We start from the raw sequence: 144,179 nt of genomic DNA, 5'->3' as shown, positions 1-144,179 counted from the left end.
AAATATCCTCTTTGGGTTCGGTCACTAATTAATTTGGATTTGCCTTCAGACCCAGCGTGCAAACCGGTCAACAGCTTAAAGTCAGTAGTATTAGTGCAGTTTGTCTTTGGTGTCTCTTCTTTTTCTTGCAGTAGAAAATGGGAATATTTGGTTCAGTGAGGTTCCTCCTAATGCCGATAGCATCCTTCTACTAATATAAACAGAGAATTGTCACAATGTTGACCAGTCAACTGGCTAATGAGAGCAGGGGACAATCAGAAGTGTTTCCCAAAGAGCAGAAATGTCACCATGGTGATGAGTGGAGTAATTAAAGTGCTTGTCATTTGTTTGGATGGCAGTTGCTCACGGAGAACTCGACTATAATGAGCAGCATCATATCGTTGGAATAAAGGCCGGAAACACCAGCAGCTGGCCAGTAACTGTTGAATCAGGACTGTTGATAACTGAACCAATTCGCTTTGCACAGATTTATTACAACATTTTAAAACAGCGTAGGCGAATAAAAGCTGATGCATGTGGCTTTACCTCTGAGAGAGGAAAGAGTTCATAAAAGAAACTGGGAAGTTTGTGCAAGCACTCATAGATATCAAATGAACAAGACATTTCAATCAAGTAACTGCTTAAGTATCTCAACTTCAATTGAAGAAGTAATCAGCGACTGTATTCAAATACTTCTCATCTTTTCAACTTGTACACACTGTTGATTAGAGGTAATTACAGCAGTTCTTTGTGAGACATCAGTTAACAGTTCCTCACACAGAGCGACCGTGGCTGGAAGATGGAGAATGTGTCACTATCTGCACTGCGTTTGGGACCTTTTTCTGGGAAAGTCGCCACCAAGCTTGCTCAGCTTTTAAGACTGCAGAGGCCTTTCATCAGAGCGCCACCAACTCCATCAACATTGTTCCCGCTCTTGTCGTCGATGCTCATAGAGGCACACCGCTCTGCTGCAGACGCCGTGCAACTCACAAATTACTTTCAGACGAGAGTCATCTCCATGACTTCAGACAAATTAGGAGGAAATGAAATATACTCACTGCCGACAATTTGTTCCACTGTCAGTCATAGAAAAGCATTAGTGGAGGGCCAAGGGAGAAAAAGACATTATAACAGATTGGGATTTCAACAGTAGATGGGAGCTTGTCTCATTTTTTTTAAAGGATTTTATTACCTGTATGTAACAAGCAACAGAGCAATGTATTGATTTAGCCCACTCATGGATGGATGGATGGATGGATGGACGGATGGACGGATGGACTGTTTTTGTTAACAGGAATATATATTTACCCACATATCCATATCCCATAGCTCCATAGCTGGCTTGGTCCTTGTTGCATACTGCCACAGGCAGAGCAGTGGCACATTTCTGCTAATATTCACTTTTTGATCTATTTGGGAAAACAATTGATTTAACTCACTTTTGAACTAAAACTATATATGAAGGAAATTAAAATTCAGAAAATTCTTTTCCATCTAGAAGGCTTAGAATGAATCATCACACTCATGGGAATGCAAGTGTATTCATAAACCTTTTCAGTGCGACTCTAGATCACAGCGGTGCTACTATCTCTGCATGTTTGCAGAAAATATATATATATATACACACACAGATTACCACTAATAAATAGCTACTTCAACTCATTACTATACTCATCAAATTTGTCATGTTTAAGCTTTAATCAAATATTTTTTATTAAGTGACCCTAAGTTGTCCTTCTAATCGGCTATCTTTGCCAAAAGGAATCATTTTCTGAAAGCAATGCAGGGATAAAACCAGTTTACTGAGTGATGAGTGTGAGGGCGCCTCACAGCAGACGGCAGCACAGATGTGTCGACTCTCCAGAGGACAGAAGTTTTACGTCAGCGTGCAGCAGAAAGAGCGGATGGTGCCGAGGGGAATGTTCAACGGGACCCGAGCGGAAAGAAAAACAAATCACTCAGACCACTGAGACAACGCAGAATACACACCTCTCACACACACACGGGGTGTGATAGATCTGTCTTTTATTTAACCGACTATTACTTCCGCTCCGGAGATGACAGATAATATCTCGGTTTGGCAAGTATCCAGAAACAGCGCATTGACTTGGGTCGTGGTCCGTCTGTGTGTCCCCACACAGTGTTTCACACGGTGACGTCGCTACCTGACAGGCTAGTTAGCATCGATATGGGCTAACTGCTAACATGCTAGCGATGCTAACTCTGTTCCGCGAAGATATGTGGCGTTGGCGAAGGTCTGCGCTCCACCGAGTGCCCGTTCTAGTTCTCTCTGTGCTCTCCAACAAGCTACTGGCCTGTATTAATGGTATTTATGGTCAAATCTAAAACTAATTGTGTAATTTTAATGGATTTTAATGTAAAACAATATCATGATTAATGCATGTTCTCTGTGAAAGAATATCTCAACGTTGAACTTGAACTGATGATTTTGTTGTGTATTTTTACCTCCTACAATTTTTTTTCTTGAGTCGCCCTACTACTCATATACTAGGGAATATCCTGCTGTGTACACAAAATGAAGTCAAAATCCTTTGAAGGTAAAGCGGATTTTATTGAGTACTTTAGACAAAATAGAGAAGTTTCCAAAGTGAACAATCATTATTTTCATTTTTGATGACATATTAAGTAATAATAACTGAGTCAAATGAAGTAGGACGTATCCCGGGAACTGTAAGGTCAGAGTTTGAATGCTCCCAATTTACTTTCTCCTCCTATTTATATAGACCTTCCTGTGTGCCAGTACTTACTCGCAAACAAACACAAAATATGATTAAAATGAGACAAATGAAATGATGAAATGTATCTTACATAATCTGTTACTAATAAGTATTTGTATATCTAAACAATTACTAAATCAATACAATAGGAGCTATAACAAACTTAGAACTTTCTCATAGTATAATCAGATATTTGATCCATTATTGTAATAGCATTTTGCCATTAATGTAATACTTCATTAGATGATTGAAGTAGTATTAAAAAAGTAATTTCAAAATGTTATAACTGCAGCCAATAGAGTAATAATACTTAAAAAGGATTGCATTTCTTGGAAGTATTAAGCTTTTTTTGCTGGTTATTTTACTATTTTATTACATTAATGACAAGTTATGCTAGTCCAGGGTGTATACTGCCCTTGACCACAGTTAACTGAGATGGACTCCAGTGCCCCACAACACTGCCCAGGATTAAGCGGTATAGAAGATGAATGGATGAATGGAAGGAAGGATGGATGGATTGATTACCAGGATGTTAAGTGTAAAAAAAAAAAAGCATTTTCCTTGAGTTTCCAGTAAATGTTAAGCAAAATCTTGCAATGTCCCTGGAATGCATGAAAGCAAAATGTTTACACGTGAGTGACTTTGTGTTTCATTCCTGTTTAAGTCCAATCACAAGACACCTTTGGGGGTATTCTTTTTTCAGACTCATGTCAGCTTCTGCATGCTGGTTTCCTGTTAATACTCCAGATCGAGGCAGTGTCTATGAACTGAGGTGTAGGTGCTTGCAATGCCACCATGTTGTGGTGTTTTGCCGAGTAGTGAATGTGAACACATTTAATGGTCTCACATTCATTGACCTTTAAATATCCACAGGGGTCCTCTGAGTCAGAGAGATAAAGGAAGAGAGGAAGTGGAGAGGTGGAGATACAAAAGAGACATAAAAAAATGAAGAAATTAGACAAAAGGTGGACAAAAAGAGAAATTATAAGAGGAGGATTTGAATTTATTGAAAGACCGAAACGCGATAAAACAATTCATTAAGACTCAACAATAAACAATATTAAATACCTATATTTAATTACAGAAACACAGACACTCAACTTCACAGTAAGGAACCTGAGAAGCCTCATGAAGAAAATAAGGGATCAAAAACAAGAAGAAGATGTGACAGAAAACTATTCTCAGGAATTTGCTCAACTTTATTGCGAAATATGTTAAATGAGATGTGTTTTGCTGCGCCGGTAAATCTAAAGATATACTGAAATATATCATCTTGGAAAAGTGACCCAATGACAAATTAATCACAGATCAATTGTTGGGAATCTCCAATGTAAGAACACCCTAAACCAGATAACTACTAGTGCCGCTTGCTACTTCATCCAATAATAATTGGCCTCCAGGTGATCTGTGACACTTTGCAGTCTATTGGAAATAGATTCTACTGGGGGTATGGTTCTTTATCTTCTGATGGTGAATTCCTCGTTTTGAAAAACTCTGCTTGTAAACACTGGCAGCGTTACAATGGCACAGAGAAAGAACCATAAATAGTGCCGTTTGGCTGATAAAAGTGACTGCAGCCAACTGAGATTGTGATTCATGGCGACATAAAACTGCAATCTGCCGCAATGCCAGTTCACTCGGGAATTAAAAAAAAAACAAAAACAAGAGGGGTTGTAATAGTACTCTTTGTGTTATTGCATGAGCGTCAATATGGTGAAATTTCTACATTCGACAAACAGTATGCGTATTAATGAAACCTCAGTCAATGTTTATAACCAAGTGATTAAATGATCATAAAAATCAACTGTTGCGAAGGGATGAAAAAAACATTTATTACAAACATAAAAACAACTAAATCTCATTCAGACTTAATTAGGAACATATTTTTATACCCAGGGTGTTGAAAAAGCGAAATTAACATTCGCCATCTTTGTGACTCAATTTTCTGTTTCTTTTTGAATTTTTCATGACCTTGTAAAAATAACATCACCACATAAAAAAAAGGTCTGTGCAATAAAATCCAGGTCCATGAGGTGATAATGATAAAAAAAATAATGATAACAGAAGTAGTCCTTCGCAGTCTCGCCTCATGTTTGGAGTTTTCATGTGCTCCCTTTATATCTTTTCTTCCATATTGTAATGTAGAGGTGATGACATGGGTTAAAAAAATCTTTTAATGCAGGCGCTTAAAAACGATCAGGCGGTTAACCCGCTGTTTAATAAAAAGCAGGACGATTCAGGTGGGATACAAAGTAGTCATTTTATTATTAAACGTTCTGAAAATGAATAAAACATAAAGAAAATAAATAAAAAAAAGGGGGGGGGGACTTTGGCAGTCCTTTAAAACAGAGTCCCTGCTCAGCAGACCAGGATTAAAGCTGTAGCTCCGGCGAGAAGGCGGACCAGTACAGCACACCCGTGGACCCAGACACATCGGCAGTGGGGGTGAACGACACAACACGATGCTCTGCCAGCTCTTGTCATGCCAAGTGCTACTACAGTCAGTCGGTACTTACGGGGCTGGCAGAGCTCCTCACTCCGTTGCTGCCACACCGTAGCGTCGTAGCACTCTGGACTTGCTTGGCTCCGTGTTCGGCTCCCTGCATCCTGCCGGAGACGTCCCAGCCCGGTGTCCCTCTCTGTGGGCCCTCCTCTCTACTCCGTGTTGCACTTCCAGGGCCCTCGCCTGTGAAAAGATAATAGTTTTTGTTATTTTCGTTTCAGAAAAGATTCGCATTTACACTGCAATGTTTTGGAAACGATGTCTGTTAACATGAGAACGGCAGAAATGCAGAAAACAATGTTGTTTCTATATTCAAAATGTTGAAACTAAGTCAGATTAAGTGGCTCAGAAGACAAATGGATGGACGCTATTATTAACGTTATAAAAAAGATGAAGCCACTGTACGTGGAGAAAACCAGTGCAACTACAAGAAAAACAAAATAAACCATTTAGATCAGGCCTCAAACCTGGATCCACAAGAAATCAATCATCCGTGAGAATAGCATGATTAAAATGTCTTGATTTTCAGTACTATACTCAGCCTGAATCAATGTATTCATCCAACTTTAACACATTTTTCATCAGAGCATCGTAAAGACGGCTAAACCCAGCAATTTAAACGTAATCACATAATTATAGGATGAACCCTCCTCGTAATTTTTGCAGTAGATTTTACTACTCTAATCGAGATATGTTTTCCTAAGTAAGTCAGACACTGCGTTTCTTGTAATATATCTTAGCTCCTTCAAGTGGCTGATGGCCAAACTGGTGAAATGAAGAGATCTCTGGATAATTAACATTTTGTCAATGTTTTGACAGCAGGCTGCAGGTGGCCGTGGCCCACCATGGGATCCTACTGCGAGGGATAAAGGCTAACATATGATGATCACTCCTGCTCATTAGATGACCTTTCAAACAGCTGCTTTCATTAAGCTCCACATTAGTCACATATTTTCAGCAGTAAGCCCCATAAGCCCTGAATTCACCCTCAGGGACAGAGCTGGAAGAACAATCAAAACTCTGATGAGTACAGTATTGTTGAAGAACAATGAACACCATCTTTCAAAGCGCGGCTTTTCCTTCTTTGTGTACACACAACTCAAAGCACTGCAGTTATAGCAGTTTTGTGTGCAGTAGAAGTTACATTCTGCCCAAGTTGGGAAAACTGTAGTGTCTGTACGGGTTTGGGGATGCACATGTGCACACAAACACATAAACAACAGAGTGAGTTCAAACCAAACACGGGCTTTATTAATGTGTCCTTTCAGAAGCAGAATATACACAAACTTTCTTGCTTTGCAGCAGCCGTATGTGTGAAGTCACCACTCTGACACAAACAAATGCACAGTGTAAGCCGTTGCAACAAGTACTTAGTTCAGACTTCCTTTGCAAAATTAGTATTCAGGTTGAGTTGTCTCTCCGAGCCACGACAGCGTCCATTATTCTCATCCTTCTGCTTTTTTGGGGGGGGGATTTCTTTCCAAACATATAAATGTCGCATGTGGGGCCCTGGGCAGAATAACTGGGAGTACTGGCTTCAGCTTGTATCTGTGGGGATTCTGGTTGAACAAGTGTTGGGTTGTTTGTGAATGTACTGAGCGTACTGTGGTACACAGGCAGGGCTCCTCCCGCTAAACACTGATTCTGTGATTCAGTGAACAAATCTTTTTAATGACTCTGGTGATTCATCTCAAAAACTGCTTTGTCCATCACGAGGTTGAACTTGCAATGACGTTCTTGAACGTATTCCTTGATGCATCAGACCCCACCAGGCCAACAGAGCTTGAAGTGTCTTTCCACTCCTCAAGTCTCAGTTGTTTGTCTCATAGCAAGGAGTTGATTCATGACTGAAGACACATATCTTACCTCTCTTGAGACTCCCTGTTGCCCCCCCGGAGAAGACGTGTCCCACACTTTGAGAAGTGTATTGATTCTTGGTGTTGAAAACTACCTTTGTTCAACTGGAGTCCTGGGTGGAAATATTTTAACAAAGGCATTGGTGTTTGTTTGTAAGATGACGTCATCTCCACAGTGATACCGCTGATGGTCGGAGGCAGATAGTGGCCCTTTCTGCCCCTCCTAACATCAACAACCATCGCTTTTTATTTCTCTATGTTGAAGGAGAGTCTGTTCACCATACTGCATACATGTTGCATTTTCTTTTAGCTGTTTTTAGCTTGTAAGCGCTTAACAACAGCTTATAAGATGTATGAAATGGTCACAAATAGGGTGGTTGTTTTTCTTCTGAGGCCTGACATGGCTGGTGTTTGGTCTAGTTGGAGCATTGAAACTTCACCTTCACTGACTGAATTGCACCTCAGTCCTGTTTTGGTCTGAGCTCCGATTAAAGGATTCCACCAAAGCACCAGTCACGTCATGGTTTGTTTTTCAATTCGATGACTATTCTGAATATAACTTCAAAAAATGCATACAAGCACATTGTTGCTTTAATTGAAAGTTTTTTTTTTCATTTCATAACAAGAAACTGCACAACAATTTGTCATTATTAGCTGAGCTGCTGCTAAGGCAACAAGCCTCCTTCCACTTATCTCTGTCAGTAGAAAATCCGATTCCACCAACGTAGACAAAAATAAGATTTTCATTAAATTTTTTTTAGATCTACCTCAATTATTGTGAAACTTGGAATGCAATTAAGCCCAATTGCCTAACGGCTCTTTCTCTGCCTCTCTGTCACCTCAGCTCTGTGACATTCTGCATCTACCTTCTCTTCTTTCTTTGCTCAGAATGCAGCTGCCAGGAGTTGTATCCTGCTTCCTGTGGTGCAATGCATTATTCAGAATCCCTATCCTTTGATCTAGTAAAATTAAGAAGGCACATTCCGAGGAAGGTTGTGCACTTGCAAAGTTGCACCCAGAGGCCATTTGTCATCATACCCATATTGCAAAGTATTGCAAGTTTCTTTTGGAGCTGAGTTTGAGATAGTTTGAGAAGTAGAAAGAAAAGAGGTTGACCAGAAGATTTTGACAAAAGGCCCAGACATAATTTCCATCCAATTTTAGTCGCCAGCTCTTGTGTCCGCTGTAATTATGGCATCCATCACATGCATGGAGGACCGTTCTCACGGCTGACGCCTTCAAGGCACACGTAGGAAGCAGTGCGGCTAAGCGGGCGCTTTAATTACAGACTGCCAGCCTGCCTGGATACACAGGTCTTAGATACAAACTGACACTGCTAACCATGTACATATATAGGCATTCATACATGACACCCTCTTATTACACTGATCAGCAGATGTTCAGGCTTCTTTTAGCAGTAAAGATATTTCAGCACTGCAAACCTTTGCTTTGAGAAACTTCCTGTTGGTGGAGCCAAAACATTTGACGCTTTTCTTTTGTCAAGATTGTATGAGCATTGGCACCAAAGTGTTTATTTTACTTGCGTTCCAGGTCGAATAGTACAAATAGTGAGCTCAGGAAGTTCAAGAATATAGATGTAATATGATTTTTTTTATTTAAAGGAAAAAAGAAAAGAATCAACATTTGCGTTTGAACCACACAGTTGTGTAGTGGTTAGCAATCGCGGCTTGCAGGAGGAAAATCACCAGTTTGATTCTGGGCTTGGCGGCGTTTCCTCAGCTTAGTAGTCACTTTAGGGCTCCTCTCACCATGTAAAAATAGACACAATATTATCTCAACATCATTGGAAATGTTTTTTTTTTATTAGGCTCACTGATGAAATGTGATCCAGTTCATTGACTTTGACTTAAATTCTGCTTTTACAAAGATTACAACGTTCAATGACACAGAATCAATTACGTAGGCTTTAACTTCAACTTTTTTAACGTGTGTTTTTCGGTTGTCTTTTACTGTAGACTTGAATTGGATTGCATCATACAGAGAAGTATTTTTATAATATCTTTATATATCTAATAAGAGTGTTAAAAAGCTCTGCAAACAACCAAATTTTAATGATGACTTGTCACATTTCAACATTATTTTCTTTATAAAAACACAAATCTGTGGATTACACTGTATTGGAGTAGAGAAGTATTGTGTCTGGTGAGTGCAATGCAATTTCTAATACAGTAAATGCATGTTATGCTTTGAGGGCACATCTTTCCCTCTTTCATCTTTTATTGGTAATTCCTCCCCGTTTTCTAAATACGGCACTTCTATATACATTTTTTTGAACTACCAATGCTGACCATCAACTAAATTTGCTGCACCACATTCAGATACTTAATGTACCTCATAAAGCACTTTTTTTTAACAACTTGCACGTTTCAAAGGCTTCCAGGACTTGCACATCGACTTCTGAATAGTGGCATGATTATTCTTCTCTGTGACTCTCTGCTTCCTCAGCCACTAAGGTACTATATATCATCAGACACATACACCCCTGCATTCACGGTATAAAGAGACAAATAGTGGAGCACAACATATACATTCAGTCTCCGTCTCTCTTTGTCATAGCAGATTAGTCTTTCACCAAAGAAATACACAATTCATTGCTCCGTGTGGCGCTCTGCAATCTCCGGTGAAGTGTACGAGCTGTTTGTTGTCCTTGAATCAGTTCTGTGGAGAGCGCTCTGAAAGCTTGTCACCCACACGACCCCGCCATGCTGGAAAACACACTTTTGTGAGTGTTTTGAACAGAAAAGTGAAAAAATGGTGAAGTCTGATCCACAATATTGTAGCTGTTGTTTCCCAGAGAGAGAGAGAGAGAGAGAGAGAGAGAGAGAGAGAGATTAGTAGTAGTAAAGCTGAATGTTTCTGCTGTTGACTAAAATTGACCAAATCTGACGAAAATGAATTGTAGGCACTCACAATATGATGAGCCAAGGTGGAACGTAAGTTGAAGTTAAACTGTGAAGAAACAATGAAAAACAGCAGATAAAATGGTCAATTCAACTTTAATAGTAAATTATATGCTGAAAACGTATCAAAATTAATTAAAAAAACAACAACAACCCTCATCTCCTTTGAAATTGAGTGAAAAACTCATGAACATAAACATCAAAGAAAAATAGGTCAAAGAAGAAAAAGCTGGAAGTGAGTGATCCACAAGGACAAACCGAAAACAAGCACATATCAGTTGTGTAGCCTCATGTTCTTCAGATTTTCAAAGCTTTTGCATTGAATAGAGATGGTGAAAAGAAGTGAAAGGTGCCATAGAATCAAAGACATGAAAGCCACAGGGATTACTCGACCATACAAAAAAATACATTACACAAGACATCAGTCCTGAAACAAACATGCTTTGATTTAAATGTGTCAATCGTTTCATTACAACTGGAAACCGATGGCTGATGCATTTTATCATGAGAATTATAAGTTCGTCTCCTGGAGTTGTGTTTATAACAACAACATCTTAATTATTCCAAAAAGATTCATGGAAATATCAAACTAGAGCCTGAATGATTGCGGCCCCGTTTACACGACAACGTTTCAAGTGAAAACTCGTCGTTTCTGCATTTTCGTTTCAGAAAAGTTTCACGTTCACATTGCAACATTTTGAAAACGATGACCATTTACACAGAAATGGAAGAACCATTTAAAACGAGGCAGTTTTCAAGTCGGTTCTCGAGTTGGTGTTGATGTTTGATTTTGTATTGAAATCACACACATGAGCTCAGAAAACGCATCATAAACTTTCTATAAAACATTAACAATGGCGAGGACACAGACATTCATATGGACAGATGACCAAGATGGGTTGTTATTACAGTGACTTAACGATAAAACTAGTCAGTTTTTAACTAGTCAGTTTTATAGTTAAAAACTGAGTTATGACCTTATGGAAGCAAAACGTTGTTGTCATTGTCCATCTACTTGCACATGTGCAGAAGAACTGTGGCCGCGGTGCGCATGCACAGAAGCAGCGTTTTCATGGTTTACACTGAGATGGAGGTCGTGCGTTTTCTGAAAGTTGTGTTTTCCCCTGTTTCCATGGAGACAGAGGTGAAGTGTTTTCAAAAAGTTGCTTTTTCAGTGGCTCCGAGCACCGCTGTTGTGTGAACGGACACCCAAAACGCAATAAAGGTTTTGCGTTTTCACTTGAATACGTTGTCGTGTAAACAGGGCTAGGGCCTACCATTAAATTTTTCTTGTATATGCGGTTAAATTATGTAGTTCTGAATGTTTTTATTTGCTTTATAAAGTTGCACTTCTCATATATAACCAATTACAAATTTGTTGGCTGATTATTCAAACTAAACTGTAAATGTCAGTATCAGGTCGTCAGTGCGTTCAAATCTTCATTCTCATGTCAAGTGAGTAACTGAAATACCAACATTAAGCTGAATTTTAGGAAATAAATATGTTCTCTTTGTGTTTTCAGTTATTGGATAATAAAAGTGAGACGGTGCCGAGATTGTTGGATTACAGTTTGGTGAGCAGATACCTGTGATGTCCTGGGGAAAAGTAATCCTCACAACTGTCACTGTGCAATTTGCACTCTGAACTCGTTTGATTACAACTCCGTATTATCATCCTCGAAAACAACGCCAGAATAAATTAGCATCAGTTATGCATTAAGTAACTACCAGCTGATATAATTACAGTGATAACCTTTACTTACTGTTCACCTTCTCTGTGCCTTTTCTCGTTATTGGGATAAAAACACATCAATGAGAAAACCAACTCATTTGGAAGCATTTTTGCTCATCTGTTTTCCACGTTATTTCTGTTATTAATGCTCTGAAGGGTTTGAATTAATCAGCCCTGCAGCTGATTCTCTCCCAGTCTCACTATGGGCAATTTGCTCTATTTGTATTTACATGAGAATTTACCAGGGGGCCATTACATTTTTGAACTAGACAAGCTCTGACACAGCAGCAGAAGTTGTCGTGCAGTTTCTGTTTGCATATTCTGTCAGTAATTAAAGTCGTCTTCATTAGCCAGACTGTGGCCACAAATCAATACCTCATCAGAGATGTTTGGGTCACGTCTGGTAGGAGCTGAGTACATGCACCATATCATTTTTATAACCCTGGATCCCTCATAATTCCCCTCAGGGCAGCGACGGACACGAGTGGTGCAGCTCTGTGGTGGATATTGATCGTCGCCTGAGGACTCTGTTGGATTTGAGTTGTTATGCACATTAAAAGCACACCTGTCTTGATCCGTCATTTATTTCGATTTGTGTGAATCTACAAAATGATCCAAATATTGAGTAGGGTTGCACAGCAAATGTTAGTTATCTATTGTGCAGCTTCATCAGAGAGGGATCTGTTTGGCTTCCCAATATATCTGGCAGCAATGAAACACTTGCCCTTCATCGTAAAAAACCCGTATCTCAACATCCTTGTGTTTATGTAGGATTACACGAGGGGACAGAACTGTTTGTCGGGATTGTCATGATATTAAAATGACTGCAAGAGCTCACCTCAGGGGCTCAAACTGAACAAGGCTCACACTGATTCCCCTGACAAACAGACAACAAACCAACTCCTTCAAAGAAACTAAGGAAAAGTGTTAAGTTCTACTGGTGATGATATTCAGAGTCGTTGGTCGACCTGTAAATCAATGTTAGCCGAGCCTCACATCAACAAATGGTTTGCATGACAATCTTGTTCCTGTGCTCAAAGGTGAATAAAATGTCAACATCTTCTATGGCAAGAACTCCCAAAATGTTCATGCTCTTCCATTAGATTTGGTAATTATTCATTTAACTTATTAATTAAAATTCCAAATTAATAGTTCAGTGTATTTTATGAGATTCATATAAACAAATTAGCTATCGTTTTATGTTAAACAGGTGGTGCCCCCAAGGTTATCTGATGCATATCAAATTACATTGGGGAAAAAAAACAGAACTATCTTTGATAATGGTTAATAATTATCAGATAAAGCTGATTCCCAACACAATACTGTCCCGGTGTGAGACCAGTGTTCTCAACATGTTTGTCAGCTTTCCTAACGAGATGTTCATAAGAACATAATAATCCAACCAATTTCTGATAAGGGAAAGGATATATGCCTAATACTTACATGTCATCTGTCTTTTGAAACGCCATCAATTTCTACCATAAAATGTCATTCAAAATATGAATAAAATACTCATTTTTTCTTTTCTATAAGTCATCAACACATTCCTCTATCCTTTTTTCACCACTACAGAAAATGCAAGCCTGCTTACAATGTGTGTCATATTCTTTATTAGATATTTAATTGCCCTACTTTCCAAAAGTATTAAGATCTGATGCCGAGATATATGTTGGCCCTATGTATGCCATGAGTCGTATCTTTTCCCCTGCACAACCCAAACACTGTGGGGAACTCTAGACTCCCACGCAGAACTCTTTTATGTCTTCATCTCGCTGGCAGGAAACAAAGAGAGCATCACAATGCAGCTCACATATGCACACATACAATGCAAGCGCACAAAGCACACGGGCTCTCCAGTGTGAGTGCACGCTCGATGGCGAGGGCATGAGCTTGATAAAAGGGAGGTCTTTCATTTTTTTGTGAAGGATTCCGATTGTGACGGGTCTTTTGGTAAAGCTGATTGTGTTGGATTCGTCTCTGCAAAGCACACTAAGCGGAATTGAGAAGAGAGATTGAGAGGAAAGAGAGAGCGAGACCACCCACAAACAAAGCAAACAGTATTCCACTGATTTAGACGCATTGCAGGGCTTTGAGTCACCATCGCTGCCATCAAGATTGCACTCACTCCTGCATCTCAGGGGTTTCAAATGCCCCAGAATGCACCTGTTTAAAAGGAGAGCGTCTGACTATTTCCTCTGAATGGTGCTTTGCTCATCCCATACATTGTCTGTGGATATTGTTATTTTTTGACATCAAGAGGTCCACCAGCTGAAAGGAAATGATTAAAACCTTGCTTGTGTGATTGGTGGTTTCGCTGTGACTACTCCTAAGATGGATTGGTGAATTACATAGGTTTTATGGTGTGATAATCTGTAATGTTTCCCTTTCTACACATATATGATTCTGCCAAAGCATTGTAAAAGTCTGCAAAAACAGACTTTACAAGCACAAAGAGAAAATTCAGCTGAAAACTGTGTCGTTTTCCTGTTGATTTGCTTTAATTTGCTATGGAGGGATTGGATGGAGAAGTGAACCCACACGAGTTGGATGTGTTGGTGGAGGAATTTATAAACATGTTTTATCATAACTGGTTAAAAAAGAACGATGCATGATACGTAATCTGTCATAAAATCTGGTTGATGTATGATGCAGGAAACATTTTATCATGAAATCTGTTAATGAAAGTTATGAAAAGCCTCTAATCGCTATAATAGCATTTGCTCTAAGGGTTGGGCAGATTTTCACCTCCTTTTCAAATGCATTGGAAACATCACAACCTTTTTCACACATTGTAAATCACACTGTTTTCAATTCAATTGAATTCTATGGAACTAAATACAATACAGTCATTTCAAGGCACTTTTACAGAAAGAACAAAACAAAAACAATTCCACATGAGCACGCAGAGGAGATCGTGGAAACACTACAATCAATACTACCAACATAAGTCCTCGTATAACCCATTTGGAAAATATATTTGTCCACTATACGTCAAAGCATAAAGTTCACTATGAATGCTGTTTTGTCGATCAACACAAAATTCAAAAGTGTTTTGATTTCCATGGCAATAATGAGCCCGCTATCAAAGTAGACACTCGTCATTCTCCTTCACACCAGTTCGTCGGCTGTGACGTCTCTGCCACACTCAAGCAGAATAACTTCAGTTTTCACAGCTCTCAATGAAAATGTCACCAAAGGCAGCTGAAAGGCTGTCAGCCATACTATCATCCAGAGTCAATTACATCCATATCGAATGATCTACAACCCCCGTTGATAATTCAAACCCAAAAGTCAGAAAAGTGACAGAAAGGTACCAGGTTGGAAAATAAAGATGGTACATTAAGAGAATACATGCAGGATGTACTGTAAGTACACGATGGCCTTCACATGCTATAATTGTAATTTCTTCTAAATATACCACCATGAGCACATTTAATTATTAAAGGGAATATATATATTTCTAAACTCTACCATAACAGAACCTTCTGAATCAAAATACTTTCTGCTAAGTATGGTCGCAGGCCACTTAGTGATCCACTGGACAAGTTTTCATCTTCCTCCAGTGTAAACGTGGTACTAGCTTTGCCATGAACTCTATTAGTTTCCTGATTTACTGTAATAGTTCAAATATCTGTCAAGGTTTTTTTTCTGGGAAATCAGTTTGAAATGAGGTCAACTTGTATTTGAGGTGGAAGGAAAAAAAGAGATATATGTTCCTCTTTTTCTTTTTAAAATGTCAATAAACTTACACCCCCGTTCACACTTAAACGAGTGTATTCGCAAAACTTTCTTCATTTTTAGGGGGTCCGTTTACACGACACCGGTGTGTTGATCCACTGCATCTGTGACTTTTTTATACCGGCTCGCAAGGTGGAACTTTTCTTTCACAGTCTTGATTCCCCCCTGCAGAGACTGCTGGAGGCTATAGAGCGCTGTTTCTGCGCATCTCCTTCCCCGGTGGTAAATAGTTCCTTCTGCTCATGTGTCCAGTCAACAAACATGGCGGGCCCCGAAGTGTTATGACTCACGGTCCATAGTCTAGTTTTATCGCGTCCATACTGGTAGTTTAAAAGTTGAGACTCACCCTTAATAGCGACTGATTTGTCACTAGTCAATATGAATGTTGCATACTCATGATTCTGTTCACGTTTATAGCGTATTGTTTATAGCGAGAGAGTTTCATAGTAATTGTCCTCAATGAATGAAGATAACTACGTCAAGTTAACTGCACAAAAACTACAATAAAATCATTTAAAGTCAACAAACTGTTGACTTATATTGTTCTATTACATTATTGGATGCAGTTATTACATTTCAAGAGATGTTTATTGCCATAGGTATTACATCTTAAAGTACTTCTGATTCTGATTGCCAGTTCTAATTATGTGTTTCTTCCAATCATGCCATCTTTGGCCTAGTTTGTTCCTCTCTAATCCTTACAGTGGTTTTACTTGTGTGGCTTTATAAGGAAACCAAACAATTTTCAACGTTATCATCAGATACTGAACGGTGAAGTCGGTCGTTATAATTTGGATCCGACCAAAAAGCGTTAAAAAAGCCAAACCCGTGTTTAAAATGAATACACATGATGAGACTTTCCATGACGTTCGTCTTAATCTTTGAAGTACATTAAGGATTGTGATAAATGAGTTGTCAATATATCGGTTCCTTTTTGTCATCTAATGGGGAGGGAATGGCAGCAGGGGATTTGCTGATACAGAACTGTGAAGAAATGTGGCAATAATGGTTCAGGGAAACAAGCAGGGCCATTCAAAACAGCTTATGTACAGTTGTGCCTAATCACGTATTGTGGCTCCAGTCAAATCCTGCGCTGACCTCTTTGTTACGCAGCCAATAGCTTTTCGATTAATTCTCCAAACTGGAAAGAAAAGATTCATTCGCTATTGTTCAGAAATCATTATGAAACTCTGAAATATCCAGGAACTGTATGTTAAGTTTTCACCGAAACTTTGCTCAGAGAGAATGTTTGTTTATTTATTTTGTTTTCTCTTTGATTTATTTGTTCCTCTAAGTAAAGAACTAGAGCACATTGTTTCAGTCTGTAACAAGAATAGAGGCACCTTCACCTGTTCCGAAGTGACAACAATCTGTCTTGGGGATAATTGGATGATTTATTCTGCACCGAAACGTGAAACGTGAAGTGTCTCTGTTCAGAAGGGAAGCGCCCACCGGCTTTCTCAGAGTGGGATTGGCTTGAAGTTTTTCTCTTTGTTTCCACGCTGCTCACTTTCACTCAGCTGCTGAGATTTCCAGGCGGTTGAATCTAACTCCAGGAATAAACATCTACCTCAAAGATGGTTTGGAATTAAATAAACCAGTGAGAAGGGTTTTATTGGAGTGGGGTCATATCAGAACATCCTCTTTGAGAACAGCATGCTTGTAATCAACTGTTTTGTTGCGCCTTCCTGCACACCAGGAAAACTTTTCAGACTAATCTGTGAAATAAAATTAATAGTGTCCCACTATCAAGCCAGAGCACTGTCAGAAAACTCACGCTCACTCCCCTAGAGCCAAAGGTCACTGTGGTGTGTGAAGGAGTTGACGTATCTAAAGGTCACGACTGATGGTGAAGAAACTTGTGGCACTTTGGGATTAAAGTACTCTATACTTGATGTATACGGGGATCTGCGTCCCACCGACAACAACGGCAATATTGCGTTGAATTTACAAACAACTTCCTCTGGAGGTGTCAATTCTATCCATGACACGATGTAACAGATTCATTTATTCGGTCCAGTCCGTTCATGAAGGTACATTTCTTCCAGCGGTCAGCAGGATGAGAATATCGCAGTACAAGAGTACTATCAACCGTGAGGCCTTGTTTACACAACGTTTCAAGTGAAAACGCACGTTTTTGTTTCAGAAGAGTTTCGCGTTTTCCCGACAAGATTTTGAAAAGGATGTCCATTTACACGAAAACGGCAGAATCTGTAAAATGATGTAGTCAGCGAGCAAGGCCACGAGTTGACGCAGTTTATTTTTGTAATGAAACTGCACGAGCAGAGAACAATACGCAAGAATTGTTGTTCTTGTCCATCTACTTGCATATGTCTGCAAGTTTTGTATAGTATCTTTTTACGCCGTAGCCACGAATTTAGAGCGTTTACAAAAATCTCCATCTTGGGAGCTGTTTTCAAAAAGTTGCGTTTTCAGTGGCTCTGAGCTGCATTGTAAATCGGGTAAATGATGATGCCCAAAATGCAATGAAAGTTTGATGTTTTCACCTGAAAATGTTGGTGGTGTGTGTTATCAGCTGGGTCTTTGTTTCATGCTGTTCATCAGGGACGGTTTTCAGCAACAGGAAAGAGAAAGTGATAAGAGATAAACCAAAATAAAATCATCAGGAAAAACTGATGAGAATATCTCTAACATACCTGAATGAACTGAGTTATTAAATCAGTAGCTATCAGTATAACACCACCACAAATATGACCTCATCTCCTCCATGAGGTGCTTCTCTCATCCGCTTTGTATGGGGAATTTGTTCGCAGTTTTGGGGGATTTATTCAGAAACGGTTTGCTGATAACGTTCCAAAATCTCACCGATTGGTGTTTGGATGATGACAAATCATAACTGAAAATTTCATGGAATTGGAGTGAGTAGTTTTTGCGGAAAGTTGGTAAAATACATACGTACATACATACATACATACATACATACATACATACATACATACATACATACATACATACATACATACATACATACATACATACAAACCAATAAATAAATAAATATAAACACGCAGACAAAAATATAATCTTCTCGGCCAATTTCGTTGGTCGCCCAACTTTCATTGACGAAGGTAATAAAGTTGCTTGTACTTTCATTACATTACTGAAGTGATCATACATGTCAAAATGTCCTCACATCTTGGTGATCACATGGCTAAATAAATAACCTTTTTCCCCCTCATATTTATCATTAAATTACAGAGGTGTTAAGGTATCCTCATGCAAAAAACATGGCAGGGCCACGCTCACATCTTAATCTTTGTAAATGTAGTAGTAGTTTCTCTGATAATCTCTAATGCAGCACTAAGCAGAACCGTTGCCATGGATACCTGCAGTCTAATATTACATTCCTTCATCGAATGCATTTTTATTTTTATTTTTTACAGCTGCTTTCTCTACTGCACTCTGCCACGATTAATGATCAACGTAAACTCAAGATGGAAAACTGTCATGCTCCATATATTCCATACATACGGCTGTTTGGTGGAATTGAATATAATAATGTACTTCCTCATCAAATGCATGTTAAATGTGACCCACACACATAAAAAAGAGAATTCAATCCTGCAAGTGGGAGCTGGATTATGTGACCTGGAACACAAGTGCTTTGCAGACGAGATGCGCTTGAAATTGAGACGTAGAAAAAGGCTTTTCATGGTGATAAGAATGCGAAAGTTTTCCCTTCCAGAATGTTTTAGTCATTAGGAGAGGACTCAATGTGCAGGCGTAACAGTTTTTGAGACTATTGCCATTTTGTTGTAGCGCTAATTAGAATGCAAATCAGACGTACTGCCAGTAAACCGTTCTGTCACCATGTCCTGCAGAGAAAGAAGAAACTTTTTCCAGCCATTACGCCTCCAATCGTGAACGGAGCTGATGAGAAAAACGAAACCTTTCTATACACACAGAATCAAGTCCAATGTGGACTAAGTGACGGTCTGAATTTGTATTTACTATTGAAATAAATCTAAATATCCGCATTATTTCGTAATACCCCTGAGTATACTTCTCGTGCTGTGACATTAAAGGTAGTTAGTATTGATTGAGCCTATTTTTTAAGTCGTACAGCAGCTTTATAGCCTGGCCTGTGAACATTCTTTTTAAATCAACAGGATCTTGTCTGCTCCTCAAGCACTAATCTGTTGTGCCAAAGTGCAACAATTAAGCAAAAATTTTGCTTTTGTGCTTTGAATAACAGAAATAGCCTTTTGAGGACAAAACCTCTGCATGTTCTTTTTCAAGCCACTTTTTTTTTTGTTTCTTCCAACAAATAACTTTGTGTCTACGGCAGTGGTGTCAAACTCCTCTCAGTTCAGGGGCTACATGAAGCCCTAGTTCATCTTGAGTGGGCCAGATTGATAGAATAGTTCTATAATAACCTTTAATAATAACCAAAACCAATCAATTAGTAGAGAAATTTACTAAAGTCTCAATATAAAGACAATTTTAATGTTACTTCCTGATAGAAAAACACTGTCAAAAGTCATGTCTAAATCTTTAAATCTCCCGTTGGTGTGAATGAGTGGTTTTATGTATGTCTGTGTTTGTCCTGTGATGTTACTGATGACTTGTCCAGAGTGTATCCTGTTCCACCGATAGCTGGGATGGTTTCCACCTCCTGCAAGCCAACGTTGAAATACAGACTGCAGCTTGCGTTGATTTAAATAAATCTCTTTTACTGTGATAAGATATAATTGTTCATTTGGACAACATGAGACTTCTTGTAATCGTGTTGACGTGTTATTATTATTGGGGGTCACTGTGACACATTTAATCTCCTCTTGTCTTGTCTCGACGCTCCAGTTGGATGCTGCTGTCAGGAGTCGAGTTTTGAAACCGCTCTCTGTCCTGGAACGCAGAGGTCAAAGATTAAAACCTGGCAACAGGCCGTCTTTGTGTTTACAGTCACGCTGGCTGAGCTCGGTTCACAGTCGCATCGAGGTTCAGCTTGAACCAGTGACGGCCGGCGGTTGACTTTGATTCTGCTGTGAAAAAGCCTTTAGACTCAATGTTTTCCTTTCACAGACATTTAAAAAATGTTTACTTGCATTTCACCAATTTCTCCTCTGACTGGGATTATTCAAAAAGAATTTGAGGGTAGAAGCAAACACTTTTCCCAAGTGTGAGGTTGTAAAGAAGGTTAAAAAACAAAGTAAATTAAATAAAATAAAAAAAAAGACAAAAAGAGTTTTCCAATATATCCCGTATTCCAGGCAAATCATGCAAAAAAAGAAGAATAGAGAAGGATTTTATTAATCGATAAATATTTGATAAATGGCTATGGCTGCCATTTTCAGGAAGCATTCGTGTTGACTCATAGCTGCATTTATGTGTAAATACAAGACCAAAATGCAGAGAAATATCACCGTTTTGTGAATACCCGGGTATGCGTAAACTTGGCCTTAGTCACACAGTGGTGTAAGTACACATGGAAATTGACTTTATATTGTCATTAGTTTCAGAAGTTCTTTGTACATGCTTCATCTGTCAGAGTGATTCAGGGTATTTTTTGCTCCTCCCCTGATCGTCTCTGATCATCGTCTGCTGTGTCTCGTCAAGCCCAGTGTGTCTATTTAAGTCCCGAGTCTGTGTGGTTCTGTTTGTTTCAACACAGTAACCTGTCTTCTAGTTTCTTATGTTTATCTTCAAGAATATTATTCTTTTTTATTTGAAGTGGCCATGGGTGTGATACTTCTGTCAAGGCTGCCCCCCCCCCCCCCCCCGCCCCCCCCAAAAAAACCCAACAACCACGTTGTTCAACAGTTAAACGTCTTGTCCTTCATCTTAGTGCTGCTCCCTTCACATGAAGATCATCTGCCTCATGTCTCTCTGCACTCTGCCTGCTCTACTATTACAACAAGTACCTGAAAGGTTTCACGTATTCATTGTTGTGGTTGAGTTCATTACCCCAAAAAATATAAAGGAACAAAAATGGCCTTTTTTATTTGTTAAGAAAACACCTTTTTCTATCGTTCTTTATCTGGCCTATATTCACACAGTTTTGACTTGAAGTTGGTTTTCCATTGGCAGATTCCAACACAATTCTGGAACGTACGTTGTAAATGTAAACGAAGGTCTTTAATCACATTCGATGTAGGGGATAATCACAGGGAGAAACGTAAGACAATCATATATTCAGCCCATTTCTTTCTTGATGTCTGGGGGGGTTACTGTGACATTGCAGGTTCATCATTAACATTTTCTAATCAGGGCACTGCCTGCACATCATTTTGTGGCTTTCTTGGTTCACTGGTGTATCATAAATGAAGATGAGGTATTGCGATCTTCATCTCAGGCCCTATTTTCAAGTAAAAATGCAAAACTTTACAGTAGTGTTTTTTTGGGGTCCGTTTCCATGACGACGGTGCTCACAGCCTGGGACTTGGTAGTTTTATAGTTGAGTCACTTGTAATAATCCAACTTCATCGTCTGTCCATACGAGTATTTGCGTACTTCCATTGTTAATGTTTATAGTGTATTGCTCTCTTTCCAGCATGTTTATGTGGTTTCATTACAAAAACCAGCAACAGCTCCTACTAGTGGCCCTACAGGAAAACAGCCTCACTTTCAGCGTTTCAGCCATCGCAGTGCAAACAGTTTTTAAAAAGTTGAGTGAAACCGAAACCGCTCGACTCCTCAAAAAGTTGAGCAGAAGCGTCTCCTCTGTCATTTAATCGTATATTGAAGGCGATGCGATATTTGCCTCAGAGGAGATAGCATTTGCGCAAGGGCCTTTTTTGGGGGAAAATCTTATTTTGATAGGCAAATTGCGGACTTCCTGTTGGATTTAGGTCAGGGGTATCAGCGCGGGATTCTTTTTTAGGTCTTGATGAGACGAACAATTGGAGTTTTGGCTTGATCTCCCTACGACAGTCCTACAGGTCATGGTTGCCGTTTCAGTGTTTCTAGGTGGCGCTAGCGTTTTTAAATGATCTTAAATGTTTTGCCAGTCTTGATGAGCGTGCCAAATTTGGTGAACTTTTGAGCGTGTTTAGTGGGTCAAATTTGGGCTGAATGCCTCGTCAGGAGAAAAAGAAAAAGGAAAAATAAACCTTACAATGATAATAGGGTCCTGGCCTCCAGGCGCATCATCGTGATGGGGGTTGCTGCTGCTTACTTCCAAAAGTGTCATCTTCCAATTGCTACATTGGTGGTCCCCCCCCCTGCCCTTTTTAAATATCAAACTGCTCCCAATAGAGGTCGAGCACCTTGTATAGGAGCCATCACCATTAGTATTTGAGTGTGTGCCTCAATAGGTGAGCGTGACTCAGTGTAAAACGCTTTGACGCTACTGAAGCGGTGAAAATGGGCTCTATAGCCGAAGACCATTTGCCATTTAAAAATGTACCCCCAGTGTAACCCTCGTATTTCTACCACTCTAAACATGGATTACATAAAGTGCTGCCTCACGTGGTCATGTTTTTGTGTTTTCGCCTGAAAAACTGCCAATATCTCTATTAACTGTCCATTTGTAGAGCAAAATAAATAAATAAATATAACCACCAGCTGACTCATTACAGGTTCCCTGCAAAACACAGCAGGCGGGTTTAATATTTAGCTCTCGCAGGGCTGTTTTGGCCGTCCGCACACCAGTTTCAGTAAGTGCTTTTACATAATGTTAAATTGCTCACTGGCTTTGCTCTTAATCGTGGCCCCCAAAAGAGTGACACACAAATGACTGACAACAATTGAAGTCATTGATCAGATATATGGGAATTCAGCTGTGTAGTTAGTTTAAATATTATGAGATTTTAAAGCTGTAATACAATCGGAATAACAATTATTCTGCAGTCCGTTTCTTTCAGTGGTTTACCGTAACTATAAGCACATTTCACTTGAATCAAACTACAGTCTCTTGCCAGGCATATAAAAATGAAATATAAAGTGTTTTGAAATTGCATTGGTGTCAACAGAGTGGTTTACTGCCTATCTGCGCATGATATCAATCCCCCGGTGTTTTCCATACCTCACTTATACTGCAACCGTTTGCCTTTGAAATGAAGTTTATGATCGGAAACCGCTTGTGAATGCATCGAGTGCTGGATATGTGGACATATTGTATCTGCAGGAGTCTGCCAGAATACATTAAGGTGAAAAAATTCAAATTTAGAGATTATTTTGTCAGTATGGCCCACTAAATATAACATTCTGCCCCTGAACTGAAATGAGTTTGACACCCCCACTATACCAATGTGTGTTTGCACCCACCATTGACACAATAAGCAGCTTTGCAATCGTGAATCCGACATCAGCAGTGATGCAGTCTGAGATGTGCGTTCGGCCTGGACTGGAGCTTTTTCAGGACCTAGATTGCCTGTTCCAAAGAGTTGCATGTAGCTGCAGAAAGACAAAACGAGAAGGTGAACTCAACAATCAAGCCGAGGAGCAGCAGAGTGATGAAGAAAACGCTGCAGGTGCTTATAAAGTGTGTTTTGACGTGCCTTTACGCCTCGGCGACGGAGCGTCTTTTGTTCTCAAAGCTGAGAGAATCATGAGAGTGTTTTGGACTCGCCTGAAGCGCTGAGAGTTCGGGATGCCGCCATCTCTCAACTCAAAGATCTTAGAGTTCTTGAACTGACAGCGCACAGCGAGCAGAGTGAATCTGCTGCCTGCTGACATCACAGAGTTGTCAGTTTTAAACATGCAACACAGTGGATGTTAATCTGAGGAAAATTAAACACTTAGATGGGTTTGGGAAGAAAAAATAAATAAATCCAACCTGATTAATTAAAGTGAATTTAGTAAAGTTTACATAAATAAGCTGTTTCATGCTAAAATAATCTATTTTGTTTTGTCCTGTGTTTAATATACACATTAACACTTCCCTCTTTTTCAGGCAGTAATGCTGAAAACAATTAGTTTTAATTGAAATCGTGTTCAGATTTCAATTTAAAAAAATCTTTAACTGGGTCTTGAGTAACATCACGCATTTTTTGAGTCGCACTCCTTATGAATTGAAAATGAGTGGATGTAAAATGCTTCACAGTATCAGGTTCAGATTTTAGAGTTTCTGGAAAGTCCATGTCAAGGACATGAACTGATTTTACCTCCTCTGCTTCTTTCGGTGGTATTCGATCACAAGACTTCCTGAAGGGGACAACTTCAATTAGAATTAATGACGGTTTAAAAACGACTCCAGAGCAACATTCATCATCAGTATCTACCTCTTCTAATTGAACGTAATAATCCCGCATTATTTCCTTACACCAACTCGTCAGAGTTGATAACAGATGGCAGTGTAGTGAAACAAAAACAAACCTTTCTTTGAAACTTATTGCACGGGTGTCATTTCTTTCAAAATATACGTGCCATGCTCGTGAACATGTACATAGCTACTGACTTTGATCTAATATTCCATGCAAACCACGAAACCCTGCAAAAAAAAAAAAAAAAGAAAAGAAGGGAAATGACTACATGAGAGGGCGAGAGACAGACAGGCATTACTCATTTTCTCTTTTTGCTGTTTCCTCTATCTCCCATGACATGACCTTTTTTAATGGATTTTCTCATCTTTTTGTGTGAGGTAATATGATATGTATTCATGTGAGTGTGACTGGCACCACGTGTGGCCGGGAGCTCATGTGCAAACACAACACCATTTCACCTGCAGCAATTTCACTCCTCCAATCCTTCCCGTTTCTGGTTTTATTCCGGGAACGCTGTCGGGCAGCAGATATGAATCTGTTTTAATTCCTTTGCCTCGATGCATAATTTGTAATATTCTTTATAAAGGGAATTAGAAGACAACATATTTTCAGTAGTTTCAGATTCAGATCACAATCCATCAAATAAAAACATCGCCAGACGGGCTGGCCGGGGTGTTTCTGCTGGTCTCCCGGGGTTTTCTCACATAATAGTCTACCGAGTCTACTCACAAAGACAAAAACATTCAGAGAGCAGAGGCCCTGTACACGAAAATGTCTTGTTGAAGTGGGAGGTCACAAGAGAGCAACCTCATTGTTTGGAGCCAACAACAGCAGAAGACCACTTGGTGTCCTGCTCCTGTCAACCAAGAGCAGAACTCAGACATGTCAGAGGCTTCAGGGGACACAGACCCTCCAACAGCGGCGGACAGCTGAAGACTGGGGACATGTTAGTTAGATGCTTGAATCCATCGAGAAAAAACAGCATTTCTTCAGCAATCCAGGCAGTTGGTGGGATACATAGATAGATAGATAGATAGATAGATAGATACATAGATACATAGATACATAGATGGAGAGATGGATAGATGGATGGATAGATAGATGGATCGATAGATGGATCGATAGATATGCAGGGACATAGACTTCCCACACCATGCTTATTAGTCCAAATCACCACACTGCACGCATGTGTCACACCTAAAGTTCATCTGAATCATCGGTAAGCAAAGCCAAAAACAAACGAATACCTGCGGTTGTTAGAGGATTCAAAGTTTAGTACAATAAAAATGTTAAAAAGAAAACATGAATTAAACCAGTAAGATGGTTACCACATGCTTGCACGGTGGTGTCCGTTACTGCGACTGGCTCGGCGCTTGTTCTTCTTCTTCTTCTCCTTCTGGGTTTAACGGCAGTTTGAATCCATAAAGCTGCATTACCGCCTCCTGCTGGTTCTATCTTCATTGTTTCCCACCGCTCTGGACATCCCTGATGACTGTTTCCTTCTCTCTCTTAGCAGCTTTTTCCGTCCCTGATGATGGTTTCCCTTCTTCTTCTCTTGGGTTCAGCGGCAGTTTGTATCCGTGAAGTTGCACTACTGCCCACTGCTGGCTTCAGCTAGTCCATACCACACCGCTCAGAAAGAAAGGACTTAAAGAAAGAGTGGAGCTTTCCAGCTTGATGCCTCCTCCCAGGCCGTTGTTCCGGGGGGAATCCACATTCCTGGATGCACCTTCCACCGGCGTGACGTTTCCTCCTCCCCCATCCGCAACGCTCCCTCGGCCAACTGGGCTACCGAGGTGCCTTCCTCTTATGGGCCACCTCAGTCCTTTATTGTTATTGACTGTATACCATTCATTATGCTGCTAACAATTATCAGTAAACCATTGAATTAGTTCAAACTGGATCTAACCAGTACTATCTTTCTGTATTTCATATTTTGGCCTGTAGCGATTACTAATTCTCCCATTTTTGGCCAAGTTTCTGGAGCCGTCGGCCGATGTGGATCTAATCTCTTTGAGAGCTGCATTTGGAGACTTTAATATCTGCTTCTTTGGGGAAAAAAGAAGCTGTGAGCAAAGGAAGATAAGGGAAATGCATTCTGATCCACTCTTTCTGATGAAGGCATAATTGAGTCCATTCGGGGCTTTTTAGGGGGCTAAGATGTAACCACTATGCCCACAGACAGCTCGGCAATATCACATTAGCCCGGGAGTGCTGGGAGAACTACAACTGCTGCCTCGTCCTCATACAGGCAGGGTGAATGAGCATTTACATAATAATAACGCTTAGCTTTTGTTGACCTGCAAGAAGAAATAAACGTGTGAGGTTTACCACATTAGAAAAATAAGTGTTGGTCTTCAAATTGTCAGTTTGGTTGCAGTGGAGAATATTCTAATTTCTCCAGTGAATAATCTGACACTATAAAATAGCATTACGAAAATCTATTTGAAGCCCATAGGTTGACTGGTAAAGTGTCTAAAGTGCACATTTCTTTTTACTTTGTTGGCTCCATGACAGAACAGCCACAGAAAACCGATGAGACGTGCGTATAAATACACACTGTGAAAATAATCCTGTGTCTGTAGATGTCACTGAATGCATAGCTCCTCTGCATTGATATAAAGATGTAATACTGTCATTTGGAACTTTTGAGACAAATACATTGACCGTGCAACTGATTTAGAAAACTGAAAAAGATTTGTCCAACACTGGAAGGAGGGGGCGGAAGCGATAAATTCAGGTCAAAACAAGCAAGTAGACTTCGGCCTGACAGCTGGAGGTCAGTAAGGATGTATGAATGAATCCACCAGGAGGTCTAGAGAGAGGTCCAAGGACAAGTCAAGGAAAGAAAAAGAAGAAAGAAAAGAAAATCAAACTGTGGAGGAAAATGATCTGCTCTGTTGAGGTAGAACAACTGACACTGGTCTGTGAGGAGAAGCGTCTATATCTCTTTATTGACTTGAATTAGTGAGGGAAGCTGACAGTCTGTATTCAGAGGGCGTTTAGGTGTGTCGAAGTTGACTTGGCTTTTGTAAAGTCAATCAGTCTGTGAGCAAAGTCATGCACATGGTTCAATGGGGCACTGAAAGTATACTGGTAGGGCCCGTTCACACATCAACGGGTTCAGCTTTCATTGCATTTTGGATTTCTGTTTTTATGACATTGATGCTTGGGGCCACTAAGGACACTTTTTGAAAAGGGGTCCCAAGGTGGAACTTTTAGAAAAAGCTCAGACTCTGTATGTGTGCGTGCTCACCACTGCTGTCGTAAGTAGTTCTTCTGCACATGTATGGGTAGATCGACAATAAGGATGGCAGCCTCCAGAATGTCATGACTCACACTTCATGGTATTTCTACAGTTGAGTTACCTAGAATAGTAATCCAACTTCGTCATCTATCCATATGAATGTTCGTGCACTCATCCCATTTTAATATTTATAACGTATTGTTCTCCGCATGCATGTGTCTGGTTTCATTACAACAACAAACAAACAGCACCAACTGGTGGCCAAACATGAAAACTACACTCTTTTCATGTGTTTCTATTGTTGCCTTGTAAAGAACATTGTTTTCAAAAAAGGAAAAACGATGCGTTCACACTTGAAATGTGAACGATGCCTTAAATACTTCCAGGTGTGATTTGTGTGTAACGCAATGAACCACAATTTAACCAAGAATTAGCCAAACAACTCATCAATCACTGTATTGATTTTTCCTATATGTCATTTTTGTATAAATTCCAACTTTTCGAAACATGTAACCGCTTCTGAAAGACAAAGACATATGACCCTATCATACAAGCTATGAATATATTCAGCATATTTCTAAGACGCTATGATATTCATCACCATGGGAACCTCCTTAGAATGTTTGTTGTGGACACTTTGGAAAAACACACAGGCATCCACACAATTTTACAAATGTGTGTCAATCCTCTTGTGATGAACTCATTACTTAACGGTTCTGCGAATTCCGGAGAAGAAGCTCTTCACGGATTTTAATGAAAGATGGTATCTGCATCGGCAGTGATAATTTTACACCAGAAGAAGCAGGATATGTGTCAGTACAATCCCCTTTAAGAAAAAATAGAAAATAAAAAATCTCTTTAGTGAAGAAAAATCTGCTTCTTATGTAAGAAAGAAGGAAGCAGTAAAATCAGGACTGGCACCATGAATGAAGCTCCATCGCCACAGAAATCATTAAATCATCTGAATCGTGTCTGTAGGATGACAGTTTAACATAATATGAATTTTAATGCAACCTCTACATTTAAAAAGAAAAAAGAAAACACTGCACGTAAACACTTGGTGATGGATCTGGGACGTCACCCTCTGCAGCAGATGGCATCGTGACATGTTTAATGTGTAAATAACCAGTTTCATGTGTGCCGGGAGAAGACCTGAAAATGCAAATACATGTTGGTGGGATGGGTGGTGAGGCTTTATTCATGAAGGCTAAAAATAGAAGCCCATGTCACGTTTGCACACCAGCGTAAGGTGACAAGCTTAGTCTGAGAAGCAGATGTATGCAGTTGGAGAGCTGATAGATGTGGAACACGGGTAACTGAGAGCAGGCTGAGGAGCGCTGGAGGCTGGAGGAGGCAATACCTGGATAATAGTGCTGCTTTTTCCAGCTTTGGTTTGATCATCTTTGCACAGTTTTCTTATACAAGTTGTTACCAGTTGTCACATTAATAATAATAATAATAATAATTAAATAAAATGACTTGCTGAGTAGTTGTAGTGTTTACCTTGAAATATAGATGACAAACAAAATGGTTTAAGTTCAACTGGGGATTTTTGTGTGATTTTCTGTGATCATTTCAGTTTCTTCCTATAATATAAAAACATGCATTTAAGATTAATTGGTGTTTCTAAACTGCCCATCGATGTAAATTTAACTCTGTGATATGTTGTGTCAGGGTCCTCTGATGGACTTTTGCCTACAGTCATCTGAAATCAGCTCCCGGATCACCGCGACCCTGAATTGGACAAATCAGTCCAAAACATGAAAAGAAACATAAATCTAAGATGAGCAGGAAATCAAGGGCTCGTCTCTGTGCTCCACATTAACTTTGTTCACCGCCGTAATGCGAGAGACGTAGAGGGATCGGTCGCAGAACTGCATGAAACTCATCGGTAGTGTTTAATTTCAGCTTCGGATGTGGGCTGTAGAATATTATTCATATTATCTGAGGTGTGCAGATGAAAGTGGATGGTAGAATCTGTTGTCCTGCCCCGGGGTGGTGTGTGCTGTTCACTCTTGAATTCTTCAGGGAAGTAGTTCCAGGCTCTTGGTGAAGCGGCGTTGACACGGCGGCTGTGCGGAGGTGGTTCACGCATCATTGGCGTATGGAGTAGACATTTGGCTTTGCCCACATTAAGAATCAATTTCTTGTGTTTATTTGCCGGCAGTAACTAAAAGCATTGACCAATCCGCCTTGAGATGTAAATCATAAGGGTGAGAAATTCTTCGTGCCCCACGGGCAAAAACCACGTTAAAAACTATCTCACCATTTTTTTAACAACCGAGCTCCAGAACAGTTAACTCCCAAATGAAGCTGTGAAATTACGACTAAAATGAGATGCTTCTTTTTCAATAAGGGGAAATGCATTTCACTCTAAAGTCATCATTACTAAAACATTTTCAAGGCTGCCTTTGTTGGGATATTTTTTATTTTTTTGAGTGGCAGAATAACACATGTTAACACACTGATTCAAACGACCTGCTGAGCATTGATAATTAATAGTTATTTTAACAACAAAGATCTAAAAAAGATCAATTCTTTGATGCTCATCAGCACTGTGATGAAGAGAGGTGGGATTTATATGTGACAGCGACGCTGACCAGAAAGAAAAACACTGGATTTATTGAACATAAGCTTGATCTCAAGGTATGAAAACACATTTACTGTATATATTAAGGTAATATATGTAATTGTTGCATTCAACCCAAAATTTAATGATGTTATTTGTTGAGGTCTACAATCATCCACATTCAGCCTAAAAGCGGCATTATTTGCCTCCTTTTCTGGTTGTTGTTGAGTTTCATCTATTCTGGAGCCTCTTTTCAGCCCGGCACTAATGGCATACATTAGCTGGTTTGGAAAGGCCTCTTAGTTCTTTCTTGTTGTGAATAACATTGAAAATGCTTCGCAGAATGACAACTCATCCTTCATTTCAGGTAGTACCATCTTTTGTCTGTTCAAAATAATAAGATACGAAAAAGGCACTCCGACCACTGGAGAGTAAATATCCAAAGCATAGAAGAGTTTTGAACGACTCCTGAAGTTGTTGTCGGGATTTCTTCTCCGTATGTATAATGAGAATAATAATGTGATGTACGCGAGTATGAAAGTAAAAAACATCATCGTCATCGAAAGGGAACATTAAGAGTCTCATGAGCAACGTGGAAAATACAGATACTTAATATTCTGGGCTGCGAGTAGCATTCTGCTCAATGAATTGAGATAAGATGCTCTATAATCTGGATGGTATCATTTAAAATAGTAATGTTTAAACCCACGACAGGAAGAAGAATCAAGTTTATTTAAAACTGTTGATGAGGTACTGTTACTCGTGTATTCAAGTGAAAATGCACAACCGGCAATGGCAGCGACCTTCACATGGAGTGGAGAGTCACGGTGAGCCAGCTACGCCCTCATTAGCAGCCTGTGCTCGCTGTCCGTCGCCGGGCTCGCCGGGGGAAAACAAGCAGGGCAAGGAGGCTGCGCAGGCTGGAGTGTCCCTGCATACTTTCCCCGTCCTCAGCTTTGTCCTTGTCCCTTCCTCTGAAGGCTGAGCAGAGACAAAAATGTCAGCAACACGAGGTGCCAGATAGGCCCCTCGCCATCTCCATGCATCCTGGTGTCTCGTCTCTGCTCATTAGGAGGTATAACAAGATTTCACCCTTCTGTCCAAATCAAATAAAGGCTGTGTGATTATAGCCACGGTGACCTCGAGGCTCCTAATGAATGTGACATGGCAGGACTCCTGCCTCCCGCCTCTCTTTCTGTGTGTCAAACACTATTTGTATGGTGTTCCATCCCAACACCTCCCTGGATATAATGTTTGTGGAATATTAAAGAAGACAGAAAACAGACTGAATGGAAAAGTACAGGGGAAAAAAAACACAGCGGATTAATGGACAGATTAAAATACATGAACTAAACCCGGGGTGTCAAACATAAGGCTCGTGGTCCAAAGCCGGCCCACAAGAGGCTCCGATCTGGTCAAACCAGGCAAATTGTCAACATTTCTGGAGTATAAGACACGACTTCTTTTTTTCACACGCTTCGAACCCTGTGGCTTAAACAATGAAGAGGCTAATTTATGGATTTTTACGGGATCATAGGTGATGCGTTCAGGTGCATCACGTAACTCCGAACTCTGTTCTTTTCAAAGTTTGTATGTGCGGCTCATATTGAATAGTTCAGATATTACGGTCGATTTTTCTTAAAACAAACCCGAGCCGACATGAAAGTTAACTACCTCATTGCTCGGAGCCACGCAGTCAGTGTGAGTTTGTGACAAACATCCATAATGCAAGTTTTAGGGAAATTTCATTCTGCTAAAGAACATTCCATTAAAATTGACTTTATGTTGAGATGGAGGTTATTTTTGGTGGTAATTGTTTGGTCTTACACGTTTATCAACATTTTTTATCTCATACAATCTACGCCACTACAAAGAAAACCAAGAAAAAACTTGAACTAAAATGTGTTTGACACCCCTGAACTAAACAAAGAATTGTGAAATGCTTGCATCACTATGAAATAATGAAGCGATCACCGGTGTTTCGCAGGAAATCCACTCAACTTGTCTCCCTAAGCCGATTAACACGGTCCTATACAGTTACATTTCTTTTTCTCTTCATGTCATTTTTTTGTCGCCTTCTCTTCTAAATACCAATTCCAGAGTAGATCTCTGATTTTGCTCTGTCATAGAGTCATGTTATCTAAACCAGCTTATTCGTTTCTATAATCTAATGGGAAAACATGTGTGGAAGAAAACATCTTGTCATCATTGTCGCTTGTATTTTTCTTCTCTTTTTCACGACGCCTCTGTTTACTTTGGATGCTCGTTAGAAATCGGTTAAAGCGATGTGCTCGTTTACTGTCTGCACATAATGTATCTGTGATAGTCTTCCATTTTGTCTGTCTGGATGTTCCGCTCGGTGAGATGGGTCTGGAAAATGCCTGCGTGGAAGAAAGCAGAGCCGGGGCGTGCGGACATCATCACCATCTGCAAGGCGAGGCCGTGAGTGGCGCGGCTCTTCATCAGATGTCGGCACTCCGAAATGTCAGGCTATCAGGTGTTAATATATTCAAACACCTTTGGAACATAATGCACCGTCCACTTCTATTAAGTTGTCAACATGATCTCCATATTTGGGATCGTAATCGAGGACAGCGTTGTGCATTCAAGTCCTGGTGAGCTTGTTGCTGCCATAGAAACCAGGTCTGGGGAATGAAGAGGGTGTAAGTACCTGGTTGGCATCCTTAAACTGCTGTTGTGTAAAAGCAAGGTTCGTTCAACATGACGCGCTAAACTCTCACAAGCACAAAGTTAAATGGGACAACCTGGAATTCAACATGTCTGTGAAAGAAGTTACTGAACATATCGGACCGTTACAGCGATGATCTGTCAGAGTCTACGCTTTGGGAAGAAGCAGAGCAACAGAAGAGGTTCAGAAAAGATTGCCAGACCTGGGAAGGGGAACAACACAGAAAGGATCTCATAATAAAGTCTGGAGCCACAGGAAAAGCTTTTCACCACAATAACAGCAGCCTCTCTTTCCACCTTCTTGTCAAATGCTTTCAAAACAGACACAAACATAAACAACAGAAAAGTTGCCGTCTGTGAGACAGAATCCCGAGTGTGAGCACAATATCATTGTTTTATATAAATAAACCTTTCGTAGATATTCCCAGCAGTGTGTAAAAAAGGCTTCTGCTGCCATCTTTTTATTTTGGAATCCTTCAAACTTTTTCTTTTGTCGAATTGTTTGGTTGTCGTGTCGTGTCGCTCTGAGACGGCCGAACTCACAGTGTGTCGCCATCTTAATACAACTCCATACCAGGAAGCAAGTTTTTGAACTGTCTGCTGATAATGCGGAACGAAATGCCTCCTGTAGGTTGAGGTTTTATCATTTATAAAGAATAACGCTGCTGTTATGCATGCACGTAACTGGTGATTTGTTTTCTGTGGTTAAAATACTGTTTTTAAAGCCACTCTGAACACTGTTGATACAAAACTTTCTGACAAGCCATCCATTCAGAAGTTTTCACGCACAGGCAAACAAGTAAACTCTGCCAAGCTTGAACGTTTAGTTTTGAATCTTAGCTGAATGTGCATTTTTTTGTTCAGTCCGAACTCATCATTTCTAATAAGTTTCCAGAAAAGTTTACTCATATGGTCCTTTTTTCGTGGATGCCAGAACTATTTCTTTCTTCCTCTGGGAATCAGCCAGAATGTGTCATCCCTGGTCAAACATTTTTATTTTTACCATCAGTGGCCCCGCATCCTACTGAGAGCGACTTCAGTGTGGCCGCAGCCTCTCTGGTTTCACGCTGGCAAGCAGGACGAGCTGGAGAAGGTTTCCTGAGGCCACAGAGGAAGAAAAAAAATCCTCAACAGAACCTGAAACCTCCTCAGAGCTCTGATCCCTGGTCTGATTGCTTTTTAGAGGTTTTACTCAGCAGTCCAAATCTCACTGGGTGCTTCGGAATAGTCCCTCCTATATCTCCTTTTCTATCCACCTTTCCTTAATCCCTTGGATGACGTCATCCATGGGATTAGGAGGTGTTAGGAGACTTCCTGAAGGAGTGAGGGAAAGGCAGGACAATCGGGCCGCACTTCCACTCGGTAAAGTAATAATAATCCGACGGCGGCGAAGGTGAAAAAAATACAAAATTTCTGAAAATGGACCTCAAAAAGAGAATTTCTACCATTTCCCCCTGTGGTTCTAAACACTGATATAATCTCAAATATCACGAGGTTTAAATTGAAATCAAAGGAAAAGAGGAACTAAAGGTAAACGGCTGCCAGGTGAATAAATAATCAATCAAACTGAGAATAGGCTGCACAAAAACTTTACTTTACTGTGTTCGTTTTACAACATCCAGAACATTCCTAGTTGGGATCTGGGTTTTAGATTATTTAAAGTTGTTCAATACAGATTATTGCTTTGGTAAATTAACATGACCTGTGTTGAGTCATGGTGAGTTTCCCTGAACGCTCCGATGAGAATTCCAACATTCCTTATCATGGCTGCCACTTAAACACTTCTGGGGTTAAGGAGAAGTGGATAGGAAAGGAGACAGGAGGGACTATTTGGAGACAGGAGGGACTATTAGGAGATAGGAGGGACCATTTGGATGCTCCCGCTGTCTGCTTTCTTTAAGTGGCGCCAGGTGAGAATTTGTTTTCTACGAGAAAATTGTATGCAGGAATTTTTTGGGAAAATAAAGTGGTATAAGATTGCACAGGGGAGAAACACAAACCTTTAATATATCAAACATTTACTGTGGGCAGTCTTCATTCAATTAACATTTTGGGGATCCAACTTTTGACGTGATGTGGAAAAATAAGAAAATGATCATAGTTTGCACATTTCAAAGAAAATGCACCAACTCAGACTGGAGATCTCCTCTTCCTGGAGCTCTAGAGCTGCTAAGCTTTTTGGACTTCTTCCTTCAGAAATTCCTGGAATATATAAATAATTTGTAGGCCTAAGAATTCGGCTTGATTTTGTTTGTTTTGAAAAACTTTGTTCATTCATCTGAGCTCCACTCTTTCCCTGAAGTGATTTCCGTCAGAAGATGAGACGTCTGATCCAGCAGGACGCCGCGGCTCCGTGGACTCGGAGTGAACCTGCTGGAGGAAATTCATCGGCAAACTCTTTAATCGCCGCACAAAAACATCCCCTTCATGTGAAAGTCCGATTCACGTTGTTCCCAATGTTTTGCACAGCGACTGTTGCAGCAGACCGATGATAAAGCTGACAGGCCGAAAGGCGACGCCCCGGACCAGAGTGCCGTTTGAAGAACTCATTTCCTCCCAGTTACAACTCTGCCAAATTGGATAAAAATTGAAGCACAGCTGAATCTACATCCATTTTAGTCATAGCGGTACTCGGTGGCCTCTTAAATAGATGGCAACCTTCAAAAAAAATGCCAAAGGATGTGTGCTTTAAAAAAAATAAAAAATAAATAAAGATAAGCCTACTGGAGCCTCGGGTGAAGAGCTTAAATGCTGTTAAAAATAAACATGCAGCCAGGTAACCATAGGAATAGCACTTATACATGAAAACACTTAATACCTACTCAGTGTTTAAGGCCTCATACAGCAGTCCAGCTTCTGGTGCGTGTTTCCTGCACACTGACAGTCGTGGATCGGCGTTTGGAGCAGTGAGAGGAAACTTCAAACCAAGCCGGTACAATGATACTCAGTTAGAGACAAACATTAAAAAAGGTGTCAGTATTGTAATTCAGGATGTCGTCTCAATGCCCTTCAGCAGTGTCCTATAGAAGTTAGAGGAGCTGAGCGTGATCTTTGACCCCCCCCACAGCTCACTGTTACGACCATGTGTAGGGAGATGGGTTAAATGCAGAGAACTACACTTTATGCAAATGTTTTAAATTTAGGGTCGCTGAAGCAGATCCCAGCTCTTAATGAATAAAATAAAAAATAATAGAATAAAGGTAATAAAATAAGTGAAATATATTGTTTTGTTGGCAAGTCTGAACAAATAATAATGTTTTATATTTTAATTTAAAAGTGTTGCATGTATAAGCAGGAAGTTTGTTTTACAGGCGAGGAGGAACTAAAAGCTGCTTCACCTTGTTTCTTCTGGAACACTTAGTAAACTTCTTCCCGAGGACCTCAGCAGTCTGGAGGTTTCATATTCAGTAAATGTATTGAGACTTGAGACCATCCAAAGCTTTATAGACAACAAGTTAGATTGTGAAGCGGATCCTTTGGCACACAGACGCCAGTGCAGAGATTAAAGATCAGACGTTAATGTGCTTTGTGTCGGTGAGGACTCTGAATGAGCTGCAGTCTGAGACTTGTGAAGAACAAATGTTAAAATAACTCACCCTGCTGAAAGTAAATGCATGAACAAGTCTTTCTCAATCTTGTTTGGTCATAAATCCATGGATTCTTCCAGTGATCTTTGGTAGAAACCTGATTTGGCTGTTTGTCTTATTGTTTTTGTTGAATTTCAGGATGACCTATCATACAAACTCATGTTTACACTCACCAGTGTTTTCCACTAATAATCCTGAGGTGAATGTTTTTGTACCTTATGACCGAAAACAAATTGACAATATCCACTTGTGTGATGCACCGAAAGACTACAAACAATCACAAGCACATTCTGGAAAGTGCTGGATCGAAGCTGCCCGTCGCCGTTTTGTGTTTGAGCAGCCAAGGGTCATTTTTCTACTGAGGTCAGATCTTTTTAAAAGTCTTTGACGGGCATTGGAGGGGTCTTGAGTTCGAGAGCAGAAGCGACGTTTCCAGTGACTCCCAGCGCCATTTTCATGTAAACGGCCCCTGGAACGCACCAAAAGTTTGGTGTTTTCACTTGAAATCTGTAATTGACAATATATTCAGTCTGCTGTGTGAGGTTAGAGATGATTGTGTGAAGTTTGTTTAGGTATACATGGGGCAGAATAATATCGACGCTCTGATCCTTTCAAATCTGTTCTCTTGCTTTGGGCCAGTTTATACGGGACGTAACTCCAACCTCAGGAAGTAAAACGAGCCGGGTCCAGCCAAAAACATGCTCCACAAATATCAAGGATGTCGCGTACCGACACGCCCATTTAAGAAACCTTTTCTGATGCGTGACGCCACATGAAGAATGTCAGGAATGGGTCACGAATTATAGAAAAATAATTTTCGGTTCTATGTATGAACCCTGCATAAGGCCTCGGAACCGCTGAGGGAGCTGGACTGGTGCCCTCTCTGGCGTCGCCCTCCGCCACATGACGGGGATCCAGACCGAGGGATGGATAACTGACACCAACAAAGTCCACTTCATCCTCTCTCTGCAGCCTCTGAGTCCTCATGCTGTGGAAAGTCCCCGCAGGAAACCCAGTTCTTGTGCAGCCCACGGTAACTAGTCATCGCTCCGACAACGGGACCTATTCTCAGACTCCCACAAGTGCATTAGATTTTTTTTTCCAAAACCCTCGCTCTCACTTCAAGACAAGAAGCCAATTACACAGCCCTCATACACTTCTAATGAAGCATTCCCCCACGCTGCACTTCAACATGGCTGTTTATCAAATGGCTCTTATGTCTGCAGATGTTCAGACGGAGAAAAATAAGTGAGAGGAAGGAAGTGAACTGGCGTCTTGCAGTCTTACAGAATAAAATATCAATATGATTTTGTGCTTAGGTGCAGTTTATGAAAGTGAGAGTGTTTTTTCTTAAATAATAAGATCGGAGCGGAGGACAGTAGTTAGAATTAAAACTTGAGAAAAAACATTGTTATTAATGATGTAATATGATACCTGTGGTGTGCAGAGGGTGCTTGAGGATATCATGGACTCTTTTCTTCTCTATAAACCAGCTCAATCAACGGCGTTAAATTCAGGACTGCCTTTCATACGCAAGACTTTGAAAGCTCGTATAACCAATATGCAGCACATACTTACAAACCGTGTTTCTTACTGCAGACGTGACGAGTGTCAATCAGGTCACGCCTGCAGAAAAACTCCACAGAGCAGCCGGCAGGAGCTCGTCTATGATTTACATACAGTCAACGATCCAACGCAGTTGACTGAGGTGACGGTGACATTCTTAATGAAAGGAACTAATCAGGGACAAAAAGAAAAATGCTTCCTCAAACTTTCATTTGAAGTTTATTTTTCGTAACATATGATCACAAAATAAATTCTAAAAAATACACATGTAGGTAAAAATACTACACAGCGCTCTTCTTGTTCACGTTTAGGATTTTGTTGTTTTGCTGCTCATTGCTGTTTTTGGACTCTGGGATCGACCTGGAGTATCCAGAGGAAACACACACACACACACACACACACACACACACACACACACACACACACACACACACACACACACACACACACACACACACACACACACACACACACACACACACACACACACACACACACACACACACACACACACACACACACTTCACACACAAGAGGCCCCAGGCTTTACCTTTGGAAACCACAAGGTTGCCTCATTTATTGACCTGTTAGACAGCATGCATCGTCTTACATTGATTTTACCTCGATACTCAAGTAGTAATACATGTAGAACTTTTTAATACATACCTACATGATAATTGAGAGGAACTTTACACGTCAGCTTCACACACCAGTCCAAGTTTATGTTTGGTTTTTTGTACTTTGATTTCAGCGCATAACTTCCGAACGCATGCATTACCTTGATGATCTTCAGTACTCATATGACACTCTCATATCCATGAACCCATTAAACTGCATAATTGGAATATATTTCAGTAACTCATTTCCTTCCTTCAGAACATTATTACCCATTTCCTCAACATTAAGAGCTCAACATTGATGCTGAATATGGAAGAAAAAAAAATGATAATTGAAACAAAAAGTTAATACTTCACATATCAATCTGACACTGTAAAAATGTGTACAGAAATAAGTGAGTTTACAACAACAAAAGTCCCAAAACGTACAAAAATAGCTGTAGATGTTTGTTTTCCTGTTTGTTTTATTTGTTTGACTCTGCGATATAGGATTCAATAAAGGACACAATTAATTACAAAATAATAATTTTGATTGTAAGAAAAGCAAAACACAACTGTTTTTTTTTCTTTTCATCTTTTCTTCATTTTTTTTTTGCACACAACTTAAAGTGTAAAATTCCTTACCAGCCAATACTGCAGAATAACTGCGTAGAGATCCACATAAAGCATCATAACACTAAAAGGCAGTGACATTCACTGTCTCATCAAGTTCACACTGCAGTTATAAGTTACTCGAGAGATAATTATTTCAATTTCATTCAAACTTATTTTCACTTGTGCTGTACATCTAAAGCTGCCTTACTTTGCTTTGCTTTACTTTGACGCGTCACGTTACATGTTGATTAAAAACATGTTCTCATGAAATCAACACTAACGTCTCCGCCTGTTTTGTTTTCTCCGTCCTCCCGGCTCTTCTCGTCTGCAAAGACATCTACAAAATCTTTTTTTTTTTAAATTCATAAACGTGAAATCTCCCTGAGACTTGTTTTCTGCTGCAAAGTGAAGATCAGCAACGTTATTATCCGTCTGGATTGCTCCACCGAGGATTTCCTAAGAACGGGGCTATCTGCAGCTCAACGAGGCCTTTGGGTGGCGTTTCATAGCTCAGATTAACAGCTTGTTTCACTATGAATTGCACAAACGTCATCATAGCATTAATAGTAAGCAATTTAATAACGGAAGTTCAGTCATTGTAAATACATATTATTAAAATGTCTGTTCCTCGTGTTCTCACACAGCTCTAAGGAAGATGATACACCGAGGAGTTCCCACATTGAATATTGCAGCAGTATGTCATTGATAAGCTTGAGTTTTGTCCAGTATTTAAAGATGATTCTGTCTTTGTTGGTTTCTTTATACGTGTGTGAAAAAGTCTCTTTTTGAATATGATTTTAATGTGAAATGAAGAGATTTTTATTGTTAATGGGGTACAAAAAAAAAATCCACTTAACTTTTCCTTCAACTAAGAAATCCGAGCATGTCGTCTCTTCATTTTCTTTATTGAGGTGTACAACTGATCATTAGAGAGAATGATTAACTGCCATCACAGCTTGTTTATTAATGCATTTTCCCCAACATAATGAAACAGTGACTCTCAAAGAAAACTGTATTTTCTATGCAGTTATTTTCTATTCCTTTGGTCGGCTGTGGGAAGTGTAACCATTTACATGCAATCTCTGTGAAGATCACCAGAAGGACTCGTTGATTATTTACCCATTAAAATGACCCTCTATGCAGAGTAAATCCCTGGTTATTACTGTAGTCCTGCATCACGTGTAAGAATAACCCTTCAAATAAAACCAGACAAACGCTCATCACACTAGGAAAGTTACTACACAGGAGACCTGGAATGGCAGATTCATTATCCAAGTAATGTTTGTTCATTAAATCAACATTTTACAAGCTGAAAGGTGCAGCCTAATAAACACAAACAAAACGCTCCGGCACTGCTTGTGGCCGGATTCGTCCTCTTGGGGGAATCTGCATACTGAGCAAAGATCAGCAGCCGCACGTGGGAATTAATGCAACACGTCTTTTCATGTCGCTTCACGGCCAAACATGAGAGTTGAACGTGCTGCAGGCGCGATTGTTCCCGCTGAGCCGAACTCTGAGGACATGCAGCTTTCTACACTTTCTATATGTGCTTCGCACTGCTGGAGAAAAGACAATACAGTGTGCAGCGTAAGAACAGGCCGGCGTTGCATTAACAAGATGTCAGGGGAGTTTGTGTACAAGAAAGAGGAGTGTAAGACGGTGTGTGTTGTTTGTGCGATTGTGTCGAGTGGGACCGCATCGAGGAAAAATGACTCCTTTAAGGAACGAGTTACCAAGGTTATTAAAACACCTCAACTTCAGTACACAAACACTTACAATGAAATGTTGTACGGCAGATACCGTGGAAAGGAGTTATGGCCTGCGCAGTGCATTCGTGATGCCAAAATATATAAAAATATGATTGTAATATATCAAAAACAAATGATCAAGCTTTTGCTCAAGAGGAAGATGAGACACATACTTTTCTGATGAATTTTCAGCCTAGCAGGTGCTCTGTGCATATTTCCAATTCCAATCAGTACCATTGATCTGATGTTAATCAAACTCTCATTGGCAGCGCAATGCTGCGATGGTATCAATGCTTTCCTCACCTAATGTGATTTCCTATTGATCCTCATCCTGGTTAATCAATAGTCATCTCAGAGAGCGATGGAAAGGACATGCATTGGCTGAGTGTGAGAACTCAAATGACTTTTTTTTTTGTTTTGTTTAGCATGCATGGCTCCGGGAACTGGATTATAGTGGGTTTGTATGTGCGGATACATGGTAGGCACACACACACACACACACACACACACACACACACACACACACACACACACACACACACACACACACACACACACACACACACACACACACACACACACACACACACACACACACACACACACACACACGTACACACACACACACACACACACACACACACACACACACATACACAGCCTGAGGAGGCAGAAGGAGACAAATAACCAAGAAATAAAATCTTCACACACAAATGATGTGCAATTTAGGAGGAGGCTTTATTCACAGACAAGAAAATAATGTAGATAATCCTAAAGAATTAATAACATTCTTTGCCCGCGATCCTTTCTGGTGACACCAGGTGGGGCTCCGTTAACTGCAGAAACGCTGAAAACAATGTAGTTTTCATGTTAGGCCACTAGAGGGTGCTGTTGTTTGTTTTTGTAATGTAACCACACAAATGCATGCAGAGAAACAATTCGCTATAAACATTAAAGTTACTCTACTTTCCTGTTCCATTTGGAGATCTTGTGAGATCCGAGTGTACAAACGGGATCAGATTAAATACTGCCGCAGTGGTGTTCACGCGCCGCAGCAGCGTTTCCACGGTCCACATGGGGACGAGCCCAAACGTTTCCCCCCATTAACACAATGTCACAAAGTTCCACCTTTGCATTGTCAGTGGCTCCGAGCATCGCCGCCGTATAAACGGACCCCCCATAACACAATAAAGGTTTTCCATTTTCACTTAAAAATTTATAAATGGGGCAAAAACAATCACCTGCATTCTCTTCTCTGTTTTAGTCCGACGTTATTACACAAATATGTGGACAGCAATGGACAAAAAAAACAAGCAATAAAACAATACATGTGAATTTAATGACCATAATAATCCTTTCTTACTTACTATCTACTAGATGACAATTCAGCAGATCCACTTAGTCGGGCTTCACGTGTGCACAGTTCGACACAACAGAGTAAATGTTTGTTGAATTTAAATGACGTTATCATCATCTGAGCCACAGTATTTGGGGAAAACACCTTGGTGGGGAAACGGAGAGAGCTTAATTACCTGAGTTTGGCAGACTGTTCAACCTTTTGTCACCGAGATTCGTCAAATGAAGTGTGAGAAAATGAAAGCGAGGATTAAAATTCTGTACATGCAGTCTAATTCCAGGAAACATGTCAAGTCCCTGTTATACAACTGAATACTGAGGGGCTTCAGCTTGGCACAATTTTACATACAAATCATGCAAACCAGAGAACATCCGTGAAGGCTGAGTAGGTAGCTAAATGAGGAACAGCTGAAATGGTGCAGGAGTTGATATTTTAGTGTCGCAGCTTTGCATAAATTTGAAGAACACATCATCTGTCAGGATAATAGTTTAATACTGTATTATGTTCGATATCATGGGAAAGATCAGCCGAGCAAGTTAAACTCCTGTGCACGAGAGATTTTGGTAATAAAAACTGTTATGAAGTGGGAACAAGAAGAGCTCAAGTGGCATTACGACTGAAACAAGCTCAATAAAATCATATCACGTCTGCTGAGCGCACACTGCATCCTTCTTTCAGACACGCTCCGTATGTACTGTACATGGCAAAATGCTGAGCCTTTGAAAATGAAATTCACTTTCAATAAAATCATCATATAAAAACATCACGACTGAACAGCAGCAGTACAAATGTTGAAAACTGGCTTGATATGTAAAGTCCAACATATACTGAATATTTCCTCTAAGTTAGAAAAGTGTGTGTGTGTGTGTGTGTGTGTGTGTGTGTGTGTGTGTGTGTGTGTGTGTGTGTGTGTGTGTGTGTGTGTGTGTGTGTGTGTGTGTGTGTGTGTGTGTGTGTGTGTGTGTGTGTGTGTGTGTGTGTGTAACTCTCAGATGAAGCTGGAGCTCATTTATACAATGTAGAAAAAACATTTGAAAGCCCTGAGGTCGTTTCCATTATGAACGCACTCAAGGTCAAGGACACCACTTCAATCTTTCAAATTAACCGAAGTGGTTCAAGGTAAAAATTCTAAGCCGTCATTTGAATGAAATTAACTCACTATTTTCTTAATCTGTGGAAAATCTCCCAAACCAACTCGTGGTTCAAGTGAACTTTTAAGTGGTCTGGATTTAACCACAGCTCGTATCCCACCGACACCGAGACCCCGTTTACCAGTGAAAACGCTGAGTTTTTCCTTTTTCTTTTCAGTTAAGTTTCACGTTTCCATGGTAACGATTTAAAAGGGACGTCTGTTCACATGGAAAAGCGAGACACTCTGAAAATGAGGTAGTTTTCATATAGGGCCACTAGTTGGTGCTGTTGTTTGATTGTATAATTAAATGAACTCACAGAACAATATACTAGAAACACTAACAATGGGAGTACACCTTTTGAGATTTATATGGACAGACGATGGCGTTATGGAGCTCGGAGAATGTGGACAGGAGGTCTTGACACTCTGGAGGCAAACACAGTTGTTATTGTCCATCTACCTGTGCATGTGTAGAGGATTTCTTTGCTATGACTGGGCTGCGCATTTGCATGTGAAGTTGCAGCATTTCTGCCATTTACACGGAGAAAAGTTCCGCCCTGGGAGCCGTTCTCAAAAAGTTGCGTTTTCAGCAGCTCCGAGCACCGTTGTCGTGTAAATGTACGCCCAAAATGCAACAAAAACGTTGCTTTTTCACATGAAAACGGTGTGAAAATGGGGTGTCAGTCTGAATCGCTCTGGAAAAAATATGCAGCGCTTCACTTTTTCAGCGAGGACAATCGTATTTGAAGAGGAAAGCAAGAAATCCAAGCCTGCGTTTGAAGTGCACCATCAATAATAATGGTAGGGAAACAAGTTTGAACACTGTGTTGTTGATTAGCTGTCTCGCCTCAAAAGTCTCACACTCTCATGAGACCAGACATTCTAGGTTAGTTAGAGTCTAAGTTTCCATTATGACTGTCTGTCTCTGTGTTTGCCCTGTGATGGACTGGGGACCTGTCCGGGGGTCCCTGTACCCTAAATTGGTCACCATGGAATAATACATAGAGCTCAACAACTCAGACCGAGAAGAGAACTTGGTGTCACAATTAAACCCACATTATGTCGTTATTATTGAGTTTGGTTTTCCAATAAAGGACAGCCAACCGAGGGAAAGCCTGTGCATGAGAGGCCTTAAGGCCCATAAATACAACTGATGTCATCCAGCTATGAAGAAACTGTTAAATATCAACAACAGGATGAGGTGAATGACATTGAAGAAACAAAAGTAGAGCCGATATTGTTAGTAGTATTGTTGTCTTTCGAGGTCGAATGTCCTAGTATGAAAGCAGGAGCAGGAACATGTGATTGAAGAATAGAAGTACATGATTTGAGGAACTGGTCAATGCCTCATATGGCTAGAAAGGTCTGAAATGCCAGAATAAAAAGCTTGAAATATGTGTTATTTAAAAAAAAAGAAAAGAAGCCATGTAAGAACATCACAGGTCTTCAGTCTATTTTTTTTTTTAATTATTATTTTATTTTCTTTGTAACGCCGCCGTTCATTCGGTCACTTAAATGTCTCACTATTGCACTGCAACTGAAAATAAATAATATAAATAAAAGCACCGGCGGACCAGAACTCCCCTCTTTTAGTTTCAAAGCTAACTATAATGTAAGGCAGACTTCACTTGTTTGATAAATTCTATTCAAGACTTGTAATCTTCCCTGTTCCTCTGATTGATGGACAGCAACGCTTTCCAGACATGCTGTGGCTCAGATGGGGCGTCTAAAGATGCACAAGCTCAGCAGGTGTGTTTCCTTTTATTCACAAACCAGAATGTCTTTAAACTTTAAACTGAAGCTGTAGTTGATCCTGGTGGAGAGACAGAGCTCTGCACTGCAGCTCTACCACTGTCTGTGAGACCAGTAAACCATGGGGTGTGTACGTTGCAGCAGTGTGTTGGTTCAGCTAAATAAAGCCTAGATGTGAAAATGAAATTCAAGAAACAACAGTCTTAAGTTGCTTATCGTGGTGTGTAGAGCGGCTGTAATTGTCTTCTCAAACACACACTTTTGTGTGTTTTGTGCCTCGGGTCTTTGGATGCTCAGGACTCCGAGGTCGAACGAGGTGCCTCTTTTATCTGAACACCTGACATCTGGAGGAACTTCCTGTGACAACAGATTTTATCATAACATCATCGCCAGAACACCAACAACGAATGATAATAACTGGAACATTTTGGGATTTCTTCATACATCCTATCAAGGGTACAAAAGCTAATGTCATTATTATTAATGAAGTGGATGTTCGACCAATAGATTAGGTTTCATTTCATATACAAAACTCCCCTTCTAGCGTCCCTTCTCAATATTTACAACAATATGAAGCGATGGACCAAACTGGAGCCGAATTCATCTTTTGTGGTGGAAAAACTGGCAAAATGAAAGTTTGAAACTGTGCAAGCTGAAGCAGCACCGGAACAACGAACACCCCAGGACGGTGTGTAAACCCAAAGAGTTTAACCTCAGAGAAAAGGAACTTGTTGTCACTGAAGATACAAAAAAAAAAACAGTTTTCCTCATATGGTGTGTTATGGGGTTCCTTCATTTCTTTGTTTGCGTTGGTCCCTCAAGAAAAAGGTTGGGAACCACTGGATCTATAATATTTTCATTGTTTTAAATGCCACTTTAAAATGAGTTGAGAAGATTGGAGTAGGAGATGGAGATGAAGATGGAGGGTGGTGGTGGTGGTGGTGGGGCTCTCTCTGATTGCCTCCTCTGCATTTCACTACCTGGCTGTAAACCAAACGAGTTGAATCAAAGAGGACAATGCAGATGAATAGAAAGCTGCTGCATGTTTTCCCTCCATAGTATTCCTCACAGTGTGCCGGCTTGTGTGTCCCCCTCGCTCCCCGTCGCAGTGATGGGGGGCGGGATGCAGGATGGAGTAGCCAGCCAGCGTCAAGCCTGAATAATTGATCTCTCTGTCGGTCCGGGGGACGTTAGTGGGACGCGTCTATCTCCATCCCTCCATGTGATCCAGTCGCTCCTTCCCCATCACTGTGTTAACGGCGTCACCCTCCGCGTCCACACCCCCCTCTACTCCTCATCTCCCTCCTCTATCTCTACGTGTGTGAGTGTGTATGTGTGTGCAGGAAGACGAAACGGCACGCAGGAGGAAGCACCAAGGACGTCCTTCTCCCTTTTTTTTTTTCTTTCCCGTAGATGCAAGGGACGAACACTTAGATCATCTGCTGTTGCCTGCTGCAGGATAACTTCACACGAGCTGAAGCTTTTTGTTCCCAGACCTGTGTTCGGACTGTGTGTGCGTGCGTGTGTGTGTGTGTGTAAGCGCGCGCCCGTGTGTGTGAGTGTGTGTGTGTGTGTGTGAGAAGAGGATTCCAGCCGGTCACCGCACGGAGGTAAATTGACGCTCGACTCGCCGCCACGGTGCGTTTCCGCGGTGTTTGGGAGCTGTCCACAGGCGGTGGTGCTGAAACCGGCTCCGATCATAGAATAGGAGGAAGTGCATGTGCGCGTGGGCTTTCACGCCATCTCCGCCTCGATATTCGCCACATATGAACACATTATTCTGCTCAATCGAGGTGCTCTGCGAGCAGCTTTGTTCATGCCCGAATGGGATGGCTGTGTCCAATGTCGCTCCAATGGAGGATGGAAAGTTTTACCACATGATCAGGGGAGAGAGAGAGAGAGAGAGAGAGAGAGAGAGAGAGAGAGAGAGAGAGAGAGAGAGAGAGAGAGAGAGGAGAGAGAGAGAGAGAGAGAGAGAGAGAGAGAGAGAGAGAGAGAGAGAGAGAGAGAGAGAGAGAGAGAGAGAGAGAGAGAGAGAGAGAGAGAGAGAGAGAGAGAGAGAGAGAGAGAAAAATACACCCAGCAGTGGTTCAGTCCACATGCATGACAACACACCGTCCTGACTAACTGGGGACTCACTTTCTCCAAACTCGCTTGTCTGCAGGCGGAACGCACCACATTGAGGTTATCCGCGCCAGTCGTGACACATAGTCCCGTCACTCCCTCACACTTTACACCAGGCTGGGAGGAAATCTGCACATTTAGCAGGAAACACAGTGGGAAGCTGCTGTTTGGTTAGTACTTTGGAGCTTTTACGCGTTTGTGGTTGCGTTTGAACCATTGACCTTGGTGCCCTTCAATTGGCGCCTGAAAGGAACGCGCGTAACGCACAAAGCCTGCTTCTGTTTACTATTTGGATCTGAGTGTTGTAATTTTCAAAATGCACTGAGGATCTCCTGCTATAGTCTTTGGCTGACTTTGATGGTTTTGTGCTTTCCAGATCTGGGAAAGAAGGACTTCTACTTTTGGGCAACTATTGAATGTAACATTGCTTGGATAAAGAAGGCAGGGAATTAAAAGCCATCATCATGAATTTCGTAATGAAACAAGCGTTGGGAGGTAAGTTTGACCTTTTACAATTACATTCAATGTTTCTGCTTCTTATTGGTTTATATTTTTTTTTCTTCCTGATGCTTTAAAAAAAGAACAATGTGGTTTTTGTACATCATTTTGATTTACAGTTTCCTTTTCTTTGGACTCATTTGAAATTCTCTCCATCTTGTTGTCCTCTGCTGTGTGCAGTTTTTTTTTTTAGTTTTTTTTTTTTTTGCTGCTTGTTGCATTTTCCTCCCACATCTGCTGCTCGCTTCACACTTGATGTAGTTGCCCTGGGGCACTCTGAGTACAGCTTTCTGTAAAGGCTAGTGATTTGTAACGTTGACTAAGCCAATGTGGCCAAAAGGGCATTTCATTTTCCAGTGAGTGCAACCTGCTCACACGGAGCTGTGGAAACGGGTCCTTTTAAGGGTTCAGTCTAACCATTAATCAAGCTGCTATGCCTCTGGGCTGGACGCAACAGTAACTCTTACTGTGGCATGCTGAATACACATTTTCCACCTGAAGGTGGGGGAGAATGATAATCAGGGCAGAATCTAATCTTCAATAATTTCATTCCAACATACAGGCATGTGTGTGATTGTTCTAATTGCTTGTGGAACGGCTCCCCAGACATGAGATTATCCTAATAGACTAATGCATTTTGAAGGAATGTGAAATGTTTAGCATGTATGAATATGCAGATGATGAAGTGGTAGGTGAAAGGACCTGATTGGATTTCCACAGAGCAGAGTTCTCGAATGATTTATTTTTCTTTTGTCTGTCGAGGACTGTTGGACCAAATGTTTGTCCAGAGCAGATAAAGGAGAAACCTGCTCTGCCCTGAAAAGGAAAGGCTGCCATTTAGAGCAGTGGTTCCCCATCTTGAGCCTGGGACCTCGCTTTGGGGGAGCGCAAGAGATGGTGGCCTCAGGTTTTTCAGAATCTATAGCAGATGTTCCTTCTTTTTTTTTTTTTATATATATTCAAAGTTCCTGCATCTATATGTTCTTGAGAGTGTGTTTGGTTTTCTGAAACATTACAGCAAAGCTGACACACTCTGAGAGTGAACAGGAGGTCTGTTGTGCAGCTTTTTCTTAAAGGCAATCTGGAGGGAGGTGCAGGCGACAGATACGAGGAGTGTGTTTTAACTCACCTTATTACGACACATATAACAATCCTCGATTGTGAAATAAACAGGCGAAAAATAAATAAGCAACTATTTTCAGATTAACAGAAAATAGTTTTAAAATCAAGCTTTGTGATGACACGTCACCATCACAACCTGATTGAAACATATCACATCGTCAAAGCCCCGCCCACTTTAAAAATGAGCAAAGACTACAGCCAATGAGAATATATGTCAGGTGAAATAATGTTTTGATTTGTTGGCAGCCACAGGTGATGAATGTCTTAAAAGCTTTGGCAACTCGACGGGTTGATGCAACTTTAAACCGTCGCCTATTGAGGATAATACTTCTTCCCCTGAATTTGAAGGAGTACTTCACTGACCTTATGAGCTGCAATTTCTTCACTCATTGAAGTCGCCACAGGTTGATTTGACCTCAGATCCTTTTATGGACGGCAAAAATGTCCTTTAAAAATTCCTCTCATGCCATAGAAATCCATTTTTACTGCTGTTTTTTTTAGTTTTAAGTGACAAAAACCTCAAAGCTACAGAGTATTTTCAGCTGTACTGTGGACTAATCATGGTGTGATGCCGAAAGGAAAACTGAAGATATAATTTGAGCCCAGTTGGGTGAGATAGCCACTACACCACAGCTCAAGTTTAAACAAAATAATGAAGAAATATGATGATGAACACACACTGATGCATCAGGCTGCAGCTGCTTTTGCAGCCATATTGTAGCCACATTCCTGTTTTTAGTGTAGAAATGACTCATGCATATGTCTGAGGGGGACTTTTTTTTAAGTAAGTGAAAAAACAATCACATCTCACACAAACGCATTCACACAAACATTGCTTGTTTAGTTGTTCTGCATCATATCAACACAACAAGTCTCTGGGGGTGGTGGAGGCAGCAGGTAGACAGTTACTGTCTGTGTACCTTGTTTGGTTTTCTCCTTAGATATATTACACTCATTGTCTTAGAGCCAGACAGGAAACTCTCCTGCTGGTTGTTGCTATTTGGTGAAAAATCCTGTCACATTGAAAATTGGGCTTCTGGTTCTTATTAGATGAGGGATATTTTCAGCTCCACTGCAGCAATGTTGACACTTGACCACTGTTCTTACCCTAATAAGACACAAATTACTTTTCTCACCCCTTCATAGTAACTATAAGTCACCTAATATGTGACAAATCACAATTATATATGTTTATTTATTCATTAATAAATTTCGTGGTACTTTGAAAAAGTCTAATCAGCTGTGATTTAAAAAAAAATTATTAAGAAATACAAATGGATTACCATGTATTGATATTTTCTCAATCTAAATCAAGGCAATATGCAACTTTTGCCTACAAAACAACTTTCTAACTTTCCAGCATTTTCTGCTAAAACATGAATAATAAAGAATCTATGTAGATGAATAAAGTTTTTCAATTTGAAATGTTTTTCTTACACAATTAACTGTGTATTATTTCAACAGTTCTATGTAATATAAGTTTTTCTCTGTTGTCTCAGGCTCCTGAGCTCTATCTACTATCTATTGAAACTAAACCACTGACCACCGTCTTCTGTCATTATTTTGATGTGACAAAGGCCTAATTCTTAATTCTATCATCTGCTTGGTGTCACGGTAAGGCCGTCAAGTTCCCGTCTTCATCATGTGGTTGTTGTGTTGCTGCTGGGTTCATACAGAGCTCCTCGTCAATAAAGACTAATCAAACGCGCTGAACTGTACATAAAAGAAATTTCACACATGAGGAAAACCAGACAGTTTGAGCCAAGGTCTTCACCTTAAGCAGAGTATTTCTTTCCGTCTTGGGGAAGCAAGTTTTTTTTTTTTTTCCCATGTTTCCTTCTCAAGAAGTAATGAGTTTTTAGTGTGCAGTGGATTAGCTGCAGGCTATTATCTCACTTCTCTTCCTCTCTATGTGCTCTGAGGAGAAACTCACACTCCATCTGTTCCCATCTTGGCCCTGATTTGTATTCTGTCAGTTTTGCACTGGGAGAAACAAGGTCGTCCCACTGGACACCATTCATCTGTCACCCATGACCGATTCATCTTTTACAATGCAAGGCGGAGATGGCAAGTCCTCAAAGATCTTTCTACGTTAAAGAACTCCTTAACTGAGGTTCAGCACTCGGTCTGCAGGAGGCATTTAGATACGAGAAAATACCAAAGTGTCCGAGGTTGGAAAGACGAACCGTACCAAAGGTGCATCTGCGCCGACACAAACAATGTTGGTTTTGCTGCTAACTGGTGGCTCCATGTTTTTTTTTTTTATTTCAACAATCCTGCATCTTCCAGAATGGAGGAGGAGTTTGTGCCACTGACCATGAGCAAATTGTTGTTCTTTTTTACAGCAGTGAAGTGTGAGCGAGCAGACAGCCGCAAAGTCTGAAACAGAAAAATCTATCAGAGACCATTTTCTGTGCTGCACTCCGTCGCTCGACCATTAGATTTCTAGCAGCGTCTAAAAGGAGACAAATTGTATTTTCATCAGTGTGACTGGGGCTCGAATTTCCACTTATCCTTTTCTGGTTTCTTGGTATTGAAACGCACAAATCTGATTATCAATAATAATAATTCAACGTATTATAACCATATGAGACTGACCTTTGGAACACACATATACACTTTCTGGAGGAAGAAGCAGCACAGGGTTAGGTCGTCTTCCTTTCATCACTAATCGCTATAAATGCCGAGCTGGCAACATTTCAGAGATAATAGTAATTGACAGGTTAAAAACTGATTGTGGCATCGTCATGTTCTACATCTGTCTGTCCAAACCAGGCTGCGTTTGCTTATTTTAGCCACATACAGCATGTGTGTCGTAATGAGGTTAATAGAATAATTATGGACGAGTGGATCAATTGTGATACTTCCAGTAAAGAACTTGAGGTCGCCAAGGTGATGAGGAAGTCGGTACCTTCATCTATCCTGATTGGATCACTTACTCACCATGGTGAGATAGTTGGTGTGTCTCTGGGACCCCTGGGGCTTCGTCAGCTGGAGAACTTATACTCCTGGTAGAGACCAGAAGAAAAGAGATCCCCGGCAGTCCAGACTGGAATTTGGGCAGCGATCTAATTACTGGCTGCTAATTAAACCTGCATATCACAGAAAACGAAAATAGCGTTGCCACTGCGCCCTACTGCGTGGAAGCAGAGGTACAAGATGCTAAAGCCCGGTTGGATGAAGGTGCGAAGCAAAGAATGAACCTCCGACGAAAGTGCTGTTGCTAATAGCGTGTGTGAAGCTCGGACAGCGGAACGTCAGGATGATGCTCGGGTGATTCAAGATTAACATCATTATCTTCTAAAATGGGACAATTTGTGACGCTCCCTGAACTCTCCATGCTCCATGACTGTTTAACTTTATCGTCTGTCATGAGAATGAAGCTGGTAAATACTAATAAAAGTTCCTACTTTGAACTAATCATTGATCTCACTGAGTTGGTGGCGACTAGTAAGACTTTATATTTCTCTTTACTTGGTTGTGACATAAAGAAATATGAATATGCAGGGTTTCTTGTATTCGCTATGCGTCTGACGTCCTTTGGCGGGACCCAAGTGTTTTCCCTGTAGTGTCTGAGCACCTTGCATGGCAACCGTCACCATTGGTGTGTGAATGAGGACGATTGTGTAGTAAAAGCACTCTGTAAGGAAATCATTTTCCATTTAGCCATTTCTGCTCCGTTGGTGGCCAAAACATGTTCTTTCTTCCCACAATGTTGACTGGAAGTCGGCATCCAGGCGAGATTTGATGAACTTACAAGGTTTTTGCTTGAATCTTTTAGGAACAAAATGGAAGAAAGGAAATTTATTTTGTTTTATGTACGCAGACATCTGGGAAAATAAAATGAATGTCAAACTCTTTGAATATGTTGAAATCATATCCAGTAAGCTGAATTCAGCGAGGCACAATGTAAACATAAATGTCAAGTCAATGGTGTGTGTGTGTGTGTGCGTGCGTGTGTGTGTGTGTGTGTGCGTGTGTGTGTGTGTGTGTGTGTGTGTGTGTGTGTGTGTGTGTGTGTGTGTGTGTGTGTGTGTGTGTGTGTGTGTGTGTGTGTGTGTGTGTGTGTGTGTGTGTGTGTGTGTGAAGCCATTCCGTGGGGACAGGGTGGGGATTTAGAACAAATGACATCAACACTGCTGGTAAACACAAGTCAGCTCTCACCTGATTTCTCTCCGTGAGTCTGAAACTCGCACTCCTTCCTCCTCCTCCTTCCTCCTCCTTCCTCCTCCTCTTCCTCTGGCATCATTTGCCCCTGGCCTCAGAGGAAAAGGAGGAGAATGAGGTGTAGGAGGAGGAGATGAAAAGTGACAAATTGATCTTTAAAACGGTGTTATATTATCAGCGGGTGACGGGCGAGGTTGTAGAGTCGAGCTGCACTCTGGAGCGCCAGAAGCTTTAATCTCCGTTTAATGGGAGGTGTTTTCTGTCCTCTGCATCCTCCCAGGTTCTCTCCTTCCCCTCCTCCGCGTCCTCCCCCCTCTGTCATGTTACCTTCTGTCACCACCTCTCTCATGTTCGTGTCACCTCCCTCGCTCTCTTCCCCTTCACTCCATCACTCCATCACTCCCCCCGTTCAATTTCACTTCTCTTTTCCTCCCTTTCCTGCCTCACCTTTTTTTTTTTTTTTTTTTTTTGAGGAGGTTCACAAAATCTAGAGAGCAGGGAACGAAGCCTCAATCAGGAAGCCACAGGAGAAACCTGTTTGTGTAAATGTGTGTGTTGTGTGTGTGCTTTTCTGGGTGTGACTCAGTGCGCAGAGAGATAAAGAGTGCATGTGACAAGCTGACGGGCGAGGACGGATTTCGCCGGTTGGTTTTAGTGTTGTGTGTGAATTTTCCAATCACTCTGGGTGAGAGATGGCGCCGACGCAAACACACACAAATTCGATGTGAGACACACACGTGTGTGACTGCAGACATACACAGTTAGCAGGGATATCAAATCCAAGCTTAAAGAAACCCAATAAGACACACACACACACACACACACACACACACACACACACCCACACACACAGTTATTGGCTGACAGAAATCTGTTTCCTCCCGTTATTCATCGCTGATACCTTTACTGAAATCGGGATCCGAGGCTGAAAGTTTGTGAAAGGGAATCTTAAATTACACGAGGAGCCGAGACGTGAACTGGAGGCAATAAAAAAATCTGTTTCGTACTTGGAGGGAAATCTCTTTGTCTCCTGGTTAGGTTTCAGTATTGATCCAAATCTTAGGGTTGTTGGCTCCATTCCTATGTACGACATAATTGAAGCTGAAATCAATAAGAGATGATGGAGCAAATTAAACAGAATCAATCCGTCTGTAGCTGGGAGCGTCTTTTTGTAACTGAGAATAAATGCTCAATTTAGCAAACGTTTTCAATTGACTTGGAATAATCTGTGCCTTCAGTCTGACTCGGGCCCCATTGACAGACATGGGGACAATGCATCATTTTTGAGATTTAATTTCAGAAAAGTTCCACATTTAGACGACAACGGCAGAAACACTGACAACTAGGTAGTTAACATGCCAGGCCATGAGTTGGCGCTGTTGGTGGTTTTTGTAATGAAAGCACACACGCATATGCAGAGAACATTCCGCTATAAACATTAACAATGGAAAGAAAGTAAGTGTGGGTTTTTTTTGCATGTCTACATGACAACGAGTCAGTGTTTTCAAAAAGTGTCTCCTTGGTTGCAGTTTTCAAAAAGTTTTCAGTTGCTCTGTGCACCGTTGTCGTGTAAACGGATCCCCAAAACGCAGCAAAGGTTTTGTGTTTAAAACACTTTGCATGTGCTCCACCTATAGGGCAAGTATTGAATTACACCTTCTATACTTTTACAGGATTAAAGCCTGTAGTCTATAGGTGTTTGATATGTCATCTTATAGCAAAACAGTTGTAAAACAAAGTAACTCGGTTAAAAACCAAGAGATTTTGACTGTTAATAAGCAAACTAAATCCTCGTCCAGCGTTTCCACTCAGCTTCTAACGTGACAGTGTGTGTGCAGGTTCCTTTGAGATGGCCTGTGCAGTTTATTTGACATTAATGGCAGAGAGTCTCTGCTTAAGAAATACAGTTGCAGTGTGCAATTTTACCCACACAAGAACTCACGCAGTGCATATATTAAACCTCTCCACGAGTAACAGGTCATTTGTGTGTGCAAAAATCCATGGTCCTCACAGGAGATGTAGACTGGCCAGGTTGGATATACAGTATGTGCATTAATTGCAAAGTGTAATGACGACCAATATTGATAGTGTAACTGTGAAAATGCAGTGGAAAGTACCGCATGAGGAAATTCCCCATGCTCTGGCTGTGTGGTCACATAGGAGATAAAACGTAATTATCCTAAAGGATTAATTAGGATTAGCTGAAGAACCCTGGAGGATATATAGCTATATGAAGATATATACTGTAACTCTCGTGTGACCTCACAAACACCCCCCAGTGTATGTGCTGCTGTTTATGTGTTTAAAAACAGAAATCGAATCGGAGTTTTTTCTGTGAAATCGAGAGTATTTTCTACATTTTGAAAAACCGTCGTACATTTTTCACCCAAGTACTTATAAAAGCTAAAGTCCATCTGTAAATTAATGACTCTCTTCCTCGACGACATCTTCCTTCTTGTCTTTTCTGTTCTTCTGGCTCTGTCCAGTTCCTGCTAATGAGCCTGAAATAGACCGTCTTTGCCCACCATCCTCCTACTGACTCTGAAGAGAGAGCACTGGGACGGATCCATGGATGCAAGAAAAAAGTTTTTCTTCTCTTTTTATATTCGGCTTTGATTTAAAGTAAGGAAACATGGCCATAGGAGTTTGAAATTGGTTTTCTTGCATTCTTCTGCTGTGATTGTGAGTTTACAGCATGTTATTAAACCCCCTCAGGCCTACACACTGCTAAATTAGTTTCTTTAATAACTTATTTTCCTGTTTTTTTTTTTAAATTCTTTTTACAAAATACTGTTCATGGCTGCTCTTTTAATTTTTTTTAACCATACTGCTAACACGCGCTACCACTAACAAGATTTAAACATTTTTCCACAAGTTTAGATAACGTGACATGTAATTTTATCGCTTCCCTTCTGGGTTTCATATAAAACCTTTGCGCATGGGTGGGCAGTCTCTTTCTGAGCAATTCATATGAGTTTCTTCACACTTAAACTGCTTTGCCACTGACTTGGCATGTAGGAATAATGTCCTATGGTAGATATCAGCCCATTTTAACCCAATTTGGAGAAAAGAGCCAAGAAGGGAGACAACGTAATCCTGATAAATTGAACTGCTGTAATGATATCTGCCCTCTTTAGACACCACCACTGCACGGCACGGGGGTATTTATTATTCACTGTGCACGGTTGTGTTTTAAGAGTAAAGGCAGTGCACACAGAAGCAAGACTTTGTGGCATAAATGACAGTTGAAGGGTATTTTTTTTGTCATATAATCCAGTGGTTTATAAGTGAAGGAACGATTGAAAACCCAGCTGTTCGCTGTAGTGTTCCACTTCCTCAGTGGATCAAACCTGCCTGGAAAAGCAGCTGTAGACACCATTTATCTCAGACTGTGAAAGCATTACAGTGAAGCCAACCTCTAGTGTATTCACCCACTTTCATACAGATACAAAAACAAGAACCTTGAAAAAAAATGCAATACAAATATATCCAGGTCTGCACCAGATTAATGGCCGTTAACACGACAACGGTGCTGGGACCCACTGAAAACCCAACTCTTTGTGGTTCCCATTATTAAACAACCACCAGCACCCACTAGTGGCCCTACTGGGAAACTACATGTGTACTTTGTGGAAACGGACGTCGTTTCCAACGTGTTGCAGTGTGAACGTGAACCTTTTCTGAATTGACAATGTAAAAATGTATTTCTTTAAATTAAACGTTAGTATAATATGGATTTCTTTGATTTGTGCAAATTTAAATATGATCAGGAACATGCTTGTGTCCAGACCTAAACAAGCAGGTAATGTGCTTTCTTTCATTTTGTTACCTAAAAATATCAGTTATATCAAAAATCTACTATCATGTTGTCACGGGCTGAGTTACAACATATCCTGCAGTATTTCTAAATCATTGCATCATTAAGTTTCCAGGCAGCTTATCGATATGATAGATTTCTAGGTTGTAATCATTCAAGCTGCTCTTTTTTTCTTACACGTAATGATGATCTTGTAAAATTCATAAACTTTACAGTGATCTGGGAGCAAGGGACGGGATTCATTATCACCTGACGAGAAAATGTAATACACCTCTGGGTTACCAGTCGGGAGATTTCAACACTGAATATATGAAAGCTAATATAGGGAGCTCAATAATTTCTTTAATTAAGTCGCAGTTGCAAAAGATAATTTGGCCCTTATTAAATTTCAACATCATTAATATCTTAAAAATAAGTAAGAAAACTTTCCAGTAGATTGTTTTTGTGTTTTTCGTGTTCCCCCCCCCCCCCCCCCCCCCTTTTCTCTTCTGGGGTTTTATTATTCAGCACAACAAGTTGATAAGCTCGTTAATCACTCGTTCAGACAGACAGGTAAAACCTGGGAAATCTCTGTCTAATTCAGGTAATTATGCTAATAAGCGCTCAAGATTATTGTCTTTAAACCAAACTTTATTATTTCTGAACTTGGCTGGAAAGACAAATCTGGGCAAAAAAAACAAAACCCAAGCCGAGTTGACGGAGCAGAGCCAGCTGCACTGACGAACTTGGCTTTCTGCCCATGACCACGTTGCTGTGCCACATTGTGAGCAAACATGAATTAATGGGCAGCAGAAGAAGAGAAGGACCGGAGATCAGACAAACCATCCTTAAATACCCATTTCTGATCTGAGGTTATAAAGTTAGTTGTAATGCAAATCTCTCATGATTTATTTGAGCTTGTTTTACCGGAAACGTAGTTCCGTCCATCCGGGTGCTGGAGTCGATCCCAGCTGTCAGGAAACGCTGGACGAGTCTCCAGAAGGAGGAAAAAAAAAAAAAAAAAACACCAGCCTGAAGAAGATTGATGGGTTGATATCTTACTTGTCATCATCATCTAACAACTCACCCCGAAGGTCTTTGTGTCACATTCTGTCGCCTGTGTTATAATCAGGGGGCAATGGACGATCATCAACCTGGGGCAAGTTTCTGAAAGCTGCTCTGGAATGCCATGTCTTTACATCCCGCCATGTCTTTACATCCCGCCATGTCTTTACATCCCGCCATGTCTTTACATCCCGCCATGTCTTTACATCCCGCCATGTCTTTACATCCCGCCATGTCTTTACATCCCGCCACGCCCACTCCTCGTTCTCCCGCTTTGATACCCCGATCTCTCCGTCCACCTTCGGCCTTCACCTTCACTTTTAAACATTCTAGCAGCTTAGGATCTGGAGACGTGTCTCTGTGTTGCCTTGTACTATCTTTCCTCGTTGTCTCGCAAAACAAGAAGATTGACATTTTCCCGTCTGCGGGGGTTTTCTGCCCTGCAACAGCCTGCTGGGGGGCGGGCAGTCCATCAAACTGCAGCAGAAGCCCCCATGTGGCCAACGTGTCCGTCAGTCAAATCTTTTCAATTTTCAACGTGAAACCTCCCCGTGGTATGTGCTCTGTTGAAACATTTGTAGTCGACATGAAAGGAGAATATGGCCAGAAAAGACCTGCTCCGGAAAAACAACCGACCGAGTGACACTTTTCCTTCAGTTCCTCCAGCGGAACGTTTTTGTTTTGTCCAAAATCAGGCACGTGAATGAATATTCATCCATGTGAACAAGATCTCACGACAGATGTGGAAAAATATTCCTTCCTGTCAATTTTTTTTTTGTCTTTCTTTCCCATTTGATTGCCTTTTTAATAAAATATAAAAAAAACATCCTTAACCACTGACATGCTGCCACTCTAAATATGTTAGCTGTCCCTCCCCCATGTAGACATCCAGGAGCAACAATCATACGTTTATCAAGCAGCACCACTGTGTTGTCACCAGGATCAGCATTTAGCTTTATTTTATCACCATTTTTACGAAATGCTTCATCTGTTCTGGCTTTGCTTTGGTATTGATCTTAGTCCGTAACTTACAGGCAGTTGAGATTCTGATCGATCTTGATACTCGTCACCGTTCAAGTTAGTTCCCCCAGTAATATTGATCCACTCCTTAATTTTAATTTTATGCTTATGGGTTTCAACTCTATTGCCTGGACAGCTGAGTGGTTTAATGTAACTGGGATAATAACTCAATCCATATCTATTAGATCATTTAAATGACTTTTCTCAGATTGAAACGACCGATAAGCGAACACGTGTACAGTTTAAAAAAAAAAAAAAAAAAAAAAAAAAGCCACGTGGCAATCCCACACAGACGAAGGAGCCCCCCCTGACCCCGAACACACAAACACCCCAGCTCCACGGTATTAATTACATCTCCAAATTGATTTTTCTTGGCGTGATCTTGGTTGGGAGTTCGGGGAATCAAAACACTTTACCTGCACTGCCGGCGAAGCTGAGAGACGCCGGCGTTCTGCATGAGAGCCGCCGACGCTCATTACCGATTCACGCGCTGACCTAGAAAGCGGTTAACGGCATACGCCGAGGCTGCATGACACTTAGCTGTACGCTGCGGTGAGAGGATGACTGGATAGCGCACATTAGTGTTATGGAGCACCCTCTTGATTGTCTTTGCGTGCAGGCGTTCCGTGCACGTGCTCACGTTGTTCCGTGTCTGATCATTATTCAGTGAGAACGTCGCTGAGCTCATCCCGCTTCTTTCATGTGCCGCTGACTCACCACTGTGCACGCAATTTGGATTTCATGGTCAAGTTTTTGCGGTTTTCAAGTGACGACTTTCAAATTTTACAGCGAGAAATGCAAGCATTTTAATTATCTATCTTTTTATTTCACAGTTTATAAGCACATAACTAGAATCCTACTTGCCTTGTGACCTTAAACTCTGTCAGTTTTGGCTTTCGGTATGGTAATTTTTGTATTTTTTAATGTTAATGTCAGGTAGGAGCTTGTTAAAACTCGAAGATCCTGGGCACTAAATCTTGTAATGGTGTTGTATCCCACTGCTTTGTTGGCGGTACACTGACAATGCATACATTTTTAGGATCAATGCCCAGAATCTATAACACCAGCTGTTGGCATCCGTCCAGACTCGTCCAGTCAGCGGGTGGGAGGGATTCAGTGGGGGAGTAGTCGTGTACTTCACACTACCAGAACCAATTGGGAGTATTCAAACACTATATTTTATAAGCTTAGCACACAATTCGTCATATTTATTGTACAATTTGTTAGGCGTGTGGAAACAGAAAAACTAAAAACAACTGCATCCATGCATAACTATTTTAGATCAGATGAAAAATTTGTTTTTAACTTTCAGTGAGATGCGGTAATGGTTTGTTCCTCCAACTGTAAATGATAAAACATGTTTAATACTAACAATACATTTCTGGCATTACAGAAAAATATGTTAATTTGGAATAAAACTCATCTTATTCTTTGCAGTATTTATGAGGATCATTTGTTTTTTTTTAAAAAGGGAATCCACAAGCACATTTCCAAGGATCAATTCTTAAAGAAATCCTGCAAAGATTTAGGAATATAATTAGCAGGCGTGTGTTCATTAGACGTGTTGTGGCTCTGTGCAGGTGCAGTTCATGCTGGGTGGGAGCTAATGGACCTCTTAGCGGTGCTGCTGGCTTCAGCCAGGTGACGAGAGTCACCGTCTCAGACAAACAATAAATTACACCCTTCATAATTCTGCTCCCACCTCCAGCTTTCAGCTGCTGTAGGTCGAAATGTCAACTTAAATCAGCGATCTGCAGTATAAACTGAGATTATCGGAGCACTCAGGAGTAAAATGTTGATGGAAACGCTGTCAATCACAACAAACTGTTTCATCAGTAATGATGAGACATTTTGTTCTCATGAAGGTGAGCATCGAGTTACCGTAATTTCCAGACTATAAGCCGCTACTTTTTTCACATGCTTTGAACCCTGTAGCTTAAACAATGCCGCCATGCCGCCAAATATATGGGTGATGCGTTCAGGTACATCACGTAACTCTGAAATGTAATTTTTTCTTTTTCTTTTTCTTTTTAAATTTTGTGGGTGCGCTGAATAGTCAGTATCCAGATGTTAATATATGCACAATTTCTGGTGTACTAACCAAACAAATGATGCTGTTTGTTGCTAATACATTAGAGGTATGTAAGTATCTTTACAAATAAAAAAAAAAAGAACATTTTTACACCTAAAAGCTTCATTTAAATCTACATAATTTTGAGATTCTGAATTTGGGATCATTCATCAAAAATAAAATTTTAGATATTCATTGTATTCCTACTTGTTATGCTGATTTCAGTAGCAGCATCTCCACCCTTGTCGCGTAAACAGACCCCCAAAACACAATAAAAGCTTGCGTTTTCAATAGAAACATCATGAATACAGGTCCTAAATTTAATTGTGACCTTGACAAAAGCTTCCAGGGCTTCCGTCAATTTTCATCTTGTGATTTGAAAGCAGCAACCTGACGCAGACAGAAAAGCTAGTCATTTGGTTTTCATCTAAGCAAAAGGTTTGACTTTGAACACGAACACAGACGGGGAGGAGGCAGAGGATTCGTGCAGAATTCTGTGTCCAGCGAACCTGGCAGCCTCCAGAACTTTCCACTGGTGTCAGCAGCTGCACACTTGGCAAACATTCGCACACACACTGGCAGTGGCAGGGCTGTCTGAACCAAAGGCAGAAGGAATCACTGATGTGTTGCGGCCCGCTGAGCCTCCCGGACGATCCTGATGCGGAGCGACGCCGCCTGCCACTGTGACACACCAAGAAGAGTGAGAAGTTATCAATGGCCGCCGCAGGAGCGCCAGGGACCGCGGCGTTTGTTTGCTCGCTCACAAGTTTCGTCTTGAGGTGAATTTTAAAGCTGCTGTCCAGAGGATTAATCAGGTCCAAATATTAACGACGAGACACATGAACGGTTCTGCTTCACAAAAAAAAATAATAATCTATGCAAACATGTTGGATTTGACACACAGACGTGAACACAATGAGAGCAGCACATTAGTCGCACACATGCCCACCACAGATGGGTCCTGTCTCTACCTCTGCACAGGCTGCGTTGTGAGGAAATGAATCATCTGCTTGGCCTGAATATAGTCACACCTACATTATGCAACATCACTGACCTCCACTGTCTACTTATTGGAAATTTTTACATCAAACCGCTCGGTTTAGTTTTGGGTCAGAGGAGCAGAGCAGACAAACATGGAGGCACTTCAGCTATAACGTTGGAGGAATTCAAAAAATATTTAGATAATAGGAAAGGCAGCGTGAGAGAGCCTGAGAGATTTAAAACACAGAAAGGTTTCTGAACCAGCAGGATTCAGGAAGCCGGAAGGGACACGCCCACTGAAGTGTCCTGCTTATACATATGATCAAAATTTACAGCAACAAAAGACGAAACAAATATTAGTGTGATAGTAACACTTCAACCAGCCACAAGGGGGCAATAAAGGGAGGTTTTGTTTAATCTGTATTTAGAGCAACTCCTCAGTCCCGAAGTGGTTTGCGATACATATCGAATGTAAACTAAACTAACTAATCATTAATACCCTTGGGAGGAATTACATTTTTCCACATTGACCCTTCAGAGATGTGAAATTGCACCTGCAACCTTCCGATTGAGAGACGACCAGTCTACCAAACGAGCCACTGCCACACTAGCATGTGCTAAAGAGCAGGAGCCCCAAACCACTGGGCCGCCAACCGATACCCGTCCATGGATTATTTGGTACTGGGCCACAAAGTACGAAAAAAAAGTCTTATTTTAAAAACGTACATAAAAATTCCAGTTAGTCTGCATGAAATTTTATTTTGAAAATCGCGTCACTTTGTCCGCGCAAAAGATTGGGAACCAGTGCTATTGAGTCAGTGACTGTAAATATTATAATTGATTAGATTAGCAGACAAATATTAGTTTCCAGATTGATTTTTAATCAATATGTCGCTTAACGATTATAATTCACTTTATGTTTTAAATAAATCTATATACATAAAGACTTATATCGCATTTTTATATTACAGAAACAAGCCATAAATATTGTTGCAGGCTGTTAATTTCCTTCACATTGAAGGTTTGGAAGAGCCCCAACTCCAAGATACTTAAAATCATCTATGCAGGACACGCACAGAATGTTTATTTCTGAAACTATCTGCCTGAAGATAAAACTACTCCTACACCATCACAACTGCAGAAACACAGGAGAAAATCCATAGAAAAAATCTAGAGTCAGAATTTTAAAATCTGCCAGCGACTGTAACTATCTTTAGCGAATGCAGTATTCCTATGAACGTAGCTTTATGTAAATCAGTGATTATGTGTTACTATGAGCCTTTTTGATAACATTTAACTCAATTGTTGAAGCTGATTATAAGAAGGAACCACTTTTTTCCCCCAAAATAACCCTTGTGACGTTTATTTTTTTTTTTTCCACTCCTTAGATAATCACTAATTTTCCATTTGGCTCTCAGGCTGCGGCACACTGTGCTGCTTTGCCTGGCGAGAACAATGTGTAACTCTCTGGCCACGGCGAAGAGCAACAGCCGACCTTCACCGCACCTTCCTGACCGCCGTCCAAAAATGAACGCTCTCCTCAATATGCCATTTTGGCGTAATATTGCCATCCGCTCCTCGACTGGTTCGATTTACATCGTCATCCACAGAGTCTCATGGGAAAGAGGGGCGATTCCATTAATCCGTGCATCCGGCAGAATACCTCCACGCTCATAAAGGCATGGGAAACAAATGGGACCATCAGTTATGTCGACTGCAGTCCGAGCTGCTGCAGGTCCATTAAACTGTGGCGCTCCATTTGTCCCGCTCCATCATTCATCATCAGAACGCTTCTGCTGTGTGTGTGTGTGTGTGTGTGTGCGTGTGTGTGTGTGTGTGTGTGTGTGTGTGCGTGTGCACGCTATCCTCACAGAGTTGCTTCAGTTGTGTTGTTGCAGACATCTGGAGGTGAGGGTGATGCAGTTCAAGGTCGAGCCAAAAGTTCTACGATCAAAGACGTGAAGCCGAACGCTCAGCAAGCTTTCAGCCGGGGCCGGGCCGTTTATCCTCACTGTCACTAAGACCCTCTGAGAATTCTCTTTTTTTTTTTTTTTTTTTCAACCTGACAAATCTACTCTTTCGTAGGAACGAACAGTTCTTATCAAGCCAAGATCGTCTGCGGATGTTTTGGTTTCATTTTGAACCGACACGTCTTCTTTAGCAGCAACAATCTAACTTTCAAAGAAAGTAGGAGAGTGTGATGAGGAGATAAATGTTGTTTCCCTCTTTATATCCCTCAGAAATGACTTAATTTTCATTCTTCACCAGCTTCACTTACTCAATGAAACGATTTAAAACAAGCCCCTTCTGATATTATGTATGTATTTTCTATTTTTTTTTATACAGAAAATCATGTTGCCTTCAGTCAACTGCAAATGCTTCTCTACAGCTCTGATCTGAGAAGAAGTCATTAAAATAGAGGTGTTTCTTTTTACATAAGAAAGATGTGAAGACATAAAGCTGGGGGACAAAATCGATTACGTCATGAATTAAAAAAAAAAAAGAAAAACAGTGCGACCATATTTGGGTCAGTAACTTCGATCAGGTTCTATTGTTCTATTGTTGAGTCATCATCATCATTTTAAGACCACTATACACTTTTATAAATTTCATCTGATTAGAATAAATAGTGCTTCTTTTTGCTGTAGTGCTTCTTTGTTCATTTGCTTGAAGAATCACCATGTTGGACGGTTCTTCCTGTGGCCATCTGGACTTTAACCGGACCAGTGAAGATGGTTTGGTGGGCTGGATGAAGGGGAGGGACGGGTCCAACATTTAACATGATGAAGCTTTTCAGATGAATGATTTTAAAACAAGCTGCAATTCAAACTACAGGCTGTTAATAGACAAATAAAAATCAGAAATGTTAATAACAATAAAAAACTGTTCAAGACAGAGTTCATGGTCTCTGGTTTGTACAGATACGACTTCTGCTGGTTCTCCATCGCTGTTAATTGGTGCTAACAGCTCTCACATGGCTCGCCAGGTGGAGATCGCTTCCTGATCAGCACACGAAGCAGCAGGACTGCGATTCCGATGGACCGACAACAGGAACTTTTTCAGGATGCATTTCGTGTACACAGGCAATGAAACAAGTCAAAATGTTCTCCTTGTTCATCAGTTTATAATCACTCCTCTTCCTGATCATTATCCAACATCACTCTCACTGTCCATTTTACGATACGCGCTCCACTATAAACTTTCCCCTTCTGGAGCCTGAACACAATGAGCTTCTCTCCCCGCTGGGTTTCATATGCTATGTGTCCTGAAACGTCCTTATTTCCCAACACACTGCCAAGGTTTCTGTGGTTTGGTTCCTCCTGGGCTAAGCCATGCTGAAAATGTACGCCCTCATGATATAGTGTGGTACTGTGGATTAATAGCTTGTGGTATTTGGCGTGGGGGGTGGTAAAGGTGGGGGCGGCGGCGAGCGCTAAGGGCCCCCAAATCAGGTGATGAGATCAGATCCTCGTCATCTGCCATCTGTCTTGAGGAAATCCCTTGTTTTACTGCTCGACAGAACCTGAAATGACAAAAAGGGAATTTTTAAATGTTATCTGCCATTTAGAGTATGTTTTTGTTTTCTCTGTATGTATAGGCCTTCTCGATATTTTATACTTCACTTCAACACTGATTACCTTACACGGACATAAATAAATACTTTTTAAAAATAAATGAAACTTACACACTTCATTTCAAAGAACCTAATAAAATATGTTCAATGGGATTAAATGGGTGCTTGTTTAATATTTGATTGACATTTCTTAGCTGCCAAATATGCATTACACAACACATAATCCAACATGAAGCTTATAGAGTAGGGCTTCTAAATACAATCAAACGTTATTGGAAGCGGAATCACAAAGACGTGTCATCAGACCATCACGGAGCCACAGAGACACGCTCATATTCACTACTAAGACTCACCAACTAACATCACATGCTTGTTTTTGGAGGGAGGAAACAGGGAGAACATGTAAACTCCACACACAAAGTCCCCAGCCAGTATTTAAACCCATGAGAGTTAAACACAACCTGCCATCTTCAGACAGATACTTGACCATTCATTGGCAGAGTTCAAGATGAATATGAACAATCATTTCCATGCATGCAAGATATGAACACGAGGGGGGAATATATTTTTCTATTTATGAGGATTTCAACAATAAATCTGCCAGTCAAGATTGGTGGATTTGATCTCAACTCTGTTGCATTTGAAGCTCCTGGACTCAATACGATGCTATCTAATGCACATTTTCCTCAGTCCTGCTGGTGGAGGAGCATTGTGACGCATGGTGTAGACGCCTCCTCTTCTCCAGCGCAGCGGATTTCAATGGTTGGGTTGTTATCAGGCTTCTGCAGAGCTGGCCCATAGGCAGCACCTTTCAAAGGAGGACGTTGACCTGCGTACAAATAGTCCACCTCTATATGTGTACGTCCTGGAGCGTTATGCTCGCACAAAAACAAGATTCATCTGAATGCTGTCAGAAAGGTGGAATCCCCAAGCAATTGTGGGGAGGTTGTGATTATTGCAGCTGGAGTCTTTGGTGTTTATCCCTTCAGCGCTGAGTCACAGTATGATTCATGTCTCCCAGTAAACTCCCGAGCTCAGGTGGCGACTCTGGGGAACCACCTCACAGTTCCTGATGCTTTGAAGCGGTGCCGCCCACCGTGGTCTCCAGTCTGGGCTTTTATAAATCTTTTGTTGAGGTGCCCACATGTGCACCCACATATAGTTTCACCTAAAGTTTGCCTGCGGCATTTAACTGACAAAAAACTAGAGGAAACTGTGAATAATAAGAGCGGGCGCTCAGTAGAGTACGCAGTACTCCCCAGGTTGTATGGGGGAGCTTTTTACGAGTACCGATCCCCGATGCGAGCATCCATATTGGTGTGTCCCTAGTTTTATTTTTGTTAAGTAACTCCTCATGTCTCATCCCGAAAGCATGCTGTGTCTGTTACTCTCTCCTAAGTCATTTAACAAGGATTTGTACTGGAAAATCCTTCACATTGAGGATTGTCCAGAGCCATGCAGTAACTGTTTAGTAAAGAGAAAGAAGAACACTTGGCTTGTAAAGCCAACGTGAAAGCGCTCCAATTTATCATTCGAGAACAGCAGATCAATACTTTAAAGGGTCACCTGTACAACAGTGGAAAGGATTTTTGCACAACAACCAATTTAGAAAGGAACTGTGTAAGGGATCATAGCTAGTTGGCCTTTCTCTGCAGGTCTGCGAGACGCCGATTGCTTTTCTCTCCCCATCATGCACGAACAGGAGTGTTTTGCTGAAGCTGAAGGTCTGGAAGCCGCATCTGCGATTGTGCTCACTGTGAACCTTTGTGAAGATGCAGGAGGTGTGGGTGTTGAGAAAAGGCTGCCGGGCTGCCGCGAGTGGGAGTGCGAACTTCTGCTGACTGCTTAAAAGCTTTATGAAGCTTCCGGGAGCATTCCAACCTAAAGAGCAGCAGCAGCAGGCGGCCCCAGAAACCGGGGCAAACCGCTATCGCTGGAACCGTGATGGAGGCTTTCTCTGCTGCTATTATTTTATTATTATTAGTACTTTTTTTTTTATTCATTATTTTTTTCAATCTACGTTGCTACAGACTGTAAAGGAAAAAGGACTCCATGTCTATGATAACACTATATTTGGATGTAATCAGATAGTAACCATCATATTCATATTGAGTGGGACGGACCATAAAAATAGTGTCATATTCACTATCAAATTTAAACTTTAAAGTTTTTCTTTAATGTGGCACAGAGTATACGCGATTAAACCGTCTATTTTAATTTTTTTTTTTTTTTTTGCAAAATCAAACAATTATTCTCAAAAATGACGATAATGTCAACATACTGCAGCAGGTGGCGGTTTGAGGCTAATGGGAGTTTGGTTGGCAGCGTTACCAATAACTCAGCTCGGGTCTCAGAGTTGTGTTGTGTCTGTTACATATTAAGAAATATGTTGAAAGATCAATGTTTTTTGTTGAAATTTTCACAGTTTTCTTGCGGGGATTAGCACCTCTTATGGGCCACTTTAGGCCCATGGGCCTTATATCGCCTAGAAAAGCAAACTTCATTAAACGACTTTGGGGAATTACTTCTCTGCATTTAACCCATCCTATTCCTCTTCATAATCAACTTTAACTATAAATCCCGGGAGCGGAGTCCTTCTATAATATGATGCCTGCGGAGCAGTTGGACTGTCAAAGGTATGGCTCAGGGAGACGTAACATATCAGCAGTGGGATTCGAACCTGCAAACGTCTTGCTTCTCTCTACTCTAGGCCAGTATGGTGCAAACTTTGCATGTCTGTAGTTTTTTTGGGCTCTTCAATGAAATCAATATTGTTCCAGAAGCACATCCCCAAACAATTGACACCACAACAATTAGTAATTGTCAGTAACTTAGTCATCACTGGTCTCCACTAATTGCTTTTTCTTATTTTAACATTGTGAATGGGCTGCGTGAAAAGCTCGTACAAAAAGGGCTGGTAAGAGACTGAAGGACAGTTTTAGAGAACTGAGCGAATGCGTCCTCTCCAAGATGGCAAGCCACCGAAAAGAGCGGGTGAAAAAAAAAAAAAAGAAAGACATAAAAATGAAGCCAACTGCCACAATGGAGCTCTAATTAGTTTGCAGATGTGAATTGGATGGCAAGTGCCTCAATTTTGGGGACGGTTAAATGTGTCACTGGCAGGAAAAGGAGAGAGGCATGAAATTAGTCCGCTTAACTTGTATCCCACACAGCCAATTTAATGAATCACAGAGGACCAGCCGGAATAACATGAAGGTGTGAATTGAACGTAACCCCCACATTTACAAATACCTCCAGCGAGACTGGAAAATCAAACCACCCCGGGAAGACAGAGAGAGAAGAAATTAGGCAGTGCTTTGACATTTGTGGAGAACATCCTGTATCTCAGTTGGTGGGAGTGTAAAAGGAAGTGATAGATTAAAGAGATGAAGGACAAGGAAGCTGGAAGTGAACGTGGTGTTTGCGACTTTGGATTTAGATCAGTGAGGACGAGCTGCATCTTCATCCAGGTGGTGTAGGATGAGGCAGAAATTCACATTTGGTAATTTATTCTATAGTGAGAGGGTCAGAATGGAGGGCAGAGGAATGGACCTTCTGTCAGGCTGTTAATTGAATCTACCGGAGAGGACACGCACCAGAATGAATTTAATCTGACTGTGAAAGTGAAGTAGGAGACACACCTTCGCAGTAAAGGTCGGTCCTTCCCACTTATTCAGAAGAGCTCTGCACTGTGACTGATGCTCCACATACAGTAACACTGTCTGTCTGTGCTCAAATCAGGTCACCTTGCTGCTTCCCCAAGGCTGGAATCTAAAAAGAGAGATGGAACTAATCAATAGTAGCCTGGGGGTCATTTCGTAGAGATGGAGTCATTTTTTTTGTTGTTGTTGATTTTTGTTTTTCCAGAGTGATTATAAGTTGGCAGCTTTATTATCAGTCCAACCCCCCCCCCCCCCCCCCCAACAGGCTAAACGAGCAGCAGGGAAGCACAGAGCTGACTGAGGAGAGAGGAGAGCACCGGCGGAGCCTGAGGCCCCCGTTTACACGACAACGATTTCAAAACAAAAATGCAAAACTCTTGTTGTGTTCGGTGCTCGGAGCCACTGAAAACGAAGCTTTTTGAAAATGCTCCGACTCCGTCGTCGTAGTAAATAATTCTTCTGCACATGCTCAGTAGATGGACAATAACAACAATGTTTGCCTCCAGAGTGTCGTGACTCCCAGTCCACATTATCCTGGGACTTGGGAGTTTGGTAGTTTACCCGGAATAACAATCCAACTTCATCGTCTGTCCACTAGAATGTCCGTGTCCTCCCATTGTTTACGTTCATAAGATATTGTTCTCTGGGCGCATGTGTGTGTGGTTTCATTACATAAACAAACAGTAGATAGACTTCTGAAATGAAAATGCAAATAATTATGCGTTTTTTCTTGAAAACGGAGCCTGAAACAGAAAGTGGAGAGTATAACGGTGTGTAGACAACAGCAAATTCCAAAAAATTACACGTCACACCCAAATTACAGAGTTGACTAATGGCCATTCAAAAGCGCCAAAGAGATTTTTATAGGATATACAGGAAATAAATAAATCATATAAGAAAATGCGAAACATAAGGATTCAGGTTTTCTGCCAGTTAAAGCTATTTTTTGATTACTATTCCACAATATTATCAAGGAAATGCTGAAGTTTTCACAATTCACAACAGTATCTGACGTCTGTTTTATGTACGACGTCTGTATGATGAACTAATCACCAACTTTCCCCCAAAAATTGTAGAAAATATATGTGGTTTGTGCAGTTTAGAGCAGGCGACGTGCAGACCATGGGCCGTATGTTGGACCAGTTCATGTGAAATGAACCACATAACCAAAATCAGGTCACATTAGCTGGACTTAAACCAAAATGGCAAAATCCACAAGCTTTCATTGCAGACTAATTTACTTGAAGCAGGCGTGACAACAAGTGCAGCTCATCAGGGTGAAAAGTGTCTCGGCTTATTAAATGTCAGTAGAAATCACATCAGTCAGTGTCTTTAGTTCACCTCCTTTATCTTTAATCTGTTTTTCTAACATCGTTTTCTCTGAGTCTCATGATTAGAAATATGTAAAACAAAGGAAAAAAGACCAAGTATTTGCATAAGTTAGCCATTGAAGGCTGTTTTTTGTTATTGTGCTTGTCAAGCTCAGCTCAATGCTGTGAAAAATATCTGATTAGGATTAAAATAGAAAGTAAAAAAGAAAAAAAAAACATGACGAGGAGCTTGCAAATGAGAAAACACCAATTTACAATACAACGCTGAGGGCATGCTGGTGGTATCACAGCTAATTTCAGATTCTAACTGAGGTGAAACGGAAGAGCGAGTTATCGCAAAAAGTTTACTTTTCTTTTTCCTGCTGTTGAAACGTGAGACATTAACCAGAATACAACAAATAATATGTTTAGCAATAACATGTGTATCCCCCTGAAAGGTGCATCATTCCTAAATATGCTTATCTAAATATGGTATCCTAAATATGATATTTTGTTTATTCTTTCATCCTTTTGTTGACTTCCTCTAATGAATGAATGGTTGAAAATAGTTTTTCTACACTGCCACCTAGTGGCTAAAGAGAACTGCACTTTAATTTTTATTTGGAGCCAATAATTTTATCACTCCTTCCTCACAGAAAGAGTCCAGGTTTGAGGGACTTTCTGTGTGTAATCTCACTGTACAAATATCATCAGGTTCATGAGATGTATATATATTTTTTTTACTTATCATACAGTATCACAAAATATCCTGATGTAGTTGATTGTAACTCTTGTACTATGACACTTGCATGTACTTATGTATTGTACAATGAGATAAACAGCGACAGCAGTAATGCTGATGTTATTGCTCGACAGAAATAAATAAATAATTGAATTAAAATTATACTAAGGACCCTCCAACCAGAAGAAGTGACCTCAGAACAAACAGAAATACTTTCTTTCGAATTTATTTTTGATGTGAGATGAGCAGAATACCATGGAGCTTATGATATTTTATTCAATTCATCATTATTTATTTGGCAGCAAATATAACACAATCATTTCAAGGCAGTATTAAAGAGAAAAAGAAACAATTCCACAAACAGACGAGACGGCGGAAAGGAAAAACTCCTTTTAACAGGATTTGAACTGCTTTTTGGATTTGAATTTTATCAAGAATTAAATCCTTGCCCTTTTTAGAAATAATTTTTTACATTAGCCATAATCCTTCTACTTATTAAACTATCAGGGTAAGTTTCAGTATATTGAAACAAGAAAAAATAATGCTCAATACAGTAGCAGCAATCCTGCAAAAAACGTCATTTAATATGCAAATGACAAAAAGCCTAAGTTCCTTTTCTTCAAAATGTTGCTTTAAAATACTTCCAATACTCACTGCTAATACAAATTGTTACTGCCGATACTTTACTGGATGATACAAGCAGTCCCAGTATTGTTTTACCAGGCGAACGTCCGGGCCACAGGCCACAGCTGAGCGATCTAAGCTGCTGTGACATCAGTTCACCCCCCCATATGACACCTCCCAGGTCCAGTTAGCCTCCTAAAACCCTGCTCCCCCTCCGGCTCCTCCACCCCGGGTTAACGCGCTCTGCCACCGCCCGGCCTTGGCCTCCTCAACCCCGAGGTATGAAAGGTTAATTTTCCGAGTGAGCTGCTCCTGTCAGACGCATTAACCTACTGATTCACAAACACGGACGCGGGTGTGCGTTGCCATGTACACAACTGCAGGCAGTGTCTTGATGTGGCTCATGTTCACAGTGACTCATTCTCAGACATGGAGTCTGTCAGAAGGCCTCGGTGAGCTCCGGCTTCACTTGTGCCGCTGCCCGGCTTCAACTGAACACAAATCGACTGCGTACACACTCAACCAGAGTTTTACTTTAATGTTGCAGCAGCAGTGTGTGTAGTTTGAATCTATCAGAGGAAGTGAATCCTATTCTTAGTGGACCAATGAAGAGTTTTCGCCCCTTGTTATCAAAACACTACGAAATTGTAATATATATTTATAATTAGACCGTACATAAAGAGATTAAATCTTGTGTTTTCATGCCACTTTTTTGAGGCACATTGAAATGAGCAACTATTATTATCGTATCTTTAAGCATCTTGTGTGCAGCATTACGTATATAAACAAAGCGGATTGAACTGAACATGCAAACTCCACACAGAAAGTCCCAGTCTGTATTTGAACCCATGCCTTTCCAACCGCTGCTCTTTGTGACCAAAGGCCGATATAGAAGAGGTACAGAGGATTTAAAAATGAACCAATAAGCCAGAGGGCTGATATGAAAACCAAGACGACATGAGATCAGTGGCACGAGAGGTAGATTAGTGAGTAAATATATATAAATATCAAGAACTGATGGCAACAACCAAGGAAAGAACCTCCATGATAACGAGATAATTTGTGAACGCAGTTCATTTGAAAAAAAGATGAGAGGTGAGAAAATGGGTTTGATGCAGGACAAAACAATATTTTGAATTCTACTAATTGCTTAACAAAAATATTGAACAGAGACAAGGAACTGACCGTAACGTGTTACTGGTAACGTGACAGGTGTTAGTCCAGCTTTTCCTTTCAGCTTTTCCAAAGTAAGCAGCTAACTTAATTTCTGTCTCTTGTTTGTGGGCTGGTTGTTTATTGATGCACTCATCAGCGTGTTGATTTATATGAAGTTAGAATTCCTCACTTTTGTTTCAAAGCAACATCAAAGAAGTAAAGAGAAGTACAGACCAAGACGTGTCATTCTCTTGGAAGATAATCATATGGTTGTTTTTTTTTTATAAAGTTACACAACTCATAGTTATTGCTATATAGACACACTTAATGGAAGTTTCAAATCTGAAAGTCAAGGCTATTAGTGTGTGTGTGTGTGTGTGTGTGTGTGTGTGTGTGTGTGTGTGTGTGTGTGTGTGTGTGTGTGTGTGTGTGTGTGTGTGTGTGTGTGTGTGTGTGTGTGTGTGTGTGTGTGTGTGTGTGTGTGTGTGTGTGTGTGTGTGTGTGTGTGTGTGTGTGTGTGTGGCCACACCCCTGGCTGTTGTCAGCTGTGCCTTATTATCTTCCTCCTCCCCGTGTGTATTTAGAGTCCATGCCATCCGCAGGCTTGTCTGCATTGGTTTGTCTGGGATCTCTTTTCTGGTTCCAGCCTGTGCAGCTCCATCCTTTGTTGTGCTTTTCTCTTTGTGTGTTTTTTTTTTATTTTTTTCAAATGGACCTCAGTTGTTTTTGTACTTTTTGTTTTTGCTTTGTTTTGAAAACTGTTGTGAAAGATTGCTTCATCTTCCAAGTCCCAATTCAACTCAACCCGATAGAACATCTGCACTCACAAATCAAGATTACATGCACGTTCATTGTTTCGTCACCAAAGCACAGTGCCTGATGCAGTTTAGACTTTATAGCTTTCTGTTTCTGTGCCTGCAAAAGGAAATCTTTGCCCTCTACATGCACTCGCCATGTGGGAGGATGTAGATTTACTGTAAGGCGCTGCTATGTATGCACCGCTTTATGTGGGAAAATCTTTCCCTTTACATGCTAATTTCATCAAGGCTGATAAAGAAGGCCTAATGAAAGCACTAACGATTGTCCCTGAGAGGAATAGAGCGCCAGTATAGAATATCCATCTTTGTTCTCCATCTAATAAATCCTGACAGTGGCCTCACTGACCTTACCTTGATAGCCTCCCATGATGCAACCATTCATTCATAGCTGGAGAGCTTTGAAATGTGTTTTGATAGAGCTGCACTTCTATGGGTGAGAAAATAAATGAGATGCAGCTCATCACATTTGACAGAGTTCTTTGGATGTTACGGCGAAGACAAGAAAAAAAAAAAGAGTGTTTTTGTGTGTGTTTTTTCCCCTCCCCCTCTGAGGCGTCAGAAAACCTCCAGCGAGCCTGGAGGTGATTTGATGTCTCAGTGCGGGAGCTTTTAGCAGGACAGACACTCACCAACATGCTGCCTTCTCACATGTAATGCACCCCAAGTGTGGCTTTTAAAAGGCTGCATCCGCCCACAGCTCAAATCACCAACCTAAATATATTTGTCAGTTTAAACCAGAACCAAGTCTGTGAGGCATGAACATTAGCAGCATCAGCCCCCACCCCCTCAGTAAGAGACCATTTTGGAGCTACTCAGCTCTCAAAAAACAACCGCTGTGCACAGGTGATCGTGTTTCTGAGCTGGTGACTCCACCTCCTCCAAAATGTGAGATAAACAAATTTAATCACCGTGAAGTTTCATAGAAATTAAGTTTCAGTTTAACTTCAAAATGCATTATAAAGCTCATATACGTATGTATATATATATATGTGTATATATATTGTATATAAAGTGTGAACAGGCACCAAAGCGCCTCCACTCCACTTCCTGAGGTGGTCATCTGACCACACAGGTTTTGTAGTGTGTCGGATGTGTCGCATCACGGATGCGTCCCGGGACGGTGTCGTCGCGGGAAAATATGGAATATGTAAATGTCCTGAGTGCGCGTCATGTTTTCCTTGAATAGTTCCTTCTGCTCATGCGTCTGTAAACAAACATGGCGGACCCGTAGTGGTATGACTTGCGGTCCATATTCTAGATTTATCATCCATATTGTTAGTTTAATAGTTGAGTTCGGATGTGGTTCACATTCAGCCCAATTTCATCTTCAGTCGGCCAGACTGATCAAATAGTGACAGAATGACCTTTAAATTTAAACATTCAGGTTTTTTTTTTGTTGTTGTGACGAAAACAAAGCATTGATTTCTGTACATTTACCAGATAGTATTGTGTGTTAATCCACCGGTGGGCCGGATCTGTGTTAAACAAAACGCACAAAAAGAATCTCGTAACCAGACTTGCCAGATTTTGTCAAACATAGTTAAAAAAAGATGTAAAAACTGTGGCCCGTTTCTCTTGGCTCTGCATGAGGGGAGGAAAACATTGATATTCTGCACCGCTCCCCTTCCCTCTGCCAGCCAAGGTCACCGGCTCGGATGAGTCAGCATCACGAACCCCGCCGTCACACTCTACTTCTTCCCTCTCCTCGCGACAATCAGCTCTCTGCCGGTCTTTCTCTCCACTATTTCCTAATTCTTTTCTCTCCCCCATCTGCGCTGCCGGCCACTTTCTCTGCTCTCAGCCTCTCCTTCTGTCCTTGATTCCAACCCTTTTCACGGCTTCACTCCCCTCTCCGTCCTCACTTCTCCGTTCACACGGGGATTGCATTTCTTGAAATTCAGAAAGGGACAAGGTAGACTCAGAGACGAATCCAGCACTGACCTCAATTCTCAGCTCGCTCCTTCCACTTGCATTGGCTCTTTTCACGTCAGAGGAGCTTCAAAGAGCTGCGGGAAAGGCAGGGGACTGGTCGCCTGGTGAACATCAGAGGACATCTAGAAATACTCACCACCGCCTGAAAAATGTGTCAGCGCGTGTTGGTGTGATCCAGAGTCAGTCGCAGGAAAAGCACGGAGGGGAATCTTTCTGCTGCAGTCAACCACTTTTCACACTGGTTTTCACACACTGGACGTGTCACAGCAGCAGTTATCGTGTTGGAGGTCAAGGGAGGCTTCGGGGAGAGGAAGCAAGGTCGGCCTCAAAGTTAAGACCGGACATGACTTCACATCACGTAGATTTTGCGTTTTCTCTGTTTTATATTAAAAATGCACTGAAGTGTTGTGGTGTGGAAACCTCACCTGTCTGCTGGGTTTTTCGTGTGGATTCCCACGAGCCACTCACACGGGGTGACGAGCAGGTGCTGTCTTTCCAGAGGACGGTGTGAAGTTTATTGTGCTCAGATTAGTAAATATACTCTGAAGTCTACAGATGTAATCCACTGTGACAGGAATAATTGAAATATATCACCACAGATCCCACTTTTTTTAAAGGACGAGTACCTGTACTAATCCTTAGCTACTTGCAGATACCGAGTACTGATATGAGTACTTATTAAATACCATAAAGCCTAATTCATACCTTTTTTTTAATCTATTCATTTCGGGCATATTTTATTTCATACATGTGTGCAATCACATATGTAAATCGATATCCATATAGTCCGTATATACACACATAAATATCCATATCAACATCCTTTGATGACAATGTAAATAAATTATTAGCGTCTGAAAATACATTCAGAGAAAACAGATTATTTAAAATTAAGTATGCACACACACACCACACTTACAAACGTACATACACACATGTATGTGTGTGTTTATATATATATATATATATATACAGTGGTATTTTGGATCCTAGTTTATATTCCCACTGAGATCTTGGAGCATTTTAATTTCACTGTTCCAGATGTAAACCTGCTGCAGACTTTGAGCTGCATTGAAAGCAACATAAAGGTGAGGTACCATCTTGTTGATATAATTATTGTACCTGGCATTCTATTGCAAAACTCACCGTGCAAAATGCATGCATGCAAACATGATTTCAAACCCTGATGATTTTCTTCTATTTCATATATGAGAGATAATGGAGCTCGTCACGCTTTCATTTGAGAGAAAAATAATAAGATCGATCCGTGTGACTAACAGCATTCTGCATTTTCTCATAACTGAGGATTAGTGTGGCCAGCCTTTCTGAGAGGACAATGAATGTTTTATTACACAGCATCGTCTCATTTCTACAGACCTTTTCATGGAGCAGAAGAAAGAGAGCGAGGGAGTGCAATTATTTAGCAGGCTCTGATTTTGAGGCTGAATCAATCGAGTTTTATTACCAACATTTTACTTCCAGAGAGGATGATGGTGAACAAGTCAAGGCAGAAATACAACGTCTGACTTTACAGCTCGCCCTGCGACAAGAATACTCCCGTACTCAATTAGGACCTCTAAATCTACCTCTTTGTTGTCATTACACATTACCGAATTACATTCTGATGTATTTATACAAAAACAGTGTTTTATTATTGTTGCTTCCTGAGATCAGCTGAATTTCGAAATATAGAAAGATGTATAAGGATACTAGGAACCGTGAGCGAGAACATTGCAGGCACTGACTGATGAGGAACAATCATTTTTATCTGGATGCATCTGAAAACTCTAATTTATTCCCGGATGGCGGAGGAAGTGTAAAAGCAAGACACTTTTATCCAAATTACTATATAGCTTTATCATTAAGCTGGAGAATCTTTTTGATGAGAAATATATTGATATAAAGGTCTTTTTGCACTGTGGTGATGAAAAAAATGTCAGCAAAAATGTAAAATAATCAGCTTGAAATATTTTTCAATACAATATTACCAGTCATTCAGTGTAAAGTATTTCTACAATTCCATGGAAAATAAGTCTCTTATTTCCTCAGAAGGCTTTCTGTGCAGAATTAGCATGTTCTCCTGCGACTCCATCCTACTGTGTATCCTGAAGATATGTTTGTGAGATTAATTACACTCAGAATTGCCCACATGATTGTCGGCCTGACTCTCTTCTATTTATTTTGTTTGCCTTGTGATGAATTTGTGATCTAAACTTGCTCTTCGCCCCAAAGCGGAGATTCACTTTAGAAGGATACAACTCTAAATTGGAAAGAGAGACGCCCACATCATTAAGGCCTTGTTTACAAGACAACTTCTTCAAGTGAAAACCGAGAACTTTTGTTGAGTTTTGGTCCAAATTAGGGACGTCCCGATCACACTTTTTTGCCCCCGATACCGATCCGATTTTTCAGAATTGAGTATCGGCCGATACCGATACTTTCCCGATCCGATACTCACATTGCTTTTGCAAATATACTCAATAGTCTATTTTTGGAGCAACTAAGATGTCTGAAGCTAAAAGCACCATTGGCAGAAGCTTTGTTGAGCTAGAAATTATTGTAAAACTCACTTATTGAATAAAAATTCTTCTCTTTCTCTTTAGTTGTTGTTGTAAACTGAGGGTACATCCACACGACGAAAAAACGATCTTTTGTTCTCCCTGGCCTTCTCCCAAAAAACTCCCGTCCACACCTCACTATGAACACGGCTCAACACGAGGCTTCAGGGCATGTAGTGCACATGCCAGGCCTTTAGGGGCGCTGTGACTCACCAAACACAATCAAAAAGCAGAAGAAGACAGACCACATAGAACTTTAGAAGTAGACTTCTGCACATAAACACATAAACCACTGTATATAACTCTAGTTTTATAGGTCTATGGCCACGCTCCGCCTGCTTCTAGCAGATTGTTGTGGTTATTAGGTGACGTTGCGGACCGCGTTTTTTTTTTTTTTTTTTTTTTTTAGATCGGCGGGGTGATCAGCTGGATTTGCCGATCCCCGATCACTCACAAATCACTAATATCGGCCGAATCCGATCCGATATCTACCGATCGGATCGGGACATCCCTAGTTCAAATAGCCAAATGAAGCTTCATGAACCACTGTCTTTGTTTTCTGAAGCCACTAGATGGCGCTGTCTGTTCAACAAATGCTTGAAACCACACTTCATTGCCAGTCTTTGGGACTCTCCATCTGGTGGAGTCAGAAAACAAAGAAAGTTCTTCATTTGGCCGTCACTAGTTTTGGGGGTCGATTTACAAAACAACGGCAAAATTACAGCTCTCAAAAAGAATTCTGCTGCACACGTGCGAGTAGATGGACAATAAGAAGTGTTCATCTACTCCCATTGTTAATGTTTATAGCGTATTGTTCTCCGTGTGCATGTATGTGTGGTTTCATTACAAAAAACAAACGGCACCCAATAATGGCACAAACATATAAACTACATTGTTTTCTGTGTTTCTGTTGTTTCCTTGTAAATGAACGTAGTTTTGAAATCATTGTTGCGCAAACGCAAAACTTTTCCCAAAATGAAATTGCAAAAACAATGCCTTGGACTTGAAATGTTGAGTTAGAAATTGCGGCTCAACTGGACGCCTGCAGTTGCAGCTCATTCCTCCTGCGGATGTCGCGCTCTCTTTGCTGCTGCGTGACCACTGGTGCTGTGAGAGGGGATTGGCATGAATTTCATTTTCATATTTTCAAAAAGCTCAAAAGCCACACAAATCCCAAACCGCGGGTGAGGGCGTGAAGGTCGGCGCAGTCTCACGTTTGAGTAATGGTGTCAGTTATCGTCGCAATCAGATTCCCCCATGTGATCAATAAGTACACTCAGACCGTCGGGAGAAGGGTGAGCGAAGGGTGATTGTGTGAGGCGGGGAACCGTGAATCTTAATTCTAAGACCGAGGCTCTCGAAAGCCATCAGGAGGCACAGAGGATTGAATCATTGCTCCCGCTATTAGCATAAATGCAGGCGGCGAGGTCGGCGAGTGGGGGTGAGGAGGAACCGGAGCCTCGGGTCTTAGGGATCAATGTGTGTGTATAATGCTGACGATACACGCTGGAGGATCTGGAGGAGCTCAGCCCCATGGGGCTTTCATGGTAATGCCTGTTTCAGGAGGTGACAGCAGCATCACAGCTCTCTCTCTCTCTCTCTCTCTCTCTCTCTCTCTCTCGGGAGCTCAGCGCTTTGAGACGATGAATTCCCTAAAAAGGTCATGCCACAATTTGAGATTCAATTTAGACTGTTTACCTTGCTTTATGCATTTCAAATTGAATTTTACATCATCCGTGCAGGACTCATCTAAATTCAGCGATGCAGAATTGGCTATTCCTTTTTAATAAAGTAAACAGGCTGGTTAATGACGACGAAGGGAAAGTTGATGACCTACTTGAGAAACTTTTTTTCACCGTCTCTCAACAGCTCGATGGAATTCAGACGCTGAAGGCGAAGATTCTACTTGGGTTTTTGATTTCCAGTAGTGTTTTACTATAAACAACCCCCCGGACCATGTTTTCGCTTCAGTTGCAGCCTTCAAATACTTTTTCTGAAGCACATGGGGATGGATGGGCCATTTGGCTCGTGGGTTCTTCGATAGCAAGGAACAGTATGCTTGTATTAAAAGAAAGACGGTGTGTCGGCTGAATGCTGTACAGGGGTGGGCAGCTACTTTTCCCAAATGGCCACATGAAATATTTGCACTACTATTGAGGGTGGAGACATACGTTGGCTTGAGTTTTGCTCAATATGAAGCATCTCTTGGTTAATATGATTTTTATGAGCTGCTGTTGCTCCGTGTCACATTTTCTTTCTCAGTAAAATCAGAATTACATTTTCCCAAGTACGTCAATAAGTAATTAAAAACTATATTTTTCATAAACCATCTTTTGTTCCACCTTGAAACATTTCTTTTGTGAGGTAACAATTGCTAGAAACCAACCAATAATGTAATAACTTTTTTATGATATTAAAGACAATATTAGCAGTAATTTTCATTTGATTTTAGATTTCCTGGTGACAACCTGAGGCCCTGTCAAGCAGAGCTAAAGAGCTTCATCACCCTCCTCAGCCATGTTACGGAAGCTATTACGGAAAATGGAAATTAGAGTTGAAAATTGATGAGATTCTCTCAAACATGCAGGAGCTTCTGTTTCCTGGATTAAAAAAAAAACTGCTTTGTCCATGAGGAGATTTCATTGGAGACTTAAAATAGAATTGTCTTATTAATTTATGTATCTGTAGAGAAATAATGACTGTGAGATTACACTGGGACTGACTGACGATACTGGTGGTACCCGACCGTTGCCTTGAGGGACCTAAATTTTAACCGTAGTAAACGACCCCCCACCTCCAGTATTAAGTATTGAAGGAACCTCATAACACACTACATGAAATACAGTTTCTTAGTTATATTCTGTAATGATGAGTTCCCTTTGTTGGAGGATAAACTGTTTGGGTTTAATCTCCGTCGTGGGGTGTTTGGTGTTCTGGTGCCGCTTCTACTTTAGTTTTTTTTGTTTTTCACCAATAAATAAATAAATAGAATAAAATAGAATATATTCACTGGGTCCAAAGTGTCCAGCAGCTCACAATATAGTAATCATATTAATAATCATTCACAGTTATATCATTACAGCAATTAGATATAAATAAATAATTAAGATATAATAAAAACAAGGGATTCAGTAATGAGTTAAACAAGTAAATAAAATATCTTTAAAATAATCGCGGTGACACAGGTCGCTTAGAAGTTACACACAAAGATGTTGAAGCTATTCTGTGTAACTGTCTTGGTCAATTTTCCACATGATGTAGATCTCTTGAACAGAAGAACGAGTTCATAGAGTGAATTCATAAGAGCTCTACAAGAGCCGGATATAAAGGAATCTGTTAATTAGGTGACCTGTTAATTGGCTCCAGCATGAAGACGTGTTAGGAGTCACATCCCAGGTATGTAAAAGTGTATAAATAGCAAATGAAAATGGAGTGAGAAGAATGTGTGATAAAGTAAACCAGCAACACAAACAACGAAGAAGTCAAAGAAGCAAACTTCCAACTGCAACATGGCGACTAACAGCTTTGCCCTGAAACTGACGTGGACATTCAGTTGTTTCTCACGTGATTTTAGAAGAAGCTTCTTCAAAATGTGGAGACCGTCGTCTCATCACGCGTCTTTGCCATTGAAGACATTCCTATTCTAAAGGGGCAGATGCAGGAATCTGGTTCATTAGACCAACAATGTATTCTCATGAGTCACTCGTGTTTTGATCTTTTCAGGAGCAGTTCTTATTTGAGCTCTGCAAAAAGTTTTTACAAATTTCTGTCGCATCTGACAGGGAGAAAAGTGCTTTCAAGTTTCCCTACCTGGCAGAACAAAGTGAAACAGCAGCAGCAGCAAACATGAAGCCGGATGTCATCAATGTCGTTAGGCAGGGAATCATTTGTGTGAAAATGAACTCACACGACCTCGGCCAGTGGATTGATTGGCATGCGAGGTGAGAGAGCTCTAATAGCACAAAACTTTGAGCGGCGCTCATTTAAATACCCTATTTTTTCCCCTCGAAGCACTGTTTTTGGGTAAACCGAAGGAGGGAGTTGATGCTGTCAATTTCAGAACGATGAATGGAAGAAACTTGCCAAAATGAGTCGTTGAGTCATCAGACCCGGAGGAACCGGAGCCATCCCAGATGAAACACCAGCACTCAATCTATATTTAACAGCAGCAGAGGCTGAGGCATATGGCTCCGATAGATTGTGTTCGTAGTAAGATTCATCAAATGATTTGGATTCAACGCTGCAGCGTAAAAGCTGATGTCGAGCATTCTGGCTGCTGTGGTTATTGACAGCTGTTGTTTGTTTTAGCGATTTTTGGGTAGATCTTTTCCAATTATCGACTAAAATGTGTGACTGTTTTTCATCGCCTGCCTCTCACTCCTGAGGGCAGTTCTTCAAGGGTTTGATTATTCAAAGAAAAGCCCTCCAAACTCCGAAAGCACAAACACTCAATGTGTTTATCAGCACAATGAAAGTAAATCAACTGAAGATGAATGTGTCGGAGGTACATTTGATGTTTTATGGCGTTGATGGGGCCCATTGAAATGGCGATTGAGAAGACATGTCCCATTGTCTCTCAAGTGTGATTCGAGGAATACTGATGCTGTATGTATAATGGATTTCTTGAGAATTATTCAAAAGAGAATGTTTTCCATGAGTGAGATTTCTACCCTATATTTTGCCTCTCGTCGAAGGAAAAAGAAGATAAAAACAACCCTGCATTGATACCTTTGTCTCTTTCTCCCTCACAAATGCATTTAATGAGCTGTCTGGCAGGGTATATTTAGCTATTTCCCTTTAATATAAGCTCATGCAAAGATCAAAAAGCCAGACACAGCTTTAAAAAAAAAAAAAAAAAAGCCCTGGTGTAAGATTATGCCTTCTGAGTACTGTCTAATACCTTATTGATCCCTCTAGAAGGAAAAAAACCCAAAAAACTCTGATTCTTCTACAGCAGTGGATCAGTTAGTTTTTTATAGAGCCAGGTGCTTCAAGCAATCAGATGTGCAGTAATTTCCTGAAGGACACTTCTGCAGTGTCGTGACTGAGGCTGAGACCTTGAATTGATAACGTGACCTCAGCACAGACACAAGCCCCGCGTCCACATGTTGACTGACTATTTCAGGAAATCCATCAAAAGATTCTCTAGTTTACTCTTTTTGTGGAGCTGCTTGAATGTTAGCACTCACTTCACAGACCTCGAGCCCGGGCCTTTATGAGTGGATCTTGCATTTTCTTAAAGTGTGTATGACCTCCCACAAGTCCGGGCTTCATGAATGAAACCCTGTGACGGACAACTGAGCTGCGCAGGGTCGACTCTGATTTGTTTCCCCATCGTCGGCTGGAGTTGACTCCGCTTCTCATCTTCTGAAGCAGTTTGCAGGTTTAGAAGATGCATGGACAGATCGTTCCCTCGGTGTTGCATGGCTCGATTTGTGCGCTAAGTCGTCTGGTGTTGGAGTTTTTACGCTGCCGCAGTGTCACCTTCATGACCTGTTACTGCTGCCACTCAGGAGTAATTGCTCATGAAGTTCTGCGATTGCTCTACCAACGTGCCTCCTCGGGATGGGAAAGCTGATACGATGAGACAAAGGACGCTGTTGGACCTATAGTCTTTACAAAGCTAATCATCATGATGATTGTCATGAAAGTGACGACGTCAGTGATATTAAACCGGTGAGAACATGAGCTTTGAGTATTGATTTTGAAATTTGTTTAATTGTTCATTCTGGCACTATAAAATGTTTCTGCAATTATTTGTTCACTGCCGTACTTTATAGTGCTATTTGTTAAACTGACATTGCTTTTTCACTGCACATTCAAAATAGAGACAAAGAAACCCCCAGAGTGTGTGTGCATGAACGCTTTGCCTTGTCCCTGACGTCAACCTCAGGGGTGATAAATGTGTTCTGTCCCTGTGCATTCGTAGCCAAGGCCGGACTCTGTGTGGCTGTCCTCCAATGATAATGGTTGAGGAAGGGTGATAAAGCACAAGAATGATGCACCTCAAGCTGATTTATTTTTTTCCCCCTCAGCGATTCAGTGGACGAGGGAGGACGGACGCTTTACATCTTAAAAGTGTTCATCCACTTTTTCTTCTTGAAAAGTCTGCCTGCCTTTCAGTCATCTTTGCCAAATCCTTTAAACGTTGGCATGATCATTAATTTCCACCTCTTCTTCTATCACTGGTGCATCCATGTTTGATTGAGGACTATAATTATCTTTCTTTTCCATTAGTTCCAGTTGATTTACTGATAAATGTAAATGTCTACATTAAATCTATGATAAAACTGCTATAGAATTGCTATTGCAACAATACATCATCCTAACCGGTCTCACAAGGGTCGAACTCCAGCTCATGTTCCCTATTAGTGAGTCCAACAATCCAATAATGAAATGAAATGTCCGCCCCAACCCAGTTGTCCCTGTACAAATTATTTTTTCATATTTTTTGCTTAAAACAGAAACGTCAGATGGCTTGGCCTCTATCTTTTCTCACATCAAAGCAACATTACAGTTTCAAAACCAACCACGTTGGCGTTCTTTCACAATGAGAGGATCAGGGTGGTCATGAAGTGAGGCGTCTTCACGTGGCTTGGCTGACAGTTCGATCCCCATCTCATCCTGTCCAAGGTGCTTCTGCAAACCAGTATTCCTCCCAATGGAGTGTGAGCACCTTGCATGGCAGCCGTCAACCGTGGTGTGTGTGTGTGTGTGTGTGTGTGTGTGTGTGTGTGTGTGTGTGTGTGTGTGTGTGTGTGTGTGTGTGTGTGTGTGTGTGTGTGTGTGTGTGTGACCGTTTGTCTCTCTGTGTTTACCTTGTTCTCTATCATCACAGAAACGTATTCCTCACACGATCATCCAACCTTTTCACGCTGTTCATGCCTTGAATCTTCAATCTCCCAGATCATGGTGTCCTGGCAGCTACGTGAGACGACTGTTTATTGACCCTCCACTCCACAAAGTGCTTGTAGCTTTTGAGCTTCTTTGATATTTGCTGCAACGTGTGAAACAAAGGAAAACATTTTAAGATGGCGGTGATGGCAGGAGAGCACTTCTCTGACCCTTCGCATGTGTCAGCGGAGCCAAACCGACCCCATGATAAATATTTTTCAACGGATTCAGTGAGACCTGAAGAGACCGATGCTATTTCACCTTTTTATTTTTTGGGAGTAAATATGTTTGACGTGGTTGTTTTTTTTGGTTTCCCTTCATGTATCAGCTGGCAAAGCTTTCTGACGGGGGAAAATAAAACAGAAATTATGATGATCTATTGTGTACAACTCTTGTTTGCACTGCGGTGAGATAACAGTAATTTAAAGGGCAGATATTTAGCAAATCTTTCAGTAAGCGCGCCGTATTTACTTTAAGCACTGGTGCACATCTTACTGAATTTCTATTTAATATTTATCATCCAAAACACAAAAAAATCAGTGTGCAATAAATTTGATAGTTAATAAATGCTGCAACATTTACTTATTACATATTACATATGAGCACGTTGCATGAAAAGAATAAGCCCATCTTTGCATTTCCCCAACAACTCACAGTTTTCCTTCGTCCATTTCAGTCTAAAATAACATTTCTCTCCTGTCACTCCAAGCAGTGCAGACAGTCTCCAGAAACGAACATGATTTTCTCTTCTTCTCTCCCTGAAAGTGTTGTGAGAGCTCTCCAAGGACAGCTGTGTTCCACAGACCCGACCGCTCTCCTTCATAAAGTCAATATTCAGCACGAGCACAAGCAGCCCGGTGTGAAAATGACTCAGGGCTGCAGTCAACAAAGAAGCTGACACGGATTAAAAAAAAAAAAACCCTGTGTAGGAGCAGAAACGCATCTTTTACAGCTTCGCAAAACACGACCTTGACTTCTGCACAAACTTTTCAGAAGTTAGTGGGATATTTTGTCACTTTTTAAACGCCCACGCTGACACTCGGTTTTATTTACCTCAGCAGGTCAAACGGTCGAGGCAAATATTAAAGCCGTGTGACGCACGTGCAGTGAACATCATTACTGAACCCAAACCCTCTAAAATATACTGACTACAACAAAATATTACTGTGACGACAATGTCCTTATAGTCAACATAGAACCCTAGATGAACATACCTGTTGTTTTTATCGTGTTTTTTTTTATAGAAAGCTGTCAATATTTGTCCTAATGATCTTTTTTTTTTTTTTTGTCTGTTTACTGGCCTGGTGAGAACTGTATGTCCTCCCCTACCTGTGTCCTCCTCCTCCTGTGACCTATGCCATCTACATATACACCATGTGTCCAAATATTGCAAGAACAAAACATATTTAAATAAACTAAACAACCTGCCAACAATGAATTTAAATGGTTCCTACAATTTCTTCAGCATTGAACTTCTCTCTGTTCTGGGGAACTTCGTCTTTCACCTCCTCATGTTTGACAAAAACATGATAAAGTTATGGAGCGTAAAACTACTTTATACTTCCAATAAATAAAGGTAAGGTATTCAGTTAAATGGCTGTTTCCTGGTTACAAACTAAAGTGATGAAAAAAAACAACATATTTGTGTGGCGCAAGTTACCCGTCTAACTTCTTGATCAAAATTGACATTTTGACTTCAGATTAGAAAAAATTCTTTTTTTTTTTTTACTCGCTTGAGAAAATGAGCTTCATGCAGAGCTACAAGTAACTATACCAGCAAAATACCTTGAATCTTATGAGGACACTGGAAATCAGGGCAGCAGCTATTTCCAGTGTGATCTCTCTCTGCCCCGTCCTCCTGCCCTGGGGGTTCCCTCGGTGGTCCCTCCGCTGGGTTTTGGACCACCGTCCTGCCCAGTCTGGGGCAGGAAGCTGATGAAGACGGTTTGCCTGGCTGGTATATGCTGGGGGGGGGGGATTGAGGCAAGGTCCCGGCAGTCAGCAGCCGTGGGACTGCTGAGGCGTGGTGACAGATGGGTGAGCGGGAACACAGAGGGCTGGCCCTGCTGAGTGCTCTCTCCTATCACTATTTATTTTTCCTGCAGTGTCTCCTGTTTGCTCTTTGTCTATTCTCTGATCTGTTCTTTGTCTTCATCTATTTTTCCCTTATATTTTTCTACCGCTATGATCCGCCCTCTCTTTATTACTCCAGGATTGGTTTCATATTTCCATCAGACCCCTGTTTACGTGACGGTTCAAGTGAAAATGCGTCGTTTTTGCGTTTTCGTTTCAGAAAAGTTTTCAACATTTTGAAAACGATGTCAGCTTATCCAAAAATGGCAGAAATGCTGGACGATTTCTAACCACTACATTACAACACTGTGCAGCAATATCTCCACTAATAATCAACACGTTTGTATTCGCTGTGTTTTGGATTGTGAAAATAAGAAGTTGTGCCATCAGTGATTCATCAAGCAAGGACTTTGTAACCGCAAAGATTCAAAGCTGTCATTTTCAGATGTGCAGCTGAAGGTCATGAAAGCATTGAAAACACTGATAATGTCCCCGTCTCCGTATGCTGAAGTGTCCTTGAGCAAGACACTGAACCTTAAACTGCTCCCAATGGATGGACAGAGCACCTTGACTATTGTAGCTGCCTCCATTGGTGTGTGAATGTGTCTAACAGTGTAAAGAACATTGAGGACTGCTCAAATAGGGAGAAGCACGATATAAGCGAAATCCATCGAAAATGTATTTATCTGTTTGCACTCCTTATTCTCAATAAGAAGACCCGGATTGATTCTGGCCGTTTGCATGTTCCAAGTGTCGTTTTCTCTCGCTTGTCTGGCTTTCTCCCACAGTTCAAAGATGTGTGTGTACGTGTGTGTGTGTGTTGTCTTTGCAAACATTAAAAAAAAATCCAACTGAACAAATCACCTCATCTCCAAAACATTTGTTGAAGGATGAGTTATTCGTTGTGTCCCCTCTAATTAAGCACTTTGAGGAGTGTTTTAGTGCTTTTCTAACCGTGGCTTGGACTCTCTCGGCTTTCACTCTGGAGCTTTCTCACCACACTGCACACACACACACACACACACACACACACACACACACACACACACACACACACACACACACACACACACACACACACACACACACACACACACACACTCCACAGCTGGCAGCGTTTCATGACACAGAGGCTTCGGGGACCAGAAGCCGTCTCAGACTTTTATACAGCAACTTTGTCAACAATCAGACGAGCTAATTAGCCTTGAGCATGAGGATTAGCCAGGCAGAGGTTTTGGAAGGGAAACAAAGAGAAACGGCAACATATGGAAATAAATGAGAATCAGTAACCAGGAGGTAAAACATCGTGAGTGCCGTGTTATGAAGGAGGCAGGCCCATGTGATATCGCATGTTTAAGTGGCTGATTTCATCTCATGGCTCCTTTTTGCCTGCCGTCATATTCACTAGGAAATAATGTTTTTTTCATCTTCATAAAGCTTCATAAAGTACAATTGGAGTTTTAGTGGAAAAATCTGTCTCAGCCACTTGTTGGGGATATTTCAAGATTTAGTTGTTTTGTACTTCACTTGTTTTACTGCAGCAATGAACACATTGATTTAACCATTAATATTAACACACAGAAAAATCACCTTTTTCCAGTAAAACTGATATTTTTAGGAGTGAAAGTGAGTTGAAATGCTAAATGACTCATTACATTAAATAAATATCTTCAGTACAGACTGACCCACAGTAGGTAAAGACAAGCACATGACTCATGAGAAAAAGCAATTTCTGTGTTCTTTTGACTGATTAAAGTCTCCAACCATACATCTTTTTGACTGGGCAGACTCCAGGCTCCACACTAATGGCTGCATAATGCAAATTATTTTACTGTATAGGTTACACTGACATGAAAAGTCTTAAGATAGATGGCCGTGATACATCAACATGACATAATGCCATGTGTCCAAAAGACCAACAAGCAAAGAGTTAGTGGGGGAAAAAAAAAACATTAATTAGCAGTCACCCTGCTCCATATGAAGACCGACCGGGGCTCGTCGTGGTGCATCAACATGGCTGGCTCAAACTGCCGCCAAGAACCTCAAGGTCAACTCTGTCTCATCAATTTCTCTGCTAAAGCAGATGGCTATGTCTTGGAGTTTTTTCCTCCAGAGAGTCTGCGAGGCTTCGGATTCAGCCGAAGCTCACACCGAAGTGGAGACGGAGCTTCTAATAATGAAGGGAAGTGTGCTCGTCCGAGGGCAGGGCAGGGTGCGCCCGGTGTGGTCCAGGAGGTCCACTTCTCATTAAAATCAATTTCTTTTCCTGCGGGTTGGAAATGAGCACGGAGTCACGGGTTCAGGACTTGCCGGACCGCCGTTGGTGCGCAGGCTTGTTTCCAGCCATTGAGCTGGAAAGAAGAGCTGAAAACCCTCTGGAGCGAGAACGAACGGGCAGAACTCCGTGTAAATGCAATCTGCAAAGGCACCGCGGGAGCAGCTCAACACGCAGGCTGACGCTCTGCATTAGTCTGTGCAACTTTCGGGGTTTCAACTTTGGCCTTTTAAGTTGTTGCCACTTAAAGGATGGGCAGTTTTGTTTTAAAGGCCTTTTCTGAACAATTGATCATCGGAGGATGTAGATTAGTTTCATGTTAAGAGTGAGGTTGAAGCTGCAGCTGAACACAATACTGCTTGAGGGGAAGTTTATGTGAATCCCTTCATGATGTCTGTGAGTCTTTACGTGCCTGAAGAGCTCAAAGTGACAGGATTTCACCGTTTCCCATGGTCTCAAGGCATATTGTTGGCCACCATTCTTGAATTGCTTCAACATTTTATTTCACTGTGGACAGAATTTCAATTTCCAATTTCAACGTCACTAGGACTGACCTGTAAAATAGTTCCATGGAAACCTTTCAATTTAAACTTCGAAGCTATTCTTTGTTGTGATGAAAATGTCAATATTTTCAACGATTACAGTAAAAGAGAGACTACAATCTCAACATAAAACCAATTTTAATGGAACTTTCTGGTGCAAGATACATTGAACTATTCACACAAAAAAAAGATTCTCCTATGGCTGTTCCATTATATATGTTTTTACAAACTCATACTGACAGCATGACTTTGAGGCTGATGGTGGTTTGAAAATGGTGTCATGTAAAACGGAGCCTTAGCCTCATTTGAGGGGTGATATAACATGACTTGACTACATGACTTGTGACTGATGAAGTGGCATTGCCTTCATGTGAGCGCTACACAAAGACACTGACAAAAAAAAAACTGTCTTCATGTCATTCAAGAGCAAAATTTATGGAGCAGCTTCTTCGGCTTTTTGACAACTCTGACAGTGTTGATGGTGAACATGGACATGCACAGATTTCATGATGATTTCCACAAGGCTTTTTTTTTTTCTTTCTATAAAATCTTTGTATTGTTGCTACTGTATGATAAATGTGAGCACTGCTATCCTCTCATTCTATGCATCCACACCTCAAGCCTAACGCCTCATCCAAGTCGGGGGAGGTCTCAGGGGTATTGGAACAGCGTAGAAACACTGGCCTCCTCCACATGAAACACTTCCATTGATGCCGGATACTCTACAAAGACAGAGTTATAGAAAAGAGTGAATGATGGCACTGCCTACCAAAACCTCACCAGTATAAACAAGCCTTTTATCTTTAATGACAATTAAAGCGCCATCAGTACATGTTTAAAGTTTACACTTAAGATACAATTCGATATGGGCAACCCAATGCTATAATTAAAAGATAAGGCCCTCAACGTTGAGCACCCCGCTGTCAGAAACATGGGCTGTAATCTCTTGACTACGTTCTTGATCTCCGAGCACATCGAAGTGGAGACGGGATATGAGATGAATGGCAGAACGAGCCTCTGTGTCTGTGTGTCGCGAGCCTTTGAACGGCTCTCCATGGCTTTTGTTCCGAGGTCTCGACCTGCTCTGCAAGTGGTTGCTTTGCATGAGGTTGTAAATTCCTGTTGGAGATATAAAAAAAAAAAAAAAGGGCAAGGCAGGCATCACAAAGACAAATCAAGACGATTCCTACTGAATTATTGCTGTGGCTTTTATCCCCAGCTCTTGTTCACGGTGCTCACCTCTTGTTCTCTTTTGTCTTCGGTTCGACCCGAGGGCAGGTTGTGCCCCTCTTTCATTGTCCTATGAATATTTAGATGCAAAAGAAGCACATCCAAATCATAGTTATTAAATGTGGTGCATCATTTTAATACTTGTGAGGAGTTAACGTCCATTTTGTTTGTCAATCTTTCTTCCAACAACAGGGGCCACCAAAGACATGGGCAAGATGCTGGGTGGTGAGGAGGAGAAGGACCCTGATGCTCAGAAAAAAGAGGAGGAAAGACAAGAAGCCCTGAGGCAACAAGAAGAGGAGAGGAAGGCCAAATATGCAAAAATGGAGTCGGAGAGAGAAAATATCCGACAGGGCATCAGGGATAAGGTAAAAATATTCCCACATTGTTCATTCTGAAGCCAAAAGGTCAATCAAGGCGGTATTGTCATTCAAGTATTTGCTGAAAGTGCTTGAAACACTTTAAGGACACGACCCTCTGGTTGAAATAAACACACACAAACAGTGCTATTACATTAATTTGTCGCCACATGTGAGTCTACAACAAACAATGATCTTACCCGTAATTTGCACCAGTAATACATATTTGAGGAAATCTAATCATCCCGATTCCAAATAAATTACAGAAAATTATATTTGTGTGTGTTTTTCCATTTCTTCTGCTTGTAAACTGAGAAGAAAAAAAATTTCTCCTCGAAAATATGTTTTTGCTTTTCGCTGGTAATTGCTCCCTCTTTACCAGGCTTGCTGGACCTTGTGTTGCTGCTATTTGGATTAGATATGTGTCACAAAAATTTGGTTTAACAGAATTAGCTAGGCAAGCCAACGTTTTCAAGCGAAATCACAAAACTTCTGTTGCGTTTTGAGGGTGTCCATTTACATGATAATGGTGCTCGAAGCCAACTGCAGTTTTTAAAAAATGTGCTTCTGCACATGCACAATACAGCTGTAATATTTAGCTGTTCTGCAGATGCACGAGTAGAAAACTGCAGTGGCGGCCCTACGGAGTGGACTATGTCTGTACTCCCATTTTTAATGTGTGGTTTCATTACAAAAAACAACCAACAGCCCTCACTAGTGGCCCAAAATGAAAACTACATGAAGGTTTTTGACAACTGACAATTGACCCAAATTGCATGAAATCTTCAGGGATGATTTGTCATCATCCAAAGACCAATCGATTAGATTTTGGGATCGATCAGCTCCTGGAGAGGTAAGGTCATGTCAGGGCTGCAGCGGGGAAGCTTCCGTTAACGGCCAGCTAGCACACCGCTAACTCCGCTCCGGAGCTCGCGGCGAATCTCTCAGTTCAGCAAGAATCCAGAAACCCCGATGTGAGCGCACTGACTGGGGAATGTGATGTCGCTATCTAACCGGCTAGTGTGCCAGTCTAACAGCTAACATACTAGCAATGCTAACTCAGTTCCGCAAGGAAATGTCGCGTTTGCGAGATTCTGCGCTCTATCGAGTGCCCGTTCTAGTTTTCACTGTTTCTGGCATTTCTGTGTAAACACACATTGCTTTAAAAACAGAAGTGAAACTTTGCACACAAATAACGCAAAAACGATGTGTTTTCACTTGAAATATTGAATATAAACGAGGTATCAGCCTCATTGTTGTGCCTTGTGTCTTCATGTCTTGTATTCCTTCATGTCCTGATTTTGGTTTCCACTCCGTGTGTTCAGTTTCTTTTTGCTCCACCCCATCTATGTCCTCCTCGCCTCCACTGATTACCCTTGATTGTTGCCTGGTGTGTCTCATCAAGCCCTGCCTCCCTGTGTGTATTTAAACCCCCAGTCTGCCCATGTGTCTTCTTGGTCTGTCTGTGTTTTTTAGTGTCTCAGCTTAGTTCTGTCCAATACGTTTACACGCTTGTGTTAACTTCACAAAAACAACGAAGTTTAATGTGTTTGTGTTGTCACAATGGTTTTGCCGTCATAATATCATGTGTGTTGAATTCCTTTTGGGTATGGAACCACACACCGACAAATTCAATGAGTAGGTGCTTCTCCAAACAACTCATCTTTGTAGCCTTAATGTTTTCAGACAGAACATAAAACAATATGAAACAAAAATTTAACAGAATTTCCGGCAGTTTTTCCTCTTTGCTCTTAGTTTGTTGTACAAAGTATAAAGAGAAGTGAAATATAAATGTAATTTATTTTGAAAATACCATTCTTGAAGCACTGTTATGCCCCCCCCCCCCCCCCCCCCCCCAAAAAAAAAAATTGCTAATCAAATGAGAAGATACTGTTGAAGATTGTATTTCTTTAAACAGTCTGAACTTTTTTTGGGGGGGGGGTCTATAAAAAAAACTCCCAGCACTAAATTTCACCATTTTAAAACTTCACAGGATTGCCTTACTGACCCTGCTTTTTTGTATCACCAGGACAATTTTTCCTTTGACAAAGTCATTGTTAATATTTTATTAGATGGGAATGAAATGTGAAATGATGGTATCAAAGCGTCTGCAGCCTGCAGTGACAGATTACTCCCGACCGCAGTAATAATGCATGGAATATCTAAGCACTCTTTAAGGGTTTTTGAAGCTGAATGTCAAGGTTTTCCATGTGTAGCCCTTGTACAACTGTCTCTGGAGCTTATAGATCAGCTCTGAATGCCACTTTTTTGGGGGTTTTGGTTCTCCATTGGAACACTTTTGGAGAAAGAAAGATGAGGGAGAGGGTGTAATATGACAGCATGTCTCTTAGAAGTGTTTGATTATAGAGAGTGGAGACGGGCTGACTAAGTGTGACTGCCTTCACTTCAACTGATGCAAGTCTTTGTCACAGTGGAACGAGCCTGAAAGAGAGAGACCGACTGTAAAAGACTTGAGACGGAGCGGCATGAAGGGAAAGCAGAGAGCACACAATGGGAACAGGAGAAAACACAGGAGAATCATCCATCAGTAAACATTGAGGGTTTTTTGTGGTTTTTTTTTAATTTTGCCATAAAGTTAGAAACATTTCTTTTGGTGTTGCATTAAACCTTCTGACACGTTTGTTCAGATAATGATGTTCAGAAGTGCTTCCAAACACTCAGCCAGTCAGGATGCCGTGTTACAACTTCACCACACTCTGCAGAAACATGTGCTTTATTCCTAACAACACCCTTTGGAGAAGCCCCATAACGCTCCATTCCCGCGCAGGGCAGCATCTTCCTGCAAAAAAATCTGCGAATCGTGATCCTTGTAGCTCTAATTATAACATAGCTGAAGGCACTAAATAAAGACTTAACAAAAATGGCGGAACAAAAACTGTGATTAAGGTGTAAATGGAATTGGGATTTGGTCAAAGAGCACAATACACACAATTTGCACAATAGAGCAAATTAGTTGTCACAACATTTTCAAGTGAAAACGCAAAACTGTGTGTCGGGGCTCGGTTTCCATGACAACAGTGTTTGGAGCCACTGCAAATGCAACCTTTTGAAAATGCTGCAAGTCCATCTCCGCGTGAAGGCGAGGAAATGCAAATGCTACTGCGCACGCGCACCACGGCCATAGTAAATGCACATGTGCAAGTAGATAAACAATAACAACAATGTTTTCCTCCAGAGTGTCATGACTCCCAGTCCATAGTCTCTTGGGACTTGGTCATTTTGGAGTTTATTGTTAATGTTTATACATTATATGTTTTACTACAATATTTTTAGTGTTTCTGCTACTGATTGTGTGAAAAAGTCTTTTAAATTGAAACTTTGTGAAAAGACTGAAACAGATCAGAAGCTGTTCAGTTTAAAACTTCATCTTCACTGCCACTCTGGCGGTGCATTTTAAATATCAAGTTCTTCATTCCTGAGAAAGTTTTTCTTATTAAGTCTTCAGAGCTGTCGGTCAGACTTTCCCAGGAGGCTTTTTTTTTTTAAGTTTTTTATATCACTTCAGGTTTTACCCAGGATGATTGTTCAGTTGTGACCGCAGACAACCAAATAAACGAATAGTCACAATATGTGTAAACTGACCTTTTGACCTTGGAAACCTTTTCCTTACAGACCGGCTGTATTGATTCTGCTCAAACTAGAACCACAGATCCCCAGAATGTGTTTCAGGTGATTAACAAAGAGTGCACAGTCCTGAGCTGAGAGAACAGATTCACTGAGAGGAATTCATATCAACATTATTGTTGTCATTGTGCATTGTCAATATTTTAGCCCAAATAAATGCACAAAATCACTGCTATAGTGAGACAATCAGTTAATGAAGGACTTTGTTTATTTATTCATTTGTTTTGGACGGGACAGTGCATATTAATGAACCAGCCATCTCTTTAACAAGGTTACTGTAAATATGTCGGATTTAGCACAAGGGCCCATTTTCCCCCCATAAAACCACACAAGGTTACAAACATATAAAATTAATATGGTAAATAAAAGACCTTTAGTTGTCATGTGGAAAATTGTGCTGCAGAAACAGATGGACGCCACTTGAAGTTGTTCTCGCAATTCTGAAGCACAGTTGTGATTTAATAGAAGGGTTATATAAGCTCACTGAGGTCCAGAACTGCTGCTGAGTGCCTCTGCCTCTATAATTGGTACATAAAATATCCAGGAAGGTCAAATTAAAGTAAGCAGCACTTAAAGTCTTCACACCGCCCAAACAAAATCAAAGCAGCCTCACAATGAATAGCTTAATTTCTCCTTGCAGTCGCTGCTCTACAATTAACAAAACCCATTGTTCACGCCGGGCACACCGAGCCAAAGTTTACACTGCACTTTAGAGTAATGCAACCTGAAGCTTATTTATGCTCGTAAAGAAAAATCAATTGGTTGCCAGAGTAATTCAAACAATCTATCTTGGATATTGATTGTCGTTTTCATGTTTCTCGTTTAACACTTTGATTTTGTACAAAATGTCAGCAGCAGAGTAGATGAAGTCTGTTTGTTCAAACCGGGAAAAAACAAACTGAATTGTTTCTAGTTTGATATTATTACGCTCATCATCATAATTACCACAGCCAATGGAGGCACTGAGACATTAACATAGAAACGAGCAGTTTACTGAAATAGAGTCGAAGTGGTTTTTGGATAGAGGCTGACAATTATTAATTTTTTTGATGAATACCAAATCGGAAAAGTATCCGATGTCTTCCAATGCGACCGCCATCTGAACGGCCAAGTCTCATGTATGTGTCCTCCACGTCATCGACGTGAGACTGACTCACGAACCTGCGACGGAGGAAGTGGCGCCGCAAAAATGTTAAAAGCCGTGATCTGTTTTTTTCCTCAATCTCCTTCTTCTTTGGGGTCGGATCATATGCCTTCGAGCTGGAGTGTGAACGATCACGCAAAGAAATCAGGTCTCGGCAGGAAATCAGAATCCAGACCTGCAGTGTGAACGTAGCCTAAGTGAAGCGGCGACTCTACTGGCCTAAATGTCACTGCTCATTAAGTTGCTGGTGTCGTATGAATTATCTTTCCCTTCTTCTTGATATAGAATTTACAGTCATTTACATCACGGGTCCTCGTTTGTCTATCTGCTGCTGACGTCGCTGACAGATGACATCATGTAATACTCGCCGGGTTGTATCGGGGAGCTAATACGAGTACTCCATGCAGTATCGGGTCCGATACCCAATGCTGGTATCAAAGCATCCCTATTAATTAGAGCAAAGTTAGAATTTCACTGCTGCTCAGGACACAACAAGCGATCATAGTCCGATATGATCCACTTATTATCTGCCAAAGTTCATCCACCATATGTCATAGGTTTCTTCTTTTTACCAACATTGTGATGGCTTCTGTTATTTCTTCTGCAGTATGGCATCAAGAAGAAGGAGGAGAAGGAAGCCGAAGCAGCAGCTGCGATGGAGCAGGCGTCCGAGGGCAGCCTCACCCGCCCCAAGAAGGCGGTGCCCACCGGCTGTGGGGACGAGGAGGAGGAGGAGAGCATCGTGGATACGGTCATGAAATTCATCCCGGCACCTCTCATGGATATGTTCAATAAAAAGTAACTGTGTTTTTTCTCGGAGGGGGTGGGAGGGGGTAAAATGTGATCGAATTCCGGCATCTATTCATGTAATCAATGCTGTACCACCCGTCCCAATCTGCTGTCACACTGTTCTTCACCTCTTCTCCAACCAAACGTCTAAAGTGTCCCGGAGCCCTGCAACGTGCCATGATTTTGTCCCTGAGTTAAACTATCTGCTCTCACACCGTGATTCATACTTTTTAATATCTCCAACAGAGCATCTTCCTTTGATTATGAATCTATTTTGAAAGAGTATGCAAACACCCACAGAGATGTTTAGTTCGAGGCAAACTGATGCCATGTTTTCAAATTGTCCAGCGCTCAGAACGAGATCAGAGATCGCCCATCATCCACCCTTTTTGTTTGTAAATAGCCTCAGTTATATCTATATATTATTAGAAATATACAAGTGAAATATCACATATGAGATGAAGAGTATAAGCCATATTTTTAACTTTTAAGAAATTATCCAAATCATATCAAAATCTGATTGAATTTTCCTTTTATGTTCTTGATAATCTTTGATACATACGGTGTATATAAATGCATTTTTATCGGTTCTCCGTCGTGAGGTTACACCCCAAGAACTGTCCCTCATGTTCTCTTTGGTTTACTGTGATTGTGGCGTATGAGCAACATCTGTACATCTTTTTTTTTTTTTTTTCTTGAGCATGCAGCAGTAAACCATTGTGAAGTGAAGTGCACATGTCAGAACCATTTAATTTGTTATGATGGAGCAAAATACTACATAGATTTGAGGCAATAACTGGTTTTCCACTTTGATTCAGCTGCAACTTCGTCCACCGTGTACAGTGATCGATAATCGAATTTGTGTCTAAAGTGTTCTTCCATGGGAGAAGCTATAAATTTTCTCCGTACATTGAAGTTTGTCTTCGAACAGTAACGGTACAATTATTTGAACGATCTAAATTCACTTGCTATACATGTTTGTGGTTTCGGTTCAATGAGTGCTTTTACAAATAGGACTTGTCAAAAGTTATATTGAATTGTGTTGTCATCATTCATTCTTATTTATTTATTTTATATAGACAAGAAAAAAAAAAAGACATTTTGCAGATGCAACTGTGTCGAGAACACTCTACGTGAACAGACAGTGACAATAGTGCAATATATTGTTGGAAATGAAGTTGTCCTGTGTGCGTTGGTTTAACTGATGGGAGTGAAGTCCCAAATCAGCAATAACAGACAATCTTCATTGTTGCCTTTTTTTCTAAAGTTACTCCTTAATGTTTTAGTCGATGTTAAAGACAAAAGTGTGTCAACATACTGTAATAACGGCTTGTAGCGACGGGATGATTTGTCCACATTATTCAGTCACACGATCCAGAGCGAGGTGCAACGCCGAACTGAACGACGAGTCGTGCACAGGTTTAATTTCATTTAAAAGTTAAAAGGCCCAACATGAAAGATCTCTGACTATGAAAGAAAACACGCTGAAGGACTATATAATCATGCAAAACTTGACTTTGTGGGAGGAAAAACTCCTGACGCCTCGAAACAGAACAAGATCTTGGAAATTTGATGCACAGAGCTGAACAGTTTCAAGAACAACTTCAAATTGTCTTTGCGATGTACGTTTGCCTTTTTTTGTTTTTTTGTACGTCCCAATGTGACATGAAAGACAATATTTTGAACCACGTTTGTATTTGATAGACAATGCAAATGTCCTTTTAGGTGTGATCATTTGTGGCCATGTTCTGGGCCCACTTCACAAATCACACAAAGCCTCCCTAAAAAAAAAAGAAAAAAAAAAGAAATTTGTCTAACTAAAGTTGGCATCATTAAAAGTCCTTCGGTGTAAAACAACTTCCTGCGATGTTGAGGCTGCAGGTTGAAAACCATCACGGCACAAAACTAAGGATGAAGAAACTTGTTACACATGCCTTATAGTTTTTTAATCCTCCTTCATTCCAGTGTCTTGTTAAACATTCCAGATATTTCCGACATTCCACCAGACTTTGTGCTGGTAACGCGCAGACGTAGATTTACAGTCGTTCCTCGGTAAATGCCTTCTTAGCCTTCAAGTACGTCACAAGGAATTTCTTAAATTTGATGCTGTTTGTGATCTGAAAACTGACGGAACAAGTGAATCTCCACAAAGATTGTTGAGCGTTGTTTGAGGAAAAAATAAGAAGAAAAATCCCACGTAACGTTGAAGGGAAAATCCACAAATGTGCTATTAGCGGTAATCTGTCAGATCTTGTGATATCTTTTCTTAGGACGTTTGTTTGTGATTCACTTGCGCACAGTAACTATTGGTGTTGAGGTTTTAAAAACCAGCTGTTTGTCCGTTTTTAATGACGCTAGCTAACGGCACTGACTCTGAACCTGTGTATTCCTGTGGCGTAGACGAGAGGAAGTCTAGCTCTTCTCGGTGCTTCGTTAGCTCTGTAATCAGAATGACTATATATCAACGGCGGTACACAACGGCACAGGGTGGTGAGGTTACCCGTAGAGCACATTTATTAAACTTCCTGTGATTTTAGTGTCCTTGTTAAACTGCCTTTGCAAACCTCTGTTCCTGCCGTGTGTTAGGAGGTCGCTCGCGCGCGTCCGATAGATGTTTACAGTTTTGGATCATCATGCTTCATGCACTCGACTCCATGGTCACAGCAGTTATTCAGTCTAACCAAAGAATAGTGCTGGTAGTAGTAGAAGTACAAGAGTTTTCATTCATTTTCGGTTACGGCATATGTTTTTTATTTCTTTATTTTAAATTCTCAGGTACTCTAGCGTTAGGTTTCAATTGTAGTTTACGATAATTACCCTTTTTTTGTGTGAATAATTAAAAAAAAAAAAAAAATCACACATTCATTCCCGGTGGCCTCGCAAGCCTACAGCAACTTTGATTTGTGAATGACATAACTCTTGTTTGACCCCAAAAATGTTCTATAAAGCTACGATTACTGCCCCTGTAAAGGACTCCCAGCGACACCTCATCAAACATCATTAGTGTGCGCCCCACTTACGTCTGGAAGCGAGTGTTTTTCCAAACTCGTGTGCAAGGACGTCATGCCGCCCATCACATCTCATCCACTGGCGTCGTCATCAGCTCATTTGTCATTATCTTGTAAATGCCAAGCAGCTTTTAGGCCACTGCCCAAGCAAACTGCCCGAGTCATGCGTGATCGATATTCTGTCGTTCTGTAGACACTGTGTCGGAAAACCCACTATGGTTTTGAAGTCTACTCATTTGTGCCGGTCATACTGCCATTAATAGGATGAAGAAACTGCCTGGAAACATGGCACTTAAAAGACAAAAAAAAACAAAAAAAAACTCTTTTGATGTGACCTGAATGTAACTGTCTGACGTTTCTCTCTCTTTGCATCTGTCCTTCTCTGTTCTGTACGTGTTGAGAAGATGTTTACTCTGGTGCAGTATTTTCTGTTTTTAAGTTTTCCTTGTCTGTAGCCAGTCCTGTTTCTGTCGTCTGGTGGTTGGTACTTTAAGGGAAAAAAATAAAAAAATGTTTTTTTTGTTTTTTTTTGGGGGGGGTGAATTCTTTTGTACTGCGAAAAACTTCTCACCTTTCTCCCTCTGTTCTCTCGTTCTCTCGCCCTCTATCTGTTGACAACAATGTATGCATGCTTATGGTGTGCGATGTAGGCAAGGTTGTTGATATAATCGTTTCGTGTCTTCTCTGTGTCAAAGCCTCACCTGTTAGCCTCACTGCATGCCATTTTAGACAAATATTTCAGTCTGTAACTTTCCTGCAAAAAAAAAAAAATGGAATCACTGCACACTGAGAATAAAGTGATTTCATATAATTTTTCATCGTCTTGTGTTTCTGCATTCGAACAGCTCTGCAGCGAGCATCGGGCTGCTGCAGCCGGTGAAGGCGGAGTGTTTAATCTGGTTTTTGGATTCAGGATCAAACCTGACGTGTTTAAGCTGAGAGGTTTGATATGCAAAAACCTTCAATGTATATCTAATGTGTTTTTGTCATGCGATCCTGTTTTTTCATCGAGACATGATTGTTGTTCCTTTTTTTTTTTTTTTTTTTCCTTCAGAAGGAATTTCAACATCTTTTCAATAAAATCGCAAAGGGCTGTAAACAGATTGCACTGTGTCGTTAAAATGGTGATTGGAGGGAGACCCGATTTACATCAAAGCAATGCAAATATCGTCTCTCTCCCTCTCTCTCTCCCTCTCTCTCTCTCCCTCTCTCTCTCCCTCTCTCTCGCTCTCTCTCTCTCGCTCTCTCTCTGTTACAACTGCCTCTGCAGCAGCAAAGCCTTTTACATCAAATACATGATAATGGGGGAACGCCAAGCAAGAATTAAGCACGGCAACGACTTCTGAGTAGGTTTAATTCCTGCACAGCACGAAGGCCCACATTAAAAGGAAACGTAATCGATTGTGATGCTTTGACATTTTCGGGGGTTAACACTTATCAGGGGTTTGTTTCGAGGGTTCTTCTGAAAAGCTGCGAGCGCTTCCTGCGCAAATAATTTACAGTCCACTCGTACAAAGGCTCGGTTTCTACTTTTCTTTCTGAGCCACCGCTCTATCTTTACACAAATCCCCTCCACACACCCGACTTTAAAAAAATAAAAGAAAGTCACAAATAATTGCATAGATTGTTCTGCTGCGCCGCTGAATTATAAATAACTATTTTGACTTGCCGGGTACATCAGACGGCTCCAGAGAGCACGTGTGGTTTGCGGAGCTCAGTGGGGGACCAAATCTTTCTCTCACTTGCAACAGATGATGACTGATTTATTCTGTGCCAGCTCCTCGCAAACAAATACCCCCAGCACAGGCAGGTTGCTGTTATTATTAGCGCTTATAGGGGATTTAGCAGTAGTATTATGATTCACCACAACATAACATACAGTCGCCAGTCTTTAGCGCGCTTAAAGCCATTGACTCTATACACAAGCCAGTGTGCACAATGAAATGAACCCCAGACAATTGGCTCAGGTGCAGCTCAAAGAAGCAAGAACTACAGGTACTGTCCTTTATTTCATCCACTGTAACAAAAGGACCTCAGTAGTATACCAGCACATGTTAACCCTTTAAAAGACATTCAATACTATTACTATTTTCAACTGATTTTGAATGCTTGCAAAGTCCACACCCCAGTTTGCTCTGCGACAGAATCATGGTGACATTATAACGCTCTGCCTGGAGCCACAAATAACATTAAACAGCCGTTTTCATGCAAGCTCAGTTGTGTAAACTGAACTTCATTTATAAAACGAGTGACCCTTTAAGCAATACTCTCAATTTAGGCTGTTGCTACTTTTGGCCCTCTGTCCTGCAGGCCCCTGAGCGGACTCATATTAACAATATACCATATTTAATTCTGACTTATTAGGTTGAAACATGTCAGCTGGTGAAGTGTGTGTATGTGTGTGACTGCGTCTCTCTGCTTTTGCACTATGATGGACCGTCTGCCAGTGACACTTCAGTCCTAAATCAGGTTGTTTTCACACTGACCAGGCAAACCATGGATCTCAACCTCCCTTTGATCGTGGTTGGTGGAGAGGTTTGTGCGAACATGTTCCATCAGCATGGGGAGCAAGGTTCACCCGACTCACTTACCCGACAGAAGTGAACATCCATCACATTCTCATTGCAATGCACCTGCAACCGAGTGTTGAAAATTCAGTAAAATTACACTGAATTGATGAGAAGAAGTCAAGAGGAAGCGTTTGGTGACCTAATGGCACCAAAAACAACATAGTCGCGTCACTTTTACAGAGAAAAACTCAACAATTCGACATGATCAAGGCAGAGAAGACAGGAAATGAAAAAGTCCCTTTCAACAAGAGGAAGCATTTGTAGAACCAGACTCCGAGGTGGAGAATTTCCGCTGTTCTGGTTGAGGTTAGAGGATGGAAAGAGACGAAAGGAGAGGACAGAAACAGAGAGAAAGCTATTCCATTCACTGCAGATGTAATGGGGGCAGGAGAACCATGGACTTCCACTTCTACTGTCAGAGATCCTGCAGGGAGGAACGGACTGCAGGAGAGAGAGATGTTATGTCTGTGCTGTAAGGTTCCCTCAACATTCATTAGAAAATGAACCAAGAGAACATCAGAACCGGGCTAGAAAGAAATGCAGCCCTCGTGGTTATGTTGGCTGTTAATGTGAAATTTTCCAAATGTCGATAAGTCACAGAATTTGGCAAGTTTAAAAAAGTGTTTTAACTTAACAGTATTCTATACAGTGGTTAAAGAAGGTGAATCGAAGGAAAACACACTATACTGTCTTGTTTTGGGTTTATCTCTTTACAGCAGCTGATATATTTCATTCAGTCACTATCTTCCTCACACAAGCCTTCATAGCCTGTCCATGATCACCTGATCAGTGTCTGCTCTGTGGCTGATGACTCCTTTATATCACCAAAATTATCCTTAAAAAGTAAATATAAGAATCTATCTGGAGCACAAGTTGCTAAATGTGGTACACATCCATCATTTCAGAGCATTTAGATTTACTAATGATACAATAAAACCACTGCTTCTCTTCACAGGTGTTCTTCCTGCAGTCTTCCTGAGAGGTGGTGTGTTCACACACAGCCATTTCTCCAGTGGATTTCAGTAATAGCTCCAGACGCAGTAGTTCTGTTTGTGACAGAACTGCAGTGCCCCTGATGATTTCACTGTGCTGCTGCTGCTTTCCCACCACTTCAGGCTCTTGAGCACACACAAGGGTCTTGGCTCCTCCTTTGCAATAAAAGTCCACAAGTCTCCCCGCAGGAAATAGAGGTATAAATCAATTCCATTAGTATTCATGCTCAGAGGTAGCCTTTTCAACCGAGCTGCCTCTGTGCTCTCTGAGCAGCACTCAGGCTGCAGGAGAGCCGTGACTCTATTGGTGTGTCCTGTCGACGGGCAATAGTCAATGTCAATTAACTGCTCTCCGCTGGGTGCTGGCCCATGGCCCTAAACACCATCCAGAGAATGCAGACCAGAACTGGAATCAGGGTTTTTATTTAAGGGTGGGTATAGCTTTCATGAGGACAATACAAGAACGTTAATACTGCTATCAAAGGAAATGTGTATCACGTGATCTGCAATGATAATCTGATATTTATAGAATTTCTCTGATGAACATGAAGATCTCGCGTCCTACTGCGGGGGATGCTGTTTTGGTTTGTATACAACACTGGTGAGAGAAGAGACAAAACAAGTGGGAAACCAAGTGCAGTGGCACATCTGCAACCAACCTGGAGCTGTGATGTGTCCCGTCCCGGAGGGCTTCGGCTTCATGCCTCAGCTTGTCAGAGGTGTTTTTTACAGCAAACAAAGAGCAGACGTACTCTCACAGTTTCGCATCACAAATAATAATAATAATAATAATGATGGAGGTAGTTAGTCGAAAGAAAGAAAAGGTCTGCACTTAATTTGCATTTGCGGTGACAATTCAATTTTAGCTTTAAAATCAAGGTCTTGTACTGTAAGAACTGAACAACTTCAAACATTTCTATAGACATCTTCATTTTAAGAAGGATTTTCGGTCAATGACACACCACATTCCCACCACTGCTTCCACTGACTCACACCTACACATACATCTGTGCAGAATTTCATCAGCAGCAATTGCAAACCAATTTCAAACTGACACACACACGCTGACAAGTGTAGCGTTCATATTTCCCAGAACACATCGTGTTGTTTGTGAGCCCACATTGTCTTTGTGTGTGTCTGAGTTACGTTAATGTCACACTTCATTGTTGGATTTAAATGATCATTTGAACAACCACCAGATCTCAAGAGTATAAAATAACGTTCAGGCTGCTCATGGAGACACGAACAGCACTCACACACACACACACACACACACACACACACACACACACACACACACACACACACACACACACACACACACACACACACACACACACACACACACACACACACACAAAAAGGCTTTGTAGCTGAAAATCTGAAGTGAAGTGTACACTGTCAGCAGCTGAGCATGACTCGCTGTGCCAATACACCAAATCAATCCAGAAACAGATGACCGGCCTGGAAAAGCATTGTTTATTTTTCACAGGAAACTACATCCGCTGGCCACACAATCTGCTCCTAAAAGTCACGCATACAGATTCTCCTCTAATTTGCATGTTGTGATCAATCTTTGCAGCTAAATGTCGATGACCTCATGTCCCTCCGATGCAGTTTTTTTTCACCATGTGGAGAAAGCCTGATTTCCCCCCATTTAGCGTGATATCAGGGGAGAGTGTGATATGTAGTATCACAGCTTCCTCGAGAGGCTCTGATTGACAAGTCCATTGATATGAGACCGCAGCAGCTGCGATGGCTCAGATGAAGCTATAATAGGTCCGTTTAATGACTAAAGTAGCCCAGAGACCTTCCCCACCCATATCAGCAAAGGACATTGGAGCTGCTTTTCCGTCCACCTCACTGACAAGAGGTCCGACATATTATAAGGTATTTAATTTAAGCACAGGGCTCCGAGGGGACAATCATCACATTTCACTGTGTTAAAAAGAGAGAACTAACGGGCTAAAAGGGATTTTAAAAGTTCAGTTTGAGAGCACGCCTGACCTCAATTAGAGAGTATTTCTGCTCATATTCTGAACTGCGAGATGGTGTGTAATGATGTTAAGTCTCTGCCACCCATCCTCAAAACCTAATCTGGTGTGGAGTTCTGCATTATATATAAAAACTTCCTCCCTCCATAAATAGACGATGTAGACTGGGAGTAAGTTTGAATACTGCATGGCTCCTCCTTAAGGATTTGAAAGAGACAAACAGGATGTTTTGCTCTGCCTATGAATACTACTGCGCTTCAATAACGTTTCCTTCCGGGAAGCTGTCAGTCTCACACTGTTCTGATCTGCTGCTTCTCTTGTCTGCAAAACAAGACACCATCTTACATTTAATCAACCAGCGTTCTCACTGGGAAACCAGCTGTGGTGTACGTTCAACTAATGTCACTCTGAATTGTTAGCGATTCTCCAGCTGGAATATGAGGTAAATGTAGATAAATGTGACTTATGCTACTACAGTTTTTCTTTAACCGGTCATGGTGGAATAAAAAAAAATATATATATAATCAAATATGAGGAAACTGTTCTTCAAATGTATTAAAGTTAACACTGGCCAAGCTGAAAACCTGAGTCAATTCATTTCTGAAAGCAGGTTATGGTGGGGAGATGAAAGATAGGAAAGCTCGGCCCCGTTTACTTTCGTTTTTGTGGTTTGATTTCAGAAATGTTTCTCATTTACGTGGCAATGATTTGAAACTCTCAGCAGCAGGAAGGCTGTAGTTCACATGCCAGGCCATGAGTTGGCGCTGTTGCTCATGTTTGTAATGAAACCACACACGCATACATGCAGAACAATACACTATAAACATTAAAAATGGCGAATACACCGAAATTCATGTGGACAGACGACGTTGGTTTGCTTCTCCCGGTGACTCAACGATAAAACTACCAAGTTCCAGGAGAATATGTACTTGGTCATGATACTCTGGAGGTAAACGTTGTTGTCATGACAAAACAAAGGTTATGCTTTTTCATTCAAAAACGTTGTCATGTGAACGGACCTCAGCTGCCGTCCTGTCAGTATAGTATGTATCGTAGTACTGAGGTGCAAAATGGTCAAATTTCATGCATCAGTTTTCCTCAGAAATATTAAAGACTGACAGTGTGGCGCCAACAATTTGGTTGTGATTTTCAGACCTTGACTGGAAGCTTAGAGGTTTGACTTCCTCCTCATTCCTTTCTTCCCTGTTTTCACAACACAATGTCTTTGTAGATATGACGGCTCAAAACATGGTGGCACAATTGGTCGCGGTACATCTGCACAGTTTTATTACTTGCAAACACGATGCACAAAATATCAGAAGACATTTTGCCTGAGCTCGGTGTGAAACGTTGCCTCTCTGAAAGTGCTTTGTTGGATTAGGCTCTGCTAAGCTGCAAAATTGAACTGCCATTCATCTATGGAAATGTGATTACAAAGGGCAATGCATTGAGCTTGAAATTTGAATTTCGACCTTGAAGGCGCTGTAGCAGGAAAAAAAAATCACCCTTAATATTGCTATCAAAGACTTAGCCGTGTAGTGAAGAAGGGAGCAGGAGAAAAAGACAAAGTGTAAATCCAAGATAAAGATTGAACTGATTCCTGATAGAAACGATGTGATGTCTTATTACTGAGTCTTTGTTAGGAAGCATTTGGGAGTCCTCGGCCTCACTCTTCATGGTGCATCTCTAAATCCACCCACATTTCTCCCACATCCAGGGCGGAGCCGCGGCTGTTTGATCTGTCCACAAGAGCAATTACATATAGCAGGCAGCCTAATTGGCCAAAATTTAATTTAAGGCATTCATTTGTTCCACGGTCGGGAGACGGGCAAAGATTTATGCAGAGGAGCTCTACAGCAAATGGGTTGCTTTGAAATTGAAATACTTGACTTTTCTTTTGTGAAATAGAGCGACTCATGATTTTCAATGTGAAATCATTGGCTTTAAGAGAAAGGTGGTTCATTTGAGGTCCTTGTCGATGCATAATATTTCATGAAATACACACACACACACACACACACACATACATACATATATATATATAGCTTTATGTTTGTTTGTTTTGAATAATTTCATCTGTTTCCCACATGTCTGAATGAATATACAAAAAGGTTTATTTCAAATGTTTGTGCCTAAAATGTAGAAGCTCCTTCATTTCAAGGAGCTTAAAGTGCCTAATAGTTAACATAATAGTTAACCTCAACCTTTGGTAACCTTGAAGTGGAGGGATGCATCGATACCACTTTTTAAAGGATGAGCTACTTACCTATACCGAGTACTGATACAAGTACTTATTAAATGCCATAAAGTCTAATTAATACTACACATACCAATGATAGTTAAAGTCGTCTCAACACCCCTCCGCACAGCGCCCAACTGCTGTACGCATACTGCACGTGTGTGTGTAGCCATTTTGGCAGAACATATTTTACAGTCTGCTTTACTTTTGTCATCCTCGTCGATAATAAAGAATCTCCAAAATGCTGACATCGCTCCAGCTCTCCTGTGTACCTGTGGATGAAACTGCTGATGCATGGCGTCACGGAGTATTCATTGGGTTGTATCAGGGAGCTTTCACAAGTACGAGTACCCCGTGCAGTATCGGACCCAATACCCGATACTGGTATCGGTATTGGTGCATTCTATTCTATTCTATTCTATCCTTTCCTTTCCTTTCCTTTCCAGACAATTAATCTCGGTATCAGATATAGAAGATTACCTGATTTCACTCATGTGCTACTTTTTGAAGTCTGTAGAAAAACACATTTTAAACTAGGACAGTCCTCTCTCAATTAGCAAGCACTCAGTTTTCTAGCTGGAGATTAAAAAAAAAAAAAAATGGGACTGCCGGCTCTTTTTTGGCGCTGGCCTTATCTGTGACACCATATGGATGTTTAGCTCCGGCCTGAATCCACTGACAAAGGTGGAAAGATGGCCGGCCTGATTATAGGGAGGATTTTCTGGGGAACAGAGTGAAATTTTGCACCTACAAATCATCCGGCAAATGACATTGGGATGATACCGGTGATTGTGTGAATCTAAAAAGAGTCGCTGCTCACGGAGCTGCAACAAGCAGAGGCAAGAGTTTAATTTTAAAATGTGCTTAAATCCTATCGGAACCCAGTAAAGCCCAGCAAGCTGTATGTGCACAATCAACTGCGCACACAAGCAAAGGTGCAGATAAAGCTCGAGCAGCACGGGGCCACTGGAATCCAGTTAAAACACATGCAATTTTCTCTGCAGATCATGCAACAATTTTGACTCTCACACGGTTTAAATTGGATCTAAAAATAGTTGCAAAGCGATTGAGAAGAACAAATTTTCTCCGCCACATGTGAGCAAAGCGCCTTGGAGGTAGAGGATGGCGAGAGCGGACATGCTCTACTAGCCAAACTGTCAACAAAGCTGTCTTTCAAAAAAAAAAAAAAAAAAAAAAGCTGGTGTGAGGGGGGTTATAATTGGAAAGAGGAACAAGAGGCATATGGTACTTTATTAAAATACCCATAAGACGTTAAAGTGCACGATTGTGTCACACCCAGACATCAGGGAATGTTAATGCAGTTTGATCTCTTCCCTTAATATTCTCATAGGAAGGTGTGAAATTACAAAGTCTGTTAAAAACTACTTTTACATCCCCTGCAAATATTTTCATGGCACTTTGCCTCCCTGTGCGTGAGTTTTCCCCGTTCACATAACACAGCTTGTTTTAATGATATAGTATTTCGTATTTTTCGTCTCGTAGACCCCCCGCTGGTTGTGACCTCAGCATGATGAGACGTAAACCCTCGGCTGTGTTTGAACACTATCACAAGTAAAGGAGATAATTTTCTCTTGTTCAGTGTGGGTGTTTGAATATAGCTGCTATTGTGTGTCACATTCATAGTATTTGTTGAGGAGCTTTGTTGGAAAAACAAGCTCCAGTCAGCTTCAAACACAACATCAGGATATTTTTATTTTTTTAAACAAAAGGCCTGTTTGTAAAAATAAAGCAGCAGGAGGGCAGTGATGTGGAGAGAAAATCCAAAATTAACAATCCATCAATGTGTCAATGCGTGGTTCCACGGATTGGAGAGAAGACTCAGAGACGACCCACCGTTGCTGATCGACATTTAATTGATGCATCTGTCCAGAAATAAAGTAAAATAAATCTCGTGCAACACACAGCAGACACACAGCAGGTTGAAAGTCCCCTACTCTCAGCCTTTATTGTTATAGCACTTTTGTAAACATAGTTACAAAGAGCTTTTACATTAAAACCACAATCAAATTTAACCCTACTTTTCAGATCTGATCAGGATTTGGTGGAATTTTATTCAGATATAAAACGATATAAACTGATTACATGATTTGACCTGGTTACATAAGCAAGAGCAATTTTCTTTATTTTCTTTGTGAGCTGGTTCAATCTCTTGTGGCTGCGAGTAACTTTTCTCTCTATTGTCTGTCCAGTCGTGTTCAGTATGTTTATTCTTGTTTGTATGTGTATGTGTGATATGGAAATTTAGCTGTCACACAAAGTCATCATTTTATGCCCCCCCCCCCCACCCCCCCAACTGTCTGTGTAATACAGACGTCAACAAAATTGAGGAATGTCGAGTTGTTTCATCACCTGTGCAGAAGGTTGTCTCCCTTTCCTTAGCCAATCCAAACAAAGCCAAAAACTTCTCAAACAGAAAAACAGAACATTTTCATTATTTATACAATCTTTCGCAGACAAGACATGAAAAGAGGAAAAAAGCCCAACATGGTTCAGGGTGAACATGTATAGTGCAAACACATAGATCAAGGCTGCTGAGGTGAAAAGATAGAATGAATAAGTGTAACAGCCAAAGTAGCTCACTACTAATTGGTGCAAATGCAAGGTCAGGAAGCGATGTGGATTCCATAATTGGCACCGTTTCCTCAAAGTGAAAGCCTGAGATTGAATCTGCTTCAGAGCTTTTCTGTGCGGACTCTGTATGTTCTTCCACCATCCAAAGGCAATGCAGACTGCCGAGGTTCAGTCGCACCTCTAAATCAGGTGTAAGTGTGAATTTGTGTGTCCGTGATTGCACGTCCCTCTGTGTTAGCGCTGAGAAGTCCGGACCCCACTGTCTGGCTCGTACCCTGCCTCTAAACACAAAGTCCGCAGGGAGTCAGCAAACCTCCTCACAATGAAGCAGATATATCGAGGGCGGATAAGAGAGTCGAAGGTCTGCGCACCTTCTAAATACATGTGAGCGACCTCACCTCTAAAGAGGCTGCTGATCCCCTCCTGTGTCTATCTAAAGTTGCCATGATTCCCTTCTTACTGTTTTATTTTTTCATACTTCTAGTCGACGCTTACTCTAAGCCCCGCCCCCTTTAGTTAATTAGACTGTTGCCAGATGCGACAGACGAAGTCGTCAAGTCGCTTTGGAACAAATGTAGACATCCTTGTTTATAGTTGCCGTGTTGAGTTTGTGTGGTCTGACACACAACCTTCATCCACGGTGAGATATTTGTCCATGTTTTGTTCGGGTTGTTTTTCCTTTCGGGATACCTCGTTACATGCGCCTCAGGCACATCGGAAATGTCTTGAATAGCTCAGAAAACAACCAAGGTGACGCCAGCTCTGCTGGTACTCTTGGAATGTTGGAGTCTGCGTTCAGCAGTCTGTAGCTGAATGCCATTTGCTCACATCGCCATCGTACCTCTGTGTCGTGACATCCCACGTCTCTCGTGTTTGAACTTCAGCGTGTGCTGAGGATTACCCCCTTGGTTCTTGTTTCTGGATATGTTGGCATCGATTTGAAATTCGTACTAAATTCGTTGAACTTTAGGAACTTAAATTTCTTGAGTCTGCTTTCGGGGTTTCTGCCCATGGACGGTGACGGCTGTTTGTTGCTTTGTGTAAACACATGCAGCACTACACGGTTTGATCTGTTGTGTTATTCCACAAGTTCCGGTGATTAAAAGGAAACACAGGTTCGCAACGTCCTGCCTAGAAAACCTGGAACAGTTTAAAGCAGAGTTGTTCTCAGTGCGAAGCTTCGCCTGTTGCGTTACCCTTTAATTGCGGGTACTTCTTGGTTTTTTTTTCTTTCCTACTTTCTCCTGCTGCCAGAGGAAGATAGTAATGTGACCCCAGGAAAACAAACTGTGTGGATAAACAAAGACTCTGTGTCAGTGCACACTCCACAATCCCACTGCACAATAGGAAACACTGACTTTTATAATAGCCACAGATACTAGACCTTATTTCCCAGGTGTCACTGTGAGAAAATACCTTTTCCACCCCGGCACAGGAGCAGCAGTACACAAAAGATGCCCTGCGAATGTTTGTCTCTTTAGTGCAGCTGGTTTTAATTGGGTCTCTTTGAAAGTTCAGATTAACCTCGGGGGGGCCTGTCGCCTCTCGTTGTGGCCTGACACCCAGTTTCAAGCTGCCGCTTTCGAACGGTTGATTAAATCACTTTGTGTTTCCTGGGACTGCCATTCATCTCCTCGAGACTTGCTTTTTGGTTGATTTTCGTTTCACAAACGAGAAGCGTTGTCGTGGGGGATCCGCCCCAGACGGTTTGTGCGGAGTTACAACTTCTTGAACACCAAATTCCAACTGTTTGCAGTCGATGATCTTATTATTCAGTATTTTGGTTTAATATCAGTGCAGCAAACCTGAAGGCACAAGCTGCACGTTTGAATATATATAGATATATTTTCTTTAATTAAAGATGAAATTGGCCAGGTGTGGCAGATTGTAAAGTACTCTGTGCTCTTACGAAGGAAGTCCTCTTAGATTTTTTAATTAGCTTGCTCATTTGAATTTTATATGCAACTTGCTCAACCTCAGTTTCTTTCCATGACCTATTCTTAGATCTTATGAATATTCATCCATAATTATCTTGATTATGATGAAGCGTTAAATAATCATCTATAATTAAATGCTGCAGGAGTCATTAAATCCATCCTCCCTCATATTCTACTTGTTGTTGTACAGTCTCGTGTCCAGCTTCACAATTGAAAGAGAACAGAAACTAGATTATTCAGTAAATACTATAAAACTATATTCAAAGTGACGCTTATGCAGTTAACTTGAGGGATGCATGATGCTGTGAGGAATTCCCTTTGAGATGCTGGACTAAATAAAGGCAAAGGATTATTTAGGTTATCATTTTAGTCCATATATCTCCATGTGAAGCGTGAAGGCCACCAGAAACAAGTGCAAACCGTCAGCCCTTCATACCCATGCTACAAAGGGAACTGATCCACTCTTTTCTTCAGTGTTTTGTCGTATTGAAGACTAGTTTTTAGAATTGAGTAACAGCTGATTCTGACACAATACTTACATTTTCTCGTTAAATCAAAATGAAGACGTTTGAAGTGGTGTTATGATACAGAAAGTGACATGAACTTCTTCTTGTTTACAGCAAATGATGCTCAGTTCACTGCAGCTGATCGGCTCAATTTGCCGATCGACAATTGGAAGGAATGCTAAAAGCAGGACTCCAGTCTGATACTGCTTATCTGACCAAGATGTCTCTTACACTCTTAACAAAAACAGCTTATTCGTGTTACACCAAACAAACCCAAAACATGGCTGAATAACTGAAAACAGCCTGTTACAATGCTTTACCTTGTAGCAGGTGTGATGTGGACACGTTCACCTTTTTGCACTAAGTTTATGGAAAAGCTAGTAATGCAGTAAAAGTCCATCTTCCTGCTCAGTAACGATCAATTACATTCATTCTCGTCTTTATTTTACCGTCAACGGGTTCCTACTACCTACTTTTATTTGCAGGACTAAACAGAAATGTTTGAAAATGTACAACAAACCAGTAAACAAACACTTCACTTTGTCGGATGTACACGTCTGCTTCTTGTTGTGCAGCTAATGCAAAGGCCAAGTGCTGGATAAAGTGCACATGTGCAGCTCTCCACTGCTCTGAACGGCCTCTTCAGCTTCCATTACAAACAAAGAGCATCCTTGTCACATTCACAAGATCTTCTCATAAATGTTTCATGGATTTTTATATGAATTTACAAAAGCCATGACCAAAACTGTTGGTGCTTTTTAGCTGTTGCTTCCAAACATTGCGTTGGCATTACATTTGTTTAATTATCAAGGTTGTGCACCCAAAGATAGCCCTGCATCCCACAGTGTGACTCCTGCTACCGCCTGTGGTTATTTACTAACAAGAGAAATGAAGCGGGAAATGAAACTGCTATCAGGACGACAAATTAAACTTTGCAGATTCTCGTCTCGGTAAAAAGTCAATTCTCTATTCAGACGTGGCATGTGTGTACTTCAGTGGCCTTTCACAGGTATCTGTATTTGTGTATTAATTTTACTGGTTACATTTTACTCATATTCCCCACATTCGAACACAATTATCTGTAATTTCTGCTTCCCACACTCTCTTTTCGACCGTGTTAGTACTTTACATTGCTATAGTAACGCTGGATGTTATTAATTTAACCTCCAGTGCCACTGTAATGAACCTGGGAGTTATTTTGAACCAGGACTCATCCTTCATCTCCCACATTAACAAGTCTGCAGGGATTGGAGTCTACTGGACCATTTTCTAGTGACGCTGCTATAGGTTTATACTGCTGGGAACTCTGTACTGGACTGAGCTTCTTTCATGTCTCACTCTACATACAGTGAAATCATGTCCTGATCAAGTCTGCTGATTCTGTCTTTTTCTCTTTCCATCTTCGAACTCATTCAATTTAACTCTACTTGAAAAATGTGCCACCAAATACAACACAGTCACTTCAAGGCACTTTTACTGACTAGTCTTCATGAGCAAACATATGAGACAGTGGAAAGGAAAGTTACAAGTTACATTAACCGGCTGAATATCAAGAATTCCGGCTACCTGTAATTCATCGTCCACATTTCAGGACTTGTGCTTTCTTAATTTTACTAAAATCCCTCCTCTTTGCCAGCTCTGTCTCAGTCCCCACGTTTTCATTTTTCCTTGTACATAAATGATGAAAGTACAAAGTAATGGCTCTCTTCTTGGTTAGTTTTAATTTATTTATCTCCTGATGGCACTGGTGGTGTAGCTGCATGGATGCATCAGTGGATGAGCTTATTCTTGCTGATTGACGTACGTTGCACCAGAGCAATGGACGTAAAACACTTCATGTTCATACCCAAGTTCATAAGATCCATCTTGCACAGAGTAGTGGCCAACAGGTACATCACTTTGCTAATTGACAGTCAACGTGTTTTTTTCTTTTTAAACTTTAACCATTTAACCATTGTTTTTGTAAACCTTGGGGGGAAAGGCTAAACAAGTTTCTGATTTATGGTAATATTCATAGAACAATGTTTTTTTTTTTTTTTAAATAGCAATTATCAAAAACGTGTTTATTGTGCTTTATAAATCTTGTTCTTGATGCGAATGATTTCCAGTTTTCTTCTTTCTCTGCACAGTCTGCTGTGTCTGCCTCTGACCTGTGTTGCTGCTGGTGGCTCGGAGCAAAAAGCGCTGTGCCGTGGTCTCTGCAGGGCCCGCTGGAGCGCACTGATCCTGAAACATTGATGTGGGAGACACACAGGCACTTGTCCCCTCGCTGGCACTGCATGGCTTTTCTGTCACCTCCAGCAAACACTGGTACAGTGGAGTCTGTCAGGGGGAAACGGCTGAATAAGTCATAGCGCCGCACTTACTATCTATCCTGTTATTATGCAACGGTTCGGCGGAAACTGAGGAGTAAAATTAGCGCAGCGGCTCATTTAGAACGACACTCGTCTGCTGCGGTTTTGCTTGGATTCCTCTCACATAAACACAGCATATGGGAGACTATAACATGCTTCGCCGTAGTTAGCCATAAACACACTGATAAGAAGATTTATAGCAGAAGATCCCCTGTGAGAGCACTGAACCACTCAGAGTCCAGCTGTGACAAAACTGTGACGGCATACTGAGAATATCTCATTAATTTTCTATCATGGACCCGTAAGATGCCTCCTCCCTGATGATGTGTGACAGCTGCCAAGCTTTTTTTTTTTTCTTTTCTTCTTTAATCTTGTCACACACAGATTGAAGACTTACCACGGTGCAAATGGGAGAAAGCTCAGACATTGATCCAATTGGAGGCTGGTCTTGAAGGGCACTGGGAAACACTATTTTGACCTCCCTCAGTTCTCGTGTTTTATAAATGTATATGGAGATTGTTTTGGTATGTTTAGTATCTGAGGTTGGATCGTAACTACTTAACATGCGAGTGTACTAGAGATGGTGAGAGAGGCTGAAGTAATGATTAGTGTCCAAAAACAAACTTATTAGGGGAAATTGTTGTGAATACAAAAAAACAATTTGAAAATTGTGTATAATATTGTATAATAGCTTTGTAAAAAAAAATATATATTGCACAAAAGCATACAATGGTAACAAAAACTACACAATTTAGCTACTGATAGAAATTCCCAAAGAATTAGCAGGCGTTAATTGAAATATTATACACTGAAGGAGAGTATGGAGTATAGTTTGAATTTCTAACTCTTTTTAAAAGCCATCAAATTGGAAGCACAGAAGGAGAAGGACGAAAAGGGGAAGGAGGAGGAGGAGGAGGAGGAGGAGGAGGAGGAGGAGGAGGAGGAGGATGGTAACAGAGTAACTTGATTGGCTGGATGTTGGGTCGATTGAAACAGGGATCGATTGCTTCTCCCTGGCTCTTTAGCTGATGAATTTCTTTGCAGCAGAATTTTTTGGACACGTAGAAATGTTTTCACACTGAATTGTTTTGTTGAAAATACTGCTTGAAATCGATGTAAAAAAACGTTTTAAAAAGTGAGAGTTAAAAATTCAAATTCAAACTCTGATGGCACAGATATACTTCCATAGGCTTCGCCTCTGCAGATCCGGCCACCTAGAAGAGGAGTTCATTCAGGATCAGTTCGCCGAGCACACGGCTGATCACAAGCTGCGAGACAAACTGCCCATGGCACCGGACGACCTGACTCTGTCTCAGGCAGTGGGTATGGCTTCCCAGTGCTTTCTCGAGTCAGCTGCTTAATTAGCATCGCTGCTAGCGGTCTTATTAATGTGAACAAAAATGAATGAAATGTCGACCTCTTGTGTGTCAAGAAATCCAAAATCCTTCAGGCTTTACTATTAATTTTGAGTCTCAGTGACTATATTACTGAGTTTTAGACGGTACCTCAGTGCGGAGCCTGTCAGGTGGTAGAATAAGCCACAGGGCTATGCAGGTAAACCGGCAGTCTACCTGCTTTATCCAGTCTGGTTGGCCGTTCGGTCATAAATGTTGTTTTGTGCAACTATGAGTTCTTGGCTATCACCGTTTTTCAGACGTTTTTAAAAAGCGGGGTGGTAAATGTTGCACACCAATATGACCTGTGTGTGTGTGTGAGTGTGTGTGTGTGTGTGTGTGTGTGTGTGTGTGTGTGTGTGTGTGTGTGTGTGTGTGTGTGTGTGTGTGTGTGTGTGTGTGTGTGTGTGTGTGTGTGTGTGTGTGTGTGTGTGTGTGTGTGTGTGTGTGTGTGTGTGTGTGTGTGTGTGTGTGTGTGTGTGTGTGTGTGTGTGTGTGTGTGTGTGTGTGTGTGTGTGTGTGTGTGTGTCACAACAGCGTCGTAAAAAGGTCCGGTTCTGTGGAAGTTTGTTATTAAAGCCATTCAGTTGAGCACAAGGTTACCATCCGCCTGTTATTGAAACATAATGATGACACTCTGGAGGCCGCCATTGTTGTTATTGTTCATCTACTCATGCACATATCGAAGAACTATTTATTAGGACCGTGGTGCGCAGTTTTTACATGGAGTGAAAAGAGTTTTCAAAAAGCTCCACCTTGGAAGCCTTTTTTTCAAAACCGCAAAGAAAGTTTTCACTTTACTCAACGTTGTTGTGTAAATGGGGCCTTAGTTTACCGTATCCTATTGGCCTCCAGTCGCCTGATCTTAATGTGGGATGATATCATGTCTATATGAACCAAAATGCTCCTATTGGAAAAGGGAAAACAAGCCAGTGGTGTCCAGGTATTTCTAATAAAGTAACTTCTGAGGATGACTAAAATATGCTTAAATATATAATCGATACCACTTCCTGTTTTTCTTTTCCTTTAGCAAAACGCACTGTAATGTACTGTAACTGTAAACCTATGACATGTTTTGTGCTTAGTTCCTGGCTCCCACAGCAGCACTCCTTGTGGTTTTACCACAAACAGAAAGTAAACATCAAATAAAGCAAAACGGTTATTTTTCACAAGTAAAAATTGGTTTGTTTTCAAACCACAGTCTGACATTCCCCAAACCCTCTGAAGCAGTCCAGAAAGAGGATGCGTTGTTAATTTAAAACCCTTTAAAATTAATAATCTGAAACGTTTAAGAGATTATTGGATTGATTAGTGGCTTTTGAAAGCTTCTAAACAGCATGTAGGATATTTCTTTAAAAGGACAGCGATGCCATAATGGAATTAGTGGGTGTTTTCACTATTAACAGCATTAGGATAATCTCCCTTTATACTCTCACTACAGAAAATAGTAGGACATGTAAATGTAAAAAGAAAAGCTTCTGTGTGTGTGTGTGTGTGTGTGTGTGTGTGTGTGTGTGTGTGTGTGTGTGTGTGTGTGTGTGTGTGTGTGTGTGTGTGTGTGTGTGTGTGTGTGTGTGTGTGTGTGTGTGTGTGTGTGTGTGTGTGTGTGTGTGTGTGTGTGTGTGTGTGTGTGTGTGTGTGATCTGATAGATTTGGAAAGTCAGTTTTAGGATCTCTGAAAGACTAAAACCAATTTGATGATGAGTAAAGGCAGAAATCAAGAACATGTTTTTAATTAATCTAAGAAAACGTTTTTAATTATATTTCCGTCTTGCATAAAATAATCCGACAAATCGAGGGGAGTTTCCCCGTGTGACAGATCAGTGTTGGTTTATGAGGGTCTTCACATCAGCAGGCTCTTTTTGTTTGTTTTTTCCCCTCCTGATCTGCCATCTGAAGGGAACACTAATGCCAAGCCATCTTTCTGTAGGCCTCTGTGTTCTCACATCAAAACCCTGAGCAGACCTGGCATCAAAGACTCAACTGAGCAGCTGAAAGAGAGCTGCTTAATATCCAGTCCTATGAAGATTAATGCACAGAATTAGCACGGGCAGGAGGAAGGACGACTCTCACACTGCCATCAGACATGTTGGCCTAAATATAATTGAGCTCTCGCTAGAAATGTGTAAATAGATTATGAGGTCGACCACTGGAGTGGTTGAAAGGCCACATGTGTTTCTGTCTATGAAGAAGAAGAAGAAGAAGAAGAAAGAAAAAAATCTATTCACTTTGCAGTTGAATCAAACATGTGGAGTACCCTGTGACCATGCATCATCCAGCATGTCGATATGCGGTGGGTGTGGGAAAGATCTGAAAACCCAAACTGATGGATTGGTGCAGGGTGGCGCGTTACGCCCTCGCTGACCAACACCCACTGCGCCTCTGTCATTGATCGGGAGCCTTTCTGTCGTCCTTCATGTGTTTCCAGAGGACCTGCGGGACTCTGTCGTCCATGCTGCTGTGTTTCTGTAATTCATACTCCATATGTGGACAATGTGCGTGAGGCTATGCGTTGAAGCAAACCGCCTCCGCGTCGACACTGCGTGCACCTCCAACAGCCTCGAAGGCGCCAGTATGCCGAGAGAAGTACGCAGCGTGTATCGACGCACTGCCCTATACCGATACACCCCTGATGTAAGGACTCATTTTACTGGTCCAAGCCAGTTCAGATCAATTTGGCCTGTGTTTGGCCCCTGAACTACAATGAACTTATCACCCCTGCGCAACATAAATACAGACAATTCATGAATTATTTCTGGGAAAAAACCCCACTATCACAACAATAAAGGCTTGAAATTCTCAGAGGCTTTTTCTTTTAATCAAGATTCTCTCATTTGATCAGTATTGCTGCCATGCAACAGCAGCGGGCCAATTAAAAAAAAAAAATATATATATATATATATATACACGATTTTAAAGAATTAGTAATGAGACAGATACAAGAAGAGCAGCTCCACCCTGTGAACCTCCTTCTGCTTCTCCCAGAACATCCCAGAATGGCGCCAAAAGAAAAGAAGAAGAAGAAGGGCTGTGTTCAGCGACATTTTGGGTGGCAGTGACGACATCGAATTTTTAAATATTAATTTGAATCATAACAGGATAATGAAGAGGAGGAAAATTAATGATAAGGACCACCTTTAGCTCAGAGTATCAATTTGTTCCCATGCATAATTTAATCGATTCCCCACGGAGCCAGCTCACTCCAAACACCGGCAGGGAGATATGATTGAGAGGAAAATGGGAAATTAATGTAGCAGGGCTCCTAAAATACATGTTGTGTCATTGTGTGAAGGGTCCCCGAGGCGGCGGCGTAACATTTTGTCTTTGTCTTCTGCTTTGAAAGCCGGTCCTCCGGAGACCAGGCGGCAGGAGGAGGGATGAAGTCATCGTTTCACGCAGCGTGGCCCCAAAAGACGACGGTGGAATTGGTGAAAATTCCAGCTTGTTGTTTGTTTTTCCATCCCTTTTGGGCACCATTATAACACCACGCACGATTTGCAGATGAACTTGTAATGATTCTGAAGTGCTAGATATTTAACTTCAATGAGGTGTGCAGCAGCAGAGACTCAACTCAAGCGTTAGCGATGCCACGAACCAGCACACGGCGATACCATAAACCTCGTAATGGTGACGCATCTTCTGTAGCTTTGGTCTTAAAGTTTGTCTGTTTAGTCAAAACTTGCATTTCTCACATTTTCATGGCCCTGAGCTGTTTTTTTTCCTGACGTCAAAATACTTTCCCATTCTGCTGCAAAGCATTTGCTAGATGATATGACAGTAGGTGGTAGGATTTATCGTATGCTTAAAGGAGAGACTGTTCCAGTTGGGGATGTGGAAACCTTTGGTGAGTTCGTAGATGCAAAAGGCATCACTACACTAAAATCGTTCTCTCATTAGAGTTTCAGCTTTTATAGCCTACCATATGTTGTTAATTAGCAGCAGAAAGTAATGCCTCAATGTGCGGAAGTTACACTTATTTATAATAGTGACCCTGCAATGTCTGCTTTAAGTTTCATGTTGTCACGTGGTCGTGGTGTGAGCTTTTTACCCCCATCCGTCTGCAGCGAGTAGATATATCTTTCTCCTTTATGTCCTAACCCAGAGGTCTGCAACCATTATGACCGAAAGTGCCCATTTTTACAATTTCCCAAATAAAAATTTGTCTGGAGCTGCAAAACATGTACATTCTCTTTCTTAAAAGCTCTTATACAAACAAATGTATGTTTGATCAGAACTGTGGGTTAGGATGGGTTAGGCAAGGATAATGCCTGTGAACAAATACTTTTGGCACATCTCACCGAGTGTCCTCTCGAGAAATGTTTTTCCTCGCAAAACTCCGTCAAACCCCATTCTTGAGCACCGCGGGTTTGGTTCACAGAACTGTTGCCGACTTTGCTCTGTCACACCCACGAGGAAGTTTGTCAGGCATCAAAGCCTGGGCGAGAATGAGACGGTGCTCATTTAAAACTTGAGTGCAGCTGCTCTGTTGTGCAGCTTTGCTTTTGATGGTCAGGATTTGCATTCAGGTATGTGAGGCTGTGACACATGAAGGACAGCGGTGGATGAATGTCGCCTCTTTTTTACTTGAACAGAAGCTCATTAGCTTGAGCCAGGAACCAAAACCCGAAACCCGCTTTGCTGGAAGGGAGTTCATGACTTGTCCTCACCAACACCCCAGCCAGTGTTGGGAATATTTCTTTTATTATAAATATTTAAAATTGACAGAACACTGGAGCAAACAAAAAAATGGAAGTAATAGTTAAAAACATTTATAGAAATATGATAAAATATGTAACCAGAATAAATAAAGCATATGTAGCATGTTTCTATGGAGGATTAAATGTGCCAAAACTAAATAAATAAATATGCCATTTAACAAATAATTATATGTGTCATTATTTGTTATTACATTTTAGACCGTGAAATAATTGATTAAATAGTGAAATAATTATATATGGGGTTTTTTCCATAAAATTTATTGGTATTTTAATGAATTCATGACACATTTAATTAATTATTTAATGATTTAATGACACATTTACATACAGTGTCTGCAGTGGATTTGCAGTTTCTTAACAGACTACTGCGATCTGCAGGTTGGTACTTTATCTCAGCTGTTTAGTTGTAATTAGTTTTTAAACCTGTTTTATTCCAGAGGAGCTGACATCTGGACTAATAGTGTCAAAGGCAAGGCCTGTGAATCAAAACTGGCCAGTAAGAGGCTCCAGTCCGACCAAACCACCGAGCAAATTGCAAAAATTTCAAAGAAAACATTTTCCAAACTGATTTCTGAGACCCGAGCTGAGACATCGGTGACGCTGCCATGAAAGCTTGTGACCTTGTCAGGGTGAGTCTGTAGAAACATGCAGAATACAACAGTTTAATACGTTTCACTGTATTTTGCACCAGGTTTTAAGGTTTTAGCAAAATTGGCTTTATGTTGAAATTATCACCATTTTCTATAATAATTGTTTGGTTTTGTGAAAATAGAAACACTTTCATCACGTATACTCTGTGCCACAACAATAAAAAAAAAAAAAGTGTTTAAATTTACTATTTTACCACTCAAGAGGAAATTGAGCTGTATGTGGCTCCTGAACTAAAATGTATTTGGCACATCTGATCTGTAGTTATACAGCATCTTCCTCCAGTTAACTGAGGTGTAACTTTAGCGAAAGGTAATGAGTGAAATAGTCATCAGACACACAAGTCTGCTAATGTGTAAATAAGATTATTTTTTTTCGAAAAAACCTGTTGTTTGTTCCCTGAGTTGTTTGAATTAGTCCCCGGGCAGCCAGACCACCGAAAGAAGGTTCCGGGTTCATCCATTCTGTTGATACGGGAGGGGTGTCCTGGGTTTTAACTTAGATAAATTTAGGATATTTTTAAAACACAAAATTCATTGCTAAATTAATAAATATATATTTTTGTAGAAGGATTGCTGTAATTTGTTTGCGCTGTTCTATTGTAAATGTGTGATCCAATTAGTTCTACCTGCTATAAAAGCAGCCCTGCTTCCTCCGTCATGTGTGGGGGCCGCATGGTATGTTGCTGCCAAACATGGAGTAAATATTGTTTGTGCATTTTGTAAATAAATGACAGTCGTGGGTCTGCACTGGTAATCCGCCTCAGCTCTGCTCCGTACCTCCAGAAACGCAGTAGTACTGTTGTGGCATAGAGGCAAACAAGGAGATACAAGTAAAGTAACTACTTTTCAAAAGAAGTAACTGTAATCCACTCAGATTTGCACAACACTGCATGCAACAGTCAAGCAGCTTAAAAGAAAATTTGAAACTTTTCAACATTGACTTTGTGACTTTCCAGCGTTCTCAAAGCTGAATTTCCTCCTCCCAGGTAGTTAACTCTGAAAAGGTCGCCCAAGAAGTTCACGTTCATCATCTGTTGTTGTGATAAAGGTTAATAAATATACCAGGGAGGCACTCAGGTGAAGATGGCTCTTCTGGGCTTTCTGTTTTGCATTCCAATTATGCACTTTCTCTCCCTTCAAGACAACATTCAACTTACAATATCTATTCATTGCCTTTCAAGTACCCAATTAGCTGCCCAGCGTTTGATGTGGGGACCGCCGGGGTATCTTGAGGTCTAATTTATTTGTGGCGGATCTGCTCCATTGACTGACACCTCCTGCCATGGATGACGACCTCAGTTAATTGCATTTTAGGATGAGGTAGTCAGAAGAGATGACCATGGATTTCAAAATGAAGATCTTCACCACAGAAGCAGTGCTGCCCTGAGGCCTCAGGAGGTCATCAGAGGAGAGAAGTCCACCCGTCAGGACTCCGGCAGACTGAAGTGACATTGATCTGCCTCTGCTGTTTTGTGAAACAAAGTCTAAGGTTTAAGAAGCAAAGTGAAAAAGGTGATAATGATTATTTAGACCATCGTTTTTGCTTCTTCTTTTTCAAAAAGGTCTTGCATTTTCCTCTGCAACATTTTTTTTCCCATCCCACAAATGGATGGGAAAAAAATCAATAGGTATTGGAGAATATATATAACCGCTCAAAAAAGACAATATTTTACACGCCATGCATGCTCTTCAGAAACACGTCTTCAAAGTTTTGAACTCTACAAACAAATGCAAATCTGCCATCAGTCATCACACGTTTCAGGCTTTGCCGTCTTCTTTTGAGGTCTGTTTGTTTCCAAACTAAAATAACTGTGTCCTGACACCCACAACGTTCTAAATTTATTACCTTGAGCTCAACTTCCTTGCTTCGTGTGTTATTTTTGTCTGTGAAGAGACGTATACTGTCAGTTTTAAGCTTCATGTATAATCTGAGAAAAAAATGAACTTTAGCTTAGAAGCTGCTGATGCAGATGCGTTTGACTGCAGCATTTTTACACCTTAAAAAGACTCTGAACTCTTTGCTGACACGATCAGTGGTGCACTTCTTTATATGTATTGGTCCCCGCAACAGAATAGTGCAGAAAGCATGAAAGTAAATGAGGCGTGAGAATAGAAAAATCTGAATTTGTTCTCGTGGGATCTTGCTAATGGAGCAGAGAACTGATTGATCAACCTGCAATAACATTCCCCCAAAAGTGCTGCATGAATTTGAGCACCCGAGTTATTCTGGAAAACCGGCCCCAGTGAGGGCATCAGCCGAGGTGAGCGAGGTAAAGTGAGTGTGGGAGAGAGATGGTGGGGGGCTTTCAGTGTTCAGACTTATTTTTAACCTTAAATTTACAGCTGCATTGGGCAGAGTTTCACACACTGGCAGGCTTATTACTGACAATCACAGTGTGGCTGCATAATGACAGCTCCTATTTTGGTCCTGTAGGTCCAAGTTTGCATTATAAACACGAGGATCCACAGTCAAGCAAACAATGGTTGACGTTAGGCAAGGGGGCATTCACACTAACAACGTGACAAGCATTCACACTGGTGTCACCAGTTTACTTAATAAACAAAAGAAATGGCCAAAGTGTCTTATTATGGATTACTTTAACAGCAGATCCTTCTGGCCTCCCACCCGAGGCTTCTGGGTTCTGGACTGGATTTTCATGAAGTACTGGTTTAAAACAATAGTAAAAGGTCAAACATCCTCTTGTATGCTCACATTTTCTCCAACCACTTTAAATACTCGTAGAATCTCTCCTGTATTGTTGGCATTACCTTTTCAACAATGCAGTCAGGCCGACCATATGAAGTGTTTGTAATAATTCCCACTCAACAATACAGACTGGCTCCTGCACTCCTGCGATAGAGCGACACAACTCTCTCTCTCTCTCTCTCTCTCTCTCTCTCTCTCTCTCTCTCTCTCTCCTGTTGCCGCTCGCTTCTTCCACTGAGTCAGTCAAACTACCATAATTAGAAGCTGTGTAATTGCTTTTTGACATATGTGCATGTGGAGGATGTGTTTGCTATGTTGTTACTTAACTGCCATAGTTTTTGTTTGGAATGATAATAATGGTGTAGGAGGTAATGGCGCTATGAGGAATTCTTTCCATTTGCTTTCTGTATGTTAAATCGATGTCTTAGGACCTAATGGGAAATGTTGCTGTGTTGAAAGATAGTCTTTCTTTTTTTTTTTTTTTTTTAAAGCGACAGCTCCCGTATTCTGAAAGGGGAGTGCAAAGACTTCACATTAGACCCACATTAGGCTTCGGTTTTGAAACGCATGCCAGGCCACGAGTTGGCGCTGTTGGTTGTTTTTGTAAATAAACCACACACACCAATGCACACAGACAACAACACGCTATAAACACTAACGATGGTGTGCACACGGACATTTGTACGGACAGACGATGAAGCTGGGTTGCTAATACTCTCAAATAGAAAACTACTAAGTCCCAGGAGAATATGGACCGGGAGTCCCGACACTCTGGAGGACACGTTGTTCTTACTGTCCATCTTCTGAGCATGTGCAGAAGAAATATTTACTACAGCTGTGGTGCCAAGGAGCAGCATTTCAGAAAAGTCTGCGTGTTTTCGAAAAGTTTCACCTTGGGTGCCGTTTTCAAAAGGTTGCATTTGCAGCGGCTCAAAGCACCGTGTAAACAGACAAATGAATGAAAACGTTGTCTTGGAAACGGGGACACAGACATCAAACAGGTAGCCACAGTTTGTGTGTTTGTTTGTTTTTTTTCTCGTTTTTACCTCGAACAAGAGAAAATTACAAACTAAGATCTTAAAACATTTTTATCTCAATATTCTGACATCAAACCAGCAGGAAGAATATTACAACAGTATTTTTAACTAACATATATTAACTGAAGGTGCTTCTCTCGTCACACACTGTGATTTCTTTATTATTTTTTACATAATTTTTTCTATTTGTGTATCTTCCCATGCTGCCTTCGGCCGTCTTTCAGTAATGCAGTAATTGCCGTCTTCTATTTTTATTCGAACGGGAAATGACTGGACACATATTTTCGGTACACAGCAAACTACAGTATGCATTTGTGCATCTCAAAACAAACATGATCATGTGACCGAGCACAAATCCCAGAGGAGACATTTGGAAGTTCTCACATGTTCAAACTCCAAACCTTGAGACAATAATCGTAAAATATCTGAAGCAATAGTGAACGGGCCAAACGCACATCTACAGAAAATAATGATGTCATCGCCCGCTTCTCCCTCCCTAATAATAAAATAATGAATAACTTTTGATAATTATTAATCATTGATAGCCAAACTACCTAAGACCCAACATTACTGGTGATTCATATGAGGTAAGAAATCCTTACACAGTACATGTCAGTCCTACATATACCTCTGAAGTCCAGGCAATATCTTAAAGACTAATTTTCTCCTCAGTATGTATGTTTTTGTATTAAAAACTATGGGATTTTAGCGCTGCAGCTGAGTAGGATGTGGTCTGTCCACCTGAATCCAGAGGCCAGTTCTCAGCTTGAACATTTTACTTAAATGGATTTCATTGTGTCGTTGTCATTGTTTTGGACTCCAGGCTACATGAAAAGTATTGAATCTTCACTGTGCCTTTGTCCTTGTCCAACCAATTTAGCATTGTGCTTTTAGTGTGCCATGGAAGGATTGTCTGGAGGCCCGCTCCCCGGTGGATTGATTTATGGGTCTCTGCCTTTCAATTCTCATCCAGCTGTCAGCAGGAGTGAAGCACAAATTAGAGTCAATGATGGAAATGAGCTTTTTCTTAATCGCTCCTGGTGTCGACCAGAAGTTGTTTTCATGCTGCAGAGGGCCAAGCTGAACAGATGAGGCTCTATAGGAGAACATGAGATACAGCCCTTTTCTGAAAGATAGATCATTTATTCTAAAGATTAATATGTCTTTTGCCAAGAGTGAAAAGACCTAGTTTTCGCATTTTCTATACGTTTTAAAAATGTTGTAGTTAGCCTGGTGGGCCACTAGTGGGTGCTGCTGTTTGTTTTTTCAAAGGTTTCTACCTGGGAGTCATGACATGCTGGAGTGAAACGTAGTGACAGCTAAATGAAGCCACTTTTTTATTTTTCTGAAGCCACTAGACGGCGCTGTCTGTTCAACAAATGTTTGAAAGCACTTCATTGCCAGTCTTTCAGCCTCTGTCTTCAAACCAGGAGCGCATCCTTTCTTGGTCTCTGATTTATTATTCTGGCAGTCGTGTGCAACATGTTCATAAACTACAATTGTGAAGTTCAAATTCATTGTTTTCATATATTTAATTAGACTGCACCACGTCTCATTTAAAGTTGAGTGCAATATAGAAAGTGTGTTTCTTACTGATAAAGCTTGAAATATTACGACGTGTTTCTGCAGTGTTATATTTATGTAAATGCTTATTGTCTCTGGAGTAATCACAACCCTGCAGTGTAAAAACAACAAATCCCATGAGAACGTGGTGTTGTGTTTAAGCCTTTACATTTCTTTAATTTCACTGCCTGAGAATAAACTCCTGCGACACCTAACTTCTTTGAAATGGATTAAACTCTGAGTGTCTTGAATTTTGCATCAGAATGTATTCAAAACTGCTTCTCCAATGCAGCTCTGGCTCGGTTGGGTCGTCTCTCAATTGGAAGGTTGCAGGTTTGATTCCCTATCTGTCCACATGTCGAAATGTCCTTGAGCAAGACACTGAACCCCAAAAACTGCTGCCAATGGATGGACTGTGCACCAGGGCAGCTGCTTCCATTGGTGTGTGAAATAAATGAAGTATATTTATCATTTACAGTTGAAATCTGAACAATAGCCTAATTTTGCTGTCTACGGCTTGAAGCGAGCACCAGCCCACCAAACCGCCAACAAATAATCAGAGAAAACCTTGATTTATTTTTTTAAAAACCAATTTCATAAAGTGGGGGTGCCACAGGCTCACATTCAGATTCAATCCAGACATTTTTATTTATCCCACAAGGGCCAATTAAGATGTAGTTTCCCAGTGTGTACATTTACATACATGCATGCATTCAGTCTGTCAGGAATTAGCATGTGACATACAGGGAAATGTCAGAACAGAAGAAATTAATAAAACCAGATATGATAGGCACAAAGCAGAGAACAGTAATAAGAAAATAAAAAAATAAGGCAAGAGTAAATGTCTTTAAGATAAAGCAATATAAGGTAATTTAAAATGGGTGTGGTCTGTGATAAAGAGCTTTATAGCAGAGAAGTCGATCCCAAGATGGAGGAAAAATCTGCTTCCCTACGATTCAAACCTGTGGCTTTCCTGATGCAGAAGACAAATGATTCAGACAATCAAAAGCCAAAGGATAAAAGAAATGATTCATTATTTCATATGAGAGGTGGGAAACTAGGAGCTAATCTCTGAACTCCCTATTGCAATCTGCAAAGTATTAAAGTGTAAAATGCATAATTCTGCTGTTGTTAAATTAACAACTGAGATAAAACATATATTAGTGGAAGAGGTCCTCATGCGAATGTGTGCAGTGAACAAGTGACTGGGGAGGGAGTGTCCTTTTTCCGTCTCGAACATCCACTTCCCAGAACAGAGAGCAGAGTGCTGATAGGTTGTAGAAATTTAATTACAGCCTTGATGTATGCAGTTAAAATCCCCGCCTCCAGCTTAACAAGTTCAGTCTTTTAAGACTTGAACTGCTTCAGAATAAAGGATGCTGCTCACCAGACAGAATATCAAATGTTGGTTCCCTTGAGCTGTTTTGTTGTTTGCTTGCTTGTTTTGGCTTTTTGCATTCTCCAGTTTGCATCTACAAAAATGAAATAAAGATTATTGCACTTTTACAGGAAAAAAAAAAAAAAAGACTTTATCATTGCACCTTTAGGGAGACCGTATTTCCAAATCTGAAATATGTATTTATTTATTCTATTTCTGGGCTTCTGAAACATAGCCTGCAGGGGGAAAAACTAATTCTCAAAATAAATTATAAATCAATATACAAGAGCATAAAGTTTCCCTAAACTGTATGCTCTTGTAATGTTGGTGACTAGAAAGAATTGTATTTACATATTGTATATTTGCATTGAGAGTAATCGGTTTATACTGTACATACAGAACACCTTGAGGTGAACTGGTTCGCTGCACGAGGAGAGTTCTTGGCTTTAGATCTTAACACTTGATGGTGATTTTTAAAATAGATAAGAAATTGCGATGGGAAATAGATAATCTTCATGTGGAAAGGCGTTCTATTGGGTTGAGGTAAAAAAAATGTCCTCGCTGGACTTATTGTACGTCCTACCACTGAATCACACTGGATTTCACTGAGCTCCTGAGAGTGACACATTCGTTCACTAATGTTTTTAGTAAAAGAAATTAAAGATTTTTAAAAATGGCATTGGAAGTGATTGGAACACCTGGATTCAATGATCTGGATAGCAAATATGAGCAAATACTTTTGGTAATATAGTGTACATGGTTATGGGGTGAATCAGAAAGCATGTTTTTGATCTGTTTTACCCTACGATGATTTCATCCTTTCGTCCAATGGGTCCACACCAAATAACATCGCCGTTACACGGTTACTCGTGTTGATGAATAATCTTACAGAGGAAGTCCGATTATGTTTTCATGAGGAAAGACACACATTCATTAACTTCACATGGATTACAGTGACAGCAATGAATGAGAGCATAGAGTAAACTTAGAGTTATATAATAGTTGTGTTTTACTTTGATCAAAGCTTCTCCCTCTCCTCCCCCGTGATGCAGAGGAGATTCCTTCATGTATTTCAATGGAAACAGCGGCTCCTCATAGATTCAAAAGGTCAGCAGGACCCCGAGGACACAGCAATGGGCTGAACCAACATCAGTTTGTCATCTGTGGGCGAAATGGTAAAGTCTGCAGCGATTCTTCTGCTGCACGGCTACAGAATGAACAGAGTGAAGCTCAGGGTGCTCACTTGCAGAGAAGAGTTGCTCGGCAGACCTTTGTTCCTCTTGCTTGTTCGAGAGATATGTTGTTGTTTATGTATTGTTGTTATTTAGAAACCTAATCCTGCATTCCACATGTTTTTTTTTTAATTTTATTTCAAAATGCTCTATGACGCATTTATCCTTCCTGAAGCAAATCAAAATCAATATCTGCCCAGGGAAATGTAAAAAGATGTGTTTGTGTTTGAACCATTACTTGTGCAAGTTAAAAAAAAAAAAAGAAAGAAAGACACACATTTACAGCATTAAAGTAATACATTAGTATTCTATCCCTGTACGATTGACCTTACTGCACGTGAAACTGCCACCGGTCAAATTGAATGCAAAACATGTTTCTGTCATATGGGAATCCAATGTTTTAAAAAATACATAGAAACTTATGCAAATAGGCTTGTCTGAGAACATACTCCATATGCATGTGTTTGAAGTGCACTACTGAACGGGGCGGTTTGAATAAATGCCCTGAAGATACACCTCTAACTAAAGAGAGCATGAAGTCTATAAAGTAAGTAAAGGAAATGCAGCAAGCCAAAAGCTACAGATGGAACACAGCAGGGAGTCTGTAAATGTTGACCCTGATCTTTCTGCCAATGTCAGATGAGCTGCTCAGAAAGGGTTGTGTTTGTGTACAGAGCTGCCCATGGTTCAGCCAAAAGAGCAGAATCATCTTCCATGAAAAGAATCAAGCATTTCTTTGAGAAATATTCAACTTTGATCATTGTGAGGAGCACAAAGAGGTACTTCTCACAACCAGGGGGCCAAACGGCAACTAAGCCCTTCTATGAAGTCAGGTCTGTCTACATAAGAGCCACAGCATGGGGATATTTACATACAGACCGCAGAGATGTTGCTCGATTAAAACACAGGTTGGAGAGACTATAAAATGCCTGTTCAGATTACGTTATGCGGTAATAACAATAAATAATTCTCAAATTAATGCTGCAATGATCAAACAGAAATTTATGGAGAATTAAGATATCAATCACATTGTGTATTCACATTTAGTGGTTTGAGTATAAATGTATAGACATTGACATTGACATTTTATTATACTGTGAACAACAGTTTCAGACACAGTATATTTGTGTGCAGACTCATACATATAATAAATAATATGTATTTGTGATTTCTTCTATGTGCGTTCATTCTTTTGATAAAGATCCGACCCTGCACATCATGATCAGAAGTGGAGCTTCTTACTAAGTGACTCTTCTAGAGAACTAACTTTATGTGTTTAATTTATTGAAAATTGGAGAAAATTTGTGTATGTTTCAACATGTTTGGATTGAAATAATAGCAAAAAAATTACCATTTAAAAAAATTTACTTATACATACAGGGTAGATATCAGGTAAAATGGGACTCTTTGCAATTATCAAGTTCTTCAAATGCGTCTGAAATGACTCTCGTATTCTTGCCACCTGAATTGAAACCGATTATTCGTTGATATTTGGACACTGACTCGCAGACGGAGGACTGAGCATTCGGCCAATAGGCCACTATTTACCAATATCTGCTTTCGGAGAGGACAAAGGAAGAGTTGTGAGGCATGGAGGTTGTTTTCTGTGCTTTCTATGAAGCGTTCAGAGTCCACACGCCTGGCAGGGAACTCTGTGGTGACGACACAGGGTCTTTGAAGAGTCTCGTGATGGTTTGATGTTTTCCTGCTACACAGTCAGGGCACCAACTATGTGTGCCTACCCTGAGAGCTATATTGTGTGGCCAATCTCTCCCTTCTGTCTTGTAAATAAGACACAGAAACAGAGTAGTAATTGGGGCAAAAATAGGATTCCCTCTATGTGCTTTCCAGCTCCCTGAGCCATGTCTCCCCTCATATCTTGCCCTTGCAAAAAATAGGGGGGAGGGAACCCCTCAGTGCTGATGCGACCAAAATAATCCAATCGACTGGTCCTGTGGATTTCATTTGCAGTTAATTGCCTCGTCTGCGCTTAGAGGTCAGTCACCATGTTACAGAGTAGGTCAAGGGCACTGCAGACTACATCTCCATAATGGCCTCGATCCCCAGTGGGATTACCGGCGCTGGCACCTCCACACTCAGAAGCCATTACCCTTGGTCAGCCAACTGGGCCCCTGCAGCATGTCAACTGCTATTATTGTGCACTTGTGACACTTGTGCATGCCAGTTGGTGTTTGAGCATGCATCAGTGTTTCCTGGCTGCTGCTAGACTTTGATAGAGGTGATCTGTAATGAATAATTACAGGCCCATAATGGATTATTAAAAAGGCAGTTTTTGTACGAGTTGAACATTTTAATCCACAAAACAAATACTTCAGTGTTTCTCAGTGTGGATTTGAATCCAACCACAGCAGTGAAACAGCATTTATTAAAGTGCCGAGTGACACGAGCAGCTTGAGTTTAAGTTTCGGTGTTACTGGATCTCAGCACTGCTTTCGACACGGTTGACCACAACACACTGTTTGACAGGCTTGAAAAATGCTTGGGAAGTTCTTGCACTCGTGGGGTTCCTCAAGGCTCCATCCTTGGGCCTCTTTTATCTGACATCTACATGCTCCTCTGGCTCAGATCATGGAGCATTACATCTCTCATCATATTTATGTAGATGACACACAGCTCTATACACTAGTGTCAGCCCACAACACGTTACTGAGTAAAACAACTTTCACATCACTTTCCTCTTCACTGTATTTTCTTGTTGATTTCTCATAAGTTACAAGGTTCTCTGTAAAATATTTAGGTGTTTAGAATAAAGCATAAAATTATAAATTACATAGTAGTAGACAACAGCTGCTTTGGTTTACAGCTAGTGAATTTTTCTGTATTGAAACACCCTTTTTTCCTGAGCTAGAATGTGTTTGAAGCTGGAGGGTTTTGTTTTTTTTCTTTTTTTTTTGTTTTGTTTTTTTTGTGGTTTCCCCCTCAGAAGAAAAAAAGCGTGAGCAACAAAAGGAAGAAGCAGTAATGGGTGGGGTATGCTGTCTGCACAGAGTGCAGATAAAAGTGATTGTTCAGGGGAAATACATTCATGAGGAAACCCTGAATGAAAAAACAGCCCACTCCTACACAGAGATGAGAGAATGCAGAGAAAAAAGCTTCAGAGAAACTGGCTGCGGCGGTTTCAGGCATTTAATACACACAGAGACTGTATTTACCCGGAGAACTTTTTCATTGTAAATGGAACCACATCATACCTGAAATTAGCAACACAGCACCTGAATATATACAGTATATATGCAGTATATTCTGTCAGGGTTATGCCGTCACTGTTGCAGTGACACGGATCTCTCTCTGCCCACCTTTTTCCTTTTCTGAGTCAGACCTCACGACACGTAAACCTCACCTTCGTCCCCATCGCCACCTCATCCTGCAACTTTTCCATCAGTTACCGCCTTCGGGCCTCTGCCACCACTTCAATCTTTTGGTCTCAGATGTTGCTCTCCCGCCTCCGAACAATCTCTCCTCATTGCAGTCTCTTCTAATTGTTGACAGTATGAGGTCTTCCACGCCTACGTACCAAGGTAAGATTTTAATGAATGACTCACAGACATGATGTGGATCAAGATGTTTGGTGGCATAGTTTTGACAAGACAACCTGGCAACAGAGAACACTTATATATGACTTATATACAGAAGAGACCTTAAAGCTCACGAAGCATAGTTATGGTCGGGTTGAGAACGATAGGAGCATGGGAAAACAAGAGGGAAGGCGAGATACAAAGAAACACGACCAACAATATAACGACCAACGTCATGAAGATACACAATATCAATGCCTTGGTTTTCTATGTTAAACTAGAAATAAAAACACTAATCATACTTTATTATTTCCTTTTTTCAGCATTGACATATCCTATTTCTGGGGTGCAGGGAAGCTGGTGGGGGTCAAGGGTCATGCTCAGAGATCCACAGTGATGAACTCCTAATCCCAAATCTGCTTATCCGACCTCTACCCCAAAAAGTAGAGGGCAGTTGTTGTTCTTCAATCTGTGGTATTTCTGTCGTTTTTAGTTTTCGATGTTTTATTTAATTTGTGCTTTTTCCTTGTTATCTTGCCCTGCATCCGTCCTTGTCTCCTGGTGTACATTGCCTGTGTTCAGTGTATTTTTGCTCTGCCCTCGCGTCCTCTGTGCCCCCCCCCCCCCCCCCCCCCCCCCCCGATTGCCCCCTACTGCTGTCTGCTGTGTCTTGTCAGCTCTGCCTCGCAGTGCATTTAAGCCTTTTAGTCTGTCGCATAGTCTTTGTTTGTCCGTCTTCTCCTGTGGATGTCTGTGTGTTGCTGCTCCGTTCTGCCCTCAGCTTTGATTTTGCATTAACCTGTGTCCTTTTTTTTTTTTTTAAGAGATTAACTATCTTGAAGACGTTGTGTGATTTGGATCTTCTTTCCAACTGCGGCTGCTGGTAGACGACACATCTTTCAATGTTTGTCTGGTCGAGTCAAAATCACCACCTCCTATGAAAAGTGGAATTTTCCTTGATCTTCTTGCATTAGTTCTTTATCTGTCCTACATCTCGAGAGCTGATGGTAACATATTGAGGTGTCTAAGGGCAACGACGCTTGGAGCCACTAAAAACCCAATTTTTTGAGAACAGCTCCCAAGGTGGAACTTTTTGAAAACACTCTGACTCCATTGTCGTGTAAATGGAAGAATGGTAGTTCTATAGTTGAGTCACCTGTACATAGCGATTCAATTTCATCGTCCGTCAGTAGGAATGTCTTTGTACTCCCATTGTCAATGTTTACAACACAACTAAAAATCTTTTTATCTGCTCCACTCATCCAAACGTTGGCTCCACTGGTAGCTTCGGAACACGAAGCGTCTCCAGAGACGGGATGTTCTTGCCAAACGGTGCTCTGCCTCGCCGCCACCTCCGTGCTGAGAGCTGTCTCCACTGCGGGGCCGCCTTCTCCTGCCTACAATCAGTACATGGAACAACAACCCAGATGACGCCACGACCATTATGAAGGGGGCGTTTTGAGGAGATCGTCAGGGGAAACGGTGGATTTAGAAATAAAGAAAATGTCAAATTTGTTCTGGAAAATGTCGTCCAGGTGTAATTTATGCAAAAAAGAAAATCAATCAATTATATACAATCCTAAAGCTCATGTATTCCCCGTTTCAGCCAGTTAAAACGAGAGAGAGTGAGAGCGAGAGAGAGAGAGAGAGAGAGAGAGAGAGAGAGAGGGAGAGATTGCATTTTCATCACTTTCGCATCCTCCTCAGTGCTCACCCTTTCCATCACAGGAAACTGGACCTGACATTTGGACACAGTTTTAACAAAAGCAGGCATTTAATTAGTGATTCAAACAACCAGTGTGTTAACAACTAACCTGTCAGGCACGTCTGTGGCTTGTGTGCTGAAGTAAGAGAAAACGTAAACATATCCAAGCCAATACAGGGATAGATATTGTGACCTTCATAGTCCCCAGGAGAAAATTTGTGGTATGTGGCTCATTTGGTTAAATCTTTGCATGTCTTCATGTCAGTGTCGTCAGGAAAGACGCTGAGGAAAAGTGTCTTTCCCAAGAAAAGGTTTGCATTTATACGTCGACGATGTCAGTTTACACAACAATGGCGCGGTTGGTAGTTTTTGTAATAAAACCAAACATCGTTTTTATCATCTATCTACTCGCAATCATTTCCATCTAAACTGGCCCTAAAGCTCCAATTGCCCCCAATGGAGGTCAAGCATGTTGCCATGGAGCTGTTACCATCGGTGTGTGAGTGTGACCATGAATGTGAGGCTGTGAACGACAGTGTAAAGGCGTATTCAGACCGCCGAAGCAAGCCCGATCAGTAAACGTCTGCAGTCCGATGGTTAATATTAGGTAACATCACTTTAATGATCGCTACACCGATTCTGGGTGAAATGGACTTGTGGGATTATTGTGATGATATTTCCACCAGCAAGATATCAAATATAAATATTTTGTTTCAGACACACATCTGCAAGATCTTCTACAGAGAAACAAAGTTTTGATGCCAGTCAGCGTCTGGTTGATTTATAAACCTTTAGTTGCTGTTGCTTTCAAACTTCAGTTCAACTTCATCAGAATTGTTTTGGCAAATGAAGAACTCACTCAGATTGTTTTTGGCTTTGATTTTTTAACCACATCAATTCTTCATACCTTGATAAATGAACTGTAGACATACAGTAACTTAAAAAGCAGGATAGTCGGGATAGAAGATGGATGGATTGATGGAAGTAACTTAAAAAAAACCCTCTTTTTTTTTTAACAATTTAGGATGAATTCTGAACAAAAACTGTTTGTGGTACAAACACTCCCAAATCAATATACGTTCTGTCTGTTTTCTGATACAAACAACACCAGATATGAATTATTAGGTAGAAGACAGGGCTGTTGAATGAGTGATGACAAAAACACTGAGAACAAAAAGGCTCATTATCACGGACAAAAGGCTGCATGGGGACAATGAGGGTGTACACACACACACACACACACACATTGAATACGTATTCACTTTGTAGCACACACACATGCACACACACACACACACACACACACTCAAAGGGAAAGTCTGTTCATAGATGAGAACGAGGGATCAACTGCAAAGCTACACATTTCTCAGGAGTCGTCATGTGAATCGAAAACATGATGGATTGTCTGTTTATGGTTATGAATTCGCAGAGGAACGTTGCTTTTGATGAATGGGAGAAGTGTGTGCACGTGTGTGCTGTTTTTTATTTTATTTTTTTTCAAAGTCACGTTGTGAAGACTCGCCTCCAATGACGCGTGGAAATGATACTGGTATCACTGCTGACGGAACTGAAAGATGATATCAGCGAAGGTTTCCTGTTGAGCTGTCACTTGAAGTGTAACACGCTTCATGCATGTGGTTTGTATTGTATGTGAAGGGATTTGAACTTTAATAGAGCACATTACTCTATTTATGCTCTCGACTTAAAGAAAAGCTTTTTTGCCAGTGTAATTTTCAGTTTTCAAAACTGCATATTCCCTCTGGTGCCGAATGCTCTGCGTCTTGTATTGTTTTTACTGTTTTTAATGCATTGTAACTGCTTGACTGAAAGGCACCTTGAAATAAAATGTATTATCATTTTTAATCTGGCCCCCAGGATGACCAAGCAAAGTGTAAAATTACAAATAATATTTATTCAATAGGAACAACTGTTTCTAATGTAATCACTATGGATCACAATATTTTAGGAACCGTAGTAGACGTAACTCAACTCAGTGATGCGACAGTAAAAGCATCAGTATTGGACTCCGTTTCATGACATATCTGTTAAAAACGCATTGTTTTTGTATTGTTCCAAAGAAGTTTTGTGTTTACATACAATGTTCTGACAACAACGTCGTTTACATGAAAACGCCAGAAACGCTGAAAATGATGTAGTTCACATGTAGGACCACTAGTTGGCGCAAACAGCCTTAACTCAAAATGTCAAATGACTCATGACTTGCCAAGTCCTTGCAGGGACTTGTTTTTTTTTTTTTTAACTGAGGCCCAGTGTACACAACAAACGTTCAAGTGAATACACAACATTTTTGTGTTTTCGTTTGAGGAAAGATTCTCATTTACTGGGCGACATTCTGGCTCAAAGTCAGTCGAATGCTTCGCACTACATAGAATTTAGAAGGATCACCCGCTGAAAATCCTTATTTTTAAAACTGTGTTTCATCATTTGTCTGTAAAAATGAGGCAGGAATACAAAAAAACACTGAATGTGCATCCTCTAACCCCCACTCAGACATCCCACCACTGGGACATGTTGCTTCTTAAATCATACTCGGATGAAGCACAAACAGTGCAACAAACATTTAATTCAAGCATCATATTTGAAAATCAAACAACTTCCTCTTCTCACAAATCACTGCAAATTGTCCCTTTACCCATTTGAAGGTTATTTTCAGACTAAATCCACTGGTATGCTATTGACAGGACTCTTAACTCGTCTCTTTTGTGTAACTCAGCTGCCAACTCTCCAGCCATTTTCTCTGAACTTGAGGTCCCTCTGATGTGAGACAGAAAGAAAAAAAATAACACACACACACACACACACACACACACACACACACACACACACACACACACACACACACACACACACACACACACACACACACACACACACACACACACACATCAAAGACGCAGGCCCGGCTGCCTTCTGGGCTTTCCAAAAGAAACAGTCCACCATCTTCACTTCAAGGGCAGAGAGAGAAGAGGGAGATAAAAGAGATGCCACGTTGTACGGCAGCAATTGAACTTTTAACTTTGACCAGCCATGGGAGTGGGAGGGGTGGGAGGGGGTGGTGGTCCAGGCTTAGGGGACCACTGTCTTTCCCATAATGCACCATTTCATGGAGCACAGAGAAATAACTGCAACACAACTAACAAAGAGAATCCATTCAAGATGTAAGGTTTTGTTCAGTTGTTTAAACAAACTGTTGCATGTGTGCCGTTTGTGTTGAAGAGCAGCGTCGATACTGAAATCATCTGAAATGAGAAGTTCGTAACGAAGGGTTCATGAAATATTCATGTCAGCTCAGTGATAATGGAGCTGATGGGAGCAACAGTTGCACTTGTTTTGCTTGGTATTGAAGTTCAAGTCTTTGGAAAGTTCACGAGTTCTAAATTCAGTCCACAAATTTTAAAATGAACGAGCTCAGTTCATCGTTCACGATACACAATTATAAACTAAGTTCTAAAAATGAAGTAGTTCATAGTTCTTTTTCTTTTATGTATGATGCGGCAAGCTGTTTTTCAGAAAATACTGGCATTTCCCTCATTGCCGTCACTTATTTAGGCCACACTAGTAACCCGTTTTCAATTCATATTGCTCCTATAAGGTTAGGTTTAGATCATTTCAAAACTAAACAGCACCCTCTAGTGACCTTACTGGAAAAATGCATCGTTTTCACCATTTTCATGTAAATGAAATTAATTTTCAAAATGTTGCCTTGTAAACGCAAAACTTTTCTGAAATTAGAAAATGAAGAAATAAGTTTTCATTTGAAATGTTGTCTAAATGTGGCCTTTTTCGCGAACTTAAGATTAATGCAAATACACTTTATTTTTATACAGCTTGTTTTGTTGTTATAACACCAATATAGAAGAGACAGACCATCTCCCACACACATTCATTTTAGAAGTACTAACTTTTTAATGAAAAAACTCAAAAGAAGAACAAACCTAAGATTATATTCTCATTTGTACAGAAAAATTAATGAATATTCTTCCGTGGAAATACAGAAAAACAATCAATATGATCACAGCCTTAAGCTGTGAGGACGTGTAAGTGTTTACACTGAATCTAACCAGAGCGGAGTTCTTCTGAATAATAGCTACTGTGTGTTTACATCTACCAAGGACTTTGATGCCCTGGTTTTCATACATAATATTACACAGCAGCAATCAATTTCCTGTTGTCAGTCCAACACCCTAAAGCCCAAATTACACCAGGATGACACCAACACATGTGCTGACCCCCCGGCTTCATGTGTAAATATTTATGTGAGCTGCACATCCAGCAGCTGAAGGCTGCCTGTATAAACTATACTGTCAATCACTTCACTTTTCTGAAGGGCGGCAAGCAATCGAATGTACACTGCTCACAACACTTAATGCACTGCAGCTCCACGCAGACACCTGCACTTTAAAATCACTCATCTGTTTCTATTTTCTCTTTCATTATCTTGCTTCCAGCCATTTCTTCACTATGATTTGTTTCATAACTGCCTCAGTATTTACCGCCAAAAGTGGCTCATGTAAATAAGGGATTTATTTCTTTGCACATATATAATACATGAAAACTTTATCTCGTTCTCCTGCATCTTTCGGGCTCCACATGAGCTAGAAATGAGCACGTTTAGTTAGGATCTGCCACCATTTTTATATAACCCATGCAAACGAGTAAAGCAGGTTCACATGACAACGTGAAAAGTGAAATCAGAAAACCAGGTGGAACTTTAAATAGAAATAAAAACGCAGCTTTTTGAAACACTGATAGTGCTCATAGGCACCACAGTAATACGCCACAAGCCATAGTAAGTAAGAAGAATACTTTTTATTTGAAGGCCTCAGGAACACCGAACAGCAGGGTGAGCAAACTACCGCCCGCGGGCCACATCCAGCCTGGCGGTCTTTTTAAAATAGCCCGCCTGCAAGTGGAACAGAATTGCACAAATCGAATCATCATAATAATGACTGCATTCGTTTGACCTGGCCTCATCCCTGAGATGTGACAGAGCACCGGAGTCTCCACGTCTCACTAGGCCGGACGGAAACGTTCGCAGGCAGCGTCCAGAATGTAAAGAAAGGCAGGGCAGCTAGGCTATGCTATGCTATGCTATGCTAAGCTAACACCGTACAGCCTCTCTCCCAAAACATTTCCCTCGCTCATGTTCGTCTCTGATGAGTAAATGGACGAGGTACGACTCCACATCACTCAGCATGAGACTTTAGTCTCAGAAGCTGTTATTTGTCATATATATATATATAGATAAATAAACATTTACACGGTACAATGAACAACTTACTTTGAAGGTCCACAAATCTATAATTGACTACAAGATTAAAAATTTCATTTTTTTAAAAAGGAACAGAGTATGTACAAATAAATAGCTACTAAGTTTTCAAAAATAAAATATTATAATCAGTCTGTCGCTAAAGTTGATGCTTGTTATCATGAAGTGTATTTATTTGTTTATATATGTATTTATTTGTTTGTTTTCCAAACTGATTTCATGCAAGGACGTAACATTGCAGGACATTGCATCATTTGGCATATCGAACGTGGATTAAGGCGTTCTGTTTGTACAGACTGGGCCCTTCATTATGTATGCGTGGCAGTTTGCACCGTGCCTCTGTCATGTCATGTACTTTTTTGTTCATCACACCTACATATATTAACTGCTCCCCCAGTTCATAGCATGACAACGTCTTTGAAAACATACCTGTGCGCACACAGAGAGCACAGACATGATGAATTGTGCAAAAAAGATGAACAGAACACGATGAGAAGGCGTCTTCGTTCACAGTTTTGGCGGAATGCTTGGATTCAAACTGGAAACCCTCCAGCAACTAAGAACCTTCAGTTAATTTTACACGTCTGCCATCTGAGACAAATTACAGAGATTTTCCAAACTGCTCCAAAGGTTCTGTAACATTTATAGTCAGTTTTGACTGAAACCAGCGCCAGTGATTCTTTTATTAATCCGTTACGCGCTACTAGACTGCTAATTCTGCTGTGAATCTTTCTAACGCATACCACAGTGGAGAATTAAAGGGAACTTCAGAGGCTCAAGTTTATGAAACACCGTATTGTTTCTAATAGAAGAGCACTGCATAATAGAAAAGCATCCACCTGGAATAAAGCTAAACTTGGTCGTCTGCCCATATGAATGTCTGTTTTCTCCCATTATTCTTTATATCGTGTTGCTCTCGTCCGGGCATGTGTGTATAGTTTCATTACAAAAACAAACAACAGCACCCACTAGTGGATGCAAAACTTTTCTGAAATAAAAATGCAAAAATTATGCGTTTTATCTTGGAACGCTGTCGTGTAGACGGGGCCTCAGTTTGGGAACCACTGTTTTCGGTCTCTCCATGCTGCAACACACTAGGACTTTTTTTACAACATCCTTCGATTCAGGTGTACTAGCAGAAGCTTCAACAAAACAACAAATACACATAACATACTTAATATATAATGAAAAACTAATTTAAATGTAGATTTTTTAAACCTTCTTGATTGTTTTCATGTGACAGATGTGTTTCTACATGAGCACAGATGCTTCCAAGTCACACGTGTGACGGACATCTGCACCGTGTTTATGGAAATGTTCCTTTTTTGTTCTGCTGCAGGCCACGAAACAGCCAGGAAAAAACAAAAGCTTGGCATTTCTGTTTTGTCTATGACATTTACAAAGGGACAGCTCAACACAGGCCATCAGGGGCTGCTTCCAAAAAAAAAGCCTGTTCTGATTGGACTGTCACGGTGCCGCAGTAAACCTCGGCTTGTTTGTTTGTGTGTTTGTGTTTGGGTTTTTTTATTCTACCATCTCATTCTGCTGCCACGTTTTCTGGCTCCTCGCCGGGTGCAGAGATGCTCGGCCAATGAATGAGGAGGGGGTGATACAGCAGCCATGATGCACCTGTGTCTGTCATAGCAGGATGAGGACCCAGAGGTGTCTCCAGCTGGGATCATTCATTCCACTGGGAGGAAGGGGGGGTATAAATAGCTCTCCTCTTCGTGCGATTTCTGCTTCCATCAGGTTTAAAAAGCATCGAAATGCCCTCTGACACAAAACAATTTGCTGAAATTGCCTGATTCAGGTCCCGTTCACACAACAATGTTTTGAGTGAAAACGCATCATTAGAAACACTGGAAACGATGGAGACTTCATGTACGGGCCTTTGGAGTGAAACTCTAATTTCCTGGATTGCATATAAGCCAGTTTGTATAAAAAAAAAAATAAAAAAAAAGAAAGGAATTGTGCAGCGACTTTTCAAAACAATATGCTCTCTTGCCTTTTGTCAGATTTTAATAAAAAAGCAATCTTTTAGCTGTTCCACTGCATAAAAAGGCACTTTATTATCCTCTTGGCAGCCATTGTGTAAATCTTTCATCACATGTCTATCCTCCCATTTGAGCTGCAGAGTTTGGGATAAAGGTTTTCATCAGAATCAAATAGAACTGAGAGACTGCCAACATTTAGTAGAGCAAGAGTAATTCACTTCTCCTGATTTGTATGCAAAGGGTGCAATGCACACGCAGCCCCCAAAACATATGCAGGGTTGTCTAATTATGGGGCTTTAAGTAAGAACGAGGATGGAACATTGTGAGGATTATTCTTCAAATTCAAGTCCAGAAATATTTATGAAGGAGCAAGATTTGTTTTTATTTAAAGGTTCTCTGCAGGTCGAGTTCATGTTCAAGTCATTTGTTTTGTCTCATTGGCTTTAATGTTTAACATTATATGTAGTTAGTTTTGACTGCAGGTACATTTCACAAGTCGTAAACAGTCCGTCTGCGCTACGCTGAATAGATGGACAATAACAACATTGACTCCCAGTCAATATTCACCGGGGACTTGGTCGTTCTATAGTTGACAGTCGCCGTAATAGCGTGTTGTTCTCCGCATGTATGTGTGTGTGGTTTTAATACAAAAAACAATCAACAGCGCCAGCTCGTGGCTTCGCATCCTAAATAAATAAGTTTCAATGTTTTTGCAGTTTCCTGTGTAAACCAGACACCAATTTCAAAATGTCACTGTGTAAATGTGAAACTTTTCTGAAATGCAAAAAACAAAGCATTTTCACTTCAGGGCTTAAGATTCAAATCTACTACCAAATAATCATAAAACTCTCTGAAGGTTCATGTTCAATTTCCACTCATTTGAATTTTCTAAAGTTCAATTGAGTTCAAATAGCTGAGTTCAAACTCAGACATTGATGTGTAATCAGAGCTTTATTTTGAAAGTTTTCACGCCATATCATCCCCTCATCCCAAGAGTGAACAGATGAATCTGACTGATAACTAAAAGCCCTTTTGGGACTGCTGGAGGAATAGACTGTACAAATCCAATAACCAATACATCAATATTTTACATTTATTTGATCGTCACTTTATTTCCTAAATAGT

General features: G+C 40.9%; 1 protein-coding gene across 2 annotated transcripts; it reads left to right on the top strand.

Moving 5' to 3' along the window:
* Positions 1-46,660: 46,660 nt before the first annotated feature.
* cplx1 (complexin 1) lies at positions 46,661-99,441 on the top strand. 2 transcript variants are annotated; one of them, XM_080465465.1, is made up of 4 exons: positions 46,661-47,098; positions 47,989-48,107; positions 91,914-92,089; positions 97,477-99,441. In XM_080465465.1, exons 2-4 carry the CDS (start codon positions 48,077-48,079, stop codon positions 97,669-97,671), a joined length of 402 nt encoding a protein of 133 aa, XP_080321591.1. In that variant the 5' UTR covers positions 46,661-47,098; positions 47,989-48,076; the 3' UTR covers positions 97,672-99,441. The 2 variants fall into 2 exon arrangements, with proteins under 2 accessions (XP_080321591.1, XP_080321590.1); XM_080465464.1 differs by lacking the exon at positions 46,661-47,098 and adding an exon at positions 47,549-47,782.
* The last annotated feature ends 44,738 nt before the right edge of the window (positions 99,442-144,179 follow it).

Source organism: Lipophrys pholis (assembly GCF_963383615.2).
Source record: "Lipophrys pholis genome assembly, chromosome: 6".
NCBI lineage: Eukaryota > Metazoa > Chordata > Actinopteri > Blenniiformes > Blenniidae > Lipophrys > Lipophrys pholis.
This window is presented reverse-complemented; position numbering and strand designations above follow the sequence as displayed.

Coding starts and splice junctions, on each gene's coding strand:
- cplx1 (XM_080465465.1), top strand. CDS start 48,077: ATGAATTTCGTAATGAAACAAGCGTTGGGAG. Junction 48,108..91,913: donor AATGAAACAAGCGTTGGGAG/GTAAGTTTGACC, acceptor TTCCAACAACAG/GGGCCACCAAAGACATGGGC. Junction 92,090..97,476: donor GACAGGGCATCAGGGATAAG/GTAAAAATATTC, acceptor TTTCTTCTGCAG/TATGGCATCAAGAAGAAGGA.